This window comes from Mus musculus, chromosome 5, assembly GCF_000001635.26.
Source record: "Mus musculus strain C57BL/6J chromosome 5, GRCm38.p6 C57BL/6J".
Lineage (NCBI taxonomy): Eukaryota > Metazoa > Chordata > Mammalia > Rodentia > Muridae > Mus > Mus musculus.
The window spans coordinates 138,718,259-138,861,528 of record NC_000071.6 but is presented as its reverse complement, the minus strand read 5'-3'; the positions used below and the strand labels follow the sequence as shown (position 1 = coordinate 138,861,528).

The window sequence follows — 143,270 nt, the reverse complement described above, 5'->3', positions numbered from 1 at the left end:
CCCGCTGTTCCATTCCTGACCCTGTGTGTCCCTAGGACTCTAGATAACTCAGGGAACCTCAGTTTCCTTGACTATGGATGGGCCTAGAAGCTTCTCATCTTCCCTCTGACCTTGGCTGAGGTCACTGCCCATCAAGTTCCCATAGACTCAAAGAACCCATGTCTTGCTGTGGCATCAGGACACAAGACTCCTTAGAAACCTGGGACTATGAGTCACAGGGTGCCCATGCCCTGAGTACCTGCTGGCAATGTGATCAGTGTGCAGACAGCATGGGGCAGCTCTAGTCAGGCCCTGTGTAGGAGAAGCCCTGGGTCTCTTGGCACTAGCAGAGTCGTGACAGCATCCAAACTAGCCCCAGGACCTTCCTGGAAGATGGGGGTATCCCAGGAACACACGGAAGGGCTAAGCCAACCCTCCCACTCCACACCTACTCCTGCAGCCCTTGGATGTGGATGTCTGAAACACAAGGGACCTTTGCACCTGCTTTTCTAGGTGCCTCCTCCATCTAATTGCTTAGCTTGTATTAATCCTTTTGCCATTAATACCCAGTACCGAAAATAATGTTGCCTAGAAACTTACCTGGGCCACTATGTCCATCACTTTTTGAGAATTATAAAGAGTCAAACTGTCTTACTGCCAGCTGTTTTCCATTTCTCCCTTCTTATGTGTCTTGGTTTTGATGCTATCCTTGGAGATGAGGTTTCGGGAGAGACATTAAAGGGGCATTGCCCCTCCAGCAGCATCTGCAGGTCTTCCTTCCCCGTGACAGCTCCCAGAGGGCACAGCACCCATTCCCAAAAGTGATGGGGACGAGGAAGCCTCAACCACGTGGAACCCTCTCCTGTCGTGTCACAGGCTGTCGAAACCCACAGCCTGGGAACGTGTGCCTAATGGTGCATATGTGTTCACACATCTATTTTGGTATATCCACACCAGAGACTCATATGGTGAGATAGATGCACAGGTCCGTAAGGCTAGGGCTCAGAAGAGCTGGGGTCTGTGTGCATTTGGAGCCATCCTCCATTGTGATAACATAACTAAGATTTGCCTCCTCAAATCCTCTGTGACCTCTCTGGGGTCCCCCACTGTCTCAGTCAAGGTTTCTGTTACTGGAAGGGTTTATTCCACCTTACAGCCCCTCACTCTTCATCACTGAGAGAAGTCAAGGCAGGAATTAAAGTAGGGACCATGGAAGGATGCTATTTGCTGGAATGCCCTTGTAGGTAGCTCAGGCTGCCTTCTCATACAGATCAGATCACCTACCCAGGCACGACACTGCCCACCGTGAGCTGCCTCTGCCTTCACAGCGATCCGTAATCTAGAAAATGCACTATAGACTTGCCCACAGGCAAATCTTGCAGAGCCATTTTCTCAAGTGAGATCCTTCTTTCCCAACGCCTCTAGCTTCTGTCAAGTTGACATAAAACCAGCCAGGTCGCCCATGGATTGACACAGCACCCTGGCTACTTCTGTCCTTTGCTTCTGGGTTCTGGCTCACCCCCTGACAATGCTTCCACAATTTCCTTCCCAAACACATAACTCACGTGCAACTCTCTTCTCGGGGGAACAGAGAGAGCCTATCTGTCTCCACACAGACGAACATAGACAGCTGTGAAGTGTGGACCTGTGTGCCTGTAGGTGCATGTTGACGGGAACAGGTGTGTAGGCAGTATATCCTCCAGCCACCAGAGAAGAGAAGTGCCAGGTGGGGGCTGGGCATGCCCCCTTCCCAGGCATACAAGGAGTCTGCAGGTGTGCTTAAGGATCTCTCTGGAAGAGCTGGGTGGGCTTTGTGCCAGCCAATGCTTTCAGCAACAGGGGGCATGGGCCTGGATGTCCAAGAGCCTGAGAAGGCTGACAGTGGGTGGTTACAGGCCTATGGGCTGCAAGGCCGAGCCATCCAGAGCCTATGGTTTTCTGTGCTGCCAGCCACCTCGTAGCATTTGAGGGCTGATCTGTCTTGTGGCAGAAGAGAGGGACTCACAGTGCCATCCTCCAGGACCCGGTTTCCTGGGCTTTCTGCAGTGTTGACCTTTTCCCAGACAGCATTGTCATATGGAAGAGACATTGTCACAGACTAAAATTCCACCATTCCCACCTACCATACAGGACACAGACTCTTTAAGTTTTTTCAGAAGCCCCCAGTAAACACCTTGCCATCTCATTAGCTGAGCCCTGGTCACGTGCACAGGTGAATCGATGCTTGCAGCCAATGGGATGGGATCTTGGCTGGCATGGTAGTTTCTGCACCTGATCATGGAGGGAGGTGGGGTAGGGATTGTTCCCTGCAGGGACAGAGCACCTGGGTCTGGGGCAGAATGGAAGTTTTAGGGGATTGGGATGCGGGGTTGTGGCTCAAGACACGGGAGGCCTAGAGAAGGTAGTGACTGGGGGTTAGGCTGGAGGCTGGGACAGGATTGGAGGCCTGAACACGGGAGCATAGGGTAGGGCTATGGGGACATGGCGAGGAATGAGGTCACGAGGCAGCCCATGTCCTTATGAGCGCTTGGTTAGTCAGAGAGAAAGGACACGAGAGGTCACAGCTATGGCAGGGGATGATGACAATCTCTGCCCTGTGTCCCCATCTGTTTCCCACACTTCTGACCATGGCTAGAGGGGAAATAGTGGGGTCTGGGAGCCTCACAGTGAAGGGTTAGCAAGAGGTGATGCCCTTTTGAAAAGCAGCCTGCCTGGGTGGGATTGGCAGATCCAGGTGTTGTCCTCCAGTCATGTGAGCTATTTCAGCCAGTCTCCAATCTCTACTCCCTTCCTATTTGTTGCTGCAAATCCGTGTGTTGCTCACACATGAGTCTATGTGTGCCTGTATGTACCTGTGTGCACCTCTGTATGTTCACCTCTGTGTGTGCCTCAGTGTGTGCCTATGTGTTCTTATGTGTATTTGTGTGTCTATAGGTATCTGTATCTCCTTGTGTGTACCTATGTGCTCATATGTGCCTGTGGATGCCCTTAAGAACCTGTGTTATATACCTATGTGTGTGCTCCTGTGTGTCTCTGTGTGTCATGTGTGTGTGTATGTGTGTATGTGCCTGTATTCCTTTATGTACCTCTGAGTCTGTGTATGCCTGTGAATTTCTTGTCTATGTGAGCTTGTATGCTTATATGTACCTGTGTATGTCTTTGTGAGAACCCATGTGTATGTGCATTTGTGTACCCATGTACGCATGTGCTTATGTATACTCAAGGTCTCAGGAGCCCCTTCTATGTAGACTAGTGTGCATGCATGCGAATGTCCGTGAATGGGGCTGGGGCATAAGCGGGGAGATGATTTCCTGGAGGCCACGCTTGATCAGCTGCCAAGCTATCACCATTGTCATGTCAACCAAATATTTTCAGCCTCCCCGCCCAGAAGCCTTGGAGCGATGTCTCCTCCCGGCTGCGAACCCCAGACCAGACTTCCAAACCGCTAGGCCAATCTGGAGGCCCTTTTTTTAGCTGCTGAGGGGAGGGAAAAAAAAAACCATAAGCAAACACAAATCCACTGATCGTAGCCGCCGCCTTCTCTGCAGTTTAACTTCTGAGCTTTGATCTGATACTGGGCCCCAGAGGACGTGTTATTTCTAAATAACGAGCCAAATGTTTGTGCCCGACCTTGAACTTCTCTGGTTTGGGGAAAAATATGACTTAGCATAGTTGTTCTTTGATGCGGCCAGTAGCATGGGGATCAAAGACTTTTCCAGGGGGCAGAGGCAAGGAAGGGTGGCAGGACCCTGTGGTGCCCTGCCCTGGGTAGCAGAGCCCTGGGTGAGGCCACACTCACCCAGGCCCCCATAAATGTCCTCACTGGGGCTTGAGCCTAGCCACACCTGCGGAAAACCTGGTATCCCCAAAGTCTCTTCAGTGGCTATGGGGGATGAAGGCCCTGGGCAGGGGTGGAGACAGCCTGCTGTTATGACATTGGGACTCCAGAGGTCCATCCTAGAATTGGCTGGGACCCCTGCTTGTAAGTATGGGGGTCTGAGATGGCTCATTAGCACATAGGTACATGCAATAGGAGGTACAGGTGGCCACAAGCTGTACTGGAGGTGGCCACCTGGAAAGAATTGGAGAAAGTCGCCCCCTGCTGGCACGGGCCAGCCCACAAGTACATGAGGAGGTTCAGTCAAGCTGGCTTGCTACCCACACACACGCTGAGCTGCTTAATTGTAGTGGTGCAGTCGCCCATGATGCTGTACGCCTGGGCTTAGGTCCCTGTCCCAAGGCATTGGACCAGGCATGGTACAGTGAAATGTCCTAGGAATAGTTGATTCCACACTGGAGATGCCATTTTTCCCCGGGAAGCCTTGCTACCAGTCTTCTCAGTGGGGGTCAAGGTACAATGTCAGCAGTCACCTGCCTTAGTAATTAAGCTGGAGGCGGGGGTGGGGGGGGTGGGGGGGGTGGGGAACCAGACCTTTCTGCTGTTTCTTACAGCTTCTGTTCATAGCCTTGTCCTTGGTATTTGCTGGTAAGTCCTGGCCAAGGGAGGAGTCCGTCTGTGTGGGCTCGGCCAACCTCTGAACCTCAGTGCTCACAATGGTTTCCAGTCTGCTAAGGCCCCACCTAGAACCCAGGCCCAAGAGATCCCGACATCCTAGATGCAATGCATGTCTCCAGTAGCCATACCTAAACTGGCATTTTCTGTTTGAGGGGGCATGTAGGGAGCTGGAACCTGGGCCACTGATCTGAGGCTACTCCTTGGCCAATGAAGGGTTGGGACATGGTAGTGTTGTTTTGTTGGTTTGTTTGTTGTTGAGACAGAATCTCACATAGCCCTCTGTGGCTGTCTTAGGGTTTCTATTGCTGTGATGAAACACCATGACCAAGGAGCAGGAGAGGAAAGGGCTTATTTGACTTACACTTTCACAGTGCAGTTCATCACTGAAGGAAGTCAGGACAGAGGCTTAAACCTGGAGGCAGGTGCTGATGTAGAGGCCATGGAGAGTGCTCCTTTCTGGCTTGCCCAGCCTGATTCTTAGAAGTTCGATAGAACCCAGGACCCCCAGCCTAGCAATGGCACTACCCACACAATGGGCTGGGCTCATTCCTATCAGTCATTACTTAAGAAAATGCCCTACATCTGGATCCTATGGAGATATTTTATTAATTGATGTTCCCCCACTTTCGGATAACTCTAGCTTGTGTCAAGCTGACATAAAATTAGCCAGCACAGTGGCCTTTAACTCAATATGTAGCCAAGAATACCTTGACATTTGGATCCTCTTGCCTTCAGCTTCCAAGTGATAGGACCACAGGCATGTACTTTCATACCTGCTTGAAATGTGGCTGGGCATGGGACCCACCATGTCTTGCATGCTAGGCAAGCACTCTGCCAGCTGAGCCACATCTCCAGCCCAGGAATCTGTTCCTAAAGATTTAAGTGTGTGTGTGTGTGTGTGTGTGTGTGTATGGGCATGTGTGTATGTCTATGTATGTGTATATATTATGTGTGTGCATGTGTGTGTATATTTGTGTATATGTGTATGTCTATGTATGGGTATGTGTATGTATGTATGTATGTATATATATATATATGTATATATATATATATATGTATGTATATGTGTGTGTATGTCTGTGGATGTCTATGTATGGGTGTCTATGTATGTGTATGTGTATATATTATGTGTGTGCATGTCTGTGTATGTTTGTGTATATGTGGATGTCTATGTATGGGTATGTGTGTGTATGTATGTATGTATGTGTATATATATATATGTATATGTGTGTGTGTATGTCTGTGGATGTCTATGTATGGGTGTCTAGGTATGTGTATGTGTAGATATGAGTATGTGTGGATGTCTGTGTATGGGTATGTGTGCAGATTCCCTCAGAAATCAAAAGCACAGGAACCCCTAAAGCTGGAGTTACTGGCAGTTATGAGCCTCCCAGTACAGGCAGGTGCTGGGAACCAAACTCAGGTCATCAGCAAGAGCATTTCCTCTTCACTTCTGGGCCATCTCGTCAGTCAGTCCCCACAGCTGTCTTCTTAAAAGTTCAGTAATTGGAGTCAGGTAGGGAAGCCAATGCCTGCAATCCCAGTACATAGGAGGCAAGAGGATTGCAGTAAAGTTATGACAAGCCTGGGCTGCATAGAGAGATCTTGTCTCAAGAAAACCAAGTGGAAAAAAAAAACCCAAATAACTCCACTGACAGGTAACAGTCACATGATGCAAATTCTGGCAGAGGTGGAAATAGAGAGGCACAGTTGGAGAAAATCATGATAAATAAAATCCAGACTTGAGGGCTGGGACAGATGGCTCTGCTCTTCCAGAGGTCCTGAGTTCAATTTCCAGCAACTACATGGTAGGTCACAACCATCTATACTGGGGTCTGATGCCCTCTTCTGGCATTCAGGTGTACATGCAGATAGAGAACTCATATACATAAAATAAATAAAAATCAATCTTAAAAAAAAAAAAAAAAAAACAACTCCAGACCTGAAACATCAGTGCAGTGGTCACAGTGGATCATTCGCTGTAAGAAACCTTGGTTCCGTTGTATAAACTTCTTCTAGAAGAGAAATCTATCCCCTCCTATTCTCCAGATAGCATCCCCAAAGCAGGTCAGAATAGAATTCTAACCCAGTTCAACTAGGGGAACCCATGAGTTTATTAGTGTTGCTTGCAGAACACGTGTGAAAGAGGTTACTTACAGGACTGTGGGTGATCCCAAAGCAGCCAAGCATGGGAAGTCCCATGCCAGCCTGGGTGATGACTTCTTAGTTGCACAGGTGGAGGCTCCTAGACTTTGGGAATCAAACACGTGTCTTCATGCTTGCACGGCAAGCACTTTATCAACTGAGCCATCCCCTTATGCCCTAATCAGACTCATGCATTTAAATATGGAGTTGAGGTAAGAGTCAACGTTGGCTGCTTCCCAGTGGTTTAGGGGAAGGCAAAGGACAGCCTGGGTTACTGCCTCTCCCTCAGCACCTCCTTGCTTGCACGTGTCCTGTGTTGAGCAGGTATACCAGTCTGTAGGGTCCTCTGCACCTATGGGACCCATCCTGCAGCTCTAGCTGTGGGCAGCCAGAGCCCTGATCTTTGTCCTCCTCCTCCACAGTACTGTAGCTCTCCTGGTCATTTCTCCACAGCTCTGCAGTCAGCCACGCGCAGCTGCTCCAGAGGCTCAGAGGGCCTCCTTGCCCTGTGTTCATTTCCATCTCTACAAACCATGGACCTTCTAGCTTGCAACAGCTCCCCGGGGCCTTTTTCATCAACAAATATTCACTTTTTGTTTTTCCTCCTTCACTCCTTTCCCCATTCTTTCTTAATTATTTTTTGTGATAGGGTTTCATGTACTCCAGCCTGGCCTTGAACCTCTGATACTCCTGCCTCAGCCTCCCAAGGGCTAAGATTAAGGGTATATACCACTATATCCACCTCTCATTCTTTACAAAGATATGCATTTCATCCATGCATAGTAGCTCTTGACAGCAATCCCAGCATGCTGATGCTGAGGCAGGGGGATTATCATGAGTTCAAGCCCTTCCCAGGCTTTGTAAAAAAAATGCCAGACCAGCCTCGGATTCAGGGTGAGATCCTGTCTCAGAACAGTGACAAAGTTTCACGACCCTGTATGGCTGTTAGAAATTGTTTAGCAATCTCCTGCTGGTGAGCTTTGAGAACATTCTAAATGCCACAGCGAGTGACTGATTGCTTGCAGTGGTACCATAAGGAGGCAGGACTTTGCTAGGGTAAAAGGTATGCATGTTGACATTGATCCCACTGGTTGATTGACCATAAATGTTACACAGCTCATCAGCTGCAGACAGTGTCTGTTTCCCACTGGCCTGCCATGTGCAGCACCAGCCACTGCCTTGCTTTCTGCCAATCTTGTTATAAAGTGGGTCCCCATTTCCTTCCTGTTCACATTTCCCATCCCTAGCCAGGCCTCTCTGTTGGCCAGGCAAGTTGATCCCACTTCCTGAGCCTCCTTGGGGGACTGGGCACTTCCTGGGCACTCTTTATGTGTTTGGGATATGAACTCATTGTCACTTCCTTTCTTGGTGGCCAGCTGGGTTTCAACTTTGGCTCGTGGCTTTGTGGCCTTGTCTGGATGAGTGTCACACACTCTCTGCTTGCTGCTTTGCCCAACTTGAGGGGTGTGGTCTTCAACCTCACTACATCCTGCTACCTGAGTCCAGGAGTGCTGAAATCTCATCATCATCTCAGTCGACTGGGCTGATGGCAAGCATGCGTGTGGCAGCTATATAGGACATTCCAGAGATTCTTTATTTTATTTTTATATGTGTGCATGTGTATGTATATGTGTGCATGCATATGCATACAGGTGTACTCACCAGCAGCATTCGCCAGTGTGTGCACACGAAGGCCAGAGACTGATATCAGATACTTCCTCAGTCACTTCACTTACTTTTGTGCACAGTCTCTTACTGAGTTAGAGCTTACCCATTTGGTTAAGGCTGGCAGGCCAGTGAGCCCCTGAGACCTTCCTCTCTCAACCTTCCTAGTCCTGGAATTATAGGTGCTCACAGCACATCTGGCTTTTTACCTGGGGCTGGGGACAAACTCAGATCCTCAGGTTTGTGTGGCAAACATTTTTACTGAGTCATCTTCCCAGCCCTTGGAACATTCTGGAATGAAGGAGTGTCTTAGTTACTTTTCAATTGCTGTTATAACATGCTATGGTCGAGGGCTGGAGAGATGGCTCAGTGGTTAGGAGAACCCAATACTCCTCTTTCTAGAAGATCCAGCATCCACATGACAGCTAAAAACTGTCTGTAACTCTAGTTCCTGGGGATTTGATTTGTTTTTCTAACTAATGTAGACACCAGGCAAGAGTATGGTGACCATACATTCAAGCAAAATGATCATACACATGAGATAAATTATTAAAAAGGAAAAAAAAGACACTACGACCAAAGGCAACTTATAGATGAAAGAATTTATTTAGGACTTAGAGTTTTAGAAGGTTACAGTGGATATGAACACCATGTCATGGCAGCATGGCAGCAGGCAAGCAAGCATGGCACTGGAGCAGTAGCTGAGAGCTTCTATCTTGAGAAACAACCAAGAATCACAGAGCACCACCTGGAATGTTGTGGTCTTTTGAAACCTCAAAACTCACTCACAGTGATAAACTTCCTCCAAGGCCATACCTCCTAATCCTTCCCAAAGAGTTCCACTAACTGGGGAACAAGCATTAAAAACGTGAGTCTGTGAGGGCCATTCTCATTCAAACCGCTAGGGGCCTCAAAGGTGCTGCAGCAACAGGGAAGTAGAAGGTTCCATCTGCACTACTCAGGAGTTCAGAATGGCCTGGAAAGGACAAGACGACACCCAAGCACACACATCTAAGGACGGCTCATAGGTGACAAATGGTGAGGAGTGACAATGGAGTGAGTCATGGGCTAGAGTGAGCTTCACCCTCAGGAGCCTCAGGTCAAACACCACCACCATGAAAGAAAAGAGAGAAGGGAAAAATTAAGGCCAAACATGGTGCTGGTGCTGGCGGGGGAATTACATATCATTCCTTAAATATATCACAGTATTTTAGTCAATGAAGTCACCAAGATTTGAGGTAGAGTCAAGTTAATGGAGGGATTAGAGTTATGGAGACTGGGGCTAGGGAGGCAGGGGTCATGGACGCTGGGGTCAGGAAGGCAGGAGTCGGGGAGGCTGATGTAGGGAAGGCAGGGTTTGAGGGAGCTGGGCTCAAGAAGGCTGGGATTAGGAAGGTAGGGGGCCAGGACTCTGGAGTCATGGAGGCAGGGCTAATTGAAGTTGGTCTCCTTGTGAGCTGGATAGAACTAGTTCCGCTAGCTTACTGGCCTCCTCACTCATTTGCCTTCTCCTTGAGAATCTTCTCAAGCTCTTGGCCAGAGCAGGGTGATAGCTTCCTGTGAGTTCTGAGTTCACTGGAAGCCACACTACTTACCAGGTCAGTTGGCACCTATTCTGGAAACAATGCCAATATCACTCAAACAAAGACAAACACCCTGTGTAAAGTTAGGGCACAGATAGCTGGGAGCCTTCTTTCTGACTGTTACGGCTAATGGAAGGCTTCCAGAGAGTCGCTGTGTACTGGGAAGGGCCGGAGTACCACCCACAGCAATGGCTTTTTGCTCAACACTCCTGTTTAATGTGGAAGTCTCACAGGCTTTTAATGCAGGTAAGCTGTAACTGCAGATGGACTGATACTCCCGGAATGGTGAGCTCATTTGACTTAAACACAGGATGCCAGGCTGGGCCAACAAAAGTTCATCATGTGGAGTTAGAGCACTCATGGCCTGTGGCTTTCTGGGATCTGGCCATTTCCTCCCCTCCTGCACACAAAGGGGTAAAAGGGGAATAAAGGAGAAGAGATAGAGACACTGGGAACTCTGGGTCTCAGCTGTCTGTGCTGGGACCATGTGTGACAATTGGCTGGTGTATGAGTTCTACCAAGAACAGGGGGGGCCAAGAACAGGAGAGAGAGCAGACTCTCTCCTCGCAGCCAGTCTTGCTTTGGGGGTTCCCCGAGGACTTGGCTATCAGTGTCAACTAAGTGTTGGGCACGATGCTAAGTGGGCTGGTTATGTCAGGCGGTCAGTGCCTGCATCACTGATGCCCATGATGAGGGCACTCCTCAGGTAGGATGGCAGAGGGAAATGTGGTCGAGCCAACTCCTTGAACAAGGAGAGGATACCCTACACACATAAGGCTGTAGGGCCCTAAGCAGGGTAGGTTTTGGTATCAGTGGCCCAAAGATCCCATTCTGGCCCTGATTTCTTTTTATCCCCGCCTTCTGCCTAGCTGGCCTCGTTCCAAATCAAGCTGTCCCCCAGGTACACACAAAAGAGCTGCTGTAGTTCCAGGTTTCATATCGAAGTACCACCCCGCCCAGGAAGGAGAGTTTGATCGGTTCCAACTGTTCACACAGAGAATCACAATGGGGCCCCTGAGGTCAGGTGCCTACCCTTCAGTGCACACATGGGGCTGGGGAGAAAAAGATGTGCCAGGTTACAGGGGAGGGATGTGAACTGTGGGTGCTGGGTACATATGGTGACCTCTGCCACCCAAAGGTCATATATGAGTATGACCTTTTAATAAAAAGCTCCATCCTTTGGGCTTATTTCACAGACAGGAACTTAGAAAGTTTAGGGTAAGAGGAAATTTGGGCTGGCCAGTGCAGTAGAGTTTGCCTGAGACCAGAGTCTGGAAGGGGTGTGGGAAGACCGGGGTGCTCACCAGAAGCTCCATTCAAGACATGTAGAGAACACGCCAGACACCTGAGGGGTGTGTCTTAGCGGACTCACCCAGACCAAGAAGTTTCGAAAGGCTGAAATGGGCGGATTGATTGTATCCGCTGGCTTCCGGGATCTCCCAGGCTCCTGTAGCCATTTACAGAAAGTCAATGCCACCAGAATGATTCATGTTCTTAGGAGCATGTATGAATCGTCTCTGGTGGAACCCCGCTGACTGTCATCTGGGGACAGAAGGTCACATCACACCTAAGCTCAACAGGGCATCCCTGCCTCCTCCTCCTCTGCTGGCGGTCAGAGGATTTACTGGCTTCCTCATTGCCCCACTAAGTTCAACAAAACCTCTGAATGTCAGTCGCATGCCGCTTCCTTTTTATCACTCACCTGGTCCTTAGGTGGGTCCAAGCTCTGGAGTAGTGGCTGGGGAGCCTGGCAGGATGCCAAGGAAGGGCTTGCAGGTGTTCTGGCCCTGCCGTGCTGTTCTAGACAGCCCGAGTGAGCGAGCGAGCGAGCGAGCGGCTGCCTTCTGGCGACTCACTACTCAGCTGCTCACACAGACTTCACGATCATCTCCCATATCCGGCTTCAGGCTAAATCATTCTCACTACAGTGTGAGTGGCTGTGGATGGCTTTCCACGGTACCTCTCAGCCTCTCCGTTGGCATCACTTTAAGTGTTGTCCCTTTCTCCCCTCCCCCTCCACTCATCTGTGGACGTGACCTGAAGCAGCTCTTCTCGGGTTCAAAGTTCCTTCAGTATTTCTGTTTTCAAGGAAATTCTACATTCAGTGTCAGAGTACATTTGCGTGTTAGCATCAGACAGCATGGAAGTGGCTTCCCTCAGAGGGACCTGGTTTACTCTAGGGCCGTGTGTCTCATCCTATGGGTTACAACCCCTCTGGGGGTTGAACAAGGGTCAGATCATCAAAAAGCACGAATATTTCCACTGAGATTCATAACAGCAGCAAAGCTGCAGTTATTAAATAGCAACAACAATAATTTTATGGTTGGAGGGTCACCACAACATGAGGTACTGTACTAAAGGGTTGCAACGTTAGGAAGGTTGAGAACCACAAGTCTAGGGACAGATCCGTTCTGCTTTTCCAAACCCTGTGGCTCTCTTAGAGATGCCGTAGTGCACTACATCAGCAGGAGAGGCAGGGACTCAGGGACCCTTCGCTCTCTCCCAGGCCCTCAGGTCCCAGTTAGTAGGGAGTGCCTCAAGGCAAGCAGAGAGTGAGTCCAGAGGCTGCTCTGAGCTCCAACCTGGGTCAGAGACCCTAAGTGAGCTTCAGAGAGGCACAATAAGATGTAAGGGTAAATAAAGAGAGGTAAAGAAGCTGGCGGCAAGGGTCTGAGCCTGCCATTCACAGCCTCCATACTCCCCTGGGCAAGCCCTTCTAGAAAGCAAGGGAAGTTATGGGATGAGGTCTTTAGAAACTTTGCAAGGTCAAAGATACACCTGACCATGGATCCCACTGTGATTCTCTGTGTGAGAATGGAACAGATCAAACTCTCCTTCCTGGGCCAGAACCCAGTGGGTTATGTGTCAGTGTCCATAAGGTCTTTGGGAGGTCATCTGGCCTTGGGGTCAGAGTTCCTAGGCCAAGTGTCAAGGGGCGCTAACTTTACGGTGAATACTCACTTTGCCTACAGTAGCCACACTTTCAGGTTGGAAACTCGGGTGGATATTACAAGCTTTGACCCTATTGGCGTTTCATGAGAGGCTATCTCATCCCACTCAAAGGCTATCTGCCATGTTCCTTCCGGATCTCCACTACCTGTGTTCCCACAAGACTGTTTGTTTGCCCTAACTCCCAGGCTTGCTGAAAGAGGCCTTATGAGTAAAGCAGGCGGGCTTGTGGGTCCACCCTGGTGTGAAGAGCCATTCCTCCTCCCCCTCCCCTCCACTATCATCTCATCCTTACTGACCCCAGATCGGGCGGGTGGCTTAGGATGTATGTCCCAAGGGGCTTGTTTTGTAAGAGTGGCCTTGCCATTGCAGCTGGAGCTGCCTGGGCCTGGTTTATGGGTAGCCCTCTGCTGCCACCTGGTGTCCATTGTCTGCCACGCACCCTTTCTACTGGACTTTGGCGTTGCAGATGTGCGCATGCTCCTGGCTGTTGCACGAGGAGTCCCTGGGGTGGGGTTACATGTGTTAAGTGTGTGTGTGTGTGTGTGTGTGTGTGTGTGTGTGTGTGTGTGTGTGTGTGTGTGTGTGTGTATTTTGAGGAGGATATTGGCACCCCTAAAGTCCTGCTGGTACTGGGCCTGACATCCACTCATGAACAGTGCTTTTTAACTGGGCACACCGCAAATTGGCAGAAGCAGCGCTGCACCTGGAGGTTCCAACCCCTTGATAGCAATGGGGGAAAGTGAGTCCCCACGCCTCCTCCTCTGTCCGTGGCCGTGGCCTTAGTGACTTTTTCGGTGGTCTGGCCCCCCATGGAGCGCATCAGTTCCGCTGAGAGCTGTAAAGGATGGAGGCCTGCTTGTGGGTGGAGTTGCATTCTCCTGGGGAGGAAGCCAGTGCAGAAAGTGTGCAGTAATGAATGCCCTCGCTCGAATCCTATGATTTAAGGCCACAGCGCTTCCTCACTGGGAAGTATAGTTCAAAAGAAATTACAGGGTGTGGGACTTGGGATGCTCTTCTGTGATCCTCCGAGAAAGGAGGATGGGGAGTTTCAGGCCAGCCTGAGCTACATAGTGTGACCCAGTCTTAAGAAAAATAACAAACAAACAAACAAACAAACAAATAACAAACAGAGGTTGGTGTTGTAGCTCAGTTGGTAATGTATCTTACTTAGCATGCAGGAGGCCCCGGAGCCTGGAGTCTGAGCACTGGGATTGTGGAAACAGGAGAATAAGAAGCTCAAGGCAAGAAGCTCAAGGCTATCTCCAGCTACTTAGCAAGTTTGAAGGCATCCTGGGCTACATATGAGCCAATCTCAAACAAAACAAAACAAACAATCAAAACAAAGACAAAAAGCAGATCAGTATCTGGGGAGAGGGGGGCAGGAATACAAATTTCTGTGAGGCTAAACTGGTCTGTATAGCAAGTTCTAGGCCAGACAGAGCTATATAGTGAGACCCCGTCTTTTAAAAAGTTAATCAGTTAAAAATTAAGTGAGAAGACACAAGATGCCTTTGCTGCCCTGCATGTTGGGTGACTTGAAGATCAGGCAACATCAAGGCCCTGGAGTCGGAACCCTCAGCCTTGGCATAGAACAGAGAGAAGGAGAGAGAAGAGGTGAACGCCCGGGACCTAGAGGGGAAGAGCTGCAGAAATGGGCTTTTATTTTAAGCACCTGGTGAGAAATTTTTATTAAGGGGAAGGCATGGGGCATGACCAAGTTCAAAGGTCCCCTGGCAGCAAGAAGGTTGGTGGGAGGGGGGAACACGTAACAGGTGCATGGCCTTGATGCACTCTGGGGTGAAAGGCTCAGGAGAAGCTGGAAGTGGCTTTAGAGTTCACCATAAAGGCTGGGGATTTGCAGGGAGTGGGAGCCAATGAGGCTCAGGGCCAACTGCCAGGTTTGAGCTGGAATCACCCACAGGTGTGATGGGATCCCGGCCAGGACGCTGTTTAAATGGCCCTGTTTTTGAGCTTGGTGTTACATTCTTCACATTATCTCAGTTACTGAGCATAAAAACCCAGGGCAAGGCGGCCCTTATCTGCTCTGGTGGCACGCTACCAGCTGTGTGAGTAAGGCTTTATTGCCCCTGTTCAAGGCACAAGGAAGCTGGCTGGGAGGTGACAGGGTTGCTGTTTTGGCAGCAGCCAAGGGCAACAGCAGTGACTTCATCTCAGGTCACACAGCACAAGTGTCGGGTGTGCGCAGTTTCAGTATTCAGATGCAACTCCCTTGATGGACGCTCACCAATTTCAAAGCATACAGTCCCACGGTGTTCGGTGTATTGATGGTGCTACACAGCCATTCCCACAACATTCACACAGCTTCTCTCCCCCAAAGAAACTAAGGGGCTAAGCAGGTAGCCCAGTCAGAAAAGCATCCTGCATAAACACAAGGACCTGAGTTCAGGTCCCAGGATATGTGTAAAGGCTTGCATGGTGGCACATGCTTGGGATCCCAGCTCAGGGAAGCAGAGGAAGGAAGATGTGGAGCTGCTCTGTGCAGCCAGCCAGCTCAGCTCAATCAGTGAGCTCTAAATTCAGTGAAAGACCCTGTCTCAAAAACTAAGGTGGTCAGTATCCTGACCACACACATGCTCGCGCACGCGCACACGCACGCACGCGCACACGCACTCACACAAACACACACGTGCATACACATGCATACACAGGAAACCATGTACCTTTTAGCAGTTACCCAGCTCCTGATGGCCACTGAGCCTATGGCTTTTAGCTCTCTGGCTACATCACATATATAGCCTACCCAGTGTGTGGACTTTTGTACCCACCGAATGTCCTCAAGGCCCATGGAACATTTCTGTCTTGTGAAGGAGTGGCAGTCCAAAGTGTGGCGTGGTGTGCCATTTTCGTATCCTGTCATCTGTCGATGGGTGCTGAGTGGTCCCTACATTTGAACTCTTACGATGCTGCTCTGAACATTCATGGGGAAGCTCCTAGTTTTAATTCCTAGCAAGTGGGGGCTGGAGAGATGGCTCAGTGGTTAAGAGCACTGACTGCTCTTCCAGAGGTCCTGAGTTCAAATCCCAGCAACCACATGGTGGCTCACAGCCATAGGTAATGAGATCTGATGTCCTCTTCTGGTGTGTCAGAAGACAGCTACAGTGTACTTATATATAATAAAGAAGCAAATCTTTAAACCAACAACAAAAAATGCCTAGCGAGTGTGTGAGAGTATGAATGGGGGGAATTGTATATACGGGGCTCGTATTTGGAAATCAGAGTACAGACTGGGGTATCCTCAGGATATCTTCCACCTTTTGTTCAAGACTGAGTCTCTCACTGGCCTTGAACTTCACCAAGTAGGCCACACTAGCTATCCTTCAAGCTTCTGTGTAGTCTCCTGCCTCCATCTCCCATCCTGCTGAGCAGTGATTATAAGTATGTGTCACAGTATCCAGATTCTACATGAGTTTTGGGTATTCAAATTCAAGTCCCTGTGCCATCTGGACAGCTCATGTTTCCAATTCGTTGGGTACACCCCGAGCGGCTAAGTTATCAGAGAATTTAGGTTAGCTTTTTCAGAAAATGCAAACATGTTTTTCAAGGCAGTGATTTCAATGCATACCCATCAACAGGGTAGGATGCTCTCAATTTGACCACACCCTCACCAGCCCTGTTTTGCCCATTTGTTTCTGTTGTGGGAGAGCAGGGCATGCTCATAGGAGACAACTTGTAGAAGTCCATTCTTTCCATCACGCTGTTCCCAGGGATCGAACTCATTGTCAGCCTTGGTAGCAAGTGCCTTCACCCACTACGCTGTCTCCCTGACCCAGTTGTCTCTTGTCCCTAGAGAATGTGAGGTAGTGTCTCTTGCTGGCTTTGATTTGTATTTTCTAGTAACCAGCATCCTGGAAAGTCCTCATGAACTTGTCGGTCATTTCTACATCTTCTTTGGAGACATTTGTAGTTGAGCCTTTTGCCTGTTTTTATTGATTTTTGCCTGTGGGGGGGGGCACAAGTGCATATGCCCATATGTGTATAAATGCATATGGAGGCCAGAGTGTTCTTCTTCATCTTGAGTGCCCTTCCTCGGGAGTCTTGCTTTTTGAGGCAGAATCTCTCATAAGACTGGAACTCGTGGACTGGGCTAGCCTGGCTGACCAGTGAGTCTAGGGACCCACTTGGCTCTTCCTCTCCAGTGTTGTGAATACAAGTGTGCACTACTGCACACTTGTTTGTTGTTGTTGTTTTGTTTTCACATGGGTTCTGGGAATTGAACTCAGGGCCTCATGCTTGCAGAGGAAACAATTACTACCCAAGCCAGGTCCTTTGCCTGTCCTGAGATGGATAATTTGTCTTCATTAGTTAGCTTTTTGGGTTACTGTGACAAAAAAAAAAAATCTGACAGAAGCAGCTGTAGGAAGGAGAGGTTCCTGGTGGCTCACACTTTCAGGGGACACAGGTTGTCTCTGTGGGGAAGGAGGGGCAACTTGGGTGGTGGGAGCCTGCAGCTTGGCCTGGACCATTCACAAGATGAGGAAGCAGAGGCTCACACCCAACCATTAGCAGCAGCCTGAGAAACCAGTCTCTCGAAAAAGCCATTCTTTGGGCTTTGTTTGTTTGTTTGTTTTGTTTTTGTTTGTTTTTGGTTTATTGTTGTTTTCCTGTTGCCATGCCTTAGAAATAAACCGTGGGGACAGGAAACAATGAAGAAAGCACTGGGTGGCACCTCACAGACACTTTCCTTCTTCCCACAGTCCTCAGTGCAGTGCCCTCAGCCCTGTGTCGTGATGGTCTAAGTCCTTTTTCTGTTGTGATGGGGGCTCACTGAGTCTGAGGCTGGGATCCCAGGGATAGGCTTGCACCTGAAGTAGGAAGGACATTGGATCTTATCAGCACCCACATATGGCCTAGAAGAGGGGCTGAGAGCATGGGCTGAGGCCACATAGGGTGGTGCTGGACCACAGCTTAGTCTCTCGTTGCTCTGTGATACAGACATAACTTTGGCTTCTGTGTGCCCTTGACCGGATAGGGTGGTTAGATGGACCTCCCAGGCTGATTGGGAGCTCATTCAAGATTGGGTAGGTTCCAGGCCCAGGACACAGCAAGAGCTCAGTGAATAGGAACGTCCTGCAATCACAGTATGTTCCTAAATTCTCCTGGTGGGGAGGAGAGGGGGGCCAAGCCAGACCAAACAAAGGGATGCATGCTAGGTGCATTCTGGGAAAATTGAGATGTGTCTGCCTTTGGCACCTCTGTCTGCTAAGTAGTGAGTGAGTGTGAGAAATGATCAGGGGTTGGTAAACATGTGCTGGAATGTGTAGTGGACCGCCAGGGAGGAGAGCAACACAAACAGATAGAGTTACAGCCTGCGTGTAGGAGAGGAGTATGCTGTGGTACTGGAGGCTGCTTGGAGGTCTGGCATTGTTGACAAGTGTGGAGACCAGTTAAATTGTTCAAAGACCTCTGTGGAGGCAGATGTGCCCTTACTTCCCCGTGCTGTGTTCTGCTCCGCAGCCTGCCTGGTCACAGAATATCAGCCGGGAATGGGGTGCCGCACAGTAGGGCCTGAGCTTTTATACCTCTGAAGGCAGCACAGAAAGGGCCTCCCATGAGGGTTGTACCCCCACAGCCTGAGCTAGCTCCATAACAACATCCCTCACAGCTGGGCCCTGCCCAACCCCCAACCTCCCCCCAAAAGAGTCTTAATAAGTAACCCAGAGTCTGAGCTGAATCCAGTCCTGACCTGCCATTACTGTTCAAGGCATTCAAGGGGTGTGCATGCATGCGTGTGTGTGTGTGTGTGTGTGTGTGTGTGTGTGTGTACATTGCTGTGGCAATGTATACACTGAAATTTCATCATGTACACATTTACTTAAAAAGTCCAAACAAATTTTATTTTTTGTGGTGCTGGGGATAGAACCTAGGGTCTAGCATGTCTTTGCAGAGCCACACCCCAGCCCCTCACTGGGGGATTCTAGGCAGGGGCTCTACCACTGAGCCACGCCCCCAGCCACTTCACCTCCATCTCACCCCCCAACCAGTGAGAGTGATTCAAAAGAGGCTTCATTAGCAAAAGCACACCCACAATTGATGACTCATGAAAGCTGTAACCCTGGTGCTCTCTATACAGCTTGCAGGTAGCTCAGCAGGTCAGACACAACACAGCTCTGCTGGTCACAGTCTCCAACCCATCAGTTGTTTATAAAGCTGGAGAGGAACTGTCTATAATTTTCAGAAGGAACCATTGGCAACAGAGTGAAACTGTCCGGCGTGTAGGTGAGCCGGGAGGAGCACAGGCACACAGCATTGGAGCGTTCACAGGGAGCAGGCAGAGAAAGTCTTTGAGAAAATAAACACAGAACAGTTTCAAATGTGATGGTTAAAAACAGTAATAACAGGATGGAGGTGTGCAAGGAGCCCCAAGTACAAGAAACCACACTGAGGCCTCGCCCATTCAAAACACCCAAAACAGATGAGATGGAGATTTCATAAGCAGTCAGAGAGAAAGCATGCGCCACACAGGGGGATAAAGGTAAGGGCAGCTGCGGGGTTCTCAGCAGCATTGGAATAGAAGGGAAGTTTTGTAGTCTGGGAAAGGTATCTTCAAAAGTTATCTTCATATTCATCAAAACCAGGCTTGTCCGATGTGGGAAGCCACATGTGCTGTTGCAGGGTGGCGCTGGCTACCGCTGGCCACCACGCATACATAGGCAGTAAAGTTTTTTCTGCCAAGATGAGGTTTTGAGAATTAACCAAAATTAACCAATCCGATGAGAGAGAAGTTAACCAATCCGATGAGAGAGAAGTTAACCAATCAGATGAGAGAGAAGTTAACCAATCCGATGAGAGAGAAGTTAACCAATAAGATGTGAGACATGCAAATGAGGTGATAAGCATAACTCATGCATAACCAATCCGGGTGTGAGACACGCCTCTCCTAGGCCTATATAAGCAGCACTAGTTCTGGGCTTGGGGGTCTCTTCGCCTCAAATCTCTTCGCAATCAAACTCTCCCAATAAACGTGTGCAGAAGGATCCTGTTGCAGCGTCGTTCTTGCTGGTGAGTCAGGGCGCGCGCAAGAGACCATGAAAGTCTGAAGGTTTATCCTCCTAAGACCAGGACTCAGGCAAAGGTGTCCACTCTGGCATTCAACCTCAGGACAGATGTTCTAGCTAGTGTGATAAAGCAAGAAATGAGCAAAGCCCAACCAGACTGGAAAGTGATATATAAGGACAACAGGCACAACTTAAAAGTCAAGAAATATCAGTGCAAAGAAACAGGCACAAACATGACTGAATCTCAAAACTTATTGAAAATGGTCTCATTCCCAAAGCTGATACAGTATAGGGCCTGACACAGAAGATGAAGAAAATCTTGACTTCAGGTCTGCTGAGCCACTGAGGGGTATGGGAGGACACTTTAGTCTCTGTCTTCATTCAGTATAGGTCATTGTTTTGGTCATTTTCCTCATTGCTATAACGAAACATCCGACCAAACCAACTTGAGGAAGAAGGGTAGGTTTTGGCTCACAGCCTGAGGGTTCACAGTCCATCTTGGCAGGGAAGGCAGACGGCAGGAGCGTGAGGCAGCTGCTCACATTTCATCCACAGTCATGAAGCAGAGAGAGATGGATGCAGGTACCAAGTTCCTCTGGTGGTTTGAATGAGACTAGTCCCCACAAGCTCATATGTTTGAATACTTTGTCCTTAGTTAGTGGAACTATTTGGGAAGGATTAGAAGGTGTGTTCTTGTCAGAGGAGTTGTGTCCCTGGGGGGGGGGGGCGGCAGGCAGGCTTTGAGATTTGAAAACCTCCTACCATGCATTCCCTGTTAGCTCGTTCTGCTTCACACATGTGGTTCAAGGCCTGAGCTCTTTGCCGCTCCTGCTGCCATGTCTTTATTTTATCGCCATGGATGCAGACCTTCTGGAACTTTAAGCCAAAATACATACTTTTCTTTTATAAGTTTCCTTCTTCCATGGCGGCTTTGTCACAGCAATAGAAACTAACAATAAATAATAATAAACATAGTAACTAGAACAGCTTTGTTCACTTATTTATTCAGCCTCGGCCCCCAGACCATGGACAGTGCTGCCCACATTTAGGGTGGGGCTTCCCTCCTCAGATAATCCAGTCTACAAATTCCCTCAGGCATGCACAGAGTTTATCTCCTAGGTAATCCTAGATGTTTTCAAGTTAAACATGAAGGTCACATGTCTAGGAAAGTAGAAACTTGGAAGATTCTAGAAGGCCTTTCTCCAGCTTTATAAACAACGGCTGGCAGTGGGGACTGTGTTCTGCAGAGCTGTCAGACCTGTGTGACCCTGTCGAGCTGCCCTCAAGCTATGACTACCAGGGTTGCAGCTTTTATGAGTGTTTTCACCCATGTTGGAGTGTGCTTTTGGTAATGAAGACCCTTTTAGGTTGTTTCTGCTTTTATAAGTAACATCTCCCCCCGACCCCCAACACATTCCTGTTGGTAACACCACTGTCCACTGAGTTGATTTTGGTGCAACCAATACTTTGTTCTACTGTTGCTCTCTCTTTGGGGGTGACTAATTGCTGGTCTGTGTACCAGAGGCTATCCGTGGATATCTCTGGGTGCCACTGCCCCAGCAGCTGCTGTTGCTCCAAGACATTGCACTGGCTGTGCTCAGCCAAGCTGGGCTGGGCCGACAGGGGGGGCTGGCTAGCCAGTGAGGGGAGTACATGGGAGCTTCTGGTGGCTTTGGGAGAGCAGTTCTCTTTCCAGGCAGTGTTACAGCTCTTATGCCAGATGCTCTTAGATGACAGAGTAGTTCTCACACACCTTTATTGCTTCCAGATAGGGTCTTCTATACAGTTTTGGGGTGGGTTGGGGTCTGAGAGTAGATGCTTCCTATTGGCTTGGTCTGAGATGTTAGGGATGTCTCATCTACATGAGGCAGGGATTGAGGGCACTTCTCATAGAGACTGATGGACACAATTCCCTCGGGGTGGGGGGTGGGGCTATGGCTACATGACAGGGGCCTGGTGACAGGAGTAGGTGAAGTTCCTACAGTGCAACCTCCAGGGTTCCCAGGGCTTCCAGTCTTATTTCAACTTTACCAGGCTTCCTCTCATGGTCCACCACCCCACAAACCATATGTGTGTGCCTCCCCAGAGGAAAAAAAGTCTCATACAACAGGTGGGCATATTGGTACCTTGGGAGAAAATGTGGGTGGTCTCTTACAGCCACTGTTTACCATCCTATGCCCACACCAAACACCTGCCTAGATACTACCATGAACCAATTATGACCACTGCAGGTCCCATGTTTCCACAATCTTTTTGATAGCAATACTCTTAAGTTCCACAGCACAGCATCTTACTGTCTTACCCCTAAAAATCTCTTTACAGATTCCTCTGCTCCCGTCTATGGATTCATTTGAATCCCTTACAAATCCAGTGATAGAGTGAACTCACCAACCCTGGCCAAGCTCAGGTTCCATGCCCACACCCAACAGAAATCATACTGTGGGGGCTGTGCCAGCATGGGGTGGTGCTTCAAATATATGGTACCTATGCATGCATTAGTTAGCTTTCTGTCTCTGGTAAAAAAAATTCCTGTGGAAACTGATCTAAAGGCTGGAAGAGTGATCTTGGCTCATGGTTTCAGAGTTTTCAGTTTGTGGTCACCTGGCTTTGTTGCTTTGGAACGATCTGTGGGGAGAAGAAAGCTGTTCATCTTTCTGTAGACAGAGTCCTGGGGGGATGATAAGATGGAACCCGCCAAGGTCCACTCCTCAGTGAGCTCCAAGCATCTTTCCCTTTTCTTTCTTCAGTGTGTGTGTGTGTGAATGTGCATATGTAGGTGTGTGTGTGTGCATGTGTGGACATCAGAGGTTAACACTGGTTGTCTTTCTCAACCTCACCACCTTATCCTTTGAGATAGGATTGCTTGTTGAGCCTGGAGCTCACTGGCTGGGTGTACTGGCTGAGAGTCAGCTTAGGGATCTCTCTCCTCCTTCTCTAGTGCTAGATTACAGACAAGTGCCACACATGGCTTTCATGTAGCTGTTGAGGGTCTGAACTCAGTCCTTCCTGTTTGCATGGCCAGTGCTATACTGACTAAGCCATCTTCTCAGCCTCTCTCTCTCTCTCTCTCTCTCTCTCTCTCTCTCTGTTTTTTTTTTGTTTGTTTTTTTTTTTTTTTTTTTTTGGTGATAACCTTAATTTAGAGTTCAATTATAAGAGACTGAAGTTGAACTCATCGTAATCCTTCTATTTCACTCCCGGAGTGCAGCTATGACAGACAATAGCTGCTGTGCCTGGCTCCAATTCATGTTTTTATCATCTCCCAATGTCCATGAAATTATGCATCACTGATGGGCGAATCAGCCAATGAAGTTAGAGCTCTCATTTCCAATCTTCTACCCAAGGGCTCCCCCTGAACACTGAGGCATTGGAAACCAAGCTTCTATACATGAATGTGGAGAACACTTCAGGTTCAAACCACAATACAATCACTTCAATTATTATTTTTCCAGCTTTTCTTATCTAATGACATTTGGAGAAGGTTAGAAATCTCCTTTAGGTCCTGCTTTGGCCGAACCTCACATATTTTCCTGTATTGGGTCATTAGTATCTTTTACAAAATTTACTTAAAATCTTCATTGTGCTTTCCTCTTTGGGTCACGGACTGTTAGGTATGAAGCTTATATTTTCAGTTAGATGGGAGTTGCTCATTTTGAGGTTAATTCTACTGTGTTTAGAGAATACACACAGACAGCAGTATTTTGAAGTGTCTTGAAGATTTCTATGGCCAAGCACATGGTCTGTATGACAATGTTCTCTGTGAATTTGAAGAAGCCCTGGCTTTGGACTCTGATACCTGGGTTGTATGACAGTCACCAGTCCTGTTCCATCCCCTCCATTTCCTCTCTCCTCTGATATACATATATACATATATACATATATACATATATACATATATACATATACACATATACACATATACACATATACACATATACACACATACACATATACACACATATATACATACATATATACATACATACATGCACATATACATACATACATACATACATATATACATATATACATATATACATATACACATATACACATATACACATATACACATATACACATATACACATATACACACATACACATATACACACATATATACATACATATATACATACATACATGCACATATACATACATACATACATACATATATACATATATACATATATACATATATACATATATACATATATACATATATACATATATACATATATACATATATACATATATACATATATACATATACATGTATACATATATACATATATATATATATACTGTAGCTGTCTTCAGACACACCAGAAGAGGGCATTGGATCCTATTATAGATGTTGGTGAGCCACCATGTAGCTGCTGGGAATTGAACTCAGGACCTCTGAAGCTGAGCCATCTCCCCAGCCTCCTCTGCCCATTCTTTAGTTGAAAAAAAAAAACAATTAAAATCTCAGCTTAGGACTGGGAAAGGCAGATGACTCCGGGTGTATCTTAGAATCACTATTGTTATGATGAAACATTATGACCAAAGCACCTTAGAGAGTATTTGGCTCTTATATTTCAAGTTGTGGTCCATTAAGAGAGGCCAAGGCAGAAACTCAAAGTGGACAGGAATTTGGAGTCAGGAGCTGATACAGAGGCCAGGGAGGTGTGCTGCTTACTGGATTGCTCCCTATGGCTTGCTCAGTCTTTCTTATAGAACCCAGGGCCACCAGCCTAGGAATGGCCCTGCCAACGATGAGATGGACCTTTCCACATCAATAATGAATTAATGAGATGACCTTCAGGTTTGCTTACAGACCAATGGAGGCATTTTTCTCAATGGAGGTTTCCTATTCTCAGATGACTTTAGCTTGTATCAAACTGACATAAAATGAGTAGCCAGCATGGTGGGTAAAGTGTAAGCTGTGTAAGCGTAAGGATGTAAGTTTGATCTTTCGGAACCCATGTTAAAAAGAAAGGAAGAGAAAATCAAAGGCCAAGAATGGCTTCTGTGCTTGTAAACCGCTACTGAGGAGGTAGAGATCGGTGTAACCCTGGAGTTAGATGGCCAGCCAGCCATGCTAAGTCTGTGAGCTCTACATTTAGTGAGAGACTTTGTCTGAAAACTACGGTAACAGAGCTGGAGAGATGGCTGGATGGGTAAATGCTTGTTGTATAAACATGAAGACATCACATTGGTTCTCAGAAGCCATGTAGGTGCTGGGCAGAAGGCCTGTCTGGAATCTCAGTATGTGGCAGGCAGGCAGAGGAGATCCTTGGAGCAATCTGGCTAGCTCGCCTGGCTGCATAGAGAGCACATGGTTCAATTCCCATATGTCTATGCAGGTGTGTGTGTGTGTGCATGCACACGGAGCCCAGGGGTTGAATCAGGAGTCTTCCTCGATCGCTTTATACTTGCTCCCCATGGCTTGTTCTATCTATCTATCTATCTATCTATCTATCTATCTATCTATCTATCTATCTACTATTGGTTTTTAAAGACAGTTTCTCTGTGTAGTGCTGGTTATCCTAGAACTCACTCTGTAGACCAGAATGGCCTGGAACTCAGAGATCTGCCTGCCTCTGCCTCCCCAGTGCTGGAATTAAAGGTCCATGCCCCACTACCTGGCTCAGCCTGCTTTCTTATACATCTCAAGATCTTCTGCCCAGAGGTGACCCATGATGGGTTGGGCCCTTCCACATCAAATATTAATCAAAAAATGCCCCCTCAGGCCTGAATACTGGCAACCTGATAGAACCAAGTCCTCATTTAAAATTCTCCCATCCCAGATGACTTTGGCTATGTCAAGTTGACAAAAAACCATTACAGTCTGTATAGACAATGCTCTGGTAGCCTGTCTGCAGTTTCTTTCATGGTATATGCTTTTCTGTGTTTTTTTATTTTATTTTAATATTTTGTGTTCTTAGAGTTAAAACTCATTTCACATATGCAACATTCTCTCTCTCTCTCTCTCTCTCTCTCTCTCTCTCTCTCTGTGTGTGTGTGTGTGTGTGTGTGTGTGTGTGTGTGTGTTAGAGACAAGATCCCTTGTAACCAAAGTTGGCCTTGAACTCTGCAGCCGAGGTTGACCTTGAACTTGGGACCCTTCAGCCTCCACATCCTGCATGTTGGGATTGCAGGTATGCTTCACTACACTTGTTCATGTGATGCTGGGATGAAACCCTAGGCTTTTTGAATGTTAGGCAAATACTTTACCAACTTAGCCACAACAGAAATCCTAATTGCATTTGACATCCAGGCAGATAGCCATTGGAGTTTCTCTGATTAAAGGTTAAGGTGACAAATGGTTCTCTTATTTAATGAAGATAGGGCAGAGCCAGTTGGCTCCAGGGAGAGAAGGGATTGCTAGACTCTCCCTTCATCTTGAGTGTCAGAAAACTGCTGCTGTAGTCATGATGGGAGGAACTGAGACTCAGAACTCAAAGGTCTTGAAAGAAGAGCTCAGGCTGGGTGGGAGTTCAGCTTGGGTGACTTCCTAGAGGAGGCAGACTTTGAGCTGAATCTTAGAGGGGGCTGGGGAGGGGAGGTGCCTTGTCCAGCAGCACAGGAGGTGACAGAGAACCCAGAGGGAAGCAGAGGATAAGCAAGGCGTGGTCAGGAGAGAGGATGTTGCCACTTCTATCTGCTAACTGCCGAACAATGAAGAAATATTTTAAACAATTTAAGCACGATGACAATTCTTCAAACCTTAACTGACACACTCAGCAGTCAAGTCAGTTGGATGTCTTAGTGGTTGATGTCAGGATTGGATATGTGTACTCTGTTGGATTACTGCAGTCTTGTGCGCGCGCGCGCACACACACACACACACACACACACACACACGCATGCACATGTGAGTGGTGGCCATTGGTCAATGACAGTTGTCTTCCACAGTCACTTTCCGCCTTATTTTATTTTGCTTTTTTAAAATTTTGAAATGTTATTTTATGTATATGGGTGTTTTCTCTGCATGTTTACATGTGCATCACCTGTGCAGAGCCAGAGGAAGCTAGAAGATGGCATCAGATCCCCTGGAATTTGAGTTACAGACTTCTGTGAGCCCCCATATGGGTGCTGGGAATAGAACCCAGGTCCTCTGGAAGAGCATCTGGTGCTCTTAACCACTGAGCCATCTCTCCAGCCCCTCCACCTTCCTTTCTGAGTTTCTCACGGAACCTGGAGCTCAACTGTTGGTCTCAGCTGGCTGGCCAGTGAGCCCAGGGATCCGCTTACCCCTTCCTCCCCAGTGCAGGGTTACAGACGTGAACTGTCATACCTGGAGTTTTGTATGGGTTCTGGGCATTTACTCAGGTCCTTGTGCTTGTGTGGCAAATGCTTTACCCAATGAACCATCCTGCCAGCTCCCATATTAGTATGTGTACATTCAGGATATTGACACATTGAGCACATATGTATGGAGCTGTGTGCACAGTCTCATGAGGGTTTGTGCAAAAATTTTTTTTCTATACTCTTCACAAGGAGAGGCCTGGGGCCTCCTAAATCCTAGTGTTGGGGAGCCACACTTTCAGATGGCAGCAGCATTGGCTGTCTATGTGGAGAGAGGTTCTGGGCCAATGTGGAGCCTCTGATGTGACCCAGGAAGGGGGCTGTGTCTGAGGTCTTGTCCTGGCAAGGCCAGGTGTGGCCTGGGTCTTGTGAGTTGAGCCCAACCTCAAGGATGCCTGTGGACAAGCTGTTCTCCCTGGGGCACTTGGAAAGTTCTCTGGGGTCCAGATGCTGTGCCTGTCAGCACCAACTGACTCCAGACACAGCATCCCCCTATAAATCCATCCCTGGCATGCTCGCTGGAGCAGCTCCGTCCAGAGAGGAGGACCATCAATTCTGATGTGATTATGAACCATAAATGAACAAACGATCATTTCTTTTGTAGCCTGCTGTGGATCCATGTGGGTGAGCCCCTCGGACAGCCCCCACCCCAAATTACATCTCAATCAGTGTTAAAAGCTGCCTGACATTTCCCTGTGATTTATGTATTAACCTTTACAGCGAGCGCCAAGCGCTGATGGCTGTCAGCCAAGCGGGGTAGCAGCTTCAGGCCCTCCCTTGCTCTCCTACAACACCCCTGCTGAGAGGAGCCTCAAGGACAGGAACTCACAGGGTGACTCAGGCTAGCCAGGGGAAGCTTGAAGCCAAGTATTGTGGGTAGTGCCTCCTTGGGAAGTTCTGGGGGTGGGGATGGGGGCTGCAAAAGTTGTATTGTTGCTCCATACAATGGGGGCAAGAGCTATCAGACACTCTGAGGTCCCCAAAGTGTTTGATTTTGAGTTAACTGTGGGTCACTATACAAGTGATTAGTCCAAAACCTTCCTTGTTATCAAAGTTTGTGGGGACCTCCCCGTATCACTGACGCAACTGTACATGGTGTCACAACTTAGAGCTTTATAATCAGGGATGTTTATTCTAAAGTTTCAGTATTTGCCTAGTGATAGTGCTGTGGCCAGAGAAACACACCAGCGGTTCTCAGCCTTCCTGATTCTGCGACCCTTTAATACAGTTCCTCATGTTGTGGTGCCCCGAACCATAGAATTATTCCCATTGATACTTCATGACTGTAATTTTGCTACTGTTATGAATCATACTGTACATACCTGATATATAGGATATGATCCTTGTGAAAAGGTTGTTTGACCACCCCAGGGAACTGCTGGGTTTAGCTTATGTCTTAACAATGTCTTGAAGAAATTGTTTCTATTTGGGGGGCATATCAGCAGCTGGAAAGCCGACGGAGAGAGGATCGCAACTGTGCACACCAGAGCCATAGTTGGGGTTCCCAAGACCCCACCCAGCATTCCCAACATCTCCAAAGCAGTGTGCATCTCAGATCCCACCTTTATCATCATTCACCTGTGCACGCCACACCTACACTCACCGTGTGCACCCTCAGCCCTGCCTGGGTGGGCATGGATACCCACATGTACCCAAGTTCCTGATATGTGGTAGGTGCTGGCATCCAGGGCTCTACTCAGGTCACACTCTGTCACAACTATTCCTAGTAGCAGAGAGGCCAGGGACCTGGTGCCCAAACTGAATTGTGTGTGAGAAGCCTTGGAGGGACATCTCAGCAACCAAGGGTGGGTGTTGTGCCATTCCAGGGAATTCTGATTCCATGGCCCATAGGCCTCATTTCCAACACCACCTTGACCTGGACCTCTGGTGTTTGTATGACTGTGTGGGCCATAAATCCTTCACTGAAGACATATTTTTCTGGCCAAAGCACTCACCATCATTAGGCAAATAGTGAAACTTTTGCATAAACACCCCTGGTTGTAAAGCTATAGGTTGTGCAGTAATAGGGGTGGTGGTGAGAATTTTGGAGTTTTGGTTTCTTAAAAAAACACAGAGATATTATAAGAATATGTTTTTGTGTTAATCACAGGTGTGGGATATGGGGCTGCTTGAGATTGTCCATGGCAGCTGACTATGATTTGCCACTTGCTCTAGCAGGGGCGAGGCTTTGCCAGCTGCAGATAGTTTTGCAATTGTGTGACATTGGGAATTCTGGGGACTTTTCACAGGATCTATAAATGCTAAGGCCTCAAGAGGGGGGATGGAGATGGGTGTGGGGGTGGGTGTTGTTGGCTGTTGTTGGTCATGGTTTGTTAAATAGTCAGGCATAAAGAGGAAACAATAACAAGAAGAAGTTAGATATTGTGACAGCCAAGATCAAACTTGCCCCAAGGAACTTGATGACCCTTACAAAAAGGAAGTAGTCTGATGAACATGTTGCCCCTTTCCAACCTTTGACTTTGTTCAGGGATCTCTTCCCTTCCCTTCCCTTTTTATCTTTTTTTCTCTCTTCTCTAGTGTTAGGGGATTGAAAGGGTAGAAAAAGGAAGAACCCACAAAGTAGCAAAAGACAGGGGAGAGCCCCCTCAAACTTTGGTAAGAAGGAAGATTTTGGAATAGGCACTGTATACCCAGCCACCCATTGTTAACTCAAAACCAATCCCATTGGGAACCTCAGCGTGTCTGACCACTCTTGTCCCAGTTGAATGGAGCAATTCCCCTGCAGCCTTTTGACTCCATACAACCTGTTCTCTGTACCACACAAGCCATCCACCACACAATGAGGCAGACGCTAGACTCCTTTTCTTTTAATTTTTAGGTGTCTTTGTTTTGTTGTAGGTGTATGGATGTTTTGGGTTGTGTGTATGTGCATCCTGTATGAGCTGGTTGGATCCCCTGGAACTGGGTTAAGGAGAACTGCCAGTCACCATGTGGGTCCTGGAAATTGACCCCAGTCCTCTGCAGGAACAATCACTCTTGACCACTGAGCCATCTCTCTAGCCCAGGCTCTGGACTCTTAAGTGCAGAGTGCTTGGGACTTGAACAGTCTTCTGCAGGGTCGTAATAGTTTAATTACAGAAGAGACGTTTAATGTTTTCCTCCCATCATCCCTTGGGTGCAAGTATCAAATTAGCATATCTTTGGGTTAGTTTGTATTAGCATTTTTGATTTTTAAAACTCCCATTTGAGTTGTTGACCTGAGTCCCATGTGAAAACATTCAGTAAATTTTGGCTTGGGATTAAGATTGACCATGTAACAGTTTCTGAAATGGCCCTCAAAACACTTCTGCTATGTCTCCTTCACATGTATGTGGTTCACTGTCCTCAGCAAGGACGATCATAAAATCAAAATATTGACCAACTCTGAAAAATGTTGAAGTCATTTCTGTATCCTGAAGTATCAAGTATTCCATTAAGATTTTATGTAAAAACAAACAAACGTAGCTGTGCTAGGTGGTGCACTACTTTAAATTAGTCCCAGCACTCGGGAGGCAGAGACTGCTAGGCCTCTGAGCTGGAGGACAACCTAGTCTACAGAATGAGTTCTAGGATAGCCAGGGATGTACAGAGAGACTTGGTCTCAAAAACAAAACAAAACAAAACAAACAAACAAAACAAAACAAAACAAACAGCAATACCATTTATATAATAATACCATCTCACTAGTATGCAAATTTGTTTAATCTTCATCAAAAGGTAAATTATTATATATGCCAATATAGTATTGCTATATGTGATATATATATGTATATATATATACACATATATATGTATATATATGTGTGTGTATAAATATTATATGTATACCAAAGACTTGTTTGAGAATAGGCTTACCTATAATTTATTATCAATAAATTTAAAATTTTGTGTCTATTTTATATACCAGTGTAGCTAGAATTATATAGACATTTCCCAGGTGAATGGAGCCCCAAGGACTGATGGGTATCAGCTGGAGGTATCCGACTGTAGCCACTTGCCATAACCCAATAGAGAATGACTATGGCAGGTAGCTGGAGAAGAATTCTACCTTCAGGCATGGCTGGATCAAGGTGTCTCCATCGCTCCATCTAGTATCTAGTTTCATGCAGGCCATTTTCTGATAGGCTTTCCTTGTGTAGTTCCAGACCCTAATCTACCCAGCAGAAAATCCTTCTTCCCTACCCTCACAATAGAAGTCACAGGACTGGGGTCTAGTCTGCTGCTTTGGGGGTCATATGACTATCAGGCCATATGATCTTAAACCATTCTGTGAGGGTGGGAATGTGGGCTGACAGATCAATCAGTGTGGGTGGTCATGTACCAGCAAAGAATGAAGATGGGTGGAGTTGGCCTGGGAAGGTTGTCACAGGGGCTGGACAGACAGACTCCTCACCCGTAGCATGGGGACAGATCTGCCTCCCTATTGGTTCAGAATCAGAGTCAGGGCTGAAAATCCCACAAGCTTCAAGGGCTGAGGGTATATGTAGGTGATCTGAGGTTTGTGGGAGCAGATGGGGCTGGGAGTGGAAAGCAGGCCGTCTTAGGAAGCTAAGGGGCCGCTCATAGGGAGAGCATGGCTCCTGTCTAGCCTGTGGACAGGACTGGACCTTGCCACAGCCCTGCCCCTAGCTCTCCTGACCTAGTCTTAGATCAATCCCTACCTCAAGTGGCCTTCAGCCTCAGTGGACCGGGGTCCATGAGCTGACAGGGGACAGTTGGAGGCTGGAGATTCTAGGCCAACATCTGTCCCAGTCAGTTTATCTAAACAGAAAACCGAGAAATCATTCCAGACGTCTCAGAAGCTCTGAACACATGTGGCTCGTTCTGCCTTCGTGTCTGGAAACACTGACCCACATCTGTGCGCCCAGGGCTTTTGAGGGAAAGCACGTTCCAGCACCTACCCTGTGTTGGGACAGACCTAGGTCCAGGAAGTGTGGATGGCAAGGATGTGGAAGCTGGGGACATTTGTTTCTAGTGTGCTCCTGTTCCTTCTCTTAGCCTATGTCCCGTGTGACCCAGACCCTAGAGCCAATCACTCACCTGGATCCACAAGTCTCTGAGGCAGGTCTCCATACCTATGGAGGGAGGTGATGAAGCATCCCACTGCTCACTGCTGTTGCTGTTCACTGTCCTGCCTGGGCTGGAAGCTCTGTCCTGCCCTAGGCCACAGAGGCCTGGGCTGAGAAGGATGTGTTCCCACACTTAAAAGCCACAGGGGTGTTTATGAGGCTGAGCAGAGGAGAAAGGCATTACAACAAGGGATTGCATGTGTGAGGCAGGAGGCGTGACGTGACAGCAGCAGGTCAGAGAGAGCCAGCAGCCTACCCTGGACCAGACGCCATTCCCTCCTGATGGCCTGGCTGCCATCCTTGCTCTTCCATATGTTTTTCAAACATGCTGGGCCTCTGGTCTGTGATCAAATGTGTTACATGTGTGTGTATGTGTGTGTACGTACACGTGACTGCAGGTGTGTGATGTGCATGTCTGCGCTGTGTATGTATAGGTGTATGCTGTAACACTTCCTGCCTCACAGATGCAATCCCTTGTTGTAATGCCTTCCTTCTCTGCTGGCTTCATAAACACCCCTGTGGCTTTTAAGTGCAGGGACACAGCCTTCTGAGGCCAGGTCTCTGTGGCCTAGGGCAGGACAGAGCATCGCTGTGTGTTTTTGTGTGCACATGTATACACTTCCACTTGTGTGTGTCCAAGCATGTGAATCTGTGTGCTTGTATCAGTGCCTGGATCTGCACCCTGTGTGCTGGTGTTGAGGACGTATACCCACTCGGCCTGCCCTTGCACTTCTGCTGGACATGCAGGTCCCCCGGCCAGCTGAGTCTACCTGCACTCAGGCATTACAGGGGCATGGTGAGAGCTTCCGTACCCAGGAAATGCTGGCTGGGGACAAGTGGAATTGGTGGCCTGGGTGGGAGAAAGCATAAATCTCTTCTACTTGGATGCAGCTAGACTGGGAACGTGGAGGCCTGACTGATCTCCATACGCCTCAGCTTCACCTGTCTGAAGAGAACATTCACTCAGGTTGCTAGGTAAGGCCACTCTCCTGGTAAACCCCACATGAAGGGTCCAATCTTCCCCTGGCTGATGCTGCCTGCAGACTGGCTTTTGTTGTTTCAGGGACCTTCCAGAGAGGCAAAGGCTAGCAAGGCCTTCTGGGTCCCTTGCTGGACTCTTAGGTTCCTGCAGTGATCCCAGTGCCCCGTGCCCAGCCTTTCTTCCAGTGGCTTAGCCATCCCTTGATTTGTACAGAGTCCCAGCTGCTGTCCCTGCCTCCCAAGTTCAGAGGTCACCCTGGTCAGGAAAGAGCTGTCTTGCTCATCTAACTTCCTGTCTGGGGAGCAAAGCTACCCAGTTCCTTCCAGCCACGACCAACCACATCTACATTCGAGGTTAATAAGAGGTGGAGGCCCTGGGGGGCACTGCAGCAGATGTGCTCTGGAGGGCAGAGTAGTTCTCAGTGGGGGTCCTCTCACCAGTTCAGGGATTGCAAGAGGTCCAGGAGGATGGAATATGTGGCCTCCAAAACAGTCACATATCCCTTGCTCCTTGAATTCCACTGACACTTACAAAGAAAGTCTGGGAGTTGGGGACTCAGATCAATGTCACAATACTTGCCTAGCAGGTGTAAGGCTCTGGATTCTATTCTGAGTGCAGATTGGGGTAGGAAGACACAGAAAGAGCCTGAAGTTGGGCGTGGTGGTGCACACCTGTACTGTGAGCATCTGGGAGGCAGAGGCAGGATGGTCCCCGGTTCAAGACTACCTCTGTCTCAAAAGAAAATGTAAACCCAACTGTGATATCAACGCTCTGGAGGCAGAGACAGAATTATTTCAAGTGAGAGGCCAGCCTGGACTACATCGAGAGGTCCAGTGACAGAGCCCGGGATGTGGCAGGTCCCCAAGCTGGGTGAAGATGGGGATGGCTGCATCACCCTTAGCTGAGGGCTCTTCTTTGTCACCTGGATTCTACACAGAGCACAGGGCCAAGCCGAATAAAGTCCTGACATTCTCATTTAATTTCCTCTTGAGAAATGGCAGCACCATGTGACCTCTCTCTGTGTTTATTATAAATCTAATACCCCGTGTTTCAGTTCAGTGAACGCACATCTTATTTGGAACCTGGGTTTGAAGTCGCCTAAAGCTGGCCGGAATGTAATTGTACTGGTGCATACAAGAGCCTGTTAATTTCTGTTGGGCCTCACAAGCTCTGCACTGGTTTGGGGACTGTCCCTCCTGCACAGTGGGACAGCGTGAGGACCAGGCACTTTTTGCCCAGGATGTGACTGGCATTTTGTGCACTATGAAAATGAAAACGTAATTTTGAAACTGTTCACAGATTGTTTGTTTGTTTGTTTGGACAACAACAAAAAATCATATTACAAGCCATTAGGCCAAGCCCTTTTCTCCCCTCCCCTCCCCTCCCCTCCCCTCCCCTCCCCTCCCCTCCCCTCCCCTCCCCTCCCCTCCCCTCCCCTCCCCTCCTCTCCCCCCTCCCCTCCCCTGTCCTCCCCTGTCCTCCCCTCCCCTCCCCTCCCCTGTCCTCCCCTCCCCTGTCCTCCCCTCCCCTGTCCTCCCCTCCCCTCCCCTGTCCTCCCCTCTCCTTCCCTCCCCTTCCCTGTCCTCCCCTCTCCTTCCCTCCATTTTCTCCCCTCCCCTCCTTTTCCTCCCTCCCTCCCTCCCTTCCTTCCTTCCTTCCTTCCTTCCTTCCTTCCTTCCTTCCTTCCTTCCCTTCTTCTTCCCCTTTTTGATGTAACTCCTCCTGAGAAAGTGGCTGGTCATGGTGCAGCAGCAGACCAGCAGCTGAGCCACAGTGGGGGTTCTGGACTGTTCCAGGTCACCTTATCGTCTGAATAGTGATTCAGCTAGTAGATAGCATGTCCTGTTTTTCACAATATTGCATTTACTTATGCTGTGTGATTGTGCATATTTGGGTAGATTGTCACAGAGTACATGGATGTCAAGGGACAGCATTCAAGCGTTGGTATTTTCCTTCTACTGTGTGAATGTGCAATGTAGGAAAGCAGACACCTTACCCACTGAGTCATCAAAACAGGTTTTTGTTTTGTTATGTTTTTGAGATAAGATTTTACTATGCAGCTCTGGTTAGCCTGGAACTCACTGTGTAGCCTAGGCTGACCTGGAACTCCCAGAGATCCGTCTGCCCCTGCTTCCCAAGTGTGGAGATTAAAGGTGTGCAGCACCAAGCCCTGCCATAGATTGGTTTTTACTTTTAATTCTAGAAATGCATGCTCTCTCTGTGTGGCTATGCACACAGTGCAGGTGCCCACGGAGGATAGAGGAAAGCGTTGTATCCCCTGGAACTGTAGTTACAGGTGGCCTTGAGGGTGTGGATGCTGGGAGCCCAACTCAGGCCTTCTAGAAGAACAGTACATGTTCTTAACCTCCGAGCCACTTCTCCAGCTCAGCAGACAGTATTTCTTTCTCTCTTTTTAAAAAGATTTTATTTATTTATGTATATGAGTACACTATAGCTGTCTTCAGACACACCAGAATAGGGCATCTGATCTCATTATAGATGATTGTGAGCCACCATGTGGTTGCTGGGAATTGAACTCAAGGCCTCAGGAAGAAGAGTAAGTGCTCTTAACCGCTGAGCCATCTCTCCAGTCCCCACAGACAGTATTTCTAACCCCAGGTTCCTGGCACCCTTGAAATGAGATGCTCAGAGCAGTGGCAGGCAGAGAGAAAATTTGGCACACGCTGGTTTTTGCTGCTGTGACAAGGAGACCTCTCTGCCTGTCCTTGGACCACGTGGTGGGGTGTCCAGGCTCCTGTGGGTGACTAATGTCCTTTTACTTCTTCTTCTCCCAACCTGTGTGCCCGCAGTGCTGCAGGGGATAGCTTCCCAGCATGCCCCCCCCCTCTACTGTGCAAGGGTGGCCCTGTCACCATGCACCTGGGCAGATGGTCTTGTGCTGCAGTAGCTTTCCTACAGATCCTCTAGCCTGACCAGGAAGGACACCTTCAGCCTCTCTCCAGTCCAGGCACTGCCTTCTCTGTTCCCCACGAGACCTTTGATGGCTCCCACTGATTAGCTGCCCAAGGAATGTATGCCAACATCTGCTCAAAGGTCAGAATTCCAAACTACAGAAGTCGATTTCTCAGATTTGAGTCAGTAAACATTCTGCATGGGGCAGAGCAACAGATTTCAACAGCACCTACCTAGGGGACCATCTGGAAACTGCCCAGGTAGAGTCAATGGCTGGCATAGGTGGGGACAGGGTATATCCGGGATAGTAGGGGTCAGACAAAGATGGACCTGGGCATTGGAAGAGACACAGGACAACCATGGGTTCCACAATGCCTACATTCACTTTTACAGTTTGGAGAGACGCAGGCTCCAGCCCATGTTCTAAGCTTAGACTGTATGTGCTGAGATCTTCTGGGACCCTGGCTTTGAGACACGCACACTTTGACCTCACAACCCAGGCCTGCCCTGGGGCAGGAAGACTTCCTTGTAGTATCATAATTCAGAAGGTGGGAGAGAACCTGACTTTGGTGAGGAAACTGTGGTGGTCGGGGGAGGCTGGGGGGAAATTGGGGGGTTGGGGAGGGAAGCCTGAGAGCAGGCAGCCATTGGAAATAGGAGTGCATTTATAACGGGAGACTATTCCAAAAAGTTGGGATAGAGGTACAGACAGGTGACCGAGGAAAACACCTTTGTCCTCTGTCTGCCTCAGATGCCCTTAGGGAGACTGCAAGGTATCTTCTCTGGGGAATAGGAAGTGGCTTCAGGGAAGTGAGGTGTCCAAGAGATCAAAGAGGAAACTACTCAGTCCTCAATTCAGGTTGCAGCCGGTCCACATCCCTTCATCTCAATCGCAGGCACCATAGGGCAGACACGGCTGGATGTTGAAAGATAGGAGTCAGAACGTCAGGAGGGACAGACTGGTATAAATGAAGGAGCTGCAGTCCCAAGGTTAAAGAAGGGCCAGTCTGGCCTGGGGCAGGCTGGAATCTATTCCCATGTCTCCCTGTGGCTGTCTGTGCTACCTGATCTACTCAACAAGCCCCAAATTCTCTCAGTCTTAGGGCAGGGCTCCCACAGGCATGCCTTTCTCAGGGCCTCCGCTTTTGGCAGTGTCTGTGCCCCTGTGGCCCATGGTGGCAATGCCAGCATAGGGCGTTTGCTACATTGCCCTGGTCAACAGCTTCCAGGAGGCAGACTGCACTTGATGGGCAGAGGAACCCAGAGGTGTATTCTGGCTCGCTGTGGGAAACAGACATCTTTTGCTGCCAGCTAGGGAGGTTGCTGGACCTCCCACCAGGTCCTTACATAGAGAGCCACAGCTTGAATTAGGCGGTCTGCCCTCTGAAGCTCACTGTACTCCCTCTGCCTTCTTCTAGGGCTACAGAGATTTGCAACCCAGCTCAGGAACTTTCGGTTGGGACCGTGGTAACTCACACATATTCCCCCCCCACCCCCGAACTTGCACTTGGCAGCACCTCCCAACTTTGTTAATGGAAACCTACTGATCCGTGACACGCGCATGGCAGACATCTGCTCGGGGTAATGCGCTGGTAATGTACGTATTGATGATCAATCTGTGGATTTGCAAGAGCGGCATAAAGTATTTAATTATAATCACGTTGAGCAAGTCTGCGTGGTGGCAGCGACATTTGAATAGGTCACGGCCAGCCCTCACCCCTGTTATGTTATCGATATTAAATGCCACTCACTCCTGACATCCTGGGATATCACACGTTGGCAAACTGGAAATGTCCCTTTGCTTCTAAGAACATGATTGATAGCCTCCACAAAGTGACCGCCAAACCTCAAGGTATACTAGCCTCACCTAGCAACGGCTTCACCTCTCCCGTCCCTGGTTGTGGAGATGGCTTTTGGCAATGAACCCGTGTGCAGAGTCTCCCTAAGGCCCCCTGTCTTGTTCAGGGAATGGGGCTTTTCTGTTTCAAAACAGACTTTGCTAATAAGAACAAACTGTACAGGGCAAGTAAGCATCCCAAAGATCAAACACAAATTTTATTTGCTCAGTTGGTAGCAGGAAAAAAAATGTGTCTTTGGACACTGTCTGAGCCACCGCTGATGTATGTACCGTCTGTGGCATGAGCCATCTAAAGTGGATCCAGTGTGATTTGAAATGATGCTTTTAGCATACATGATGGACAGACTAAACAAGGACACAGACAGACGCATGACCTCAGTGCCCACACACCATCCCGACAGCTCAGACAAACCAGGACAGAGGAGGGAGCCAGCATGGAGCAAGCATGGGTCTGGGTCCCTGCAGGTGGTTTTGCTAGGTGGGGGAATCTGCACCTTTGGAAAGCTCTGTGGAAAAGGGCTCCCTCTTTTCTTGCCAGGCTGGGGTGGGAACAGCTTTAGGTAAAGGCTATGCTCAGCAGAGTCTGGAGGTCAGAAAGCAGCCATGCTGCCTTAAAGTAGATCCACGGCAGTGTCCCAGAGCCTCTCCCATTTTCCCTAGCCAGCAAAGACTTTATGGATCAGGTATTGGAACAAAGACATTATTCCCTCAGCCCTGAATGGAGGCTGGGCCTAAGAGATCTCTCCTGTGACTCTATCTTGCCTCTGCCCACCTTTCTTTTTCTGTGGCCCGTTTCTAATTCCAATTTTCAACTGAGACAGCCAGACTGGTTGGGGAGTGATTTTTGTCTTTCAAAGGACTAATCAGAGAGCATATCAGATTACTAAATGCTCAAACTACGTCACCGCAAACAGTAAATGCTGCAAAAAAGGTGGGTGGGGTGGTGACAAATGGGAACAGTGGGCTTATAGTATCTCAGTGCCTGATAGTGTTTCTTAAACAGCCCGTCCCAATGGCAATAAAATCGTTTACATTTCCCGTGGAGTTTACCTCCACTCCTGTCAGGAGCACTTCACTGTGCAGTTGGTACCCTCAGTCCCCTGCTAGAGTCCCTGCCTGTAAGGAACCTGGTAAGGATGGAGAAGAGTCAGGATAAGGTCCCCTTCCCTGTCCACTCCCTCTCCTTTCTTCCTTTCCTTGTCCCTGTACAGAAAACATACTGCTTACATTTCTTAGAGTTCATTTTATTTTGAAGCAAGATTTAACTAATATTGCCCAGGCAGGCCTTGAACTCGTAATCCTCCTGCCTCAGCCTCCTAAGTGTTGGGATGACAAACCTTTGTCATCATGCCTGGTGTGGGAAGTTCATTTCTGCTGAGGACAGAGGATACTTCTCGTTCTGTCTCTCATAGTTTGACATCACTGGTAAGTAATAGTTACAGGATAGATGAACATCTGTCTTCACTGCCTTAAACCTCGTTATTTTTAAAGACAGGGAACTCCTTCACCAGCTTCACAAATAAGTTACTGAGCATACTTGTAACTTTGGGATGGGGTGTCTACAAAGCCATCCTGTCACATGACTGAGGACAAAATGCTACCTGATTCTGGGGAGCCTAGGGCAATTTTACTGTTTGATGTGGGGGGGGGGGTTCAATGAGACCACAGCAAATCCTGAAGTAGAACTGAATCTGAGTCAGGTTTTCCTGCGAGAGAACTGTTTTTATTCTTTATAAAGTCACAACATCACCATAAATACCTTTTGTAAGAAGGTCTCCAGATTTCTCCAAATGAAAGGAAGTCTGGGAAGAAATATGCAGATGTGTAATGTCCAGGTTCTTGATTCAAGATGCCCGGTTCAAGTTCTGCCTTCAGGGGAGATTCAGACCCGAGTTCTCAACTGGCTGCAGCAGCCACTGGGGCAGAGACCCAAAGGCCACCTCATGCAGCCCAAAACTGAAAGCTCATCTGCTGGGGTTCCAGAGCCGGGTACCTGGCTTCCTGCGAGTGACAGGATGACCTGAGAGTTGGGAAAGGGTCCGGGGAAGATAGGATGTAGTCAATGCTGAATTTGATGTCTCTGTGTGTCGTAGGGCTGGCCTGGGCCTCGTGATCTGGGGCTTGAGCGCTGTCGGGGCCCGGGGACCCGCGCGCTGTTGGTTCGAGGGGACCCGGGGCCTCCTCGCGCTTGGGGCCGCGTCTCCTGCGTCGCCGACGGAAGTTGCCGTTCTCGAAAAGGTCCAGGAGGGACTCGCAGCCGCCCGCGAACGTCCAGTAGTTGCCTTTGCCCTTGTCGTTGCCCTCGGTCCGTGGCACCTACGGGAGTGTGAGGCTCAGCGAGTGTCCCCAGACTCCGGGCAGGGCGCCTCAGGCAAGTGTGTGCCGGGCGGTGGGGGTGGGAGTAAGGGTGGGGGCAGCGGGAATCTGCTAGAAAGGAACTTTGGTGCCGGTCGTGACACCCCCGCTACCCTGCCCCTCTGCCGGTCACCAGGGATGACTGGGGACACTCGGGGGTCCAGTGTGCACAGAGGGCGGGGGAGGGGCTCACCTTGACGAAGCAGCTGTTGAGCGACAGGTTGTGGCGGATGGAGTTCTGCCAGGCGCGCTGGTTGGCGCGGTAATAAGGGAACTTGCGCATGATAAAGTCGTAGATGCCTGATAGGGTTACGCGGCCCGCGGGGCTCTGTTGGATGGCCATGGCGATGAGAGCAATGTAGCTGCAACAGGGGGGCCAGACAGAGGGGGCTGCATCAGTCAGGGTGGCTCTGAACCGCAGAAGCGCTGGTGAAGTCAGACCTGCCCTGAGACTGGCTGGAACCCTCGAGACCAGATGGAACCTCCATCCACTGGAGCTCCAAGGACCTGCTCAGCAGACTGCCTTGAAGCCTCTACAGATCCTCTGGAGTCTCCCAGAAGCACCCTGGTTCCTTTAAAACACTCTTTACCATCTGAACCACTCCCCACCAGCTAGAGACCCCCGAGACCTTATGAATCCCGAGACCCTCTGAACCCCAAGTTTCTTTGGAGCCCAGGGAGTCCTCCGAAATCTCTGATACCCTCTAGACTCTGCGGGACCCTTTAAAACTGCCCTGGGCCTATTGGACTCCAGTGGGGCATTGAGGGTACAGAAGAAGCTGTGGTTCGATAGTCTCACTGCTCCGTACTTTTACCCAGACCCCACTTTTAGCCTGCTCAGCACTTGGAGGATTCCCCCCTCACTGCCCAGTGGCTATCTCCAGAGTGCGCTGAAACGTGTCCTTCCTCAGAGATCCGCATAAAGAACGAATCCCACATCTTCCTAGTCCTGGTGAGGTCCTGGCTACACAGACCTCTACCGCTCCTGTGGGACCCATGAAACCTGCCCCCGGGGTCACCTGTACGCTGGCCTTGTAAGCCGCTTTTCCTCGTCGGAGCTGCCGGCAGGGTAGTCGTCAGCGTCGTCATTGAAGCAGTTATAGGGATACTGTGAGCTGTCAAACATCGTGGCTGCCCTGTACTGGCCTGCACTGCGGGCCGCCGCCGCCGCCTCCGTGCTGGCCACAGGCAGCCAGGGCCCAGCACTAGGTTCTCTTGGCTGGGACAACAGCGTTTGAGTGCAGGGAGCGGGGAGCCTGGGCTTCTGGGGTCCCCGCCTGCTCCGCCTGGTTCTCTGGCGTCCAATCCCAGTGCGGGGGTTGTTCCCAGCTACCACAGAGTGGGAAGCACAGTTGGGGAGCGCTGCCACCCTCTGACCTTCAGGCAAGGGAGGCCAAGAGAGTGGTCTGGCTTCACAGTCAGGACAACCCCTCTCCGTCCTCCCCTGAGGCCAATCCTGAGACTATGGCAGAGTCCACGGAGTCCAGATTCGCAGATTCTAGGGTCATTGCTGCACCTACACCTAGAGGCAATGGGGTGCGGGGGTGGGGGGCAGTCTTAAAAAGCTGAACTGCTGTCCCCTTTCCTACGGGCTGGCTGCTTTCAGCCCCAGAGTCCAAAGACTGGTCCAGGCTGATGCGGGCTCCTGCCCCAACCTGTCTCCCTGTTTCTGCATTGTACCAGGTAGCTGATGGAGATCCAAGGCCCAGGGTTCCTTCCGACATCCTGAGCCCTCCTCCCACAGTTCATCCTTGCCTAGAAATAGCCTCTCATGGGTCTCTGGCACCACAGAGGTTCTTCTGAGCTTCCTAGTGGCTCTCTGGGTTGGGAGGGGTAAAGTGCTTGCATAGGGAGGAGGCATTTGAGTCAAATTGGGAAACCATGGTGAGATGGGAAGTCTCAGGGAATCCTTGGCATCTCAGAGACTTCTTTCCAACAATCTACAGAAGCCAGACTAGGACATTTGTGAGCCCAGAGAGATGAGAGGCCAGGGCTAGCCTTAGTTTTTTCCTTCAGGGTAGCACTTTGACTTCGTTGTTGGGGCCTAGTGCTACCTCTCATATGACAACAAGTGGCCACCTAGGTGGGTGACACTGAGATGCTTTTTGGAGCAGCCTGAGTGACCGGGTCCTGCTACTTTGTGCCATGGTGGGGGCGTGACTACTGCCACAGCTTAGGAGTCAGGAACTTGGGGGAAATAAAGTACACAGTCCCTCTGTGAAACAACTTGGCCATCACTTTAAAATTTAAACACGTAGTCAGTAATGGTGGCAACAGACCTATAATCCTGGAACTCAGTAGGCTAAGGCAGGAAGACCATGCATTTCCTGGTCAGCCTGCTTTATACAGCGAGACTTTGTCTCAAGCAAGCAAACAAACAAACAGAAACACAAACACATGGTTCCCATATGATCCACTCATCTCATAACACACCTTTATACACAGCCACCCAGACACTGGAAATCAGCCAGATGCTCAGAGGTTTACTGCAAGCAACTTCTGATTGGAAACACACCTTTCAACAGATGTGAGGTTGAGAAAACTATGTGGTGTCTACACTGTAGAGTACTACACAGGCAGTAAAAATGGAGGGACTCTGGGCATATGCGAAAGACCAATGAAAACGCTGATTTCAGAAGTTTACCCACTTTAGAGTCTGACTCATAGAATGCACATGAGAGACCAGGTAGACACAACAGGGCCTCATGACTGCTTTAGTGATGACACAGTCTTTCTTTCCATAGTGACAGGATCACTCAGAACCAAGGGGAGATATCCAAACTGATTTCCACTCGGAAGAGTATAAGGTCACACTGTGAGGAGGGCAGATGGGATGGATGGCACTGTGCAGCCGCCATCTTTGCTTTGTGAAAAGAGCCACTATGCAGCTAGATTTGTAAAATACAACACCACTTCGGAGGCCTGAAGGAAAAGAGGGGATGTAACATGAGCCTACAGACTCAAGCTGTAAGACACATAGAGCAGTTTGTCAAAAATGTAATGGCATTAGATAAGGATGCAGATCTTCCGTCAGACATGACACTTCTTCTGTTCCCTCCCATGCTGTGGTTGCCACGTGCTTCATAGCATCCCCCGAGGGACTCTAATATGTTCTAGTCTTTAAAATTATTTTTTAAAGAGATTTATTTATGTTTTATGTGCATTAGTGTTTTGCCTGCATGCATGTCTGTGTAAGGGCGCTAGATCCCCTGCAGCTGGAGTTACAAACAGTTTTGTGAGCTGCCATGTGGGTGCTGGGAATTGAACCTGGGTCCTCTGAAGGATCAGCCAGCACTCTTAACCACTGAACCATCTTTCCAGTCCCCTTAACACGTTTGACTTCGATAAAGCCCAATTGCAACTGATTTGTTTTTTCTTGTTTTGCCAGAGCTTTTGTTGTTACTCCATCCAAAGCTATGATTTCCCATAATGTCTTCTACAAGAGCAGTTCCTATTCAGCTGTAGGCAGGGATGGTATCTGGCCTGTGTCACAGTGTGGGGGAACCCGAGGACATTAGGGAAGAAAAATCAATGTGACACAAAAGTCTCAGTTTAACTCGTGGTGCCTGAGACAGGCAGTTGTGGTTAGAAAGGAGGAGTAGGAGTGTTGTGCTGGGATGGTGGTGTGGTGGCCATTTTTGACAGCCTGAGGGGGCATAGCACTGTGGATATATTAATGCTGTTGAGCTGTACACAGGTAATCGTAGCACTCAAGAGGTATTTCAAGGCCAACTTGGAGTGGATACAGGAGACCTTGTTCCAAAACAAACGAAGAAACAAACCGAACCACCACCACCACCACCACCACCACCACCACCACCACCACCACCAAAAACTGCTTGAGAGTGGCTGGAGAGATGGTTCAGTAGTTAAGACCACTAGCTGCTCTTGCAGAGACCTGGGTTCCCCAAATGGCATCAGACAACGATCTGTAACTCTAGGCCCAGGGGATCTGATACCCTCTTCTGGTATCCCTGGGTACTGCACACATGTGGTACACATACATGCAGGCAAACACATATAAAATAAAGTGAAATGCTGCTAATAGGTAAGAGTGTTGAAAATGTTAAAGTCTCACACCTGCTTAAAACAGAGGGGAGATTAAGCAAGATTAGTAGAAGTCAGAGACTTTGTGTGTGTTTGGGGGAAGGTTGTGTCCACACGAGAAGGCTGGAGGAGGACACTGGGTGTCCTTCTCTATGACTTTTCTTCTTCATTCCCTTGAGACAGGGTCTCACGCTGAACCTGGAGGTACACTGGCAGCCAGCCAGTCCTGGTGACCTGACTGTCCCCATCCTTCACAGCACTGGGATTACACGCACGAATTCAACCATACTTGACTTTTTACATGAGTTCTGGGGATCCAAACTCAGGTCCTCGTGGTGGTACAGCAGGGGTTTTTATCTGCTAAGCTATCTCCCAAGCCCTGGTGTATTAATTTATTGACCTAAGAGCATATGCCTAAAACTTGAGATACTCCTGCCTAAGCCTTCAGATCATAGGGCTGGGGTTCCTCTATCCAGGGGTTGGTTCCTGTGTAGCACTAGAAGTGTGGGAACAGCCTGGGTGCCCCCCTCCCTTGGTCCCCTCAGACTTGTGTTCCACTGTGGGGTTTGGGGTGTAGGGAACTGTATGAGCAGGGGCTGTGGGGCATGGTACAGACTCTGTACACATTGCAGGTCAAAGCTGAGAGGACAGTGTGTAAAGGGAATTGAGGGACAAAGGAGACCCCTGAACTTGGGCTGAATGGCTGAAGGACATGGACATTGCCACCATGGGAACTAGGGAACAGGACAAAGCATGTGGGAAGTCTAACACCTGGTCTCACAGATATGGTCACATCTGGACCCTCTTCTTGTCACTAGATGGCTTGGATTGGCTACTCCACCCAGCAGCACCTGTCCTGTCCCCTGTCATGTCTGGGTACAAGTGTGTTTCCAGTGAGAATCTTAACTGAGTTTACATACTTTTTCCTCTGGAGAGTTCTAGAAGACTGATGTGAGTTCACACTTGCCAGAAGCCTGAGGGAAGTTGAGTACTACACACCTTGATATTCCAGAAACATCCATTCAGTTAGGCTCCTTTATCTCTGTGTCATGTGACCTTTCCTGGGGAGATGTCAATAGGCTCACCCTAGGTAGGACTAAGGACAGATCAAAGAGAACATTCCCTCCAGGTTTAGTTTAGTGAAGCAGTGAGTTTACTGGAGTTCCCTATAGGGACATGACTCAAATGAGTGACATTTAGGAAAGCTACAACCTCAGATTTCCTTGTAAGACTAGCCCAGGCTTGCCCTGTGAGAGCAAATGTTGCTGTCTGTCATACCCTGGGAGGAGCCTTGTGAAGCTTGTCAGTTTGAGGAACTTCCTGAAACTTGTGAATTTGTTTGCTTCTTAACTAGCAGACTCTATGAAGGGGAAAGAGCTAGGAAAGAGCTTACTCAGTAGAAAGCAAAGTTTTTGGGCAAAACTGCATTTGTCTCAAAGATGCTCTGGCAGAGGTGGCCAAAGATGACTGAGTGGTATACTAGACTTTCCAGGTGATCATGTGATCACTCATCTTTTTAAACAATTTTTTATTAGATATTTTCTTCATTTACATTTCAAATGCTATCCTGGAAGTCCACTGTACACTCCCCCTGCCCTGCTCCCCAACCCACCTACTCCCAATTCCTGGCCCTGGCATTCCCTTGTACTGGAGCATATAATCTTTGCAAGACCAAGGGCCTCTCCTTCCAATGATGGCTGATTAGGCCATCTTCTGCTACATATGCAGCTAGAGACACGAGCTCTGGGGTTACTGGTTAGTTCATATTGTTGTTCCTCCTATAGGGTTGCAGACCCCTTCAGCTCCTTGGGTACTTTCTCTAGCTCCTCCATTGGGGGCCCTGTGTTCCATCCACTAGATGACTGTGAGCATCCACTTCTGTATTTGCCAGGCACTGGCATAGCCTCACAAGAGACAGCTATATCAGGGTCCTGTCAGCATAATCTTGCTGGCATATGCAATAGTGTCTGCCTTTGGTGGCTGACTATGGGATTGACCCCTGGGTGGGGCAGTCTCTGGATAGTCCTTCCTTCCATCTCAGCTTTGTCTCTGTAGCTCCTTCCATGGGTATTTTGTTCCCTATTCTAAGGAGGAACGAAGTATCCGGAGTTTGGTCTTCCTTTGATTTTCGTATGTTTTGCAAATTGTATCTTGGGTCTTCTAAGTTTCTGGGCTAATATCCACTTATCAGTGAGTACATATCATGTGTGTTTTTTGTGATTGGGTTACCTCACTCAGGATGATGCCCTCCAGTTCCATCCATTTGCCTAGGAATTTCATAAATTCATTGTTTTTAATAGCTGAGTAGTACTCCATTGTGTAAATTACCACATTTTTTTTTGTATCTGGGTTCTTTCCAGCTTCTGACTATTATAAATAAGGCTGCTATGAACATAGTGGAGCATGTGTCCTTATTACCAGTTGGAACATCTTCTGGGTCTATGCTTAGGAGAGGTATTTCTGGATCTTCCAGTAGTACTATGTCCCATTTTCTGAGGAACCACCAGACTAATCTCCAGTCAGTGGATTAATATCTAAGGCTAAAAAAGCCCCGGTATAGCATGGACATATTATATATTTTAGCTCCTTTATTGTCCATATGGAATGATTGACATTCTGATTGGGTACTTTAAACTGCTTGGCAGTGAGGCTAAGAATGCTAGAATGTGGGGAGGGGAGCGAAGAGGATTGTGGTGAGAAGCAGAGAAGCCGAGGGTACACATGTACATCGAAGGACTAGCCAACACTGACCAGTTTCTTTCTCTTGGGTCTTCGAGTTCCCGGCCACACTGTGAGTCTCTGAGCATCATTTTATTTCTAATATATGTGAGTGTTTTGCCTACATGTATGTATATGTAGCATATGCATGCCTGGTACCCATGGAGGCCAGAAGAGAACCCTGAATGCTTTAGAACAAGAGTTACAGATGGTCGTGAGCCACTGTGTGCATGCTAGGAACTGAACTCAGGTCCTCTGCAAGAGCAGCTCTGAGCAACGGAGCTATTTCTAACCCCCTAAAGCCCTGTTATACATTCTAAAAACTTGTTTTGTTTTCTCTCTCTCTCTCTCTCTCTCTCTCTCTCTCTCTCTCTCTCTCTCTCCCTCAGTGATGGGATCATATAGGGTCTATTTTCTGTGATAACTGAAGATTTGAAGGACATAGTCCTGGCTTTAAGACCTGGGTCTTCACAATGACAATGGGGTTTGGACTAAGGGCACACAGTCACTTCAGAGGACACATGGCAATACAAGTGGATATCAGAGAGGCTCCAGCTAGAAATGTCCCAGACAGAGTGGTCAATCCTGTCTGCACCCTGGTTTCAGACTCATACTTTCCAAATTTTTTCAACTGCAAGAGAACACATTTCTGTTGTTTAATGCCACAAGGGCTGTGATCCCGTGTCACAGGTGTGACCTCGGGGCATGGAGAAGCTGCAGCTAGAGTCAACTATCAAACAGATATATTTGGGCCATTGCATGGACCTATGCAGTAGCTCTCAGCAGTGGAGGTAGATCTAGAAGTGTAGTCAGAGTGATCATCAGGTCCCTACAGGTGACTGTGAGCAATTCAAAAGTCAATGGAGAAGTCTTTAGTTTTTGTATGGCAGCAACCTTCCTAAAACTATGACCCCTTAATAAAGTTCCCTATGTTTGTAGAGACCGCCAACCATAAAATTAATTTATTACTTTATAACGGAAATTTCACTACTGTTATAGATTGTAATGTAAGTATCTGGCATACAGAGTATTTGATAAGGGATCGTGACCCACAGGTTGAGAACCACCGATGTAAAGCCACAGCACGGTGTAGTAGTTACTTTCTACAACTGCAAATATGCTAGCTTTAGCTAACAAGACAGGTGCTTCCTTCTTTATTTAACACATGTATGATATATGCATATGTGTGCGATATATGTATGCACACATGTGCATGGGTGCACTTGTCTGTCTGTGTGTATTTGTCTACCTCAGTTCCTTCTTTCCTTGCTGTTAAGCGGCTCCCTTAACTGCACTCACTGATTGGCTAGCCTGGCTAGCCAGGGACTTGCCTGATCGATCGCCCATGCTTGGCTTATAAACTTATGCCACAGCACCTAGATTTGTACATGGGTGCCAGGGATCTGAAACCAGGTCCTCATGCTCACAGGACAACAGTGCCATCACAGGACAACTGAACCATCTTCCCAGACCCACATGGAGCCTGCTGGCCAGGGCTCCTCAGCCCTCAAGTCTTTGTGCCACATAGAGATAGCTTCTCACAGAAGAGACGGAATGCACAGCGACCTAGGTACCTCATCTGTGTGGCAGCCATGCGTGTCACTGGCATATCTTTCTGTGGTCTCACAGCTTCTTGAATTGGGATAAAGGGCAGGTGTTTTAGGAGATAAGGTTTTTAGATCCTATAGAACAGTGATTCCCAACCTCCCTAACGCTGCAGCCCCTTAAAACAGTTCCTCATGTTGTTGTGACCCCCAACCATACAATTATTTAATTGCTACTTCATGACTGTAAATTTCCAATGATTATGAATCTTAATGTAAAGATGTGATGTGCAGGATTGAGAACCAGTGCTCCGGAGACTTGTAGTACCCATGACAGGGACCGTGGGATGGTGGATGGTGGGCCAGCAGGATGTATAAAAAGCAGGTGTGGTTAGCCTACCTTCTGTGGGCGCAGGCTTAGGTGATGCTCCATGAAGCCGAGAAAGTACAGAGGCCAGAGAAAAGCCAGAAGATTGGCCACCATCCCATGAAGCACCTGGCCTGTGTTTGACCGTAGGCCACCGCCTGGGTTTTATGCCAGTCTGAGTACCTATGTTGTCCCACAGTGGATACAGTAGATGCTAGAGGGCAAAAGACTGAGTTCCACGTCCCCTCTCACTGACCTCTTGGCCTTCCCTCCCTGTGAGCACCAACATTCTGCATGCTCTCCCGACAGTTAGCTCAACATCTGTGCCTGGTTGCTCACAACCATCTGTTCTCTCCTTTCACTCTGTGGGTCCTGGGGACTGAACTCAGGTTGTCAGCCTCGGTGGAAAGTACCTTTAGCCATCTCACTGGACTTGTTTTGTTTTCTGAGATGGGGTCCCGCTCTAGCCCAGGCTGTCCATCTTCCTGCCTCGGCTCTCCAAATGCTAGGATTACTAGCATGAGCTGCCACACCTGGCTTGACCTCATTTTATAAGGGATGCGCCTTGTACCTCCCTTTATCCCTTATGACCACCTGCCCTGGGTGACGTCTGTCCAGCTACATTCCTCACTGGTCTAGTGACTTGAGCATGTCTCTATCTCTGTCACTTCTGCAAGCCAGGGATGAAGACATGCTTTTCAGCCTGGCTTGCCACAGGGCTCCGTGGGCCGGTTAATAGTGGAGGATCTTGGAAGGATGGGGGTAATGGTGATGAGATGCCCTGTGACCTCTGTGGTCATGGACAGGACATCTGCATAAGCCAACACTTATGTCCCACCTACTGGAAGCCTGCATTGGGATTGACAAAGGAGGCTGGCCTCTGTTCTTGGCCAGACTGCTAGATGGTGGTTCTATGCTTCCTGGGCCTTGTGCTGAGACAGGAAGATGGGAGGCAAGTTTGGGGGTGGGGGCAGGCATTCACTTATTGTTTCATTCCCTTGGTGGTTCAGTGGTCTTAGGCCATCTGCTGGTATGCTGTGCAGAACATTCCTGAGACCAGGTAGGGATTTGGGGTCTAGCAGGTCTCAGCATCCCTAAGTGTCTACCTGGCACTGCGTTTGCCAACTCAGGAATCTGCTGGCTTCCTGTTTTTCACCTCACTTTCTCCCATTAAAGGAAGAAAACAGGAACGGGAAGATGGCTCAGGTCATGAAGTGCTTCCCTGTGGGTCTGAGGTCCATCCTCAGATGACACATCAGGAGCACATCTGGAATTCCAGTGCTGGGGAGGCAGAGACAAGAGTATTGCGGGGACTCAGAGGCCAACCAGTTAAACCAAATTGGAGAGCTCCAGGTTCAGTGAGAGAACTTGTTTTAAAAATTAGATAGAGAGTGGCAGGGGAAGATTCATGGCCTCAACCTCTGGCTTAAACACACACACACACACACACACACACACACACACATGCACACACACACAAACACACATACATACACACTCTCACACACACATACACACACACACTCACACACATACACTCACACACTCACTCACACACACACTCACTCACACACACATACTCACACACACAAACACATACACATACTCATACACAAACACACAATACACAAACACATACACAAACACTCACACACACACACACACATACTCACACACAAACACATACTCATACACACACACACACACACACACTGAACTACATATATACACCTACATAGGCCGTGTACTATTGTGTCTGAGAACATCGATGACTTAATTGTTGTGTTCTAGTGCCTCTGCTGAGCACTCTGCCCCCAGCCCCCCCCATTCCCTACTAGGGAAGTGGCACATGAACGAGCCACGGGGTGACAGATGTGTGGAATAGGGGCAGGTCATTGTTTCATTGTTTTGTTTTTTTTTTTTTTTTGGTTTGGCATTCTTGTGACTCAGGAGTGCAAAGCTGCATAGTGGGTCCTCCCCACTGTCCTCTCCTGGACAAGAGCTGGCCCTTGCCAAGCAAGGCAGCAGCTTACTGCAAGGAAGTAGGACCTATCTTCTAGCAGAGGAGATCTGAGCCCTGGGGCCAGCAGTGCAATGGCCTGCAGCTCTCATGGGCCCCTGGGCAACTCCTTCTATGGTCTTGCTCAGGTATGTTGTGGCCCTATGTAGGGCTGTGTGGATCCCACTCTTGGAGGGCCTCCTGTAGCTCACAGCCCAAAGCTTTGCAGGAGTGGGGCAAGACATAGCTGACCTCCTACCCTCTCCCTTGCCCGGCCCTTTTGGAGCATAGACCTTGCTAGCCTGCTTACCTTTTAGGGGCTTGGTAGGCAGTTCCCTTCACAGGCCTAACAGGCTGAAGACCCATAACACACAGACACCATAACAGCAGAGCTCAGCCACATTTGGGGGCTGTCTAGGAGGACAGCTATGCCAAGGAGTGAGTCCCCACCTCAGAGAGCCATGGCACACGCTTGCTGTATCTTTATTGCACTGTTATCTCACTGCAAACTACTCCACAAAAATGTCCCAAGGCTGGCCTGCTGGCCTGGGGCCAATGGGCTCTGTGTAGTGTCTTGACACCCATCGTCCAAAGCTCAGCCAAGGCAGGCGGTGCCCACCACCAACTAATAAGGCTGACTGCTCTGCAGCAGCGGACAAGTGCATAGCTGGTCATTGGTATCCAAAAACCCATTCTTGGGTGCCCATCTGCTCCGACACAGGCCATGATGTCCATCGCTGTCTCCCCTTCCTAGAGCTCTACAGTCTTTGAGAGAGGAGGCCCCAGGATAGAGGAGCAGAAGGTGGGTTGTAATTGGGGGCCAGAGTGTGATCACATCATAGAAGGTCCTTGAAGTGGCTCAGAGGTTATCTCTGGTCTGCTGGATGGTTCTCCATTAACAGGAGTGTGAGCCTTTTGTTAAGTACAAAATAGTGAGTTAAAGGTCCCTCCCTATGGGAAGGACGGAGCGCTGGCCACTCTGCTGCATGTTCAGAGTGCTTTGTCTGGTTTCTGCTGGAATTGGAGGCCCATACATCCCTATCAGAACCATGAGGGAGACCCCATGCTCCCTGCCGCAGGTCACCCTATGGGGATGACCGATCCCGTCCGAATTCACTGAATTCACAGGTGGCTAGGCTCTGTGCTCCTCCTTCCTCATGGGCAGCCTGGTCACTACCTCTCCGTGGAGGCTCTGTGCTCAGTGGCTAGGTCGTCCTCCACCACACTGCTCAGCCCGTCCTTCTCCACACAGTCTCGCACAGCCTGCAGCACTATGCGCAACCGCCGGTCCAGGGCCTCCAGATGCAGCTGGTAGAGCACGGGTGCCACCTTGTCATGCTGCAGGGACTCGGCCATCAGCAGGCTCAGTTTGTGTTCCTCTTTGGCCAGCAGCTGCAGTCTCAGGTAGGTGGACCTCCTGATCCTGCAGGGAGAGTAGGGTGTCACTACCGGGAAGGAAAGACGGTGGGGGATCTGGTGGGAGTGCTGGGGGGGGGGAGGGAGGGAGGGAGGGAGGGAGAGAGAGAGAGAGAGAGAGAGAGAGAGAGAGAGGAAGATAAGAGACAGAAACATGGAGAGACAGACTTGAAGAAAAGAGAGAGAGAGAGAGAGAGAGAGAGAGAGAGAGAGAGAGAGATAAACAGAGAGACAGACAAAGAGACAAGGAGGCCTGAGACCCCAGGCCTCATGGGTCTGTCACATGGAGATGGGTCGTTCTAGACTAGTGATTCTCAACCTTCCTAATATTGCAGCTCTTTAACACAGTCCCTCATGTTGTGGTGGCCCCCAACCATACAATTATTTCCATTGCTAGTTCATAACTGTAATTTTGCTGTTATGAATCAGAATGTAAATAAACGCTATGCAACCCCTATGAAAAGCTCATTTGACCCCAGAGGGGTCGTGACCCACAGGTTAAGACCCCATGCTCCCTGCCGCAGGTTCTAGACATTGCTACAGTCCTATCCAGAAAGACAGATGGAAAGAAAGATGAACACCCCCTGTCCTGAGGGCTGACCCAAGACTAGACTAACTGGTCACCCAGGAGACTGCCCCTCCTCAGCTGGCCAGGTATACTCTGTGTCTCCTAAGGGAGATAAGTAATTTGCTTTGGGAGCCTATGTCCAACCACCGGGGATTGGGGAAGGGGAGCTATGAGAGACTGTGGAAGGTGGGTCGGGTGGGTGAATCTGGAAGCCACGGTCAGGAGAGAAGGACCCTGTCTGGGCTTACTGCCGATTTTGGGCCTTGGGTCCTTATAGGTGGGGGGTGCCCAGGTGAGACTTAGGGAAGAGGGGTCAGGAGGAGGCATGGGCAGTGAAGTGGGATGGGCTCGGTCTGCAGATGCTCATCTGCTGGTGCTCCAGTGGGTGGGAGCAGGCCTTTCGGGTAGTGCCTCGGGGGCAGCAGGAGGCCATGAGAGGCTTGGCACGTACCTGCAGCACTGATGAAGAGGAGCGAGAATGGAAAGCTCATCGTGTGAGTATTTCCCAAACCTGTGGGATGAAGGTAGAGCGGTCAGAGCCCTAGCAAGCTGGAAAGCCTGGCCGGGCCCAGGGCCCAGCCCTCAGGGTCCCACCTCCCAGTACTATGGTGCCGTAGGACTGTGGCAACCTCACGAGGTTCCTCAGTGTCGCGGCTGACTCCGGCCATGTCCAGCACCGGCAGTAGAGGCTAATGGCCTCTCTCAGGCAGAACTGACTGCTTGTTGGCCTTTCTCATCGAGCCATGGGCCCTTTGGCTTCAGTTCCCCCAGGGTAACAGGAAGGTATAATAGAAAGTACTCATATGGTCACTGTCATGAATCCAGCACCCTGTGGGAGTCTCCACTTCTCCACTGATGCACACCCTGGTGAGCCCTAGGCCTTGCCTCTCAGATTCCCCTGCCCCAGTGATTGCTTCTCAGGCTAAACTAGTCCCCTCCCCCGTGCGCCCCCCCCCCCCGCCCATACGTGAGGAGGGCACAGAAGACTCACCCGCGCCCGTTGTCCAAGTGGATGATGAAGGTCTCATTCCCGAACTTCTCAAAGGTCTCGTAGTGATGCCGATCCATGTTCCCTGCAGGGACAAGCACACACAGCTGCTCAGAGGCCTCTGGGTGTCACCGGGTGGTGCCCCCAGCCACAGGTGTTTAGGCATTCCGGGTAGCCAGCCCGCCCTGCGGGACATACCCATGAGGAAATCAAAGACGGTCATATCCATGATGTCCAGGATTCGGTGGCCACTGTCGTAGGGTGGCGTCTGCTTCACCTCCTCACAGTAATCAGGGTCGACTTCCCACCTGTGGGGGCAGGGGGGAAAAGGGGACAGTATGAAAACAAGGCTGAGGGCATCTCCTCTGAGTGAAGAGGGAGTCCCAGGCTAGATTATATGGTGCTGCCTGGCTTAGCAGAGCACAGGGCCAGTAGGTTCACACTTTGTAAAGAGGATTTATAACAGGGATGAAGCTCTTCAGGGACACACATTAGGACAGACTGAATAAGTAGGAATAGAGGCCTGGGAGGTGATGAAGCTATCCTTCCTGCCCTAGATGGGTCCAGGGCTAAAGGCGCTATCAGCTGATATCATGCTTTTTATGCCAATGGTGTGTGTGTGTGTGTGTTTTCTAGCACCTGAAATAGGCAATAGGTGGGGGAGGTTGTGTTTTAATGGATACCATTAGCACCTCTTCTACATCTTAGATAGGAACCCTGTTGTGCTTAATATTGTCAACTTGACTGCATTTAGAGTCATCATGGAAACGCACCTCTGGGTGTGTCTGTGAGGATGTTTCCAGAGAGGTTTAACTGAAGCAAAGCCTGACTCTGAATGGGTGTGGGTGGCACCATTCCCTAGGCTGGGGTCCTGGGCTGAATAAAACATGGAAAGTGAGCTCATCTCTCTCTGCTTCTGTCACCATGCCTCCCTCATGACGATGGACCAAACCCTCAAACTGTGAGCCAAATGCCATCTTTGTCACCAACAGTAACCAAGACAAACCATTGCCACTATCTCACAGTGGCACGAGCAGAACTGGCTTTGCACTGTTCATGCTGCCTCCTTTGACTCTGAGCCACGGACTACTGACTCCCCACTCCAGGCCCAGTGTCCTTGGTTGCACAGTGGGCAGAAGCTGGCCCATGAAGTCGCAGGTGCCTGACTCACTCTGCCTTCTTTCGCTTGTGGTAGGAACGACGCCAGGGGTTCCGCCATGTCTTCCTCTTGGCCAGCGACAGGTCAGGCAGGAAGGCCGCCAGGGATCCTTCGATCTGGTCGGGCCTCCCACACAGGGCATGCTCGGTGGAACAGTAGTAGGAACACTCCCCGTAGAAACAGATGTTGTTGGCTGGAGAAGGATAGATCCGGTCAGTGGCCATCACCCCTAGCGATGCCCACAGTTCTGCTCCAGGCCACAGTACTCCTCCAGTACCTCAGGCCTTGCCACACAGTGTCACCATCACCTCTCATCCCATACCCTGAAAGTCTACAGAGCAGAACTCCAGCCACTGGGAGTCAAAGTCAGACCCTGTCATAGTGAGAGCTACTTCCTGCTCACACTCTGATCTCCCAAGATCTATTCAGCCCCCTGAGAGCAGAGAAAATGCCAGTCATTCACCAGAGGACGTTCTAGTTTTCACCTGCAAAGAGCACTTACAGCCTCACCCGAGAGCAACCACATACGCACATGAGCAGATAAGTTTCCAAAAGAATATGAATGGGGTCTGGATAGGTACATCAGCGGCAGAGACCACCAGCACCATGAGGACCCGAGTTCCATGTAAAGAACTTATGTAAAAAGCTGGGCATGACAACATATGCTTATAACCCCCAAGTCAGGAGGCGAGACAGGAGGACCCTGTGGCACAGGAGGACCCTGTGGCTCACTGCTGGCCCACGAGACCCACCTGGTGAGCTCTAGGTAAAGTGAGAGACCCTGTCTCAAAAAGAAAAGAAAAAAAAGTACTACTCAGCTATTAAAAGGAATGAATTTATGAAATTCCTAGGCAAATGGTTGGACCTGGAGGGCATCATCCTGAGTGAGGTAACACAATCACAAAAGAACTCAAATGATATGTACTCACTGATAAGTGGATATTAGCCCAGAAACTCAGTATACCCGAGATATAAGATACAATTTGCAAAACACATGAAACTGAAGAAGAACGAAGACCAAAGTGTGGACACTTTGCCCCTTCTTAGAATTGGAAACAATCACCCATGGAAGGAGTTACAGAGACAAAGTTTGGAGCTGAGACAAAAGGATGGACCATCTAGAGATTGCCATATCCAGGGCTCCATCCCATAATCAGCCTCCAAACGAGGACACCAGTGCATACACTAGCAAGTGTTTGCTGAATGGACCCTGATATAGCTGTTTCTTGTGAGACTAGGCCGGGGTCTAGCAAACACAGAAGTGGATGCTCACAGTCAGCTATTGGATGGATCACAGGGCCCCCAATGGAGGAGCTAGAGAAAGTATCCAAGGAGCTAAAGAGATCTGCAACCCTGTAGGTACAACAACATTATGAACTAACCAGTACCCCAGAGCTCTTGACTCTAGCTGCATATGTATCAAAAGATGGCCTAGTCAGCCATCACTGGAAAGAGAGGCCCATTGGACACACAAACTTTATATGCCCCACTACAGGGGAACGCCAGGGCCAAAAAGTGGGAATGGGTGGGTAGGGAAGTGGGGGGGGGGAAGGGTATGGGGGACTTTTGGGATAGCATTGGAAATGTAATTGAGGAAAATACGTAATAAAAATATTTTAAAAAAGAAAAGAAAAGAAAAAAAAGTACATGGTGCCTGAAGAAGGGCTCCCAAGGTTGACCTCTGGCCTACACACATGTGAACACATATTAACACACACACACACACACACACACACACACACACACACACACAGAGCCATAAAGCTCATGGGAACACATTCAATTTCTCTTTCATCTGGGAAAGTCATACCAAACCCTCAGTAAGAAGTCAGCTCACACCCTCTTGGATGGTTGTGACTAAAGAGCCATATGGTGACGACATGTGTCAAGGAGGTAGAGAGCCATAGGATCCCAGCAGGGCCATCAAATGATGAAGACACTTGGAAGACAGCCTGGTGGCTGTCAGGGAGAGTATACGTAGGATCGGCTCTGACCCGGTTGCTCCAGCTTGGGTTCACAGCACATAAGATATATGTAGAAACATTTCCATGTGTCAGCCTTCATGACTCACAAAGGAAAGAAGTCACATCAACACTGCCAGCCATCACCGGAGAAAGGAAACAGTTCTCTTTCTTTTTCTGATTTTGAGAAAGGGCTTCAGGTAGTTCAGGCTGGCGTCAAATTTACTATGTAGGTGATGAATTTGTGTTTGTGCGTGTGTGTGTGTGTGTGTGTGTGTGTGTGTTTGTGTGTGTGTATGTGTGTGTGTGCATGTGCGCATCTGCTCACGACTCACATAGGCAAGTAAGTATATACACTTGTGGGAGGCACAGAGGACAACCTCAGATGCCATCCCTCAGACACTGTCCACCTTATTTTGGAGACAGGGTCTCTTTCTTGCCTGACACTTGCTAAGCGGGTTAGGTTGACTGGCCAGCAAGCACCAGGGAGGCCCCATCTCCACTTCCTTATACCTGGTATTGCAAACGTGTAGCCCCACTGTTAGCTTTAATTAATTAATTATTTTTAAACATGGAGTCTGGGGATTGAGCTAGAGTCCTTTAGCTTGCAAGGCAAGCACTTTACTGGCTGAGCTATCTCCCTGGGCCTCTGACCCTGAGCTCTTGCTGGGATGGCAGGTAGGCATCACTCCGCCTGATTTATGTGATGCTGGGGATGGAACTCGGGGCTTTGTTGGTGCTGGGTAAGCAGAAACCAGTAAGATGGAGAGACACTGAGGAAGACATCTGATGTCAGCCTCTGGGTCTCTCTCTCTCACTCACTCTCTCTCTCTCTCTCTCTCTCTCTCTCTCACACACACACACACACACACACACACACACACACACGCACACACACGCACACACACGCACACACACACACGCACACTAACATAAAACAAAGTCTTCAAAGCTCAGCTATGCCATACAGCCTCCAGAAGAGAAGGAGGCTGGAGAATCGCCAGGACCAGGTCTGGAAGGGGCAGGGGTAGGAGGGGGCATGCATTTTCTACGATTCCTGACACACCCATGGGCACACAAGTCTTGGCTGGCCAGGCTCACTGCCTCTCCTCTCCCCTTCCCTTCTTGGCTTCATCTCCGCCCCCAATCTCTAGTCAGTGCTAGGTAATTAGGGTGGAAAGGATCAAAAGGAGACCAGCCCACTGCGCTCCAGGTGCTGATGCAGTTTACCCAGCTGCCCCCCTTCCTTCACCCTTACCTAGGACAGAAAAGCATTGGAGGCCAGGTGATAGCACAGTCTCCAGGAGGAAAATTTCTATCCCATCTCTTGTTGGCCAGAACCATGAAATTGGATGCCTCTGTTAGCCTGCTGGCCCTACCTTAGCTGGGCTCAGAGCCTATCATGCTGAAAGAGGAATGGAAACCTGCTTCTGCTCCACACAGCCTCGTTTCACAGAGGCACTTAAGGTGGGGCTGGTGGGTTCTGAAAGCTGTGTGACCAGAGGTAAAGCCTATACATCTCTGTGCTCAGTGGCTTCACCTGTGCTGCAGGGCTAAGAATTACACAAGGGAACTCAGGGGCAAAGCTGAGATGGCCTGGTACCTGGGGTTGAATGAGCATCTTTTGAGACATATTAATGAAGGCAGAGCTATGGAAAGCTGTAGTCTCTTAAGGTCAAAGAGCCTGCTGGGGCAATGGGTCTTCCTCCTCCAAAGGCCTGAAGACAGGGCCAGTGAGATCTCAGGCCAGGTATCCATCATGACAGAACACATGGCTACTTCATGGATCCTGTGCCCTGGCTGGAGAGACCATAGTATCCAAGACAGGCCTGTCCTCCTGCCAGGGTCAACTCAGCAGAGTCGGAGTCCCTACAGGGCAACATGTGCCCTTTGTGCCCTCCATGTTACACAAAGGCTGCAGACACACCGTCACTCTGATGTTATTCCTTCTATTGGGAGAAGATCCACATGGAGCCTACTTACTCCTCAAAGCACATTTGGGCTGTACACTTTTGGGACAGACAGTCCCATGGCTACCTGCCAAACCCAGACACCAAGGAAGGAAAGGAAAAGCTGACTGACTGAGTGAGGGTCAAAACTAATCTATGTTGTGAGATGCCAAGGCCAGGGTGGGGATGGGGGTGTATGCTGGGACCTGTGGTCACAAAGGCACGAATGCTTTGCAGAAACAAACAGGGTGGGAATAGATGACCAGGGTATATGAGACATGTCAGCAAAAATCCCAGCACTTAAGAGGCAGAGGTAGGAAGATCTCTGTGAGTTTGAGGTCAGCCTGGTTTATAGAGTGAATTTTAGGACAACACAGAGACAGCAAAAAGCATGTTCCTTAGACCTGGGGGGCTTCCGAGGCACTCTCTGGCCTCTCAGCTGTGTGGTGCTGGGGCAGTTATCTGCCCTGTCTGAACTTTATTTCCCAGTAGCTACCCTGAATTCAGGATGGAGTCCAAGGCTCCGAGCCAAGCTTACAGAAGGCCCATCTGAGGCCTGCCCCACCTGGAATGGAGGGCCATGCTCCTCCCTGACTGACCCAGGGCAGAGCTGCTCACAAGTAGAAGGGTGTCTGCTGTGATCAAAGGCTTTCCAGCCGCACTTAGCTCTCAGAAGCAGCAATGGCAAATTTGGCAGCGGAAGGATCTAGAAGCGCAAGCAAAGCAGAAACGGGGAATCTAAACAGACCTGGCTTTCTAAAGTAAGATCAAAGCTGCCTCCAGGGTCCCGTGCTTCAGAGGAAACCAGACATCTGGAAGGCTCTTGGAAGAAATTGGCTCACAGGGCAGAGTGGTCTGGCAGGGATAGCTAGGTGGAGGTGACTGTGTTCAGGAGTGGCCAGTCTGCTTCATGTAAAGAGGGAACCATTTGGGCCACATGAGCCACCCACCTTAGGGGGCCCCTGACAGCCAGGGAAGACTCTTGGGGTTCCTGGGAGCTAACAAATGACTAGTAACTGACTGGGAGCCTCACCATGAGCTGCAAAAGGTGAGTTGTGGGCTAGCTGATTGGTGCAGCAGCTGCAGGGGGGACATGGAGAGGCGACATGACAAATGTTGGGTCCCCAGTGTGGGAAGTCCATGGGATGTGCAGGGCAATCAGCTGAGGTCCCCTGCTGAGGATGGAAGGGAGTCCACACCAACAAAAGATGTGTCTGAGCATTTAGCATCATCTTTTGTTTATTGAACGAGATCCCTAGATCTCCTGCTTGTAATGCCAGCTTTAGGGAAGGGGGAAATGGTTGGATCCCCTGGGCTTAATGGCCAGCCAGTCTAGCTGAATCTGTAAGCTCCAGGTTCAGTGACGGACCCTGCCTCAAAAACAAAACAAAATAAAACAAAACAAAATAAAACAAAACAAAATAAAATAAAACAAAATAAAATAAAACAAAACCTAAGGATGAGAGCGATTGAAGAGAAGACAGCTGGCATCGACCAATGGGCTCCACGGGCAACTGCTTTTGCATGTTCATGGGCAAAACAAACAAACAAACAAAGAATAAAATAAAATAAAAACAAACAAAATCCAGAATCCTTCATTGTTTCAAAATGACTAAGCCCACAGTACATTGACTCTGCAGTGGGTGACCTTGACGGTTCCTGTCTCAGAAGCCCACATCTACAACTGCTGCTTCAACCCCATATACCTGCATGAGATGGCTATCTACAGTCCCTCAGCGGGGCTGCTGGGGGCCCCTTAGGCTATAGACAACACAGTCTAGTGAGTTCCTGACTTGCTTCTGCCTGTCCTAATTCCTCTGATTCATGTTGGGTGATTTCCTCAACTGTATCCACCCGACGGCACCAGCAGGTAAAAGCCAAGCTGGATGTGGAATGCCACTGCTGGCAAATCATCTCCAGGGATGCAGGACTGACCATGAGGACATTTGAAGTGACACGGGCAGATCTTAAGGTCACAGTACGGAGTCACAGAATCAAAGCTAAGAGGCCATCTGTGGGTCCACAAATGGACCAAAGCAGAGAGAGTACAGTGACCCAGCTGGGACAGCCGGTGGCATGGGCTGGCAAGGGGCAGGAGGCTGAGGGTCCTGTCCTGGTGGTGGAGGGAATTACTACACAGATGTCTGTATTTAGAGCACTGAGCTTGGTAAATGGCATTTTAAATACTACATGGAGAGCCAGGGAGGTAGCAAGTAAAGCCGGTGCTGGGGAAGCATGAAGAGAGGAGCTCCATTTCCCAACCCACGTGAAGGAGGGGGAGGGGAAGGGGGGAGGGAGGTTGAGGCAGAGGGGTAGAGGTAGGAGAAGGGGAAGGGGAGGAGGGGGAGGGGAGGAGAAGGGGAAGGGGAGGAGGGGGAGGGGAAGGGAGAAGGGGAAGGGGAGGAGGGGGAGGGAAAGGGAGAAGGGGAAGGGGAAGGGAGAAGGGGAAGGAGATGAGGGGGAGGGAGAGGGGAGGGGAGGGGAAGGGGAGAGGGAGGGGAAGGGGAAGGGGGAGGGGAGAGGAAGGGGAAGGAGGGAGGGGAGGGGAAAGAGGAGGAGGAGGAGGAGGAGGAGGAGGAGGAGGAGGAAGAAGAAGAAGAAGAAGAAGAAGATGAAGAAGAAGAAGAAGAAGAAGAAGAAGAAGAAGAAGAAGAAGAAGAAGAAGAAGAAGAAGAAGAAGCAGCAGCAGCAGCAGCAGCAGCAGCTGAGTGTGGTGGTGGTGGTGATGCACACTTGTAGTCATGGCTTTGGGTAATAGAGATGGGAGGTTCTCTGAACCTACTCAGTGAGCTCTAGGCCAAAGAGAAACCCAGTATTAAAAAAAAAAAATCAAGGTTAAATGTTTCCGAGGAATGGTAGCCAGAGTTGACACCTGCATACATACACATGAGCACACATGTGCACACACCCTCACATACCTGCAAACAAGCAAGTGTACACACAGAACACCATGTGACACCTTCCTCACACCTGTCCAGGGAAGTAGGAGAGGCTAGCAAAAGTGCTTGGACCACCTCGGCCCTCCCAGTCTGGGCAGAGATACAGACATCGATTGTCAGGAGGTGGGAGTGCAGGCCCTCTGTGTCCAGCTGGGGAATTCCTGATGGCTGTCCTACCGTCCATATGTTATCTGAGAGCTCTGGTGGGTGTATTACCTGGCCCCATGACTGCAGCGGGTGAGACTCTTGCCGCTAGCGTGAGTCCTGAGCCTGCAGCTCTGCTGTGAGTAGGTGGTCTAGGTGAGTGACATTCTCCAGCCTGTGTGTCCCTGGAAGGGAGCGTTCTCAGCAGTGACTGGCTTTTAGACCCCTGTCTGACCTGCTCAGAATCATCTTGATTTCCTGTTCTCACTTGAGAACCCAGGACTGAAGCCTGGGCTGAAATAGAGACAGAGACTTGCTGGGTCTGAGAAGCCACAGGTCAGCCATTTTGCCCAACAATAGTGCCCCTGAGAATAGGGTGAAAATCAGGCCTGGGGAGATGACCCAGCCAGTAAGAACTTTGTCACACAAGCATGGGAACCTGAGCCCATCCCACATAAAAACGCTGATCATGGTGGTATGTGCTTGTCATCCCAGAGCTAGGCTAGTTGGGGTAAGAGGATCCCTGGGGCTCACTGGCCAGCCAGCCTGATGGGATCCGTGAGCCCCAGGTCCCAGTGAGAGACCCTGATTCAAAAGACAAGGTGGCCATCACCCAAGGTAGGACACCTAAGGGTGTTCCCTGGTCTCCAGTATGCATGTACACATCTGCAAAATGGGTAAGTGAACAAGTATGTGAAGGAGTGCCCACACAAGAATGAGTGCACACATCTATGTGAACAAATGCATACAAACATGAATGAATGCACACATCTAAATGAATGAGTGCATACAAACATGAATGAGTGCACACATCTAAATGAATGAGTGCATGCAAACATGAATGAGTACACACATCTATATGAAGAAGTGCATACAAATATGAGCAAGTGCACACACCTGTATGAACGAGTGTATGTGAACATGAATGAGTACATACATACATGTAAGAATGAATACAGATGCCAGTATACACACATTCTGGATCAAACTGTGCAGCAAAAGACAAGAAGCAGTGGCCTCCAAGCACAGGCAGGCTGCAGCTCAGCCCTAGGTACCTAAGTGGCATGCACAGCTGGGGGTGTGGTGGTCAGTCCCTGTGGGCAGTAGAAGGAGCTAGGGTTGGATAGCAGAGATGCTAAGACATGAGGCTGCAGAAGCGAGTGGTCATCAGGGGCAGTCCCTATGGCTGAGGCAGGCAGGGAACAAGAATGAGAATATTACAGAAATCCAGGGGGTTCCAGGTTGAGAGGTGGGCTTTAGCTCTTTGAATGAATGTTCCTATCTACAGCACAGGCTGTCTGGTGGGCCCAAGCAACTATGAGCAATATGTATCTGATACAGCCAATCTCAAAGACTCTCCACCCAGGATTGTCCAGCTCTTGATAGATGGTCACAAGGAGCCAGGCACTATAGTCCAAGGAAAGATGAATGTGTGTCTCTACTTATTTAAGAAACTCTATTTTGGGCATGCATGGTGTGGTGTGGTGCAGTGTGTGTGTGTGTGTGTGTGTGTGTGTGTGTGTTTGTGTATGTGCATGTACACGCAGGCACAGAGGCCAGAAAATAGGTGCCCTATTCAAGCCATTATACCCTTAGACAAATTCCTCACTGTATCTGGAATCCCAGTGATCCTCCTGTCTCCACTTCCTGCAGCACTGCGGTTACAGGTGAGGGTCTATGCCCAGTCTTTCTGTGGGTGCTGGGGGGGGGGATTTGAACTTGCAGCCTCATGCTTATGCACTAAGCATTCTCACCTGCTGAGCCAGCTCCCCAGCTCCTCTATCTCCTCTTATCAATGGAATCTGAGATGGTGGATGGTGGAAGCAGCGCCTCAGCTCGGCGTGGGGTCATGGCCTCAATTCTGGCACATTTATGAATACAGCTAGGAAAAGAGTGCTGATCTGCAGAGGCGACAAGCTAGAGCTTTTAGCTCCGCTTTTGTGTGCCACCCAGACTGACGATAAAGCTAATGAAGGCCTTAATTGGATGTATCTGCGGGAACGGCAGGGTTGTGTGGCACCGGTGGAGTTCTCTGCCTGCCTGCACTATCAGGAGAGTGTGGCTCCCGGAGGGGCAGCTGCTTTGCACTCTCTCACCCCCCACCCTGCCACACCATTCTTCTTTGTAGGATGTCTATAGGACTTCTGGTAACTTCAGAATGTATAGTGTAGAGTATGTAATACACAATAGGCTGGGGTTGTAGCCCAGTTGGTGGCGGGCTTGGCTCGCATGAGTGAAGCCCTAGTTTCCTTCCCCAGCGCTGCAAAAAGCAAAACAGAACAAAACAACAATCACACAAACACACAGAAATAGGTGTTGTTTCAAACCTGTCATGCCAGCACTTGAAAGGTGAAAGCAGGAAGATCAGGCACTTCAAGTTATTCTTGGCTACTTAGAGAGTTCCAGACTAGCCTGGGCCACATGGGACCCAATCTCAAAAGCACAACGTGGCTTAGGGGACAAACTATTTACTGTCAAATGTGAAGACTGCAGTTCTGAGCTCTAGGAAAAGCTGGGCTGATGTAAAAGCAAGGGCCACTTGTCGCCTTAGTACCCAGGAGACAGAGATGGGGATTTTTAGGGTTAGCTGGCTAATTGGTATAACAGGAATTGGCGAGATTTTGGTTCAGAAAGAAACCTTGGCTCAGTAGTAGTGGAGGTCAACTGGGGAATGTATCTGAGGCCAACTTTGTGTGTGCATGCTCTCTCTCTCTCTCACACACATTCACACACACATGCATACACCATATACATACTATACACACACCCCATGTACATACATACCACACACATACTATACATGCAGACACATAAACATATACATACCACATACACACTACACACAAATATATGTGTATACCACACTCACACTATACCACCCTACACACATATACCATACATATATACCAAATAAAAAAAAATAAAAAACAATGAACAATAAGATGGTAGGTGAAAGGTGCATGTCAGAAGCTGAGAGGGCATCAGAGAGTCCTGAAATAAGCAGCTTGCCACAGGTCCAGAACCACAGGGAGACTCTGAGAGCAGATATGCCGACTGAGCCTGTGGCAGCATGGTTAGAATGCTCACTTAGATAAGTATGACACAACTTGGTTTTTGTGTGCTCAAAGGATTCACGGTGTGAAGTCTGAAGTCTCACCAGTGTGAATACCCCAGCCACACAACACACAATCTCCCTGAAAAGCAGGGCATCCAGTGGTGACCTTCAAGGCACCAGAGACCTATGGCCAGCAACTCTACCCTCAGGGAAAGACAGCTGCCCACATCTCCAGGCGACAGTCTCCCTGGCTGGTCTAGAACAGTTTGGGAGAGCAGGGCTCTGGTGGCCAGGCTACCAGAGGCTTTCAAGAAAGGCTAGAGTTCAAAAATATATGGCAGGTCAGCAGTAGTGGCATAGGACTGTCAGCAAGTACTTTGGAGGCTGAGGCAGGAGAATCCTGAGTTCAAGACCTGCCTGGGCTACACAGCAAGATTCAAACAAATAAAACAACAGCCACATGTGATGGCTCACACTGGTAATGCTAGCACTTAAGATGCCAAGGCAGGAAAATGGAGTTTGGGGCCATTCTGGAATACATAATGAGTTCCAGGCCAGCCTAGACTATTGAATGAGACCCAGTCCCTCCTCCCAAACTCAACCCAACTCAAACCAACCAAACAGCCTGAGAACAGCAAAGATTCCAATCAATCAATTAATTAAGTAAATTAAGTCACTGGACCACAGTGGAAACCCCTCTGTCTGGGCACAGGAAAGTGTCACTAAGAGACCATGTATCTGCAGATTGGCACATACACATGTCACACACAGCATGGCCACACTTAGTGGAAACAGCGGCTAGTTGAGTTCCATGGTTTCTATGATGGTTGATATTGACTGTCAACTTGACAGGTTCTAAAGTCACCTAGGAGACACACCTCTGGACATGTCTGTAAGGAATTTTTGAGATGAGGTTAACTGAGGTGGAAAGACCCACCCTCAGTGTGTGTAGCACCATCCCACGGGCTGAGATCCCAGACTGAATGAAAAGAAGAAAATGAGTTGAGCCCCAGTATCCATCTCTGTCTGCCTCCTGACTGTGGATGCAGTGTGAACAGCTGCTTCGTGTTCCCATTGCCATGTCTTCCCACCATGATGGGCTGTGCACCCTTCAACTATGAGCCAAATAATTTATCTGAGCAACAGGAAGAGCAATCTAATCCCTAAGCTTCTTAGAGCTGACCAAGGCCAGCATGTGACCTAGGCCACATGAGCCCCCCATCCTATCCCATCCCCAGCTACCTGGAGACACAAAGAAAGTTCTCCATAGCTTCTTATCCCGCGTCACATCCCGGATCTCCTTGGTCATGTTGATCATCCTACCAGCCACTGGAGGGACTCTGCGGAAATCCAGGATCCTGGTAGGAAAAAGGTGGAGAAAAGGATTCCTTTATTCTTGAGGCTGGTCCTCACCGGTCTGTAGCAGCCAGCTGCTCTACCATTGCTCTCCAGGTTTCTGCCACAGAGGCTCTCAGGCTCAGCACAGCCCAGCCCAGCACCATCAGTGCCAGGAAAGTGTGCAACCCCAGAAGGATTGGAGCCTCTGTGCATCATGCTCTGACTCTGCCCCTGCCAGGCAACTCAATACTAAAATGTGCCCTCATTTCAGGGCTAAATTTAAAAGGAAATTAAATTAAATTACCCACTCTTAATGGGTGTCTTTCTGCACACATTGCTGCTTGCTTAATTAAATGGAGATGCCCAATGCTAGCTTTTTCCTGCTGACACAGGATGTAGAGATGAGTTGTCCTTGTGGAGGGATGGACAGACCACATTCCTGTGATGAGGGGCCCCCAGTGGCTTCATAAGAGCTGCAGCCAGCATCCTGCCACCTCAAGCTTCATGACTGTTTTCACGTGTGTGTACACATGTGGGTTCATACATGTGGGTGCAGCACATGAGATCAACCTGGTTTCATTTCTCAGGAGCCATAGACCTCGACTCCCAGCAGCCTGGGAGCTAAACTGACTGGTTATCACACCCCAGAGGTCCTCCTGTCTCTACCTCCCCTGCACTGGAACTGCAAGTGTGTACCGCCATCTGGGATAGACCCCAGATGTGTAAGCATTTTAACAGCAGAGTCATCTCTTCAGCATCATGGCTGGTTTCTAAGCAGGCAACTTGGATGACCTCATGGTGCAAAGTCACCATTGTCACAGAGAGGATTCCTGGGTTCAGGATGCTTAAATATCTGGCTTCTGAGGATTTCTAGTTCCCATGTAAGCTCTGTGATCTCCCCGAGTCTTCTGAGAAAGATGGAGTCTGGACTCTGCAGTCTGGGCCATCCCATGACAGCTGAGATAAGATCTAGGTCTAGCCACAGCTGTGGGACAAGCAGGAGGGTCTCGAGGGATGAATACTGAGTCATATTCCTCTGCTATTGCCTGGGAAGAGGTCCCTCTGTGCCCCTCAGAGAGGATCCCAGGGTTAGGCCTGTGAACAGCTCCTCAGGGTACCGACAGGGCCATGTGGAACCTACAGTGATCCAGGTTCTGCTGGGTCAAGGCTGTCCCTCAAGAGACAAGTGACAAAGCCTCCCACCTATCGTCACCAAAACATCCTTCCCTCCAAGGTGCCTTCCTGACCTGTTCAAACCCACCCACGATGCTGAGCGCTTCTCTCTGCCCTGATTTCTTTCCCCTTTATTCCCAATGGTGTAGCATGTGCTCCTGCTGCTCCTTGCTGGGTACAGGGGGAAGGGCAGGGCCCACCAGGATCATAAGTGCAATGAGGGTAGCATGTATCGCTGGGGAGACAGCTTAGTGTGGGTTCAGTCTCTAGCAATCAAGTGTGGTGGCACATGCTTATAACCCCAGCACTGAGGGACAGAGACAGGAGGATTCCTGGGGCACACCAGCCAGCCAGCCAGCCAGCCAGCCATCTGCCTAGTCTACTTGAAGAGTTCCAGTGATTCCGAATACGGGGCAGCTTCTAAGAAATGATACCTGAGGTTCTCCTGTAGCTACAAAGATTCCTAAGGCCAGGCCATGCTTCTCAGTAGGTGGCATGCACGAGGACATAGCTGAATCTGGATCCAGATGGCTCTTGCCAGTGTGAATGGAGGAGACTTACCTGTCCAGGTGGAAGGCAGCGATCTCCGCATTGTGCCTCTCATAGTCAGAGAAATAAAAAAAGTCAGGCGGCGTCTCCTGCTCTCTCGTCTGCCTGTAGAACACAGATAGAGACAGGAAGAGTCTGTCACAGAGGGGACTCTCTGGATTGAGGGGACAAGCAGAGGTGTGGGTGCCGCTGGAACTCAAGCTGACACCCATTTCTAGGTGTTCTGCTAATCAGCTGTCAGAGGATCATCATCGAGGGTTAAATGAAAGGGACTGTGATGGCTCAGTGGCTAAAGATGCTTGCTGCCAAAGCGAAGACCTGATTTCAACCCCCAGGACCCACATGGCCGGAGAAAAGCAATGCCTACAAATTGTCCTCTGACCTCCACATGTGCTGTGGCATGCATACTGCCCCTTCCCCCCGCCCCGGGCCCCATAAATAAGCCTATGTTTCTTTTAAAAATAAATTATAGGCAGTGGGGAGATGGTTCAAATGACTAAAATGAATGCTTTGGGACCTGAGTTTAATCTTCAGGACCCACACTTAAAAAGCCAGTTCTGGGGGGAGGTAGACCGGAGGATCCCCAGGGCGCACTGGCTAGCCAATCCAACCCTACGCCGTGAGTTTCTAACCAGCGAGGAGAAAAGAAACCCAAGGTGCACCAGGTGTGGTGGCACATGCTTTTAATCTCAGCATTCAGGAGGCAGAGGCAGGCAGATCTCTGTGAGTTCTAGGTCAGCCTGGTCTACAAGCAAGTTCAAGGTCAACCAGGGCTGCATAGTGAGACCCTAACTTTAAAACAAACAAACAAATCCAAGGTAGATGGTGTCTAAGGGTGACACCTGCTGTTGACTTGAGTCCAGGTACACACAGGCACATACATGTACGTACCCACTTGCACATGCTTGTACACACACACTCTCTCTCTCTCTCTCTCTCTCTCTCTCTCTCTCTCTCTCTCTCTCTCTAAATTATTTAAATTCCCAATGTGTCACACATTCAAGGCCCTAACCCCACAAGACTCATGGCTTCTTAGCTGTCCGTTTTGTTGCTCTGTTTCCTGAATTCTTCAGTGTAGGTCCAACACCCTATAGTAGCAGACACACTGTGTGCCAGGTGAGGACACATGCTTTTCCTGGCCCACACTTAGAAACTTCATCAGTAGGGGATTTGGGTAAAGAGCAGGCCCTGGGTTTCCATCTGTTGGGTCCTGTTGCTCTGTTCCTATGGCTGTGTATTCATTCAGTGAGGCTGGGTATTTGGTGATGACTTTTGCCCTGGCCCCAGAGGAACAGAGGTAGCACACAGCAAAGAACACATACTGTGGTCCAGGATTCCTGGTAATTCCTACTCCTGCCCCACTGCCTAACCCTGCCATGACATCTTCTCTTGGATGGCAGGTCTTGGAGGGTTGACGCCAGGCCATCTGGGGCTGTTCAAGAGCAGTGAGCAGGGAGATGCTAGCAGGCACATCAGAAGCTGCTCCCGAGCAAGAGAGGCTGCACTTGCCTCAGTCATGTCTGCGTCCCTGCTCAGAGGAATCAAAGTGGTGAGCGTTGGCCACATCTGGCCCTCTGGCAGATGGCCTGGTGTGGTTCACATCCACAACCACAGAAAGCCTTCTGCTGCACCAGGGAAGCTTTAGAGCCCTTGAGAGGAGCAAGCCTCTCAACTTAAGACACTTTCTATATCAAAGGGCATGACCCCTGAGCTCTCAGGACCCTGGGAGAGCAGCTGAGAAGAGCAGGGAGCTTGCTGAATGGACAGGGGAACCCTCAGGTCCCCACAGGGCCCTTTCTCAGTCAGGAAGTTCAAAGGTCATTTAATGCTAGCCAGGGACTCTCATGCACCCATCCCGGACTCACAGGCTGTTCAGCTTGGGTCTTGGCACCATGCCTCTGTGTGTGTGTGTGTGTGTGTGTGTGTGTGTGTGTGTGTGTGTGTGTGGTGTGCATGTGTGCACACGCGCACACGCCCATCCTCTCTAGGCACTAACACCCCTGCCTCCCACAGTGAGCAGGAGACAACCCTGGAAGGACTGGCATTTGACCTTCCCCGTCTCCTTGCCAGCCAAAGATACGGAAGCCAGGTAGCTATGAAAGGTCACCGTCACTCCACAAGAATCAAAGTTCCCTCTGCTGACGTAATTTGACCTTGATGTGGAATTGTTAGCCTGCCATTGCCCAAAGTCTTGTCTGAAGCAATGTTAGCATGAAATCTGGACCCTCCCCGGCTCCCTGCTTCCACCCTGGGCCATACATTCAAGCGAGAACTCCTCCCAGGATGTGGTCCTGGGGCTCAGCCCTGATCAGTGGGCACTTTCGGGCCTCCTAGGCCTGGATGCTCCCACAATGGAGTCCCACACACCTTCCAGCTTTAGATTCTTCCTTGCAGAGACACAGCTGAGGTTGCTGGGCCCTCCCAGTCCTCAGTCACACTGGCAGGTGAGGCTGATGCCCCCTACATTGCTGAGTGATTAGATTTATGTACAAGGTATGCACAAGTGGCCTGGGTGGGGTTCAGGTGGTGGGCAGTGGCCAACTATCTCTGATAGTTTCCTGACTTGATCAAACGTTTCCTCCTTAGTCTTCCAGAAGCCAGTGTGGGAAGGCGTGTGTGCATGCCTGTGCATATGCGCGCGTGTGTGTGTATGTGTGTGTGTGTGTGTGTGTGTGCTCGCGTGCGTTGTGAGGGGTAATAGGGGCCCATGGCTCAATGGCCACTCACTTTGACGGGCTGATGACTAGGAATGGCAGTGGCTGTACACGGGTGCATGTGAAAGCTAGAGGAAAACCCCGAGTGTTGTTTTTCGGGAGCATCCCATCTGTTTGTCTTTTGTTATTGTTTGTTTTCTCAGACAGATTCTCATGTAGTCCTGGCTGTCCTGGGGCTCACTATGTAGACCAGGCTGGCTTCAAACTCACAGAAACCTGCCTGAGTCTGCTTCCTAAATGCTGGGAGTAGAAGTTTATGCCACCAGGACAGCCTTATCCACCTTTTCTTTTCTTTTTTTTTTTTCCTTTCAGGTCTTTCATTGGCCTGGAACTCACAAAATTGGCCCGGCTGGCTGGCCAGAAAGCTCCTGGAATCTGTCTGTCTCAGACTTCCTATGCTAAAGTTACACATATGCACCCCAATGTCCTATAGTGAAAGATGAAAGAATCTGTCTCAGCCCTCCCTGGTCTCAGCCGCCTACTGTAACTAACTGTACGGGGCCTGTGCTCAGTGTTCTCTGAGGTCCATGCCTAGGCAAGCAGTTTAATGGCTGAGCTATGTTCCCAGCCTCCTCTCTCCCAGAGTGGGGGTGTCGACAGACTGATAAGCTTGTTGAATGGATATCTACCACACAGTGGCTGCTGAGGGTCCATGCAGGGCTGAGATGGTTAAGTTCTGACCACCCACAACAAGCGTGCATATGCTGACACATGCATACAGTCATACATACACACACACACACACACACACACACACACACACACAGAGGAACTCCATGTATATTAACAATGTGCACATGTGTGTGACACACAGACACCCTACGGAATAGGCTGATGGGGGGACTTTAGAGAGCAGGAGTTAAGACAAACTCCTCTGATGTTTTCTAGGTTCAGCTGTGCAGAGGGGACTTGAAAAGGCAGCCTGTGACTACCTCCCACCTACCTGAAAAGCCTCAAAGCTGGGGAATCTATCAGCAACTTTCCTCTGGACTGCATGGGCTCTGTAGGTAAAATACAGCTTGTGCGGGGCTGAGGACATGGCTCAGTTGGTAAAGTGTCTGTCTAGCGTGCATAAGGTCCTGGGTTCTATCCCCAGTACCACATAAACCAGGTGTGACGGTAAGCACCTGTGATCCTAGTACTTTCGGGGGTGGAGGCTGGAGGAACAGAGGTTCAAGGTCATTCTGGGTTACTTGAGATCTTGTCTTAAAATTAAAATTAAAATTAAAAAAAAAAAAGAAAAGGAAAGAAAACTTGCATGGCCACTTTTGCTGACTTAATTAAGTAAGCCCTCTTCCCTCCTACCTGCTGGATGTCCCAGGAGGGCAGCTGTGATGCCCCACAGTTGGCTTTTGCCAGTGCCGTGCCTTCCCCTTCTGGAAAGCCTGACTTGGCTGACTCACCTGCAGGTCTTATCCCGGCGGGTAAAGTCAGAGCAGGGGGTGGGGGTTCCCTCCCCAGGAGCACTTGGCAGTGTGACACTGGAGGGCATTGTTAGCCAGGCTCTGGTGGAAGCATAGGGATGGGGGTGTTCCCTCCTCAGGATCCCGAGCACAGCCAAGGCTCGCCTCAGAACTGCTGTCAGAGCACAAAGCAAGTGGGCAGCTGGGCATCACCCTGCGGTCACCTCCACACACTGACCCGAGGACAATCAGGCAGCATTCATCCTGGTGCTGAGCAGGGACCAGCCTTCCTGCTCACAATCTGACCCTCTCTCTCTCCCTCCCTCCCTCTCTCCCTCCCTCCAGCTGCTTCTTTGAGGAGGTGACATTTCTCAGATCCAAGTGGCTTAGAGTCCTGTGGCTCCCTGAAAGAGCCTCTGGCCTGACCTGATTCCTGGTTCCGCATCCCTGGGTTCAGACACCCGCCTTCTACCTTCCACGGAAGCTGGCTGATGTCCCAGACCCTCGGCAATTACCCCACCCCCACATCACAGCCTGCAGGTGTCCCTGCCTCCTAGGTACCTTCTTTCCTGGAATAGCCCAAGGGTTCACAGAAGTGGCAAGTGTGTTCTATTCAGAGGTGTACCTCTCTTGTTCTAAATGCCTCTTGGGCACTTCACGTTTGATCTGACCTGGGGCTCCTGGTGTTCTGTTCTTTCTTCCCTTCCAGAGAGACTCAAGACTCTGCCTTATGGAACCTTGCCCCTGGGGAGGGGCAGGAACTGCATTTGCCCCTCAGGCCTCATTTTCCCTTGCTGCACAATAATAGAGAAATATAAGAAGAGCCCAGAGTGAAGGTGAGGTAAAGGGAGGAAGGGTCCTCAGATGTCCCCCAAGACGGGGCTCCTTTCCCCAGGCCACTAACCATTCTCTGGCTCTCACTGCACTCCACCTGGAGGCAGTTCATTCCAGACTCCAGGTACCACATACTTCACACCTGCTGGGCCAGAGTCTGAGTGCTGGGCCCAAGAAGCTGCATTTTAGCAAGTTTCTATGATTTCATTCAACCAAAGCCAGGGCTATTGCAGTGGGCATCCCACTGAGGCTCTGGATCCTGCAGGCTGGCCCCCCATCATCCATAATGAGTATGACTTGACTGTACCCAGCACCCCCGGGGAAGAATGTTCATAATCTCCCAACAGCACAGAGTATAACCCATGAGCCTCTGGTGGACAGGGCTCTATGGGATCAGGACCTTGCTGAGGGTTGGAACCTCTGCCATCCCCAACCTTCTACCAGACTCTAGGGATGAGCTGTCCACTGACATGCTTGAGTCCCCATGGCAGCTGCACGAAGACCCAAGACTTTGGATACTCGATGCAAGTCACACGAAATGTCTGATTAGCATGCACATGAGGCAACCAAAACGGGCCAAGACACAGAACCCAGGACCTCATGTATGCTAGAAAAACACGCTACCAACTGAGCCATGTCCTCAGCCCTGTGTAAGTTGTATTTTTAACGACAGGATCCTTGCAGTCTAGGAGGAAAACTGTCCTCTTGCCCTCTCAATTTTTCAAGTGACAATTCTGGAGCTGTCACCCAACAGATCGGCTTCCAGCTGCCCCCATACATGTCACTTGGATACAGGGATCCCCATCAATCCATCAGTCCTGTCCTTGAGGCTAGGTGGTGGCTCTTTGTGGTGGCCCATGCCTATTAGTCCAGCACTGGGGAAGCGAGAGGATCAGCGATTAAAACCCAGTTTCTACAGAGTGAGTTCAAAATCAGCCTAGGCAACTTAAGATGACCCTGTCTCAAAACAAAACAAAGCAAAACAAAACAAAAAAAAACAAACAAGACAAACAAAACAAAACAACAAAGAACTCCACAATACAATACTGTTACCATGGTACCTTATGCTAGACACTATGTGCACTGCTGGCCTGCACATGGGAAGCAAGACCAATTACACTGGGCTCTGCTATGCTGAGGTTACACTCAGCCCTAACGGCCTCCAGACTCTACTCCCTGTTGCCCAGTGTCAGCCCTAGCCTGGGACCTTCAGGGGGCTTCTGGGCCCTGTGGCAGACTACTCAGACTCTGGAATCTTCCATAGCATGTTGTTTCTGGAAACTGTTTCCCACCCTTCTAAGGCAGTCGCTGGTCCATGGAGATGAGGCCTCAGGGTGGAACTAACCCAGGTTCTGGAGGTCAGTAGGGCAGCTTCCCGGTGGATGTGGGCTCAGGAGAGGCAAGAATGGGGAAAGCTAGACATTCTGGAAGATTCTGACAAGGTAGATCCCTGTGGGGCTACTGTTGTCAGGCAGGTCTGTATTGAGATCAGCTAGGAAGTGAGAAAGTATCCCCTTCCCTTAGGGGACACTTAAAAAGTTTCAATCACTCCACTGTCCGGAACATAGCCTTCTGCCTGGCACCTAGCAGAGTTCCCAGTGGGCAGCCAGGTTCCAGAGCCATATGCTGCCAGGGACAAGCCCAGGCTACTGAAAAGACACACAGAGATCTCTCTGAAGCCAGTGTTGCTATGAGCCCTGCATGTCCCTTCAGCCACCTAGCTTCCCTGGACACTCTTACCTCTGGGTGGTAGACATTGGCTTCCTTTGCACAGGGAAGACCGAATATCTACTGCTGGCCAACTTCAGGGTGATGCTTTGGAAAAGTACTAGATCCGCTGTGCCCCAAGCAGAGGACAGAATTAGTGAACCCAGTCCCACAAGTCCCAAGGGCAACCAGGTATGGCAGGCAGGTGCAAGGGTGGGCCTTCACTTTCAGGAGGGAAAGATGTTATCAGACACTCACTTGGCTGGGTACCCAGAACAAGGAACTGTCTGGCCTAGGGGAGGAATACAGCCACCAGGATGTGTGCTTCCTGGAACAGGAGGGGTCTTTAAGTAGGCTGGGAACCCATGGCCCAGGTTGGCCACCAACAGCTCCTTATAGGTTATGCCCATCCAGATGGCCTCACTCTGGTTGGGCAAGCTGCCACCCAAGGAGCAACATAGCCATCTCAGCGAGTGGGATGTATCATGCTCACCCAACAGGTTTAGCATGGGCAGCCTGACTGTGCTTTCTGTAGGGGGAATAAGCAAGGTTTTAAGTTCACAGGAGAAAGTGAAAATAAATTAGTAGCCAGCCAGGCATGATGGTACACCCCTGTAACCCAACACTCAGGAGGCACCGGGAAAGGATGGTCATAAGTTCCTGGCTTACATAGGAAGTTCTAGGTCAGGTAGGTAAGATTTTACAGAGTAAGTAAAATCTATCCTTCCCTAAAGAGTAACCTGATGTATATACGAAATTTAAGAATTCTCTACCAGGACTCATCTGGGGAGGGACTCTGGGTGTGGTTATCACAACCCACACATATGTCCCAGGACTGTGGATGACAGTGGTAAAGTGGCATACCCTTCCTTTATAGAAGGAAGTTGGGGGACTGTGTACTTATGAGGATGGATGCTCGCTGCTTGTGCTGGGGACTTGTGACTCTGTCCTCATTTCGATGCCTTGGGAACCTCTAAGTTGCGAGTGGCCCATAAGCCCTTCTCAATGGGCTATGGCGGACACTGGCAATGTGCCTGAGAGGGATTCAAGATGAGGTCCATGGTCCCTCTGCCCTGGCAGCTGGTCGGGCTCCACAGCCTCACAGTGGTAAGTGGGCTGGGTTGCCCTGTCCCCTCTATGTCCTCATATGGGCTTTGGACTAACAGCTCAGAGCAGGAAGGGCCTGTGGGAGACTTTTAAACTCTTGCCTTTTGGTCTATGTAGGTCACTCAAATGCACACAGAGTAGCTTTGTGTGGGGGTGCCAGTGAGGTAGTTGAGGAGCCACAGCTACAGATAAGACCCAGGGAGACCCAAGGAGTGGGTGGCCAATGGGCACACCTCCGCTAACAAGACTCTGTTAGTCACAGGGACCCTCTCCCCTACCTTGCCCTCTGAGATCAAACTAAGCTCCAGATAGCCACACCTGGCTTCAACCTGAGACTATCAACTGTAGGAAGTTGCAGGTCTGGTTTTTTAAACCAGCAGCTCGGGCAGGAGAGGGTCCCTGCCAATTCTGTGGTGGTGGCGGCAAGTAGGGTAATCTGTACTACAATTGTCCGGGATTACGGGGAGAGGGAAGCCAGGAAATCCCAAGCGAGGTGGTTGAACAGGTCTTCTCGTACAGGGATGCTTACAGCACCACACAGTTCAGGCTTTGAGGGCCAACTAGTCCCCAAAGGCCACTAGAAAGGCAGGCATCAGCGGGTCTACAGCTGATGCCTACAGCCGTTTACATTCTCTTTACATCGCTCCTGAGAGTTAAAACACCTAGAGCCTCCTTAGAACAACTTCTCTGAGCTTTAATGAAAACACTGTAAGTGTTAATTGTGCTTATTTATAGTAAACTGAAAGTGGGTCCTCCTGCGTCACACATGGGACTGAACAATAATCCTGCAACGATATCCATCCACATCGGACTCTCCAGGAGTCTGATCGCACAGCTCCTCACAGGCGGGAAGCAACTCTGCACACACTACTTGAGAACTTGGCATCATTTTCCTCACGGTATAGCTAAGGAAACCAAGGCAGAGGGAAGAAATAACCTACCCCACGGCTACAAGGAAGTGGGGCCAAATTTTGCAGCTGAACGCGCTGACACCCCAAGTCCTGGCACTGACCTACCAAACTGTACTGGCTACAAACCAGGTGTGGGCCTGGGGCTGATGGCCCACGCCCTTTCTGGGGCAGCTGAGGCAGCAATGATGCCTGGCTAGAGGGCAGAGAACCGTCTGGGACCAGCCTGTTCTCGCCTGGCTACAGCGCCAGTAGGCTTCTGTGGCCCTCTCCGATCACTCATAATATGCATGCCAATCAGCTTGTGGGTAACTGTCAATGCACACAGAGAATCTTCTAGGTGTTGGGCTCTGTCCTCGGGGCACCAAGTGTGCTGCCTCATCTGCTCTTCACAGCTCAGTGAGCAGTGTTGTCAGAAGCCCATTCCACAGGCAGATGAGTAGACCTGGAACTCAGAGAAGGAGCCAGAGGACACCAGCTGGGAGTTGGAAAGCCAGAGAGAGGCAGTCTGTGTAGCCACACCCTCTACCCACCTGAGGCCTCCTGTGTGATCTTGACACTCTAGATGGTGGACTTAAACTAAAACAACAACAACCACCCTTATCTTGTATGAGTGATGGAGGTAGAAAGTCCAGGTTCAAGGTTGGGCAGACATCCCTTGGCGTATGTTCTCATTCATACCTGCCTCTGGCTTCACAGGTTTCTCTTCTATGTTCAGCACCTCAAATTCTCTTTTGGCTTCCATGCATAAGAACGTGTGGATTGTAAGAGGAGTGCTGGAAAATCCAGGCACTCGGCTCACCCTCGAATTCCTACTTAGTCACATTTTCAAAGACTCTATTGCAAAATAAAGGGCCGGAGCTGGGCGTAGGCAGATGTATTCGTAGGGAAAGTACAAAGACCCGAGTCTGTTCCCCGCAGGATCCATGTAAAAATGACCTGCTGCCAGCCAACTTAGGCTAACTGGTGAGTCCCAGGTCAGTGAAGAGACCCTATCTCAAAGGATAAGGATGGCTGCCAGGGTCTACAAACATGCACACGAATAAAAAGATAAGAGAGCATATATAGGTTCCAGGGATTCCTCGCTGGTATCTCGGGGGCATTCCCTACCCTGGGGCTGATGTCAAGGACACAAAACCTCCGGGAAGACAAGAGCACCCCCTTTCCTGCTAAGTGCACAGCGGGTCCCTGACTCACCAAATGAAGGCGTGGAGGCAGAAACCAGCCCTTCTGCCTCCAGTAATCTTCCTGTCACTCACACAGCAGAAAACAGCCCCCTTGTCATTAGGGAGATATATTAAGCTATTTAATACCAGGCTTTCTGCAAGTGAATGTGCTCTGGAAGGAGAGGGGGCTTCTCCTTGGCAGGAGCTCAGTGTGACCTTCAGTCCTGGGGTCTGAAGATGTACAGAGATGCCTCCGGCTATACCCGGCATTTCGCATTTCAGCCCCGTCTTGTTTAAAGCCTCAGCCACCAGGTTTACCTGTCAGTCTCTCCCCGGCGGAGCACAGATGGGCCCTGTCTAAGTTGGACTGAACCATGCCTGTAGACATGAGTAAGATCCATGGGCCTGGCCAGGTATCTGCTCTTTCCTGGTGTTCCTACTGGCTGTGGGTAACATTCAGAGGCAGGGAGTCCCAGAGGAGAGAGGAGTGAGGGGTGGGGGTGGGGCAATGATGTGTTACAGCTCTTTGTGTATTGGCAGGAACATGTGTGTAGCAAGAGTCCTCACAAGGCAAAGTCCTCACAGTGAGGGGTTATATGACTGTGTGTCCCACCTTTGAAATGGGCCAGTTCCCTGTGTGACTGGGGCAGGGAGGGTTACTTCCGTAGCACAACTTCTGTTGGCTGCCTCTGGAGGATCCCTGAAGGCTATGAATGTCCTGCCTGTATGCCTACATTGCTACTTGCCCAGATGGCTTAGGTGCCCTCAGACCGATCAGTTTCCAGCAAAGCTTTCCTGGGTGTGGAACCCCTAAGCAGCATGGGCCCGGCCAGCATGGTTGGCTCTATAAACACATGGAGACCATCACATGCCAGCACATGTCAACCATACTAAAGCTGGGAGGCAGCCATTTACGAGGCCACCACTGTGGAGGAAAATGGATTCTGTCAGGGACAGTAAGGCTGACAACCCAAGAAGCTGTTCAAATGATGATGACCAGATGGGGGTCTCTGCTTCTCTCTGGGGTGGGATCACACCATAGCTCTGTAAGAACTGCAGCCCCTCAGAGAGGGTCCATTGCCCTCCCTCAGCCACAGGTAAGAGGTCTGTACTCAGGCCAGACTCCATGCCCCACTGAGTCATGACTGTCTTGAGGCCAGTCTCCTAAACAGCTTAGGGGTGTCTAAGTCAAGGAGGGAGACCTGAGCTTATAGTGTTCAAGACTGCCATAAGGCAGGGTCTCAATGACTCCAAGAACGGGGAGAATCCTGGATATCTATGTAGAATCTGTTCTCCAGAGGCACCGCAATGTACCTGCCCAGCTTCTTTATTTCGACTGTTTTATTGTTGTGCTGGGAACTGCACCCAGGGCTTCATAATGCTAGGCTCAGTCTACCACTGAACCACACTCCCAGTCCCCCACTGCAGGATTCTAGGCAGGAGCTCTACCACTGAGCCACGCCCCCAGCCCCTCACTGGGGGATTCTAGGCAGGGGCTCTACCACTGAACCAAGCCCCCAGCCCCTCACTGGGGGATTCTAGGCGGGGGCTCTATCACTGAGCCACGCCCCCAGCCCCTCACTGGGGGATTCTAGGCAGGGGCTCTATCACTGAGCCACACCCCAGCCCCTCACTGGGGGATTCTAGGCAGGTGCTCTACCACTGAGCCACGCCCCTCAGTCCCTCACTGGGGGATTCTAGGCAGGGGCTCTATCACTGAGCCACACACCCCTAACCTTCTTTTTACTTTTAAATGTTAAGACCAAGTTTCACTAAGTTACCCAGGCTGGTCTTGAACTCACAGTCTTCCTGCCTAAGCCTCTCAAGTAGTTTGAATGACAGGCCTATGCTCCCAGTCCTGGCTGATTTATGTCTTTGGGAAACTTCCTTGTTTGTTTCAGGTTTTATGAAGAACACTTCAGGCAGGTCTCCCTCCCGTTCTTTTGTTACCTAGCGAGACCGGTGCTGCTGCTTCCTTGGTTCAGATAATCTGGTTGCACAGCCAGAACTTTAGAGTCAAGAGGAGAAATGCTGGCATTCAGACAGACAGCTCCTTCGAACTCCTGGCACAGCCAGCTCTCCACAGTGGGGTATAGGAGGAGAAAACAGCTGGCCTCTTTGCCATCTGAGGATGAAGTGGAGGAGAGCCTCCCTGTCAGGATCAAGTCAATGAAAACCAATAATGACTCAAAGCTTTGTAACCTAGGGAAATTGGAAGTCATGCAAAGATGACCATCAAGGGGAAGACTAGGTTTCAAAAGCACAGGGGAAGGCTGGGGAGTAAAGCATTGGCCCACAAGTCTGAGGATCCAGGTTCAGTGAGATACCGCATCTCCAAAACTAACGTGGAGAGTGATGGAGAAAGACATGCACCATTGACCTCCAGCCTCTACACACACACACACACACACACACACACACACACACACACACACATGCGAACATCCCCTCTGGGGACATGGCTTAATGTGTAAACGACTAGCTGTGCAAGCCCGAGACCTAGTTTCAATTCTCCATCGTGCATACAGATACTGAGACGGCATGGCGACCCACTGTGATCCCAGCCTCAGGAGACTTGAGACTGGAATCCCAACCATAAGCCCTCTTTCTACACAAACCAAATCTTCAAGCTCTGCATTCAGTTGCCTCAGTGTAGATCTGCAGATGATGTGTAGATCTGCCCCTACCCCTGGCTCCGTGTACACATGTAAGGTGGCCTGAGCACACCTCTGTGAACATGAATACACATGCATGCATTACCCAAAATAAAGAGAGGAAAGCGAAACGGCACAGGGAGGGGTTGCCTCCCATAATTTTGAAAGTCTCTGCAGCTTAGCTCAGAGGAGGAACAAAGGAGAACGGAATGGTACTGTCTGGGCTCCAGGAACACGCAGGCCACTTCTGTGTACCTCATCTCCGAGGCGTGTCAATTTATTTAAGGATAATTAAAAAAAAAAAGCAAGATGCAAGAACCTGGGGGTTGAACATCTTGCACGAGTCGCTGCTACCGTCTTGCTTCCCCTCCAGGGACCTGCAATGTTTAGAAAGTATCAACTGGAGAAATAATCTGGACCCAGAGCCAGAAGGCCTTGTCTCAGACCATTCTCTGGCTTAAGAAAGGTCTTAAATCTAGACTTTCCTTTGGGAGCTATTAAAAAAAAAAGAAAACAAAACAAAACAGAAAACTGAAAATGAGCAGCTCTAATCAAACCACTTTTGGATGACCCCCCCCCCCCCAACTTTCATTTTCTTCCCCCAGGATGGAAAATTAAGATGGTATTTCCTCCTCTCTCTTTAATCTCCTGCCTCCACCTCGACACTGTGGGTTCCCTAGCAACTATCATAGCCACGGGGGGGGGGGGGGAGATGACACTTTCTGCGTGGCTGTTTCAAACAATTTTTGGAGAAAATGACTTGCTTGGACTTTTTAAAGTGGGGGTCACCTTCCCTGGAGCATCAGGAGAAAAGGTCCCAGCATAGCTGATGCTGAGGTCCCTAGGAGATCACCAAGGATGTGAGGGCGCAGCAGGTTCAGCCTGTGGTTTTGCTCTGAGCTGGCTCTGCTGGGTTTTGTAACTCATTCTTGTCCCTGCCATTTCTCAGCAGTGCTACCACCGTTTGTTAATAATTCCTTCCTGTCATAAGTAAATAGCCTTCCAGCTGTTGAGTAAGAACAGGAGATGGCTAACTGCTGAAGTTAGCCTCAGGCAATGCTGTTTTGGCCATCTGGGAAACTTTGGGGTGCCAGGGGGGCTAGTGGGACCTAAGTAGCCATAGGACCGTATGTCAGGCATTAAGATGGGGGTAGGGCAGGGGATGTGGCTCAACCAGTACTTACCTATCAAACATAATCCCTAGTACCAAGACCAGACCAAACCAAGCCAACCAACCAACCAACCAACCAACCACCAACCAACCGAACATTCCAGAAGGCTGTCAGTGAACACCTGTAATTCTCGGCCTTACGAGGTCAAGGCAGAAGAACCCAGGTTCAATGCTACCCTCAGCTACATAATGAGTTTGAGGGCAATCTGATGTGAAAATCATCTCAAAATAGAAGAAATGGAAGACAAATGGGGGTTAGGAATGTCTCGAAGACCTGTGCTGACCAGTCAGACGGTGTGGAGAGAAGCCAAAAGTGAGAGCCAGTTCTGCAGACAGATGGTGGGGGTGCATTTCCTTCTGTGCTCGGGGTCCCTGTCTGTGAATACATGAGGACATGATGGCTCTTAAGAGGCTGGCTGAGACCTTCTCACTGAGCTGGAGTCAGCATGGGTCCCTGCCCACTAGGATCACGGGCTCCCAGAACGGGAAGTTACTGGCCAGTCTTTCCTAGAGGCTCAGAGAGGCTCAGAGATAGTAGCTGTGTCCTGCACAGTTGGACGCGGGACCCTTAGACAGCAGGAGAAAGGCCATAAAGGCTCTGGCTGAACAAAGCAGGGAGAGCAAGGGAGACTCTTCAGCTGCCCACAGAGCTCTCTGATTGGTGAGCTCCGCCCCTCCCTTTCAGAGAGATCATCTGCAGATGTCATGGACCTCATTAAAGTCTGCTTGTTCTGCTGACAATGGAACTCAGGAGATAGCAGCTGTTAGAGTTGCTAGGCAGGCTACAAGCTCAGGGTACCTGCAGGCTGGCTCTGTGCCCAGGCTCAGCTGAGGATGGGTTCTCTGTGGGGGGTGGCTCCCCGCACTCCTGCTGTGTCCTGGATCTTCTGCTGCCCCGATGTCTAGGCTGGCTCTGCCAGAGTTATTGCTTGCTTGTTTTTCAAAATTAATATGGATCGTGTTCCTGTGACTACAAACCTAATCCTCAGATCTGGAAATGACTCAACGGTCTACACCTGAGCCATTGTGGTGCTCTCCAAGGCAGGAAGGTCACAGACGGTGCTCCAAAGAAAGCAACAGAGAAACTCCCTCGACACCAACAGCCCCTTCTGCAAAGTTACTGCAAGGATATGTCCACCCCCAACATCATTTGCTCCACAAGTCCAGGTCCCAGCTGCTACAGTGGAGTTAGTTACTATTTTGGCCCTGGACCACAGAAATGTTCATATGCTCACCCACATGTATGTACATGTAGCCTACAAACACACATGCACTAGACAGGAACAATGCAATAACCCACATATAGAAGCATACATAATAAACACCCATACACACAAGCACACACATGTAATAAATATGAGCGCCTACAATAGATACCCCCACAAAGAAGCATACATAGACAATGCACATGAACCTATATATGTAATACATACCTGTACATATAAGAATACACATATAATACATACCTACACATGTGCAAAATATACTCATATAAGAACACGTGCATGAAATATGCAAACACATGAATGTACATGGAATACATACTTATGTATACAACCACATATACATATATATGTACACATAGCTGTATACTCTCACCCAGCATGTTCCATGCATAATGTGTACTTTCTTCACATTGGGTGCCCCCCACGTCCCAGGTACACTGAGCCTCTCCACTCTGCATTGCTCAGACCTGAACCCTGGGTCTCCAAGCCCTCAGCAAATACCAGTGGCAACCCACTCAATATTACCCCAAGCCCTTAGGGGCTTTCCCCATTAGACATCTGCTTCCTGCAACAGTGCCTGGGAAATCAGACCACAGGCTTCAATGAGAGGCTTGAGGAATCAGACAGAGTCTCTCAAGATGTCCAGAGGTGCTGCTGGGCTGCTGTAAACCTGGTTCCCTCCATCTTCACGCCAGTGCCCTGGTGAGGCCCACCCCATCACTCATAGCATGTTCTCATTCCCTGGTCCCTACCAATTGCCATGTTCTTGGTCTCATTCTTGACCCTATGTCTGTAGCCTTGCCTCTGATGTCATCAGGGGCCACCTCTTGTTCTTGCTGCTTAGTGTATTGCAGGGAGCAGTAGATAAAAGAGTGCCATAGCCCATGTTCTCATCAGATGCCATTCAGAAAGTGACTTAGGCAGCTTTCAAAGTCTCATGTGAAGTCACAGGTTGTGCCTGTGGTCTGTGGCCAATCTCTACCTTCAATCCTAGTTTGAGGTGCTCTCTTCAAAATCTGTGCCTGCTCATGACCCGGCTGCTCCAGATCCTCATGAACACTGCCTTCTAGACCAGTGGTTCTCAACCTGTGCCTATCCTTGGCTGTTCTTTGGGGTTGAATGACCCTTTCACAGTAGTTGCATATCAGATATCCTGCAAGCCAGAAGTTTATTTACACTGTAATTCATAACCGTAGAGAAATTACAACCATGAAGTAGCAATGAGATAACTTAATGGTTGAGGGTTCACCACAACACAAGGAGTTGTGTACAAGGGCCACAGTGTCAGGAAGGCTGAGAACCACCATTCTAGACTAGCCAGAGTGGCTGGCTACAAAGCGGCTCTGCACATATGGTACATAGAGCTGGTGGTAGGGTTACCCTGCCTGTCCCTAGACCCTCCAGAGTTCTATGTTCCACTGCCTGAATGTGCTCCCCTTACAATGAGGTCTACTCCCCTCTAAACTGCCTCTGCACGGTTCTGTGTTGATGGTCTCATGGGACAGGAAGTATGTCTTCCTCATGATGGCTCAGCTGAGAAAGCTGAACCATACCAAACAGGGAGCCTTCCCTGATGACTCTGTCAGACAAGTCCATCTCCCAGAGGCCAGATCTCTTGAGCATGGTGAGTCACAGGGCAACCCAGATAATATGAAGGGGTTCAGGCTGCCCCTTGATGAGTGACTGAAGGTTTAAGCTCTGACCTTTAGTCCCTATTCAAGAGCACATGGAAGCATCAGAAAGCTAGGAGGCCAGGCCTTAAAACAGCCAAGGATGGGCACAGGCTGGGAGGCCAGTGTAAGCTGACAGTACATACAAAAGGGTCCTTGTCTACTTCTGGCCAGGCCCAGGCCTCTGTTGGCTCCACACCCGTGACCAGGATTGGGCAATCTGTTTGCTTTGGGGGCCTGGAGAAGGCACAGAGCAGCCAAAGTATGAGCTGTTCACCAGCAGGCCAGCTGATCCTTAGAAATCTCTAACCCTGTTCACTGGGCTTCAAACCTGAGTGTTGCTGAGCCTTGCCATGGCCACCCCTGTGTGATGTTCTGTTTGACTTGTCAGACTGCATTAAGGTCCCTTGCCTACCCCAGGAATACACAGAGGTTCCCTGCCCACCGCAGGAACACACTGAGGTCTCCTGCCCTCCCCAGGAACACACTGAGGCCTTCTGTCCACCCCAGGAACACACAGAGGTTCCCTGCCCACCCCAGGAACACACGAGATTCCCTGCCCACTCCAGGAACATGTTCATATGTCCCTTCCTGACTTTAGAACTTCTCTGACATCTCCTCCTCAGTCCAGGACCACACTAGGCCTCCTTCCAGGGTGGGCCCAGCATCTGAAACTCTCTTATTTCCCTCCCAGTTTTCTCTCTCCGTCCTAATGTTGAACAGGGCCCTGCCCTTTTTGGAGTAGATGGCTAACCCCCAGCATGAGATCTCTGCCTCAAATGTTTCTACTGTCTCAGATACCTTTTTAATCCCCAGATTTAAGTGTGCCACAAATGTGTCTGGTGCCCATGGAGATGAGAAGAGGGCATCAGATAATCTGAGGCTAGAGTTACAGATGTTATGAGCTGCATGTGGGTGCTGAGGGCTGGGTAAGAGCAACCAGTTCTCTCAGTTGCTGAGCCATCTCTCCAGCCCTGTTTCAGGCACTCTGCATTTTCCTTCCTTCGCGCATAACATCTGCTTTTGGGGCCAAACTTGAGTTTCTGTGAAATGAATAATGTCTCCATCCCACCCTTCCTTCTTCACCTTCTGCCAGCTCTTCCCCAACGCCTTCTTACTGGTGACCAGGCTTCCTGTCACCAAGCAAAGGAACACAAAGAGAAAAGGGGCCTGTAGTGTGCCGGGCTATCAGGACAGACTCTTACCTCAAAGGGTTCTGAGCAAGACATCCCTGGATCTAGGCTGGGCCAGATGAGCTGTAGGTATCACTCTGTTACCTGCCACCTCCTACCTCCTGACCAGCCAAGGCCAAGGCCACAATCTGCACAGAAAGCATTCGAGGACACCCACAATCCTCGGATGTCTATCATGAGGACTAACTAGACTCAGTCTGGGGTATAAGGTTCCTACTGTGACCTCAGTGGACAGTGAGTCATACAAGTGTGTCAAAGGGCCACAGTGCTTGGTTCAGTGTAGACTACTGAGATCACCAGCATACTGTACAACACTACGGAAAGCCCCAGAGGCACTGGACATGGTGGCATTCGCCGACAGTCTTAGCTCAGCACTCAAGAGCCTGATGCAGGAGGATTACTGCATATTGAAGGCCAACCTGAGCTAAAGAGTGAGTTCCAGACCAGCCTGGACTAGAGTGGTTATGTCTTTTCACCACACAATATCTGGCTCCAGGCTCAGGCAGCCTTTCTTCTAAGCGGTAGTGCCCCAAGGGCCTGGCACCTAAGCCAGGAATCCTGGCTTCATCCCTGGCCTGTGGCCTGGGCCTTGTTTACTCTCACCTGTTCAAGCTTTGTTCTTCTCCGTGAAGAAAAGTCCGTCACAAAAAAAAAATAATACACATATGTGATCTCCAGGAAGATTAAAGAACATGATGTGTGCTCAAGAGGTGGCATTTACATACAGCCATCCAGCTGCCCACAGACACCCAGACCACCCACCAAGCTGCAGAACCTAACCTTGTCACACAGCCAACTGTCCCAGACACAAAATCACCCAGCTACAATACTGCCCACAGTCACACAGCCACCTATGGGCATCCAAGCTATTTCTAAGTACTCAATCGCCCAGACAGGCAACCACCCACAGCTACTAACTGCATAGTAACTTGACTGTCCAGGATATTCTAAGTCAGATCTCCTTCCTCATGTGAGGCCCACTTAGGGTAGCCCTTCCCCACACTATTGATGGCACCTCAGTCCCAGCCCACAGGTATGGAAAGATCTGAAAGGTAGTGGGTCCTCAAATGTCATCAGCCACAAGGCCAGAAGTGTTCTCTTCACTTGCTCCTATGTCCCATCACTGTGCCCAGTGAAAGGTCCCCACCCCCCCCCCAACCCCTCTGGCTAGTCTTTGTCAACTTAACACAACATTGGAAAAGGGAACCTTAGTTGAGGAATTGCGTCCATAAGACTGGTCTTTGGTATGTCTATGAGGCATTAATTACTGATGTGAGAGGGCACAGGTCCTGTGGGTAGTGTCACCCTTGGCCAGGTGGTCCTGGGTTGTATAAAAAAAGCAAGCCGAGCCATCCATGGGTGTCAAGCCAGTGAGCAGTGTTCCTTCACGGTTTCTGCATTTTACATCCTGCTTCTAGGTTCCTCCTTATAGCTCCTGCCTTGACTTCTCTCAATGATGGCCTATAAGCCACAGACACCCTCTATTCTCTTAGTTGCTCTGGGTCAGTGTGTTGTTTTTCTTTTAATCACAGCTACAAAGCATCAGACTACCACAGTTTCCTAGGCAGCCTCCTCCATCACACTGCCCAGCCTGCTTCCTTTCCTCACTCTTTCATCCCCGTGCCCCACAGCATCCTTTCCATCTCCCCAGCTCCTCCATTCTGTACCAAAGCAGGAACTGTGTGCCCTCAACCCAGAACACTGATCCGAGCCAGGAGCAAGTGTCCGTCCGAATCCTAAACGCCCTCAGGTCACTAACCTCGCTCAGTGCTTATGTCTGTGATCCGAGCCAGGAGCAAGTGTCCGTCCGAATCCTAAACGCCCTCAGGTCACTAACCTCGCTCAGTGCTTATGTCTGTGCTCAGACCCCAGATGTCTCCCCCTGGATCCCACAGGAAGGTGTGACCTCTGTGGCCAAGGGTGACACCACCTGTGCCCTCTCACATCAGTAATTAATGCCTCACAGACATACCAAAGACCAGCTTCAGCATCCAGCCCTGAACTCTTGCTAAGTAGCTGTAGGGAAGGAGCTGAAGTCCCGGGTGGACATCTGTGTCTAGTACCTGCTGCCTATGCTTCAGACAGAGCGGCTGGAACCTTGTAGGGACTCAATCCTGACGGTGTCAGACAACCTCTTGTGTGCAGGGCTCCTTCTGTGGCCAGGACATATCTGACCTTCACACTCATCATGACCTCCCTGAAGGATGCTTTCAGCTGAGTGTTCTTGCAAGGCTGTCCTTCTTTCCAGCCCTGACTCTCTTCAGGGAAGCCTGCTGGTCCATCTGTCTGTGCCACAGGAGTTCTTCCTTCCATACATTCTGTGCACGACTACATAAGCAGCAGTCAGAGCTGCCCTGGGGGGCTGGGCGCACACTGCCTCATCCCCTCTCAAGCGCACAAGTGACATGACCCTCGCTCAGGGTTCACAGCCCTGTGGCTTTCTCACGAGCCTGGGCCTTGAATCACCTCTGTGCCAGGCCCAACCCAGGAGCTTTGGAAGTACCTGCTGCTGCTAGATGAGTATTTCAGCCACGAGACAGTCCCACTGCATCATGGGGCAGCCTCAGGCATGCCCGGAAGGTTCTTTTCCAAGAAACAACTTGATGTTTGTATTGTTGAGGCCTGCACTGACCCCACCCTGCTGAGCTCCGCTCTTGCAAGAAGCCTCTGGAGAATCATCCCAGGGCATATCCTAGGCTAACTCCCAAAGGTAGACTTGGGATGAGCTCTCTGGCCTCATCTTGCAAGTCTTTGTGGGCAGAGGATAAACTGAATTCCAGTGAGGCCTCATGGTTTCCCTAACAGAGACAAACATTTTTTTTTTATATTAAAGTTTAAATAGTCCACCAAAAGCACAAATAACAGATGGAATAAAATATACACTTTAAAAGCTCATATCCTATACCTCATTAGATACCGTCTATGTAAAAAGAGTCATTTAACCCTCTGATAACAGAGACAAATAACCAGCCAACTGTGGCAACTCCAGAGAAGATACACACATACAACACACACACACACACACACACACACACACACACACACACACACACACACGCATGCATGCACGCACGCACGCGCCGCTGTGAAGCCCCGCCTCATATCCATGAGGTCAACCATCATCAAAGAAAGATACCAGAATGTGCTGTTAAGGACTGGGGAAGCTGGTATCCTGGGCTGTGCAGGTGGGACAAAAATGGCATAGCTACCATGGAAACAAGATATAAACAAATGAGAATGTTGAGAGATCCAGCAGCCTTCCAAGGCCCATGTCTTAAAGACCCAAAACATGGGGATGGCCAAGTTGATAAAGCAAGTGCCTTGCAAGCATGAAGACCTGAGTCTGGTGACCAGAACCCATTTGAAAATGTCAGGCGTGATGACACATGACTATAATCCCCATGCTGGAGAGGTGGAGACAAACAGGTCTCTTGGGCTTTCTGGCCAGCCCTCTCAACGTACTTGGTAAGAGTTCTATGTCATCGAGAGACCCTGTCTCAAAGGAGGCTGATGTGTTTCTGAAGACAGCACTCAAGGTTGTCCTCTGGCCTATGAGTATGCACCATACATGTTGTTATAGAATGGGGTCGTCTGAGTAAAACAAATGCCATTCTCACAGGATCAGCTCTATCAGCTGCAAGAGACCATTATGAGCAGAAGTGAGTTTGGGAGGTCATGGGGCCACCGTGGAGATCTCAACTACGCCTCACAGACATTTTATACAACTCTTCCCTAATTGCATGTGGCAACTGGGACCCATGAGGTGTCTGTTAGAGTCGGTAACAGTGGATCTCAACATTACCAATTCTACGACCCTTTAATGTTGGGGTCTTGTTGTGGTGACCCCAACTATAAAATTATACCACTGCTACACCATAACTGTAATTCTGCCGCTGTTTTGAATTGTAACGTAAATATCTGATATATAGGCTATCTGATATGTGACCCTCAAAGGTATAGTGACCCACAGGTTGAGAACATCTAGTCTATAGTGTTGGGGGAGGTTAAGTGATGGTGGGGGAGGGGGGCTCCATCTGTGCAGCTATAGATAAGCCATCGTCCATGCTGGGTGAAGGCTTTCAGGTGTGACAGCCATGGTTTTCCACACCCATGCTCTGCAAGCTCAGTAAACTTACTGGTTCCCCAGTAATAAATAAACTCTGGTAAAATTTTACTTTTCTTTATTGTCAGAGTGGGGTATATACAGTTTACTTCTCTCCAGGCAGGGAAAGTCTTCTTGCAAAACACATGCATCCACACACACATGAACAGCCCAAACATGTCCATACAGCCACATGGAAAGGATCAAGCAGACTTATTCGACAGACTGTGCCCGTCAGCAGTTGGATGGATAAACAGGGAGTGATCCAGCCATACAATGGAATATTACTCATCAATAAAAAGGAAAAGAGGCATTGCCGCATGCTCCGGCATGGATGAACTCTGGAAGGACGACATCGCTGTAAACCAGACACAAAGCACCATACGCAGCAGGATCCCAGCCCCATGAAAACCCAGAATAAGCAAATCCACACAGCGAGACAGGAGATTAGTGGTTGTCGGGTACTGGGGGGGAGGGGTGGAGACAGTCAGCTAGATTTTAAGGAGTTTCCTCTTACAACAATGAAAGCTAGTGGTGACGAATACCCAAGTCAGTCAGTATCAGAAGCTATGGGACTCAACTGAGCGGGTGGGAAGGCAGGGTGTGCATTTCGTATCAGGAAAGTCACATTTTCTACTAGCCAAAAAACTAAATACCGTAAAGCAGAGGTTCTCAACCGGTGGGTCACAACCCCTTTGAGGGGGTCCAATAACCCTTTAATAGGGGTCGCCTAAGACCATCAGGAAACAGATATTTGCATTCGATCTATAATAATAGCAAAATTACAGTGGTGAAGTAGCGATGGAAATTGTATGGCTGGGTCACCATAACATAAGCTGTCTTAAAGGGTTGCAGCGTTAGGAAGGTTGAGAATCACTGCTTTAAAGCAGAAACCCCCCCTCCCCTACAAGAGCTCATGGGCTGCACTGCTGGCTGTGTGTTCCTCCTCCCTCCTCCCTCTTCCTCCTCCTCCACCTACCTCCAGCTTGTCCCTCCCTTCCTCCTTCTCTTCCTTCTTCCTCCTCCTCTCTCCTTCTCTTTTCTCCCCCTCCTCCAACAAAGACTCACTCTGTATCCCAGATTAGCTTCAAACCTCATGGCAATCCTCCTGCTTCAGCTTTCAAAGTTCTGGGACCTCGTCCATGATCCACTATGCTTGCAGGGTATGTGTCTTTCAATGCCTACTAAACTACAATAACTACGAAGACTGAGTGACAGCGAGTTCTGGGTACCCCCCTGGCTTCAGCACCCATTGCTGGGATTACAAGGATACACCACCACACCTGAATCTTTTACATGGGTTCTAGAGAGCAACTTAGGTCGTTACTTGTGCAGCAAGCACCTTACTGATTGATCTGTCTCCACAGTGCCTATCATGGGTGTTGACTTTTTAAGGCCATTGACCAGAACCACAACTATATCATTCCACAGCCTGAGGGGCAAGGACACAATGGGTAGCAGCAACAGGTCCTGGGTCCTGCCCAAGGTCATTAGCATCATCAAGAGGACTGAAGTCTATCAGTCTCAGGTGCCCCAAACTGTCTGGACCTGCTCCATAGAGGAACAGTGAAATGACTTAGACAGACAGTGTGGGAAGTTTACAGCAAACTGTACCACCTGCTGGCATGGGTACCCCTCCCGCACCCCCATGCCCACTTTGAAGAGAAAGTCCAGCCTCAGGCCAGCCTTAAACACATCCCTTTCCTTCCTGAGACTTGGTTTCTTCAACCTGTTTCCTCAGCAACACCTGGCCATACACTAATTTTTAACTGCTCCAATCACAGCCCTGGATAAGTTAAAAAGGTAGGGTTCCCAACAGGCTTCCAAACTCCGTCTTTTATGTGAGCACTCAGGCACATGGCTGTGCCCACCGGGTGGGGGAGACCTCATTATAGGGCTCACATATAGATTCCACACCACCCCTCAGCACTTCAGGTTCCCTGTTTGTTGTAGTTACAAACAGCCTGTCTTTACACTCCATTGCAGGAATGAAACAAAACACAAACACCCTGAGTGCCGAGCCCGACTCTTCTCTCAGAGCCCATCAGACACAGGCTGTTCAAGTGCCTGGCAATGACCGTGGTTACAGCTGTCCACAGCTGGACATATCTTCCTCTCCAGTCACTCACACAGAGATGAGGCAAGAGCCAGAACCCAGAAGCGTCCCCATCTCCACGGATGTGACCATCTGGATCCCTAGGACTTGCTGTCCTGAAGCTCTGGACAGCTCTGGATGTGTCTCTACATTTCTGCCAAACTTGAAGATACACTTCTCAGACAAGAAGCCCAAACTCACCTCCCAGATCCCATGCCCTTGGAACTCGGCTGAAAAGGGGATGTATACGCTGTCATTTTCATTTACTGTCCCCAGATCCTGGCCAGCATCAGGCTGTTCTGATCCATTTGTCACCTGGCCTGGCCCTGGCTGTTATACAGGCAGGTTCTCAAGGAACTGTCCTTGAAAAAAACAGAGGTCTTAAAATAGCCTGCTTCAGGAGCTGAGAATGTGGCTACGTTGGTTGAGTGCTTGCTTAGTGTGCATAACACCCTGGGTTCCTTCCATCTTCAGTACTGCATAAATAGGGTGTGGTGGCAGCTGCCTGAAATCCCAGAACTATGGATGAAGAGACAGGAGAAGCAGAAGTTCTGGGCTATCCTCAGCTACAGAGCATGTTTGAGACCAGGGTGGGCTCATGAAACTCTTTACCCAAGAAAGGAGAGTGAGAGAGGTAAGGGGAAGGGAAGGAGGCGGGAGGGAGAAAGGGAGAGATGGGGAGGAAGAATGCAACATGTGGACGTCCACATCTGTAATGCCAGCACTCTGACAGGCCTGAGGTAAGAGGATTGCTATGACTGTGGGGCCAGCCTGGGACACAGAGAGATTCTGTTTCAGCTAAAGCCTCCTGGAGAAACCACACGAAGCTATGTCCTCCTCCCAGGCATCTGGCCCTCTAGGGCATCCTGGGATGGCCACACACGTTACAGGTTATGTGGGGGACCTTTCGCTCTGCTCCTAAGGGCCAGGGACATCCAACGCTAGACTGAATGTGTACACTACTCCTAAGTGGTGTACATCGCCACTTAGCTCAAGGCTCTTCTCATGCCAAGCTCCCTGCACAGGGCAGATGCTTGTGGGACATTCTTTCATACATGAAGGAAAGAAGCCACTAGCCATGTAGTCACAAGGTACCAGTGGCCACTCCACCCCACAGGCAGTGGCGTGGGCCACGTGCTCGCCTGGCTTAAGCCCGATGGCCAGGCTTTCCTTTCTCTGTGGAAGCGGGTGGTGCTCAGGGCTGGGCTCCTGCACGTGAACCGGCTGATGGTTCTCCCTGGGAACCCAGGTCCTCCGACTTTCTCCTCCTGAACCCATCCTAGTCTGCCTAGGGACACGGGACAAGCAGGAACAGCAAAGTGCTTTCCCTGCTTTCTGATTGGCATTTTTATTTTTTTTTTTAATTGAGGATTAAACAAGGAAAGCTGGATTTGTAGAAAAAAAAAATCGGGGCAGAGAGCTGAAATCCGGTCGGCCAGCACACAGCTGGGCTGTCCCTGGGGGTGCACACTGTGCAGCCTGCTGCACTGCAGCCTCATTCCCAAGACTTGCATGTCTTCCCTGACCTTTGTTTCTGCAAACCATGCTTTAAAGAGCGTGGTTGGTTTGCCACAGAAATGCAAAACCTTGGGCCATGCATGTACATACACACTTAAGGAGGTCAGCCTACAGCCGGGCGTGGTGGCACACGCTTTTAATCCCGGCACTCGGGAGGCAGAGGCAGGCGGGTTTCTGAGTTCGAGGCCAGCCTGATCTACAAAGTGAGTTCCAGGACAGCCAGGGCTATACAGAGAAACGCTGTCTCGAAAAACCAAAACCAAAACAAACCAAAACAAAACAAAAAAACCAAACAAAAACAAACAAAAAACAAACAAAAAAGATATGTATGCTCTAGCAACTCCTGAGTGTTCTGGGTGGTCAAGTGCTACACCCACGTTGGCTGTGGTGATAAGATTTCTACCTCTTCTGTGACAGGTTGTGGGGTAGAAAGCCCACTCTAGGACCACCTTGTGTAAGGATGAAGGTGTGTGTGCATGCAAGCATACTCTCCACCTAGTTTTTGAGGCAGGGTCTATCACTGAACTTGAAGCTCGTCAATTCAGTTAGACTGACTGGCCAGTGAGCATCTCTGTCGCCCCAGCACTGGATGACAGGCAAGCAATACCCTGCCTGGGTTTTACATAGGCACTATAGATCCAACTTGGGTCTCATGCTCTACTGATTAAGCCATCTCTCCAGTTCCCTAGGATAAAGCTTTTTAGCTCACAGGTTCCCCACAGTTCCCTGAGTATGTGGACTGGACAGCAGGCTAAGTGAGAAACAGGCCGTATCATCTGCAGGGCCCTGGACGGCGACATCAGTCCCCTGTGGAGTTCCCCATAGCCTCTGAGCTTTTAGAAAATGCAGTCTCCTGTCCAGGGGTCTCTTGCACGTCCTCATTGTCAGCCCCTTGTTAAATGCAAGCATTCTCCCTCACAGAACAAGATGGAGAACCATCTCCAGGTATGTAATGGTGATGGCAGGCTGGGGAGAGACACGGAGGGTGCAGACAGATTGGGTACGCATGTAACCATCAGCACAGTTCACACCCAGGTAAATGTTGCCTTCCCCACCCGGCCTGATGCCTGCACGTTGCCGCCCGTCCCCATGTCCAGCCTAGGATCAGGCACTTACTTCATGGGTTTGAATAGCGCCTGCCCGTAATTCTGGAAGGTCATGATGAGCTTCAGCTGCGTGCCCCCTGACTTCATGGCTGCAGGAGGGAGGGAAGAACAAACACAGGGTGACTCAGTGGCTGCCTCAGGTCCCTGACTATTCCTGGGCAGCAGAGCTGGATCAAGGCTCTAGCTGCCAGTCAGCTAGGTCTTCTTCATGTGGCTAGGGGACCCTGATTGCGCCTGAGCAGTTAGGGCGTTCAGCAATGATACACCCCAGCTGCCTGGGGCCCCTCCTGATGCAGCAGTAGGGTCTGAGCCAACTCCATAGTGTGAGCCCACAAAAGGCCCAGGGGATGGCAACTGCCTGCCAGTGCAGGAGTACAGTCTCACACACACACACACACACACACACACACACACACACACACGCATACCTTTACACATGCACATACTCCACCAATACACCCACTCACTCCTTGTACCCCACAAACACCTTTACAGTCACAGATACACCCCACACCGCCTCACCCCCATGCTTATATAAACATCCCCCACTTAAACACACCATCACAAACACACACCTACACACATACATACCTACACACACACACCACTGCGTGCCTAGGCACAGGCAAATTAGGATTCGGTGAAGGTTGGAATGTTTGGTGAAGCACATCTTTTTTTTTTTTTTTTTTTTTTTTTTTTTTTTGGTTTTTCGAGACAGTGTTTCTCTGTATAGCCCTGGCTGTCCTGGAACTCACTCTGTAGAGCAGGCTGACCTCGAACTCAGAAATTTGCCTACCTCTACCTCCCGAGTGCCGGGATTAAAGGCGTGCGCCACCACGCCCGGCCCGGTGGAGCACATCTTTAATCTGAGTACTTGGGAGGTGGAGGCAAGTGGATCTTTGTAGGTCCCAGGCCAGCCTAGTTAGCATAGTAAGTTCCAGGCTAGCCAGGGCTATATAATAAGATCTTGCCTCAAACAAATAAGCAAACAAACAAATACACAAACAAAATGTTCAGTGGAAGAAAATCAGAGGTGGTCCAGTCTGATGTTCACACTGAAGTCTGCTTAGATTCCCCAGGCTGGGCATCCCAGAAAGATTTTTGCCTTTTTAACCTTGGTTTTCCCTTCTGTGAAATGGAACCATGGGTGCTGGTTTATCCTTGCGTAGATATTTCCTCCAAATTAAAACATTTCCTCCTGGTATGATTGCACATGGCTTTAATCCCCGCACTTGGAAGGCTGAGGCAGAGGCAGGTGGATCTCTATGAGTTCAAGGCCAGCCTGGTTTACATAGTGAGTTCCAGGACAGTCAAGGCTACACAGTAAGACCCTGTATCAAAAATACAGAGACCAACCAACCAACCAACCAACCACCCAATAAGATTACTCCTGGTGGGAGGCTCATTAAGATTTAGCAAGTAGTAAAACTTACAAGGCTTAGGAAGTTCCTGAAACTTCCAAGAATCACAAGTCCCCTCCTCCTAGTTTATATAAGCAGTAACAGTTGATGGGGCAAAGAGAACTCATAGGGCAAACTGCCTGCAGGTCAAGCAGGCGCCTCTAGGGATGCAGCTTTCATGAGTCTCATTCATGTGGGGGTGGCCTTTCCTGAACTACAGCTGCCTTTGGGGTATTCATGCTCTAGAAAGTAACCCAAATACATTCATTGGTTCACTAAGCTAGCCTAGACCTGTCACTGATGCTCTCTATAGGGATAGTAGATATTTTTTTTCACAGCCCCCGCCCCCCGAAAGTCACATAATCCTCTTTCACGAGGTTGTGGAGAGGATCAGGTTCAAAGAACAGCAGTGGCCTGACTCACCTAGACAGTGGCGACAGTCCCCCTGTTGGGATTAGCGAGGGACATTCCTGAGCCTAGACCTTGGCCAAACAGTAACTTGGCTGCTTGCTGTGTATGACAGGTTGCGTCCAGGGCTTAAGACTGACTTTAGGATCCACCCAACCAGAGTGGCCCATACTAGATTGTGCCCTCCTCGGGCCCTCACGTATTACATGTTCTCCTTCAAACTCAGGATGCAACCACAGCATTAAGGGCAGGTGGTTGATGGTGACCTCACAAGATGTGTGACTGCCACCCAGCCTTCCTCCTGAGAGACACAGCAAAGTGCTTAGGGTTTGACTATTAAGCAAGCAGCTTATGAAACATTCACACTCCAGGAACCTCATTTTCCCCTAAAGACAGGGACATGTGGATTTTTTCTTTTTCAGTCCTGATACATAGACCGGCAGCAAGCCTGCTCCTCTCCCTTGGGAGACTGGCGGGGGATTTTAATTTTCTGTTTTTCCTTATCTGTGCTTTCTAAATTTGCACAATGAACATTTCACTGCATTTCTGGTAAGGTGAGAAAGAAGGAAATGATAAAGAGCTTGTGGCACCCTTAAGTCTCCGTGCGTGTCCCATTTCCGTTTAATAATAGAGACTTGCTGGATTTAATGGTTCCTTCCTGAACTGGGCTCTTTTTTCAGGTTTGTAATCCTGGCTTTCAAATTGCAAAATATTGCATTAATCTGGTCAGTTTGGTCTGTCCCCACCCCTCCACTGCGCCCTGCTTTTCTTGCTTTGAATAGGCTCTCATGTAACTGAAGCTGGCTTCAAACCTGCCATATAGCTGAGGGTGACCTTGAACTCCTGACCTTCCTGCCCCTACATCCTCAATGCTAAGATTACAGTTTGTGTAGTGCTGGGTATTGAACCTAGGGCTTTGTTCATGCTGGCCAGTACTCTATCCACCGGGCTATATTCCAACCTCGTCAGTCTTTTCCTAAGGGGCCCAATCTGCCTCCCTGTACCTGTGACATGGTATGGGACCAGCTCCCCTAGGAGGCAACCAGAAACTCTAGCACACAGAACTCTGAGGTGACAAAGGCACAAGTTTTAAGGTTCTTTCATGACTTGGCTCACCCTTACCCCTACAAGCTGTCTGAAGTCGATTAGGGGTTTTCTGCTCTGAACCCAGACCCCATAGATCTGACACAGATTGCTTGCTTATGTTACAGCAAAGGCTCAGGGAGTCTGTCTAGGTGGACAACAGACCTGAACACCCACCAGCTTGGGTACTAGGCTATCCCCACTGGGCACTTAGGATATGGGTCATAAATGGGTGATCAGGGTGGAGGAGCCACGAGGTGGCAGGGCCAGTATAGAGCATAGCCTTTCCTCACGGTGACAGAAGGAGGGATCATGTCTAGAGGAAAGCTCCTGCTCCCTACTAGAGCAGAGAGGTGGTCATGTGAGAAACTGAGGCACAAGCTCCAGTTAGGGCATTTCCTAACAGGGACTTCTGTGGTTTCCAGTGAACTGAGACCACATTTCAAATAAACTAATTTGATTTTTTTAAAAAAGATCTATTGGGGGCCATGCATATAGTTTAATTGGTAGAGTGCCTGCCTAGCACTCCTTGGGTTCTATCCTGAGCACTGGGGAGGAGAAGGCAGGAATATCAGGAGTTCAACGTCCTCCTGGACTCCCCAGCAAGTCTGAAGTCACCTGGGAGACAGAAGAATCTATCTCCAAACAATCCAATCAAGACTGGTGGGCCACACCTGAGATGTTGCTTGCTGGCCCTTGGGGACCCTTACCGCTGCTGAGCTTGGCCTTGGTTGTCTCATCTGGGAGAGGGAATTGGTGATTCTGTTTGGGATCAGTCAAGCAGGAGTTAGACTATTTTCCCACATACCCCGAGCTGCCTTTTAAGGGACATTGGGGAGACTGTTTTAGAAGATTAATGGTGGCAGGTGTTTGCACTGTAAGTGAAGGCCTCCCCAGGGAAGGCTCACATTCAGAGAATTTGCCATTCGGCTATTCCAGGCCTGTCTCACGTATCCCTGAACAGGAGCGAAAGTCTGTGGCTCAGATACTGAGCATTTACAGAGTCCCCTTCTACCTGCCAATCCTGGACTTGAGAAAATGGGTATGAGCCACATGAGCCACATTTACCTGGTGGCCAGAGACAGAGTCCCTGAGGCCGGCATTGCAGGAACCAGTCCTGACACAAGAGGCTGGACAAGCTGAGAGAGTAGGGGTTGGCAGAGGCTGCAGCCATGTCTTCAAGCTCCTGGCCTGTTGTGAGGCCTTCAGTCTTCAAACCTGTTACTGGCTCAGACCAGACACACGTGGTGCAGCTTCTTCTGCCCCAGTGGCCTCCAGCCTGGTGTTACTATGTCATCCTGTCTGCCAGGCAGCTCGCTTTTATTTTGAGAGTGGCAGTCATCAGAAACACCAGAAATACCCTGATGGAGCTGGCTCTGGCTTGCAGAGAGCCAAGCGAGTGGGGGCTTGGCTCAACCACTTCACAAGGAGAAAATGGGGGAGAGGTGAGAAGTGGGGCAGCCAGGTGGAGACCCCCCACCTTTGCTCTTGATCTTCCATCCTATGGCACTGAGTACAGGATAGCTTTAATGCCTCCCTGGTGCACCTGATCTTGGAACCCCTGTTATGTCAGGAGATTGTTCAACCACTGGGACTGGCAGTCAATCTGTTCCCCCAAACACACTTCATACCCTGAGTGACTCTATTGTGTCTGGCACTGCCTTGTGAGAGCCACAGCTCGGTCTTGTCAGACAGGGATGGGATCTCCCCTCCCCACCCCAATTCATAGGCAGAATCTCCCGGGATGCCCCAGTCCTGGGCCTTTTGTTTCTTGAAGCTCACAGACAATTCTCCCAGATCCCATCTCCACCCTTTCTTTCCCTTCGGCAGGGCAGATTAATTAGTGACAAGGATGTCAGTCCTGTGGAATCGTTTTCTTTTGTTCTGCTTTGTTCTTGTATTTGTGGGGCCTTGATCTGACCTAGATGGAGCCACCTTAGAGATTGCTGCTTAGGCCAGAGGCTGTCAGGACCCTCCACTTCCCTCTTCGCCATGCAATTTCAAGTGTAGAGCGTTTGCATCCATAACTGTACATAGATAGTGATTTGATTATCACGGGTCCCAGCCAAAGGTGTGGCGGGCCTGGCTTCCAGCTGAGCAGAGGTGGATGTATGTAGAGTCTCTTTCTTTAAAGGCAGCAGTGGTCAGTTACCAGGCAGCCTGGAGCCTAGCTATAAATAAATCTCTATTGGCCTTGGCCAGCTGCGCTGTGGGCCACACAGAGCCTCACAAAAAGGAGCAAGAGGTTCTAAACAGGCGAGACTTAATGGAACCATTCCAAGAGGGCATGGAATCCCTCTGGCATCCTTTTCCATCGCAACCGTATTTCCCGGCTCCATATTTCATAGTGAGATGAATAACCTGAAGATGAAAGTTATTCCTCCTGGGGCCGGGGAGATGGCTCAGTGGATAATGTGCTTGCTGTGCAAGCATACAGACCAGAGTTTGCAACCCCAGGACCCGAGTAAAAAGCTGTGCAGATGTGGTGGCTGCCTGTAGTCATGGCCCTAATGAGGCAGTCAGGGAATCCCTGGAGCAAGCTGGCTAACTAGGCTACTTAGAACTGGAGAGCTCCAGATTCAGTGAGTGATCCTGCCTCGCCAAGTAAAGATGGAAAAACAACAGGAGCATGGAATGCCAACTTCAGACCTCCAGACAATGGGCATGTGTGTGCATGTGCCCCTGCGTGCACACACACACACACACACACCTAGACACACATGTGCACAGACGTTAACAAGCACACATACTCAGACATGCTCACATATGCATGCATGCACACACAAAATGAAAAATATAAAAATGAAGTTGTCACTGGTGAGCCAGAGGGAACCCTGAGCCAGGAGCAAGGGGATGCTACCCATGAGCAAATCTTCCTTCTGTGGAGCCTCAGTTTCCCTAGTTGTGGGGAGGAAGCTGGAAGGCTGCTCTAGCCTTGAAGGATCTGCTTCACTTTGCTTCAGGTCACAGCAGCACCTGGGCAGAAGCAGAACCTGTCCCCGGGGTTGTCACCTGGGGCTATGTTAAGATGAACACCCAGGAGAGGCTATGTCTCAGGGAGTCAGGTGTCCACTCAAGACTTTGGCTTGATCTTTATACCCACAATGACCTCTGGGGTAGGTCAGGATGAGTCAGGTTGCCATGGCAGCAAGGAGTTGCCTCTAACAGGCAACCTCCAGGAGAGTGTGCATTCTCCAGGGTATTACACTGTGGCCATGGCCAGACAATTCAGGCTACTCCCTACAAAGCAAGATGTCTGGGCCTGGCCCACTTCTTCGGGTATAAATTGTGTGGCTCTGGGAAGATGTGGGTGCCTATCTGATTGCAGGTCCCTGGGTAGAGAGGCTCAGTTTGCCTTGAAATGTGGTTGCCACAGGAAGATGCACCAGGTGGGAGCTGTGGACAGTTCTGCTCTTGCCACCCACTCCTATTTACACACTGAAGCCTTTTCCACGTGGGGTGTCAGAGTCCAGATTCAGAAAGAAAACATTCTGGTGATGCACACTTTGCTGGTAGGACTCCCCAAAGCTAGGGGGTCGGAACCTTGCAACCAACACTCCTGGCCACGAAGCTCGAACAACTTCACCTTGGGAGAAAGCCACCTCTTTACAAGGATCTCAAACTCATATTTCAACCCTAGACACGTTTAGGTTGGATCAGGTTTTGCTGCCTGGTAGGTTGGTGTGAGCCTCAGGCTCAGGTGGCAGTGAAAAGGTCCTTTGTCTGCCTGGGTAACGGCACTCTCCACCAATCTATTACATCAAGCTATTGAGCTATGGGGCACCTGCAGAGTGAAGGACTCAGCATGTCCATGATGGGTCTGGATGAGAATTATCTCATCCACTGTGGTCTAGCACATCAGTGCAGGATCTAGTCAAGTATCCCTTAGATCAGAAGAACATTGGCTGACTCCAGGATGCCCCACCAGACCAAGGCCCACTCAGAGTCTAGATTGCTCCCCCATCAGCAAGAGTGCTGTTCATCCCACTAAGAGGTCAGGCATGCAAGCACTGTTATGTCTCCAGAGTAAATCAGATGTAAACATGTCTTGGGAGCCGGGGACTTAAGGTTAAGCACATGAAGAGATACAGAGATCCTTGAGTTAAGGCCCTGGAATTTTTCTCAGGGCCTTAACTCAGTTTTCTCTGATTTCTGAGCTCTTGAAATAGGCCAGGCATGAGTGAGAGTAGAAAACAATAAATCAAGCAAGCACCCACAGGGGGCTGGCCAGCTGTGGGGATAATACAGCACTTGAGCATCCTAGGCTGTCTGCACATATCTAAGCATGTCACCCTCTTCAAGGTCACTGTAGCAGATCTTTATTCCTAGGTTGCATTATCCACACAGGCGGCAGTACCCCTGAGATCTGGTCTCACTACTAGTGCCTTCTACTAGCTAGGAAATTGCTCTCCTGCTAAGCCATGCCCCTAGTCCCTCATTAGAAAATTCTAGACAGATGCTCTATCACTGAGCCACACCCCAGCCCCTCACTGGGGGATTCTAGGCAGGGGCTCTACCACTGAGCCACACCCCCAGCCCCTCACTGGGGGATTCTACTATTAAGCTCAATTCTCAGTTCTTTTTTCAGTTTTTATTTTAAGAAAGGATCTTGTTAGTTATTCCGACTGGCTTTGGACTTTCTATCTTCCCGTCTCAGCCTCCCGAATAGCTGGATGACAGGTTCCACCTTCACATCTAGCTTAGATAGTTCTTTAACATTCAGACTCTGCTCCAAAGAGAAAGAAAGGGGCACGCATTGTGGTTCCTTTATAATAAAGTACCTGTGCTAACAAGGACTATTCCTCACTTAGCCTGAAACCTCTGGACTCCACAGGTCAGGTGAGAGTGCACTCTCTGGCAGGAGGAAGGAGGGTGGGAGACCACTAACTTGCTCTTTTTTACCAGGTGAACTTGCCAAGCCCTGGAGGAAGCTGTGGGTCCAGGTTTATTTATTTATTTTTTTTATTTATTTTTTTTACCAGGCGAGAGCTCCATATACAGTGGAGCCCCAGACACCACTAAAGCAGTAGGTGCTGCAAGCAGGCAGCTTCTAACTGCTCCGTGTCAGCAATTGGACCAAAGCCTGTAACTGGAGGGAGCCTGTTAGCAGATCTGCTTTCAAGACACATGGCAGGCTCTGCAAGCACATGCAGCTGAGCACACCAGGGCCACCACTGCACAGCCCCAGCCCTCAGCCTGCCCTATGCCACCTCTCCATCACTGGAAAGCAGATAACAGCCTAAAACCTGCTCAGAAGCTGCTCCTGATGTACTGTTCTCGTGAAATTGAAAAACTGGATTTAAAAACAAAATCTTTTCTTGTCTTAGTGGATCATAAAGTCCTGGAGACATTCCTTTTGAACTGCTTCATGTGGAATACCCAGGCTCCAACTTTGTCCTTCCCTTCCCAGGTATGATCTTTGAATCCTTGCTGAGCTCCGAAGGGAACAGGTTTGGAGCCTCAGGCCCTGGCTAAGCTATGCAATCTAGCCTCCCCTGCGGGAGGTACAAGGGTGGCCCATGCATAGGTAATAGAAAGAGGTGCTGCAGCTACTATGGGTCATCAGGGTGTTCTTTAACAGGAGAGGGAGGGCCTACGTGTCTGCTTGTACCCTACCAGGGATCAAAGTGGTGGCCCTCACATGCCAGCATACCCTGCATTAGTAGGGCGGAGGTTTCATAGTGATGAGCCTTGAGGCATCCATTTGGCTCATGGAATCATCAGGGTAGCCACCCAAACACCCCAGAAAGTGTGGCTCCCTGCATAGGAAGGAGGCTAACTTCACACAGTCCTGGTGTATCCACACCAAGGTACTCTTACACCAAGGACAAGCAGGTGGCTACCTACCGACGCTGGTGATCTTCTGAGAGCCGAGGTCCCGCAGTAAGGCATCGATGGCTGGGTTGTGTCTGGAGTACAGCTCATACCGGTTGATGCCAATGTGGAATTTGAGCCAGTTGGGATAGAGGTTCACAGCTGCCTCACCAGTGGGCAAGAATTCTGCGCCTTCAGCACCTTCATGCGGCCTGCAAGAAACCAAGGCAGGCTATGGTCAAGTGTAGAAAAAGAGGCAAGAGGCCAAAGAATACGGGGTGCTGGTCCTGAGGGTCAGGGCTTGGGACTTTGAGTTCAAAGTACAGGTTCGCTAAAAGCTGCTTTTACACTGCCATGTCTGCACTTTCTTCCCCGGCTGCGGTTCCACCACCTAATAACATACCTTAAGGCCTATAATTCCTATTTACCCTCTAGAGACTCCACAGACAATCCTAACTACCACTAGCCTAGACCCAGAGTGTCAGCGCTATCCCAACACCTCTGTCCTGGGGTCACCAAAAGTGCCCCCACAACAGTGATGTCAGCTGGGAGTGTGTGAGAAGTGACTGTCCGTTCTTCCTGCGACCAGACGGCCTGGAAGTCACAGGCACACCCAGTCAGCCAGAAACCTCCCCAGCTTTCTGCCTTTGTTCCAAAGAACAGGGGCAGGAATGATGCACAGGCCTAAATCTGATTTTAACGAGTGCAGCCATAAGGTGGGGAGGACAGGATGATGGAGCCAATCACTCTAGCTCTGCTTTCTCTGGCCATGAGCTTGTTTGAATGAAGAACAGACCCTCTGGGAGTCTGCGAGGCTGGAGGGGAAGAGGGGCTGCTTTAGCTCTGCTTCACTGGCAGGTGAGGATCCTTCAACTCCAGTCTGTCTACACTAGAATCGAAAGGAGGGCTAGAGCCTTCCGAGATGCCACACCCTCTCCACTCTTTCAGCGGGCCGTTGCTTGATGGTTTCTGGCCAGCGAAGTCCAGAAGGAACCAAAAAGCTCGCATGGGCAGGCACAAGGCACAGGGCCTGGTCCTATTCCAGGGAGAGAAAGGATTTCTGAGGTTGTTTTGGACTGGTGACTCTCTCTCTGCTGCCCGGGGACCTTTGCAGGTTATTTGCTCTAGCCAGCTGGTGGTTAATATTTCACTCTGTTGGGCTTATTTGGATCTGTGCAGCTGTGGGGGTGGGGGTGGGCACAAAGCTCGGAAGACAACTCCAGGATGGTTTACCTTCCTCCAGGCAGGGTGGCCACAAAGGAAGGCCTCCACACTGCCAACAGCACTCCTCAGCCGCTTTTGTCCCCGTGACTGCATTTAAAAGACTTATTAGGTACATTCAGGCCTTCTGGAGACGTCCACCCTGAACAGCTCACCCCATCGCTCTCAGAGCCAGAAGCCCAACCCCTCCCAGGGGAAGGCTGCTCCCACTCTCCCTGGCTGGCTCTCCAACATATTCATTCATCTGCTTCCTCAGCCATCGCCAGGGCTGGCCAGCATGCTTCCTTGTAGGTGGAGCACTGGGCTCTCCTGGCTTCTGGTGGGCCGCCAGCTTCCCACACCAGGGCACTGGGAGCTTCCCAAACCGTTCTCCCTAGAATCATTGTGAAGACAAAGGCAAGAGGCACATCTGCCCCGCCCACCAGGGATCCCTACCAGCCTCTTCTAAGGGTCCCCCAAAGGTACACAAAATGCCTGGCGTGTGAAATAGCTTTCTAGTGGGGTGTCTTTATTCCCGAAGGGTCGGACGCGCTAGCCCCACCCCAAACCTCCTCTTCTCTGCTCACCAGTCAGGATTCTCTGCTGCCTTGGGGTTAAACCTGATGTCGCTGTTCACATTAAACAGGACGTCGTCCTCTGTCAGAGGAGGCACAGCCCCCTGGTAGAGAGGGTGCTCAAACAACTTGGCTAAGAGCGATCCGTCCCCGCTGGGGCCAGGGGGCGGTACCCGCGGTCGGGGCCCCGGGTCTCGAAGCAGCGGCCGATGCGCTGGGTCACGGGGTGGCGGGGAACGGGGCTCCTGACCCCGCGGAGCGTGATCCACCGGCTCTGCTGCAGAAGGCAGCTTCTCCAAGGAGTGGGAGGTTAGGTTAGAGGCTGGATCTGAGCTGAAGTCTTGCAGGATGCGCAGTGTGTGTTTGTTGGGCCAGCCTGCGTCGCCACCGGCGGACTCCCCCGGTCTGCTCCTTGCCTGGGCCCAGCCTGGACCAGCTGCCTCTGCTGCCGGCTGAGCGCAGGAGCAACCGGGCTCCCCGGAGGATCGCGTGGCGCGTCGGTCCAGCTTGGGTAGCAGGTCAACAGCAATGTGCAAAGCGCAAGCCAGTAGGAATACTACCAGGATGAGCACGCGAAACCTGCGCACCAGTATCATCTTCATGGCCGCGCAGGCCAGCGGGCTGGGGGGTTCGGGACGCGCGCTCCACCGGTGCCCCTCAGCTTGGCACCAAGCCCGCAACGACCCGCGGGTCAAGGTCCATTCAGTGTACTAGCAGCTAGCAGCTCGGGGGCTGTCCCCAGACTTGGACGTCGTGAAGGACAACCGCCACCAAAGCACCAGCTCTCCAGGCCATTTCGGGGGGCGGCCAGCGGCCCTCGTCGGTGGAGCGGGTGGCAGTGGTGACAGGGAACGCAGGGGCGTACGAGGGTCTCCGGGACGGCGACCACACTCAGCGGGCGTGTAAGCAGAAGGCGCGGCTGTTCATCCCGTCCAAGGCGCGACAGATCCGATCCAGAGCGCGGTGCTCCCGCTGGGCCATGCCGGGTCCTGGGCAGGCGACAAAGCGGCTCCTCTGTTCTGTCAGGCTGAGGCTGGGAGACCGGGCTGGAGAGACAGAGGCGAGAAGGGGAGCGCGAGGGGGCGCGCAGGGAGAGGCGACGATCTGGCAGGTGCAGCAGGCCGACCCGGAGCGCAGCGCCCGCACCGCCTAGCTCCAGGCGCCCCGCGCCCGGCCCGCTGATATCCGAGCGCGCCGGAGCCGCCCCCCGCGTCAGCGCCCGCAGATTGGCGGAGCCGTGGCCCCGCGAGGCCCGGCCGGCCCGGCGCTAGCCCGCGCTCCCCTCTCTCCTCCCCCTTGGCCGCGCCCCGCGGTGTCGCCGCGCCTCCTCCGCGCTGAGCCGGGAGCCAGAGAGGCCCGGCTGGGAACCCGCAGGCAGCGGTGGCTTCGGCCCTGTGCGCGCGGCTCTCGGCCTGGTAGCCTGCGTCCCTGAAGCTCCACGCGCCGCCAGTTGCAGCCGCACAGCTCCTCCCCGGCGAGTGGAGGCCAGAAAACAGGCCAAGTCCCTCCCCGAAGCCCGCGGGGCGTCTGCGCGGCCGGACAAGCTCCTCTCCGGGCGGTGTCCTGGCACCTCGGGTACCCGCAGCCCACTAGGTGGAGGACGAAGAGACGACGTTGCCACGCGGCGGAGAGAACGGCGGAGGAGCGCGTTGGGCCCCCGATCCGATGGGACTCCAGAAGCTCGGCAAGGCTGCCGGGCCCACCCCACCCCAGGGGACACGCCTGCGCCTTAACCCTGGCGGCGCCGCGCGGAGCCTGGCTGAGTGGCGCGGATGCGCGGGCGGTGGGCGGGGCGCGTCTCGCTGCCTGCCCTCTGGGATGCTAAATCGGGGTGCACAGTAAAAAGAGATCTGCTTTCACCACGTGGCTTCATTTGTGGCCACAGGGCTTCTGGATCCCCAACCCCTAGTAGGAAGTAGGAATCTCTGGGAATTTCTGCTAAAATTCTGGGAAGGTAAGCGTGAGAGGGTCAGCCACAGATCCACAAGCTGAGCAGACCTCAGGGCTTCAAGCACCTGCAGATTTCCACAGCAGCCCAAGCCAACTGCTGTGTAAGGGACTGAGGGGCGGAGTCTGTGCTCTACGGAGCCCCTCTTTGTCATGCTCTCTTGGCTGTGCTCCCCGGCCCTGGAATGCTCTCAGCTCGAGTTCTCTATGAATCAAGTGCACAACTCATGTTCTTTCTGAAGATTCAGCGACAAGTCTGTGTTAGTTGACGTTCAGTAGACACCCACTAGCTGCTTGTTAGGGACGAAGAGAGTCGCAGCCAGCTAGCTGGTCAGCAAAGGTGCCTCCTAGGCCTTTAGAAAGGAAGAGAGGGTGGAGTTCCACACTCCTGTAACAGGAGCTGATGCCTGTGTTGGGCAGCATAGTGGAAACCCAAGAGTGCAGTGGGTGGGGTCTTAATAGAGGTGCACTCCCCAAGAAGGTATGGCTTACATCATGAAAACTGAGGCATTCTGCATTCATCCGGCCCTCCCACTCACACAGACAATGAGTTTGTGTGTGGAGATGGTGGGCCTGAGGTGGGAGTAGGACGGAAGCACCCACAACCTGGGACCTCTGGAGAGAGACGAATGTCATCAGGGTAGAGTCACCTGCTCCTGGGAGCATCAGTTCGTGGGGCTTCCCATTGTCTCCTGGTGTCCTGGACAGTCCGTTCATCACAACTGTGTGGCTTCTTAGGGGAATTCCTGGCTCTCTGGCTCCTACCCTAAGGAAGCAGGGTGCTGTAGCCAGTGTAAATGCAGTGGACCTGCCTGCTGTTTCTGCAACAACACCTGTTGCTGTCTGCTAACATAACTCTCCTTTGTTTCTTTCCGCCCTTCTGCCCCAGGATGCAGGCACTTCACAGAGGGTCTCAGAAGAGGCTCTGCTCTCATAGCTCCACCCAGAGGCCCCAAGAAGGCCAAGGTGATTCATGCAGAAAAGGTTTCTGAAGGTATAGTTCTCCCTCAGAGGAAGGTGGGACACACTCTGTGCCCCCAAGTGCTTTGAGCTGAGGAGGAATTAACACAGAGACACATACAGATGACAGGCATGGGGAAACAAGAGGGAAAATGGTGACACAGATATACAAACACATAGGGGCACATAGACATGTTGACTCAGACACAGAGACAGACACAGGTACACACATACACACAGAGGTGACATACAAGTCAAAAATGGTGACATGGACATACAGGTGTGCATAGACATACTCACACAGATGTACAGACACAAGTACACACACAGATGACACACAGATACATATAAAAACTGATTCCCACCCCCCCACACACACACACATGCACACAAGAGCTGAGCCTCACTAGGCCTCTCTACCTTATGGCTGTCTGGGCAGATACCCCACCTCACTTGCCTGAAGAGGACCCTGATGTTGGCATACAGCACCTGTCAGAACCCAGGGGATAGCTCCGTAGCATTTTTTTTTTCTGCCAAGCTGGAGCTCCAATAAGCCATTGGGAAACGTGTCATGTGTTCAGGCTTACCAGCAGGATGGTATAGCTGTGAGAGAAGCCTGCTACTTTATCAGGTTGGCCAGGGAAGCCCTCGAGACAGTACACTTAATGCCATCTAGAGCATCAGTATCCCCCTTTGTCACGCTGCATCTGGTGCCTATGCAAGGACTGCTGAGCAAAGGCACACCAGAACAAGAAGGCCTACAGAGCTGGGGCTGAGTGGGGAATTTGAGTGAAGGACTGGGGGCGAGATGGAAGCAGTGGCAGTTTTGGGGTGCTCCCTTGGGACGCCCCACAGGTAACTCCCAAATAGTGTCTCCAGCGAGGCAAGCTGTGAGAGGGTAGGCGACAGAACCAGAATGGGGCCAAGTTCCTAGCTGCTGTTGTTAGTTTGGCCACAGAGGCGTAGAGAAGGTTCCAGAAAGGGGAAGAGTCTATAGTGTGAACATAGGGGGTCACCAGAGCCCAAGGACTGAGTCGCCACACCTGTAGGCACAGATAGAGCTGGAACCAGGAATGGACTGGGGATTTCCACGTGCCATAGGCAGGTTTGGTCCCAGGAACTAAAGCAGTAGAGGAAAAACTAGAGACGTCAGAACTGGACTAGGCCAGGAGGGATGGGACTATGTTGGGAATACGGCTAAAATAACTCCAAGTAAGAAATTCCAGAGCCCAGTGCATCTCCAGGAAGCCAAGAAGGACAGCAGGTCAACCTGAGCAGCTGAAGGACAGAGGGACAAAGCAAAGAGGGGAGTAGAGCCCAGAGAATGAAGTATTATTATTCCCCAAACAAGACCGAGTGTGGGGAGACCAATCAGGGCAGCATGCAAAGTTGAACCTGCCTGCCTTTACTGAGGGACTCTTGGTTTTTTTTTTTTTTTTCTAGGTAGAGAGAGAAGGAGGGAGAAGGAGAGGGAAGAGAGAGAAGAGAGAGGGGGGAGGGAAGAGAGAGAAAGAGAGAGAGAGAGAAAGAGGGAGGGAGAGAGAGAGAGGGAGGGAGGGAGGGAGGGAGGGGGAGGGAGGGAGGGAGGGAGGGAGGGAGGGAGGGAGAGAGAGAGAGAGAGAGAGAGAGAGAGAGAGAGAGTTTTCTTGGTCTATAGAAATCTTCTCCCACTGAAGGGGACTCCTCTTGTTTCCAGAGCTTTCCATGATCCTGTTGTGTGTATCAAGGCAGCACAAAATAACTGATTTGCCAAAGAGCCACCGTTGCAGCTTATTCTAATCTCATGCAGTCATATCTTCATGCCCTGTACTCATATAAGGGCATCTCCCTGTAGACATACTGGAGCATATATCCTGGACCCCTACACTTAGGTGTGGGTACATTCTTGTGTCCTATAGCTATATTTGCCATCTTATCCTGACTTCTACCTATAAGAGAAAGCAGAGAAGTGGGGTGGAGTCAGGAGATGCTGGTAGCACATATTTTCAGTTGCTAGGTGGTTGAGGAATTGTGAGGCTTTGAACTTCACGCAGGAACTCACAGAATCCTCGGAACACTCTTTAATGAACACTTCTCTCTATCACCCATCTGTCCACCAACTTAAGTCAAGGAGATCTGCCTTGGAAGACCTGGGTTGCCTGAGTCAATACTTGCCTTCTGCACTCAGGAAGGTAGCTGAGCACAGAGCAGTGGGCAGGGCGGGCTCAGGGTCAGCAAGGACCCCAGAAGGATTGTGAAAGGAGAGCAAGCACTTTGGGGAGTCCAGTGAACTGAGAGCAAAGCCCTGTGGGGAGAGACAGACTATATATAAGATCAGAGCTGGGCTCTAGAGGGCTCTTTCCCAAGGGACAGCTGAGAGCAGTGAGCTGACAAGCAGTCTCTCGACTTCTGCCCCCAGTTGCCTATTGCTCTTGGAACTCCTGGAGTCAGAGGAGATGCTGTGTGCAGCTGAAATCTTGGAGAGCTATAAATCCCTGGCTGGCCTGCCTAGAGGTTCACTGCTAACCTTAGTAACAGTGCTGTTTGCAGGTGAATAAAGGTTACACAAAGACTCAGGCCCAGTGAACATCTGCCTCTCTGTGACAAAGAAAGAAGCTGGGTGTGTATGGCTGCTTAAAATGATGGACATGGTTGAAAAAAAATCCAGGCAGTAGTTATCTGGGCAGGGATGGCACCATAGCAAAGGGAAGTTTGGGCAGGGAACAAACTTTCAGTGTATAGTGGGCTGGGGCTGACTGACCTGGGTGTGTTAGATGTACTGTCCATGTGCAGAGGGACCCCAGGTTCTCCAAAGTCCACTGAGACCAATATGTTGTGGAATGCCAAACATTCCTATCAAACAGTAGAGGACAGTCCAGATAGGCCCAGGACTCCTTAAGAAGCATAATCGGAGAGCTGTCCTGTCTCCTAGGCTCTCCTCTACCCTGGTCAGCCTTGGATCTGCCCAGCCAGCAATAGAGAGTGGCCCATTGGGTCAGACAGCCCTCCACTCATAGGACTCTGATGTTTCTTGAGGCTTCCTTGCCTATCAGTCACACAACTATTGGGGAAACAGGCCCTGGTATCAGATGTACCCTGAAAATCTAGTCAACATCCCTGAGAGTGGGGGAGGAAGACCTCAAAGGGATCTGAGTCCCCTAGGCTGAGTCTGAGGGACCAGGGGAGGAGGGTTTGGGCACAACAGCTCTCAGGATGGGCATGCCAGGCCATTGACCAGTCCATTGGTCAGCATCTGAGACATCCTTCCTCAACTTCAGTCTGAGGATTCTGAAAAACAGGACTCCTTTGTTTTAAGTGAAAGGAACAAATGCAGAAGCCAAAGAGGACACTGGCTTGGTGGCAGCACTGGGGAGGCGGAGGCAGGAGGAGGTTCCAGAACAGTCTGAGCTACTGAGGCGTCCAGGGTAACTTGGCTCAGGAAAACGCCATCAATACCAACCCAGAATCATACAAATATAACAATTAGGAAGCTTGACTTCATTTTAGACATTTTGTATGCTTTAAATACAGGGTTTATCCCCACCCCCTCCGTCATTCAGGAAATAGTTATTAAAGCCGACTGTCTTTGGACCATAATAAAAATGTCAAGGAATTCCAAAGGGCTGGCATAGTCCCTTTTACTCATTGAGCTGTGCAGACATGCATCTGGAAGGTACATGTGCATTATCTATGTGTGCACTGCAGATTCTCCTGGCATGTATGCACCTGCCTGGGGCCTCTGCAGCACACACATGCATATCGCATACGCCCTGAGCAGGTGCACATGTATCTGTTTGCGCTGGAATGTGCTGCATAGGTGTACATACATACCTAGCAGACTCTTCTTGGTGCATTCATGTGATTCTCAGAACCCAAGGCAGGCATTGTGATAGCATTGAGCTTTAGAAATATTTCCACCTGGAAATTGGTATCACAAATAAAAACACAATTTTTAGGAGATAAAAGAACCCGAAAGGGAAATTACAACCTACTTAAAAATGCACACAGACAGCAGCAGAACCTATTAAAATCTGTAAGAAGCTGCTGCGGAGGGACTCGGAGGAAAGCCAGGGGGAAGGCTTCGTTTATTAGAAGTGATAATGACTTGAAATGAATGGACTGAGTTTTCAGTCTGAGAATGTAGAAAAAAGCAGTAAAATATGCCCAAATGAAGAAGGGCTGGCTTTACACAGAGCAGACAGAACACAAAGGCAAAGAGAACAGTAGTGGGGTTGGTTAGAAAAGTGTAGGCCAAAGCTGGAGAAATGACTCAGCTGTTAAAGACTAGGCTCACAACCAAAACATTGAAAACGTGAGGGAGGGGCCTGGAAAGATGGCTCAGTGAATGAAGGCACTTGCTACCAATCCTGAGATTCGGGTGGTAGAAGGAGAAAGCCCCGCTTTTGAGAATTGTCCTTTGACCTCCAGACATGCTGCACTGCAAATGCACATGCGTGCATGGATGCGCCTGTGCACACATGCACACTTTTTTTTTAAAAAAAAATGTAATTTTAAGTGAAGGCCAGCCAGGCGTGTCAGCACCCGCCCATAATCCTCACACCAGAAGATAGAATTGGGATGATCAGGAGTTCAAAGCCATTCTCGGCTATATAATGAGCCGGAAGCTAGCATGGGCCTCAGAGAAGGAAAGCAAAGAATGTCGAGAAATAGAGAGCTGTCGTGCCAGGGCTTCTGTGCCCAGTCCAGACGGGCACTGGAGCGCCAGATGCATCACTCACTTCACAGAGCAAAGAGGACACCTGATATTCAATCAGGCCTGAAGAACTCTTGCTATCACCCAGCACCCAGCAGTGTTGAGCTTCGACAGACTGGAAGAGCAGGGTCACCTTACCGTGGCTAAGACATCTGCTGGGCCTTTGAGACTTTGCAAGCTTGCCTCTAGGGAAGAGAACATACAGCAGGCATGTCCTTGCTCCTTGAGAAACTTTCCTAGGGGATTCCCTTTGACATATAACCTCTGATGGTGAACTTGCCTGCACATACTGATCTCTCATGTAGATCAGGCAAGCACAGCACCACTGAGCTTCACCCATTGTTATTTAACAACTCCATTTCAAGACTTCCATGTAGCCCAGGCTAACCAGGAACTTGCAAGTACCTTTCCGTCTCAGCCACCAGAGTGTTGGGATGACAGGTATGCGGCACCATGCCCAGCCCTCAAGACCACCTTTACCTCTCTTCAGGTTTCTTTGCAGACTTCTATATCTGTTCCTGCCCTGGAAAAGTCAGTTGTGGTTACTTCCAGCCATCCTCTATGTTTGTGTCAGGTCTAGCCAGTGCTGAGCGCTGCACACCAATGGCGTCTCCACACATCCAAGGCCGTGCTCTCAGCGCTTGCCTCCGGTGCTCTGCTAGTTCACCCTTTATTTAGCCCATGATTGCCAAGCTGCAAAGCCATGCTTGATGAATTCCCCGTGAACTCAATTTTCAAAACATGTCTCAGGCCAGCACTCCTCACCAACTCCAGTGTGCATGGCCACCCTCTCTCTCTGGGCCAGTGACAGCAGCCATTGAACAAGTTCTTGGGTTCTTATCCAACCAGGAGCATCAGCCCTTCTGCATGCAGCTGGCCATCTCACTGAGAGATGAACAGAACAGGCAGATGCTCTACTCTGAGCTCAGTACTTAACCTCCTTGGAGTGCAATCCTTGCTCTTGACTCCTGGAACACCCTCTCTTCCCAAACTACTTGCCCTTCTCTCCTACTTCCTGGGCAGGCAAGCTCCTAATCCAGGACCTTTGTGAGGCTATTGTCATTCCGGAAGCAGCTTTTCTGCATTTAGCCGCTGCACGCTCACTCGCTTTTAACAGATCTTCATATAGATGCCACATTTTTACTCAAAGAGTCTTCTTTTCCACCCAATCCTACCCTTAGGAGCCTCTTTGACCCTTAGCATGCTTCATGGTTCTCACACCTTCACCATCAGCACTTGAAACATTTATATGATCTGTGTCTTCATTCACATACTACACATGTATCCGTGTGGTAGCTTTACCTTTACTTAACTGACTGGGAGCTAGGAATGGGCTTTGAGTCACCTGCCTCCCATTGTTCGCCTTACAGAGAACACAGGTCAGTCTTCCTTAGGGATTGGCTTGGCGATACTTGCTTTTGTTCTTTCTTTGGGAGGGAAGTGAGTTGCAGGTGCCTGGGTTCAGGAGATTGGTGCTTGCTGGTAGGCAGGCCACGTGTTCTGGCCCCCATGCTGCATTGCTCCAACCCCTTCGAAAAAGCACAGTCAGGAGTCCTCAGGACATTTTAGAAATCTATGGCATTTGTTGGTAAGTACCTCGCATAGTGAGTGGGTCATGCCTGGTCATGTGTGAGATCACAAGTCCTTGGGTTTAGCCTTGAAGGAGGGAGATGGGAAGAATTAGGTTCTAAGATATGTGTTGTGTGCTGAGGGGGGAGGGGAGGGGGTCAGTGACCTGGAGACCTACTATTTCACCACCATACCACTCTGTGTGTGTGTGTGTGTGTGTGTGTGTGTGTTGTGCATGTGCACAAGTGCATTCATATACAAGAAAGGAAGGGGTGTATACATGAATGTGTGCGTGTCAAGGCCAGAGCCATGGCTTTGGTTTTGTGAGACAAAGTCTTTTGGCCTGGAACTTGTCAACCAGGCTAAATCCAACCATCAAGCCCCAGGGACCTGTCTGTCTCTGCCATCCCAGCCCTAACCTTTAAGCTGACTTAGCCACATTTCTTTTTTTAGGACCTCAGTTCCCACTGGGATGGCTTTGCTCTCTTTGCCCTCCTGACACGCAGGGAGAGCGAGGGAAAGAGGGAGGCGATGAAGATGAGTAGAACCCTTCAGGCTCTGGTCAAGATGGTGTCAGGGTAGGTTCGCAAAGTCGGGAAGGTCCAAGTGAGCTGGGGAATGTGGCATCTCTGGGACAAATCCAGCCCTCTGTAAGTGATACGGACTCTTGACCTTGGTGGTGCCGCCTTTGAAAGACAGTTTCACATCAAGGTATAGACTGAGGCATGGCCATCACACGACTGTTCATAGGGTAACTCGGGCAGTTGGGGCTTCTGCCTGGTTCCACACTGGATCCCCTGAGATCAGGGTTGGAGTTGGGCACCCTGGGATCACTAGCATGCACACTGCTCACCTCGTTACTGGAGTTATTATGTTAGAGTGAAGGAGATATGTTCAATGTGGCCGCATTGAGAAGATGGGCAGAGAGCGCCAGCAACCCCTCAAGTCCATCTTTGGGGTCTTAAGATGAGGACCACATTTACATAGAGAGGAAGAGCTGCCGATCAAGGTACGGTCCTGCCCCTCATCATTGTCTCTCTGCTGGTCCCCTTGCAAAGTGATCTGGCAAATTGTTAGACTTGTATGAGATCGCTTTCTACAATACAGATTCCCTTCTGGCTGGCCCAGGTTTCAGCCTTTTCCTCCTCCCAGTATGAAATTCCTGGGATAGGTTCCATTTCCTTGGCACCTACTGTTTCAATAGTCTGATAGTCAAATGGATAAACATATGCATCTCTTTAGAACAGCTTCATTAGTGAGATTGTAACATCCATACTTAGGCTCTGATGGGCTAACCTGAACTCTTCTTCCCATTTGGGCCTGTGCTCTCATCCCAGGGCTCTTGGGGTCCACTGTCTATCATAGAACCTTCCAGCTCTCTCTGAAGGGCCAGGTGTATCTGGTGAGTGGCCAGTAACCACAGTCTGCTTCTCACCTCCTTTCATGGAGTGGAGCCCACAGACTGTTCCACCCCCTCAAAGGCACATTTCCAACATCAGCCAAGTGCCAGGTCCTGGGCTAGGAGCCCAGCCTATGTATTCTATGTCTTGCTTCTGCCCCGAGACTTCCCAGTGAGCAGCCATTGAACTGGAAGTATTGGAGGGGAAGGGAGCCATGTGAAGAGTAAGCCCGGAGGATAGAGAGACTCAGCAGAGGGTGGACATGTCTCCAAGACTGAAAGAGAGCAATAGGAACCTCTGGGGATCGGTGGACACCCTCAGTTTGGCCCAGTAGTGTTAGAGGCAGCAGTTCTCATGAACATCTATGCCTAGCTGTTGAGATTCTTGATGCTGGCTCAGCCTTACTATGGCAGTATGAGTTCTAGTATGGCAGGAAATAGGGACTGGAAACTGTAGTATCAAGATTGACGTATAAAGGAAGTCCGTGGGCTGAGAAAGAATGGATGTCCTTCCCCACGTGGGCTTCATACAACAAATAGCATATTCAGGCCACTTGCAAAGGAAGACTAGGTCTTCATCACCTGGGTTCTGTGAATGAAGGAAGCATGTGTAAGATAAACTGTCTCTTCAAGAAAGTCAGATGCCTTCACAGCAGTCTTAGTTATAATAGCCAGAAGCTGGAAAGAACCCAGATGCCCCTCAACAGAGCAATGGATACAGAAAATGTGGTACACTTACACAATGGAGTACTACTCAGCTATTAAAAAGAATGAATTTATGAAATTCCTAGGCAAATGGTTGGACCTGGAGGGCATCATCCTGAGTGAGGTAACCCAATCACAAAAGAACTCGCACAATATGGACTCACTGATAAGTGGATATTAGCCCAGAAACTTAGAATACCCAAGATACAAGATACAACTTGCTAAACGCATGAAACTCAAGAAGAACGAAGACCAAAGTGTGGACACTTTGCCCCTTCTTAGAATAGGGAACAAAACACCCATGGAAGGAGTTACAGAGACAAAGTTTGGAGCTGAGATGAAAGGATGGACCATCTAGAGACTGCCATATCCGGGGATCCATCCCATAATCAGCTTCCAAACGCTGACACCATTGCATACACTAGCAAGATTTTGCTGAAAGGACCCAGATATGGCTGTCTCTTGTGAGACTATGCTGGGGCCTGGCAAACACAGAAGTGGATGCTCACAGTCAGCTATTGGATGGATCACAGGGCCTCCAATGGAGGAGCTAGAGAAAATACCCAAGGAGCTGAAGGGATCTGCAATCCTATAGGTGGAACAATATGAACTAACCAATTACCCCCCCCCCCCCCCGAGCTCATGTCTCTAGCTGCATATGAATCAGAAGATGGCCTAGTCGGCCATCAGTGGAAAGAGAGGCCCATTGGTCGGGCAAACTTTATATGCCTCAGTACAGGGGAATGCCAGGGCCAAGAAGTGGGAGTGGGTGGATGGGGGAGTGGGTGAGGGAGCGTTCGGGGGACTTTTGGGATAGCATTGGAAATGTAAAAGAAATAAATACCCAATTAAAAAAAAAAGAAAGCCAGATGCCATGACAATAGCCAATCAAGGATCACAGCCTACAGCTTTTGGGGAACCCCCCCCCCACACACACACACACTCACTAGCCTACTTCTACATTAGGGAGCACTTTCCCTTTTTAAAAGGTTTTTCTCTATTTCTAACTGTGAGCCTCTGGTATGATTCTTTGTCCTGGGACTTAAGAGTCTGGAATCATGTGCCCTCTAGACTCAATTGGCCAGACACTAAGCATATTTTCCCTTCTCTTTCTCGTTATCTCTCTATTTTTTTTTTCCTGACTGGCTAAAAGCCTAATCATGCTTTCCCTGACAGCCTGGGCTTTCTCCTGACCTTTGTGCCTAACTTAAAAGGCTCTCAGCCTCCCTCCTCTTCGCAAGCTGCAGGATTTTGCATTTTGCTTTCCTGTTGTTTTTCTCTCAAACTCTAATAAAATTATCCTGGAGATCCCTGTCTTAATTATTTCATTAAAGAGACTAAGAACCCTAAAGGGAGCTCCACTTCCCATCAATAGCTTGTAGAAGTATAGCCTTTCCTGTACACATGCAAGGAGGCACCTCCAGACCCCAACAGAGACTTGTGAAGAGTATTGGGGGGTGTTGCTGAATCTTCGAGAATCTGTACCTCTGCAGCACAGAGGAGGGTCAGAGTGTGTGGGTGGAGGCCCAAGAATGGAAGATGTTGTCATGTAGCTTGCTGCTTTCCTTAACAGGGAGATTCTAGTGTTCTCCAACGCGCACTGATCGGCCTGGAGATGCGAAGTGGGTAAGACTCATAAAACACTTTATCTCCCATTACTCAGGATACCATTCCTTCCCTGCCCCAGGCGCCAGCGTCACCCCAGAAGGAGGCATTTGGTAAAAATTAAAAGGCATTCGCTGCATCTCATTTTATGCATGGATGAAGTCTGAAGGTTTGGTGATTAGAGTGGAAAATGCAAATATCAGACAAACGTGATAGAATATTCAGAAGCAAACGTCAAATTTGAGTTTGTGAGTAAATCACAGGGAATCGCACCCATGGCCTCTCAGACCTGGAGCTGGCACAGGTGTCGGGTGTGCAGGGAGTAGGGCTGTGCTCAGCAGTTGCTCTTTCCTCCCCCATCATGGGGTGGATGCCCTGCCAGGTGAGGGGAGAGACAGTCCAGCTGCAGGCTCCACAGCTGCTCTCCAGTCACTCCTTTCTGCTTTTACTCCCCTGCCAACCCCTACTGTGAGAGATCAGGATCAGAGAGCTGAGCACATACATGCAAGTCAGGGACACACACATTCCACCAGGAGAACCTGCTTTGCTAATACCCCCTGAGAAAACAAGCAACTGTGTGCCTAAAACATTTCCTCTTTCCCTAGAGGATTGGGAGGTGGACACAGTTTCCAGCCACCTGCATGTGTCTGATAGCAAAGGCCTAGGTGAACACAATTCTGTTATTCATCATCAGAGAGCAAGTTCCACAATTGACCAGCACGATACAGACGCTTTAGTGCCAAAGAGGGGACTAGGCACTGTCTCTAGAATAGTGCTGGGTGTGAAGTTATTGCCCACAGATAAATTCTGCAAACAGCTGCCTGCAATAGCATTTATGTTGGAACGCATGCATGAGGTCATTATCCGGGGTTTTATAGGCCATTCCTTGGCTCAGCCCCAGGGCTGCTTATGGCTTTGTAGAAAGGCAACATCACACTTTATGAGTGACAGATGGTATTTATCACACCTTGCATGATTATTCATGGAGATAGGGCTGGGGGGCCCCTGCAGGTGGAACTTGAGTGGGTGCCCACGGGCAGAGCTGCTCTAGTCAGAGATGGGACTGTCTTACTGTCTGAGCGAGTCACAGCCATGGTCTTGTCACTGTGCCTCGGGCTTTCTTAGCTTCGGGGAAGGCCACTATGTCTCTGAGCTGGCTCTGTCATGTCCTATCTCTCTGGCTCTAAAGCATCTATATGGACTTCCTTGCCCAGGACTTAACTCTTCTTGAAGAAGGCCAATCAGAAGCCTGAGCGCTCACTCAGGCCACATCAAGAAGTAAATACCACAGTCCCTTCTGTTGCCTCACTGTGGCTGGGGCTGAACAGTCCTCCTTTGGGCTCAGGGTAACACCTGCTCAGATATGCCTGATGCAGCTTTGCGGGTATCCCAGCAGAATTTGGAAAGCAGGTTCAATTTACTTGGCTCAGTGAGTTAACAGCTTAAACACCAGTGCAAGCTACAGTTCCCTTTTGCTTTTCTGCTCCAAAGGCTCAAGGAAAGACTGCGTGGGAAGCTGGGACTGGGCCTCAGTTGATAGAGTATATGCCTGGTTTGTACAAACCCCTGGGTTTCACCCCAAGCCTTGCATAAGTCAAGCGGATTGATGAATGGAGGTAGAGGTGGAGACAGGAGGATCAGAAGTTCAAGGTCATGCTCAGTTATGTAATGAATTGGAACCGTGGAAACATGAGACTATTTCTCAAACAAACAGATGAGAGCAGGCTGGAGAGGTAAGTCGGTGGTTAAGAGCACATACTGCCTTTGCAGAAGATCTAGATTCCGTTTTCAACACCTACATGGGAGTCCACAACCATCTGTAACTCCATTTCTATGGAAAACATACTCCTCTTACTTCTGTGGGCATCGGACATGTGTGGAGTGCATACATATACATGCAGGCAAAACACTCAGACACATGAAATAAATAAATCTTAAATTTCAAGAAAAGGTAGTATGACAGACAGCAAGCTCAGAAGGGCAAGGAACACAGGTCTCACTCTTAATGTTGACTGTCTCATTGAGTCTTGGGGTCTATACCACACAGATCCCAGGGCTCCTGAGCGTTCTCTAAGCCTGCACACGTGGGGACCTATCTCTTTGTTTCTCTGCATGGTACTGCTCTACACTGTTGACCTCTGAGATGGTCTGAGCCATCCACACCATTTTCTTTTTCTCTTTCTTTTCCTCTTTCTTTTTCTTTGCTTTTTCCATTTTTATTAGGTATATTCTTCATTTACATTTCAAATGCTATCTGGAAAGTCCCCTATACCCTCCTCCACCCTGCTCCCCTACCCACCCACTCCCACTTCTTGGCCCTGGTGTTCCCCTATACTGGGGCATATAAAGTTTGCAAGACCAAGGGGCCTCTCTTCCCAATGATGGCCAACTAGGCCATCTTCTGCTACATATGCAGCTAGAGACAGGAGCTCTGGGGGTACTGGTTAGTTCATATTGTTGTTCCACACACCATTTTCAAAGTCAATGATGTCCTCATACTGTGGCACTATGGGTGACTTAATTTTGTGAGTGGACCTAGGGAACTCCAGGACTGTGGTGTGTCACATGACCTTTAGAAAATACCCTGTCATGATCTGAAATATCTAGAGCTTCTGCCATTGCCACAGGGATGGAATATTGTTTGGGCCCTCACTGGAAAATATAGTTCCTTCCCCAGCTCTGACTGTCCCTCTAGTGCACCCCCAACAAGCATCATTTCCTAGCTACAGCTCCAGAGATGGTATCCAGCCTGGATTTATGGACTCTGGAGCTCTGGATGAGATTGCAGGGGGCATGTGGCCATGCAGCAGGCTCTCTGGGTCCTCACATTATGCCAGGACCCAGCCATGCAGATTGTTCCCACCAAAGGCTGCAGGATGAAGCTGCTCATAGGTGCCAGGGCCCCTGGGATGAGGACATGTTGGTTAATTTTTGTCAACGTGCCACAATCTTAGACAAGCCCAGGAAGAAGGAATCTCAATTGAGGAACTGACTTCATATTGGCATGGGAAGCATTCTGTCGATTGCTAAATGAAGTGGGAGGGCCCAGGCCATTGTGGATGGTGCTACCAAAGGCAGATGGTGCTGGGCTATATAAGAAAAGTATTGAAACAAGCTAATAAACAGTCTTCCTCCAGGGTCTTGGCTTCAGATCTGTCTCGTGCTCCTGTCCTGAGTTACCTCAGTCACAGACTGTGTGACCCATAAGCCGAAGGAAAACTCCCTGGGTTGTTTCTGGTCAGTGTTTATCACAGCATCAGAGAAACAAATTGAACAGGGAAAGAATACCCAGAATTCAGTGGTGTCTTGAAACGTAGGAGGGAAATTGTGAGAGTTGGTCTTGACTATAAACTTAATGAGATTTAGAATCACTAAGGAAACAACCTCTGGGCATGTCTTGGAGGGAGTTTCTAGGCTGGGTAAATTTGAGGCAGAAGACCCACCATGAATGTAGGTGGCACTGGGTTATGGGCTAGAGTCCTGGACAGCATAAGAAGAAAGTGAAGTAAGGACCAGAATTCATCTCTCTCTGCTTCCTGACAGTGGATGGACTGTGACCGACCGCCTCCTGCTCCTGCCGCCATGCCTTCCCCAGCCATGATGGACTGTGCACTCTCAGACTGTGAGCCAGAGTAAATTCTTCCTTGGGGTTCTTTTGTCAGGTGTTTGTCACAGCAGTGGAGGTAATTAGTACAGAAACTGTGTCCCTTTCAGGTGTGTTCTTGAAGAGTCTTCCCGGCTGAACGCCGAATATAAGGGAAGAAGAGTCACAACACAGTGACAACTCCCTTGGGCAGGGCTTATAGGGGCTGGAGACTGGAAGAGTTCCACTAGGAGGAGGTTGTGTATTTAATTGCTCTGGCTGTGCCTCATGGCATTCTCTGTCTCTGTCTGTCTATCTCTCTCTGTCTGTCCTTCGCCTCTGTCTGTCTGTCTGTCTGTCTGTCCCTTCCTCTATCTCCAAAGAGTCTTTACTCATGATCAATAAACCCTGACTGTGTGCTGGAGCTATTTAAGTGTGAAAGCCACATTAAAATCACGTAGCCCAGTTCTGTGGAACCCCATCTGGTGACAGAAGATGGAAGTGAAGGGATGACTGCCCACTGCAGGGATTGGGGTCCCATGAGTCCACCTCAGCTCCTATGGAACTTTTCATGGGTAGGAGGGACAAGACAGAGGATTCGAGGTCTGAATGACTAGGAGAGTGGTGCTGGACCTGGTCATTTGTGCCATTGTGGGGTATTCATAGAAGGAGGAGGAAGAGGAGAAAGAGGAGGAGGAAGAAGAAGAGGAAGAGGAGGAGGAAGAGAAGGGGGGAGGAGGAGGGGGAGGAAGGGGAGGAGGGAGAGGAAGAAGATGAGGTGGTTCCACCAAGAATCACTGGGCAGGGTAGGCTTTGTAGAAAAAGCCTTCTTCAGGGTTGAGTGAATAGGGCTGGGGGCACGGAGTGCCCCTTCTGTCACCCTTCTGTCCTGACACTGCAGCAGGAATCCATCTTACATATTCAAGTTTTTAGATAAGAGGTTAGTGTCCTGAAATTCTAAAGTCCAGTTTATGTTGGTATTGTAGCTCTGTTGGTAGAATGTTTGCCTAGCATGCAGGATCCCCCAGTTCTATCTTTAACACTGTATAAACTAAACCACGAGGTAGTTTTATATGCTTGTAATCCCAGAACTGGGAAGATGGAGGCAGGAGAATCAGAGATTTGAGGCCAGCCTGGGCGGTATAAGACTCTGTGCCATTTTTACTTCTCATAGATTAAATAAATAATCTTACCTCTGAGTAGCCTAAGGGCTGTCCTAGGCAGCTCTTGAGCTCAGATTCTTACAGGAGAAAAGGCACACCTCTGTGTTTTGGGTTTTTGAATTATTTTTTAATATATATGCGCTCATGTGCACACATGCGTGCGTGTGTGCGTGCGTGTGTGTGTGTGTGTGTGTGTGTGTGTGTGCGTGTGCGTGTGTGTTGTGTTATGTGTGTGTGTGTGTTGTGTTATGTGTGTGTGTGTGTTGTGTTATGTGTGTGTGTGTTGTGTTATATGTGTGTGTGTGTGTGCGTGTGTGCATGTGTGCATGTGTATATGCTGGTGCTTATTAAGGCCAGAGGACAATATCAGACATCATCATTGATCACCCGCTACCTTTTTTTTACGAAGGTTCTATCACTGATCCCAAAACATGCTGATTAGATTGGACTAGCTGGCCAGCTCTAGAGATCCCGGCCTGCCCCTCCCACTGCTGGGAGTCACATGCATCACACCTGCCTATAAATCCGTGTCAGGGACCAAATTTAGGTCCTCATGCTTGTGCAGAAAGGATTTTACCAATTGATTTAGCTCATCCTTTTTTTCTTTTCCTTTTTTTTTTTCCCCCTGCTTGGGGTTTTACTCTGGCAATCCTGCCTGAGACTTCACAATGCTGGAATGTCTCAGGTTTCTATTGCTGTGGTAAAACACCATGACCTTTAAAGGAACTTGGGGGTGGGGTGTGGGGAGGATTTATTTCAGCTTACAGTTTGCAGTCCCTCATAGAGGGAAGTAATGTCAGGAGCTCAAGCAGGAGCCTGGAGTAGGAACTGGAAAAGAGGCAGTAAAGGAATAGGACTTCACTGGCCTGCTCTCCATGGCTTGCTCAGCCTGCTTTCTTGTACCTCCCAGGACCACTTACCTGGAGATGGTACCACCCCAGCTGGTGTGTGTAAAGGTAGAGCCTTATGTTGTCCAGGCTAGCCTTAAACTGACTGTCTAACCAGGGATGTCCTTGAATTTCTAATCCTTTTCCCTTCAGTTCTTAAGTGCGGGGATTTCAGGTATGTACAATCATGTTGCATATGTGTGGTGCTGGGATGGCATGTTAGGCAAGCAGTCAGTCAGCTGGGCTACAGCCCCAACCCCTCTGCTTGTGTGCACTTATGAAGTCACCACCTAAGATGCTTCAGGGTCCTCCAAGCCCATCTTGACCTGAAGTTCTGCAGCAGCTGCTCGCTGGGCTCTTCCTAGTCTCTTGTGCCTTGGATGCCCAATTGCCCCTGAGAGGGGTGCCTGTGAGCTTCGAAATGCTTTCTTACAGATTTTGTCAGTCTGTGACACACATCAGGTCCTTTACCAAACAAGGACTCTGGCTGCTCGCAGGCCAGCTGCTCAAGGCTTCACAAAGTTGAGGAGATGCAGAACAGTGGGGTACTCTGTAGACTTCTGCAGCAAAAATGAGCAGCTTGCAGCACCGGGGGTGGGTGGGAGGGACAGGCAGCAATCTGCTCTCCCTGGGCCCAAGAACCCCTGGGGAGGTAGGGGTGAAGCAGGTTTTCTTTCAGCCACTCACTGGGATGGAGGGGTTGCTGACGAGAGCCTCGGCAGACTGAGAATTGTGTTCTCTACTGAGGAACCCCTAAGAAGGAGGCTAGTGAGGAGGTCTGTTATCATAATTATTAAAGTCAGCATCTACCTCCCTAACACATCAGACTCTGCACTTGTCCATAACAGGACAAATAAAGAGAGTTAACTGTGAAAAGCAGGCAACGGAGATGAACTCAACGTGGCCACATTGGGAAGAGGAACAAATGGGTCCAGTGATGGTCCCTCCTTCAAATCCACCTTCAGGGTCTTGTCATGTTTAAGTTTAAAAGAGCAAAAGGTAGGCATAGCTAAGCCGTCCTGGTCACCGTTGTCTCAGATCCAGTCTTTCCTACAGGGGTCTGAGAAGTTTTCTGAACTGTGTAAAATCTCTTTTCTAAAGACAAGTTCCCCCTCTGATTGCCACAAGGCCTCAAACCCTACTCTCCCTTTTCCCCAAGGTGAGACTCCTGGGGAAGTGTCAGTTCCTTGGGCCCATGGCTTCAATAGTTTGGTAGCCAAATGGAAGAGCATAAGAATCCCATTAGAATGTCTTTATTCAAGAATGATAGAGACTTTCTCCCCACCCCTGACTCAAACTCCCTGCAGGTTGTTGCATCCTCCCTCTATCCTAGGCCCAATGATGTGCTGGAGCCAGCCAATGGTAGTAGTCTTTATAAAGAATATAGAGCCTGAGTAAAAATGGGCCAAGTAGAGTCAGGGATGTGAGGATCACTTTTAGGGACTCAGCCCCAACTGGGACAGGACAGGCTTCACCAGACCAGTGCTGCTCCAGTGACAGAGCCTCAAGGGACCCCTCCCAGCTTACATTACGTTAGGTTCCACTTCTGTCCTCACTGTTGGGCCATCGTTACCTACAGACACCCACACCACTGTGGCCTGGCACATGCAACTGCAGGTGCACAGATTTAAATAGAATCCAGAGAGGTCATAGTCTAGACTCTAAAAACAGAACCTGAGGACAGGAGTGACTTGGGTGCCCACAGTATTGCCAGATGACACACACTTTTCAAATAATACCACTTCTACAGATTGCAGCCTTCTGACCTGTGTTTGACCCCATGGCACATCCCACAGGCCTTTCTTCTGCAGTACAGACAAGGAGCTCAGCATCCCATAATAAAGCTGCTACCTATCTTGGATATAGCAAGATCTGAAATGTTTCCCTTTCCCAAATCTGGAGAGAGAACTTGGGTTGGCTGAGCAATCTCAGCCCAGCAGCTAAGAACAGATGTTACTGGCAGCTGAACTCCGTCCCAAATCCCAGTGAGATGACCCCCAAATATGCAGTTTACCTAGCCTCTACCCCTCCCATGGTTCTCATTGGATCTCAGTGCTGTCCAGTGATTGTGAGGACTCTGGAGATGGAGGAGCCACGCTGCAAACCAGAACCTGGAGCCACAGTGAACTCCTCAACCTTAGGATGTTTCTAGTCTTACTGAATCAAGAACAAAGCAAGAATGTGGGTTGTGGCCAGGGTTGGTTTAGATGCCTGTGGAGCCAGCTGGATCAGAAGACAAAAGCTATTTTCTGCAATGAGTGAATGTGGAGGAAGTGGAACTGTTCCGATGACCCCAGGCTCCTTGCTGTCCCTACACGCTGGTTCCTTGGCTCAGCCTCATGAGACCCTCGCTGTGCGAGCAGCTGCACCTCTACTGTCCGTCTTTCTTGGCCAAGGGCATATATATATGCTCATGGACCATTTGCCACAGTGGGAAATGAGTGTGAAGAGTTGTGGAGTCAGGCATCGTGGTACACAACTGTAATCCTAGTACCTGGGGCTAAGGCAAGAAGATGGAGAGAGTTCAAGGTCAACCTGGGCTACTTAGAAAAAGGTAGAAAGAGCACACTGCTCTCATCCCATCCCCAAGACTCCACACATCCAGTAATGAATCGAAGAAACAGTGACCTTCCTGAACAACTGCATCTTCCCTCTTGTTCCATACAAAGATAAATGAGGGGTCTAGAGTCTGGGGATGTAGCTCAGTTGCTAGAATGAGTCCTTGGCATTACAAAGTCCTTGGGTTACATTCCCAGTACTGCACAAACTGGATGTGGTGGTGGCACTTGCGTTTGGCCTCAAGACTCAAAGGGGTCGGGAAGGAAGAGCGTGCATTCAAAGTCATCCTTAAGAACACAGTGAGTTACAGACCACCCTGGGCTGTAAGAGACCCTGTGTCAACAAACCAACACACAAAAAAAAACAAAAATCCAGATAAACAAACAAAAAAGCAAGAACAAAAACAAAGAAAACAAGGTGAGGAGACCCAAAGGGGCTTCCTAGAGGAAGGCATCTGAGTGACGTAAGGAGCCATTGGGCTATGCCCTGCTCCACTTCCTGCCCACTTCCTAGCTGCTGGATCTTGCTGAGACTCAAAGGAGCTAACCCTCCTCAGGAGTTAAAGCACTGGTCCTAGTGTTAAGCACAGCTTTTTGTGCTAAGCACCTCTTTTGTTATTACTTTCCCTTAAATTAGCTGAGGTGTCAGCCCCAAGGTGATTTGACTCCCAGAGGAAGCTGTTAAATCCATCCCAAGTGTCTAGCCGCCCTGAGCTGATAACTATTAACCAGCCTGTCTGGCAGCCCCGTAGCTTTGAACTCTTCACCAGCACCTTGGTGACGCTAAAACACAACTTAGCTGCTTGCTGTTGAAGCACAACTCCAGATGATACTGCTCTAGCTATGACTGGTTCAAACAGCTTACACTCAGCCTTTTGCCCTCATAAGCCTCCCTGGTCGCTAGCTGACTCCCCCCACCCCCCCCCCCACCAGAGGAGGAGCACGTCTCTGATACCCAGCCAAAGGCAGTGCTTGTTGCAAATACAATGCTTAAGTATGCAAGTAGGATTGCTGTGATTGGTGTGCATATCCACACCCCCTTTCTAGCTATATAAGCATAGGCTCACGCATGCACGCACGCTCACGCGCGCGCGCACACACACACACACACACACACACACACACACACGCGCGCGCGCGCCGTTTGACTCACTTTTCAAGCTAACCAGAAGACAATCCCCCTACCTCTGGGCTTCCTTGTAATGTTGTAACCTTAGGCCAGTGGTCTTTTCTGGTGGACCGTCAGTCTTTATCACTAGTCGGGTGGGCTGAGTTGGTAGCACGGAGAGAAAACAGTAGATACAACAGAGCAGCGCCAGAAGCAGGACCCAAAGAGTGGCCACGAAGCTTGAAACAGCAGAGGCAGCGGTACCATGTGTGGTGGTGGAGACAGTGAGTGGGAGAGGGCAGGGAGCCCAGGCTGAGGATGGATGATGATTGTGGACAGCCAGAGATCAGAAGCTGCAGACCATTATGGCTGGGAGAGTGCCAGAGAAATATCCAGGCTTCAGAGCCAAAGGCTGAGGGTCCCAGCGCCCGAGGCCTATTTTGGGAGCCACTGATACCAGGGGATGCTGCTTACTTGCGGCCGTTCTGGAATTGGAGGATTACAATAGCTGCCAAGTGCCAGGGGGACTAGTGGTTAAAGTCCAGAGCAATAAACTTCTGGCTTGAGCACCTTGCGGCATAAGCCCATGGCTTCTAAAGCCGAGAGCAGTGCAGCGGACTTTCAGTTCAGGTTTGGTGCTGTGCTTTAGTTAAGGCTCTCTGGAGGAAAAGAGCAATAGAATGTGAACTTCCTAGGCTGGCTTCCATGATGCAGGCTGGGTAGTCCAACAATGGCTGTCTGCATGCTAGAGAGGCTAAAAAAATTGGGAGCTGCTCAGTCCAAGAGGCTAGATGACTTAGTAGTTCTTCTGATTGGGTGTTGAAATCCCAGAAGGTTCCTGGTGAGCCATTGGTTTTCGGTTTACATGGGAAGGCCAAAGAAGTTGGATTCTGATGATCAGTGAAGATCCATGGCTGTATTGCCCGGAACATAGCCAATCTCATTTGATGTCGGCAAAGGATGACAGCAACAGTAACAGCAATACAGTAGACACACTCACCAGCAAAGCAAAGGCGTGAAGGCCAAAAGCAACATTGCTTTCCCCTCAGACCTCCTTATATCTGGACCACTGGTGGAGGGTGCTGCCCACTCAAGGGAAGGGCCTTTCCCTCTGCCTCAGTTAAAGCTTCTGGGAAATGTCTTCCCAGTGATTTCTGGGAAAAATCCACCCAGAGGGGCATCTGTTAGTCTTAGATCCAACCAAGTTTACAACCAAAATTACCCATCACAGAGCTGTCAGTCTCTGGCTTGCCAGTACTCGGGAACTCAAGAGCCCTGAACTTCCAGCCCCGGAAGAGCTTCTCCTCACCTATCCAAAATGTAGATAGATCTATATAGATAGATCAGGACTCCAGAGAGCGTATTAATGACATGGGCAAGAAGAGGAGCTGCCACCCTGGTTTCCATAGCTGCAGACTTCGTGTTTCTTTGTATTCATGGGGTCACGTGTTAGAACCAAGGAACTTGGAGGCCTCTGTTCCCAAGAAGCAGCTTCAGTTCCAGCACTAGTGAATTTGTGAGATACACAGGTACCTCTCAATGAGCATAGCAGCCATTACCATCTTCATGAGAGCAGCCGTGACTCCTTTCAAGAGATCCTCAAGACCTGCCCTGTTGGCCTTCTGTCACTGCCCTGTTGGCCTTCTGTCATTGAGGAAGGACTGGGGAAGGTCATACAACAAACATCACCTAAGGTTCTAGCTACTGCCTTCTGTGTTGTTTTAAAAAAACAAAAACAAAAACAAACAAACAAACAAAAAACATCCATTTAATTTTACCAGGAGCCAGATGCTGGGGTGAAAGGCTGCTAGCTCAGAGAGGCAGAGAAAGCAGCCAGCTGACCTTCCTCTTCACACTGTCTGAGATACCCTTCAACCCAATGTCTCGCCTTTCTCTTTCCTGGGTTTTCTTATGCTCACTCCCTGTCAACTGGTTGCTTGCTCTGCCTCTTGAACTATCATTGACTTAGTTCTAGTGTGTATTAAGGCTGGGCCAAACCACAAGTACTTGTTTACAGTAAATAGAAAGCTCTTGGGTTAAAAGGTGTGTGTCAGGGATGAGCCACACCACAACAAGGTTCTTCTAGTTCACAGTCTTGGGGTTCACAATGTGATCAAATATCTTGCAACACTTCTGTAGCCCCCTTCTAGCTCTGTGTAATTCCGACCCATCTCTAGATGATATGGGGGAATGTTAGAAGTTGGAAGGTTAGCAAAAGGAGGAACGCCATTTATGCAGCCATGGAGAAGTATAATCCATACTGAGGTGAGACTATTCAGCAATGTGGCTGCTTTGGGCTCACTTACACTCCTGTAGGTAACCCCTCACCTATACTCAATACATAGGCCCAATAAAGTCATTGCTCACCAGGCTGAACTTGGGTAGAATTGAATGTTGGTCTGTCATTGGGTAAGAAGGTGCTCATTTGCATCTCCCCAGGAACAGTTCACACCCAGGACACCCAGGTCCTTGGATTTGTTTATCACCTTCCTCCATTTTCCCTCAGCCCAATCTTAGCCTCCCATTGCAAGAATACTGTCATTAAAGTGCGAGGTAGGATGTTCAGGATTTATAGCCACAGAGTGCACATGGGAACAACTCCACAGAGCGTGAGTAAGTCAAGAATTTTACTGCCACTTTCATGATGGACAAGGGCATAGCTGCTACTGGAGGACAGGACAGGCTATAGTGGACCTCAGACCCTGGCTGGGTTTGTCACCAAAGTCTGCTAGAGAGGAATTAACCTTGACTTTGTTTTCCCTTTTATCCTCCAGACTGGCTGACCTTCAGCCTCTGTGTGAAGGTCTCTACATTCCTAACATGTTCTCCTTTACTGTGGATACATGAATATGTCCTGCCTCTCCCCGTCCTTTCGTTCATGGTGGCTAGGCTGATTGGCTAAAAATGCTTCCTATCACCACAGCACAGCCACAATTTCCACACGAGGGTGGTTTGAGGAAATGACCTCTTATACCAGGCAAATAAGACCATAGGGAACCACCCAACTGCCACTTCCTGTTGTTGTGTCCTCACTGAGGATGGAGTTTCCAGGAGACTGGAAAGGTCACTCAGGGGGTGTGGTGGGCTCTGCCCAGTTTGGGTCATGTACAGTGGCGAAGGTGGTAAGCTACATTAGCTCGCAGAACATATACAGCTGACAGACCACATCCCCTCAAGGGCCACAATCTCCTCCCATTCCTTTCTATCTCCTGGACAATAGTGATAAGCTCACTTTTTATTGGGTACCTCAAAGTTGCCTTTGTCCTTAGAGGCTTGGATAATTATGAAAGAAGAATTCAGCATAGCTCTGGGCTACAGATTGCTCGTGGATCAGAGCTGGGGTGATGATTGCAGCCATCTGCCCCTAGGTAACATGTAGCCTGTCCACCTAACCCACCTGTCTCCCTGCTGAATTGACACTAGTTTTAAATCAGGGCTTTTTAGAGCTCAAGTGACCAAAGTGCCTGAACCTCAGCACCAATAGTTTCTTGGGATTCTGGAAAGCTCCTGATACAGAGAGTGTTGTGATGGGCTATGGTTGAACCAGTCCTCCGTGGAGCTGCCCAGCTTCCCAAATGACTAGCCATGATCTACAGTGAGGACACTGCTGTAGAATGGGCTCCTCTGAGCAAAAGAGTGACTATCTTCATCAGATCAGCTGTCTTTGATTTTTATTACAACTATAAACTGTTGACATTCCTCCCCAGGAAAAGGACATAGAGGACATGGGAAGAATAGCTGGGCCTTCATCTATAGTCCAGCTATCCCTCCAGCCATTTGTATGTAATACTACCCTAACTGGAAGAGATGTTAGAGTCTATAAGCTAGGAAGCTGCATTAATATGGCTATGGGAAAAGCCATCATTTGGGACGTAGTGGTTTGAAGAAGAATGACTCTTGTCTTAGGGATTTATTGCTATGAACAGACACCATGACCAAGACAACTCTTATAAGGACAACATTTAATTGGGGCTGGCTTACAGATTCAGAGGTTCAGTCCATTATCATCAAGGCAGGAACATGGCAGCATCCAGGCAGGCATGGTGTAGGAGGAGCTGAGAGTTCTACATCTTCATCTGAAGGCTGCTAGCAGAATTATGACTTCCAGGCAGCTAGGATGAGGGCCTTACAGCCCATGTCCAGAGTAACACACCTATTCCAACAAGGCCACACCTCCTAATAGTGCCACTCTCTATACAAACCAACACAATTCTGATAAGCTCATGTATTTGAATACTTGGTGTCCAGCTAGTGGAACTGTCTAGGAAGGGTTAGGAGGTGTGGCCTTTGGAGGAGGTATGTTACTGGGGGATAAGCTTTGATGTTTCAAAAGCCCATGCCATTTTCAGTCAAATCTCTCTCTCTCTCTCTCTCTCTCTCTCTCTCTCTCTCTCTCTCTCTCTCTCTCTCTCTCTCTCTCTCTCCCTCTCTCTCTCTCTCCATGTAAGCTCTTAGTTACTGTTTTAGCACTGTGTCTGCCTGCCAGCTGCCATGCTCCCTACCATAATGGTCTCAGATTCTTAATCCTCTGGAACTGTGAGCCGAAGCTAAAGGCTTTCTTTTCTAAGTTGCCTTTGTCATGGTGTTTTGTCATGGAAATTGTAAAGTAACTCTGACACAGGGTCATCTACTCTCCAGCCCATAACTCCTTATCCATGCTCTGTAAGCCTGATGACCTCATTAGTTCTCTAGGGTGAATTTTAGTAAACCTGTACCTTGGCTTGGCACTCAAGGGAGTTAACATTGTTTGAATCTCCCCTGGGAAGTCATTCTCTAAGCAGACACCATGGATTGTGAGAAAGGCAATCTTGTATAAATGTATACATGTGTACACATGTATATAGATGTGGGTATGCAAACAATGTGTGCGCATGTATATGGATGTAGGTATGTGTGCACATGTATATGGATGTGTGCAATGTGTGCACGTATATATAGATGTCGGTATGTGTGCAATGTGTGCACATGCATATAGAAGCCAGAGATAAGCCTCACACTCAGGACATCAGTTTTCCTTGTTTCTTTAGGACCTGGGGTGTTGTGAAGTGTTTACTGTAAGCTGCATCCCTGTACCCAGAAATAACACTCTGAGACTCAAATACAGTTACAAATACCTAGGTCATATAGCTAGGCTTGTTCCCAGACTAGCTTATAGCTTAAAACCTCATTATTTTAAGTTCTTCCATGTGACTGGTTACCTTTGCTTAGCTTTCACACATCTGTCCTCCGTGTCTCAGGATGCATTCTCCCATGCCTGACTCTATCCCAGAATACTTTTTGCCTACTGAATGTCCCACCTTCTATTTCCTGCCTCATTAGTATGCCAATCAGCTTTAATTGACAGGTGTTGTGTCCATATAGTATGATAAGAGATTTTTCTCTACATTGGAACCTGCCAATTAGCCTGTGCTGGCTGGCCAGAGAGCTCCGGGGATCATTTTTTCTACATCTCATCTTTGCTCAGATTACAGGTGAGCACTATCCTTCTTAGCCTTGTGTGTGGGTGCTGGGGATCAAGCTCAGGTCCTCACACTGATAGGGCATGCACTTTCAGGACCAAGCCATCTCTCCAGTCCATCCTGTTATGTCTTAAAGGCATACTGGCTTTCTGAGATGCAGTTGTGGGGATGGAGCACTGTTTTCTTTGCTCCTGTCCTTCTTCATTGCTGTTCTCTCCTCCTGGGGATCAGGAAGCTGCCACAGCCATGGCTTCTAAAGATGCTGGAAAGGTGCCTGGGAGACTGGGGTGTCTAATCACCAGACTGAAATTGCATTCGCCAGCCTTAAGGTGAAGTTGGCTGACTTGACCAGAGGAAGAAAGGAGGAAAAAAATTGAAACTCGAGGAGCAGTTGTCATGCTGACCAACGACCAAGCTCTGAGCATCACTACAAGATAGACCTCCTAGTAGTGAAGGTTCGAAGACCAGGGATCTGTTCTAGATGAGAATGACAGTGATTTGGTGGCTTGCACGGTCCTTCTGGGATTAAACAGAATAGTAGTTCCATCAGTGCTAAGCCAGCACAGACACCGACGTCACTGCTGCAGATGCTTGTGTCTCTACTTTAACAAATGGTCTTAATCGAGGGAAATGCACTTTGAGCATTGTGGACAATTGTGCAGGCTTGGGTACCATTTGAGCGCACAGTGAATCCTTATTTCATGTTTCTGCCTCATGGGAAGCCTTGGGAACCTCACGAAGCCTGTTTCCATTGTTGCAAACCTTTGTAATGAGGTCATGCCTCCCTCCGTGGTGATGGTGGAATGTATCACTAAGGAGTAGCCTGGAAGGACTTTCTAGGCAACAGTCTTGTGGCTACGTGACATCTCATTATGAGCCCTGTGGTGGTTTGAATGAAAATGGATCATTTGTATGCTCACAAGGGGTGACACTATTGGGAGGGGTGACACTATTGGGAGGGGTGACACTATTGGGAGGAGTGATCTTGTTGGTGTAGATGTGGCCTTGTTGGAGGACTTATGTCACTAAGGATGGATGAGCTTTGAGGTTTCAGATGGTCAACACAGGCCCAATCTCTCTCTCTCTCTCTCTCTCTCTCTCTCTCTCTCTCTCTCTCTCTCTCTCTCCTGCCTGCTGATCCAGATGTAGAACTCTTAGTTACCTTTCCAGCACCATGTCTGCTTGCATGCTGCCATGCTTTCTGCTATGACTATAATGAACTAAATCTCCGAACTGTAAGCCATCCACAATTAAATGTTGTCCTTTATAAGACTTGCCATGGTTAGAGCAGGCTTCCTGGGAGACAGGCATAGCTGTGGGGTGGGGGTGGTGTGGACATGCCAATCTGTATCAAATGTAGGTGGAGGTGCAGATAGGAATGGGGCTCTGACAGGGCAGGGCAGAGTCTATGTCTGCTGGCCTCTGTGGGGTCCCAGCTTGCATGGGGGTTGAGGCAGGGGTCTCACCTGTGTCCCTGGTTAGAACAGTCCTCCTGGGAGAAAAAAAGAATACATAAATAAATTAATTAATTTAAAAGAGAGAAGAGAGAGTCGTGGCATTTCTTCACAGCAATAGAACCTTGACTGCAACAGGCCCCAACTCTTTCCCTTACTTTTAAAGACTCTTGATTTTTCAGGGATAGCCATCTGAGAGTCATCTCTTTCAAGGGGTTTAGTAGAGATGGCAGACCTTCTGGTTCTCAGGAAGTGGCTTAGGCTAGCACATTGCAACAGATATGTGTTTGCATACACTCTACACATGTTCAATTTATGTAAACACTTGCGTGTCTTCTGTGTTCTTCATCTGCCTTCCATAGGAGAGTGTGGTCATTTCCTTGTGAGAAGATTGTGATTGATGCTCAGGTGCTGTGGAGTTGGCAAGAATGTGTTCTCTGGGGCTTCATGAAGGATGATGAACAACACTTAATGGTAAGGGGCCTGTACTTGAAAGCCATAGAGATTGATATGTGATCAGGCGTGTGCATACACACACACACACACACACACACACACACACACACACCTGTATGTATGTGTAAAGGAACACATGCATGCATGCATGCGTACTTCTGTGTGAATGTCAAATATATGCACACATCTGTGCATGCTAATGGCCTCTGTGCACAGACAGCCATGTCTTGTGTGTACACGCATGCACTTGTGTGTACACCCAGAGAGCCACACATACCTAACAGCCACACAATCTTATGTACAGAGACACTAACAGGAGGTTTGGTAGAGTCAAGTGTCTCTGGCAGCCTTGAGACTATTCAGAGCCTGCAGGAATAACATATATAAGACATTTCACATATAGAAGCCTTGTCTCTAGATGCTCTAGGCACTTGCATGGTGTTTTTGCTGCTGATCCACTGTATACTGAGCTGATTTCATGTCCTTGGTTCCCAGCCTCTGTCTCACTTGCAACAAAGCCCTTTCACATGTTTCTTAAGAGAACCGGAGTTGAGGAAAGTTTATGTATGTCACACCTGAAGGCAGAGGCATGACCATGAGTGTAGGTTGAGCCCTGGCGTTTAAAGAGGTGCAAGTCAAAATCCCTGGAGACCAAGGGTATTGCTTTAGGACTTAGGGTGATGTTTTAGCTCAGTCTCAGGTAACATAGATGGGGTCTTCCCTCTCTCTATGGTCTGGGACACCAGCTGGGGCACAGACCATGGTGGGTACGAGTGTAGTAAAAGGAGGTGCATTGCCCTTGAACTCTGAGGCAGGTGGTATCTGGGAGGCCCAGGCTTTCTCAATGCAGGCATGTCTTCCAACCTTGTCTTGCATTGAGCTCCTGCTCCCAAGAAGCTGGGGTCCTGTCCACCTTCGTTAAACCTCATCCTGAGGCACCTAAAAACCATCAGAGTTAACACCAGTGTCCCAAGTACCTAGTCTTTCAGGGGTCTTCTCACCCTTCAGTGGATGCAGTTAGCTTAGAATAGATTTGTGTGGGGCTTGAACCCTGAGATTGGTGCATTATGCTGGTTCCCAGCTAGCTGTCATGCTAGGCTGCAGAGCACCTGAACTAGACTGCAGAAAGTACCTGCCAGAGCGTGACACACAGGGGAAACTAGGCAGAGTATTTCTGCCACAGACTCCTTTCCAGCTCTCCTTTATAAAGAAAAGAAAAAGTCAGAAACTTTCTCTCCAGGCCAAGGATAAATTAGCTAAGGACAAATGCAGTGCGATGATCATTTATCATCCAGCCCAGAGAGGATGCTGGGAGCTGTCCTGGCCTGTGACTCAAGGTTAGAAGCCTTGCTTTCCCTCGTTATTTCTATTTTTAACAATTGCGTTCAGGCCTTCTGCAAAAATAGCAAGAGGTGAGACCATTTGGAGAGCTAACGTGTTCCCTTTTGTCAGGAAACCGCGGGATGCAGGGAAAATGTGGCCAGGACTTCAACAAATGCTACTGAGTCCTCTGCCCACTGAGCTAAAACTGGCCCTGAGCACTACTCTGCTCTATGGCTAAAGACTGAGGCTAGACAGGGCAGAGGGTGCTATTTGGTGGGGGGAAGCCCCTTGTTCAATGCATGCAAGTGCATGTATGCCTGCATACATGTGTATGTCTGGAGCAAAAATATGCCAAACAGACCCTAAAAGTGCCTCCAGCGTTCCTATCTGTCTTCCAGAGTATGTGATGGGACCCTGACTAGTACCCAGTTGTGGGGTGGGCAAGGATGCTTCCTAGAGGCTGCCCAGAAGACATCCCAGGAACATTGGGCAGTATTGAATATCTGGTCATTCAGCTATGCATATTAAGGGCTCCAGGGATGAGTCATGGATGTAAAATGTGATTGACAATGGGGTCCTGAGAGCCTGGCAGGGAAAGACGCTATAAGGACAGGCAACCACTGTCCGTTTGTGTTCTATATTCTCTACTGCCCAGTGTTGGTGACATATCTTCTGCAAAACCTCTAGGAATGCATTTGTACCCACCCTACCACTGGACACCATTTGGGATCCCATCACAAGGAAATTACCACATATCATGGGAATGCAGATAGGAATGTAGGCGGTGCTTGCAGAGTCTGTGGACACACTTTTACTCCAGACATGCAAATGTATGCAGGCATCCATGTACTTGCATGCATCGAACGCTTGTGAAGTGTGCCTGCATATGTTTGCATGGGAATTTGTATGTGTTGCAGGAGTGCTAGCCACTACCAGAAAACAAGAGCATCAAACTTCTCCAAAAGCCCCAGGAAGCTCTACCCAAGATCTTTCTGTCCTATGCCTGGGGAGTGGTTGAGATCTAGTCAGCCTTAGACCTGTGAACCTAAGGTGTAGAGTCACTCACTGTACAGGACCATGTAGCCAGCTGCAGATCCATGTCCATATGGGTGGGTCCTATATGCACAGCAAGGCCTGGAGCCTCACAGACTGTGGTGGTTTGAGTAGGTATGGACCTCCATAGACTCATGTGTTTGAATGCTTGGCCCATAGTGTGCCCAAGAAGTTATGGTCTTGTTAAAGAACATATGTCATGGTAGGGGCAGGCTTTGAGGTCTCCTATGCTCAAACTGCACTCAGTGTGGCATACAGTCTCCTTCTGCTGACTATGGACCAAGATGTAGAGCTCTCAGCTCCTGCTGTAGCACCATGTCTGCCTGCATGCTGCTATGCGTATTGTCATGATGATGGACGGAACCTCTGAAACTGTAAGTCAGCCCCAATTAAATGTTTTCCTTTATAAGAGTTGCCCTGGTCATGGTGTCTGTTCACAGCAAGGAAACCCAAACTAAGTCACCCACCCATCTCCTAAACACCACACAGCTCTACTGGCCCCCTCTGCTCTGCCTGCTCATTTCTTATCTCTCTCCCTGGGAGAAAGGGTTGGCCCAAGAAGACTGGAGAAAATGTCCCTTAACCATTGGCTCAGTGCTCTGTTATCCTCTGGCGTCCTCAGTGAATGGCTGCTTGCATCGTTGGTGGTGTTCCTTGTCTTCTGTGCATACCACCTGGACTCTACCTGCTCAGTTTGTCTATGACCTACTCTTGTCTGCGGATGTATTTTTTTCTGATTTCCTAAATTTCTAACTGCCTGTGTTGCATTCCTGATCCCCAAGATGGAGCCAGTGTGACAGAAGGGCCTGGGATAGGCTACTAGGAGGCCCTAGCAGAGCCTGTCTTTACTACTTGCTCCAAAGCCTGCTGTGGCAGCTGGGACCGAGACCTCTATCAGGGGCTAATCACATAGAGCCCCGTTGGTAAAGTACTTCATAAACCAGGTATGATGTCTCGTACTTGGGAGGTAGAGGCAAGCAGATCAGAGAAGTCATCCTTATCTAAGTAGCAAATTGGAGTCTAGGCTGAGATATATAAGACCCCTCCCGTCTTAGAAAATAAAAGGGTTCAGGAGATAGTTTAGTTGGTGGTGCAAGCACATTGACCTGAGTTGGATCCTCAGAAACCACATTTTAGAAAAGCTGGGCAAAGTGATATGTGTTTGTAATCCTAGCCCTGGAGAAGCAAAGGCAGGTGCTAGCTTAGCCTACTTGGTAAGTTATAGGCTGCTGAGCTGAGTGTCCCTACTAAAAGAGAAAGAGAGAAAGAGAGAAAGAGAGAAAGAGAGAAAGAGAGAAAGAGAGAAAGAGAGAAAGAGAAAGAGAGAAAGAGAGAAAGAGAGAAAGAGAGAAAGAGAGAGAGAAAGAGAGAAAGAGAAAAAGAGAGAAAGAAAGAAAGAAAGAAAGAAAGAAAGAAAGAAAGAAAGAAAGAAAGGAAAGAAGGAAGGAAAGAAGGAAGAAAGATGGAGGGAGGAAGGGAGCAGGGGAGAGAAAAGATAGATGGAACCAGAGGACAGAAACTCAAGGTCATTCTTTACACAATACATGTGTACCTGTACACACACACACACACACACACACACACACACACCCATGCACACTACTGCACATAAGATCAGGCTCCCACCAGCTTGGTCCATAGGAAAGCTTGTGTAGGGAAAAAGCAGTCTGTGGTGTTAGAAATCAGAACAGTTGTTATTTGAGGGGTGAAGGGACATAGAAGCGGAGAAGCAACACGATGATGAAGGAGGCAGCCCAGGCTGTTTCCTCCCCAGCTTGTTTCTTGGTCATGTTTTGTGCAGGAATAGAAACCCTAATTAGGACACTGTTTATTGTCACCTACAGGGGGAAGGAGCTGGGTCCAGAGTTTAGAGGATCATTATACTGCTTTTTCCCCTGGCTCTACCATCCCACGGGCTTCTGAGGAAACCCACAAATGTGTCACTCCACATAGGCGCTTGAGGCATCGAAACTGCTAGGATACCCCCTCCCCAAAGCTGTTTGTACAGGCTGGTTCTGTATGTCTACTTGACAAAAGCTGGAGTTATCACAGAGAAAGGAGCTTCAGGTAAGGAAATGCCTCCATGAGATCCAGCTGTAAGGCATTTTCTCAATTGGTGATCGGTGGAGGAGGGCTCATTTTGAGTGGTGCCATCCTGGGCTGGTAGTTCTGGGTTCTATAAGAAGGCAAGCTGAGCAAGGCAGGGAAAGAAATCCACTAAGCAGTCCCACTCCATGGCTTCTGCATCAGCTCCTGCCTCCAGGCTCCTACCTTGTGTGAGTTCCAGTCTTGATTTCCTTTGGTGATGAACAGCAGTGTGGAAGTGTAAACTGAATAAACCCTTTCCTCCCCAACTTGCTTTTTGGTCATGTTTTGTGCAGGAATAGAAAAACTAAGACACTATTTATTGTTACCTACAAGGGGAAGGGGCTGTGTGATGGAGGAACAAACAGAAAACATAAGGGCAGAGAAACTTCCATCCTGGGGTTGGGGGCCAGCTCAGACAGTGAAGTGTTTTCATTGAAAGTCTGAGAGTCTGAGTTCAATCCCCAGAGCCTACACAAGAAGCTGAGCCTGGTGTTGCAGGCTTTCAATCCCAGCCTGAGGAGTAGGGGTGGAGATGGGGGTGGCATACAGCCTAGATGAACTGGCAAGGCCCAAGGAAGTGAGAGATGCAGTCTCAAAAAGCAACATGGATAGCTTCTGAGAAACAAAATCCAAGTTTGATCTCTGGCCACACACACACACTTTCAATCTCTAAAGATGTTGCTGGCATGCTGGCATAGATTCATTTGGGGAAATTTTCTGTTTTCAGCATTTGAGGGTATAAAGATAAGTGATGACTTATGGAAATTATTAGAATATTCACAAAGCTAGTTTTCAAAGTGACCCAGCTCTTGAAGAAATGATGCTGACTATAAATTTTAGAAAGTTGTGCACTTGTGCCCACATCAATTCAAGTTTTACCAACAGAAAGTGCTAACACAATAGATGTAGGTGTTTGTGGTGTCTCCAAAGTAAAAATGTCTTGGGAGGGAGGGTTCCATATAACCCAGTCTGGCCTTGAACTCTCTATGTGGCTTAGGGTGGTCTTGAACTTCGGATCCTCACACCTCAGCTTCCTGAGTGTGTAGGATTATACATGTTCCATATCGTGCCCTGCTTTCAAGTTTGCCTAGCTAGTCCTGCTAACATGGTGGAAGTCTGGGGTCTGGGCAAGTAAGCGTCCACAAGCATCATGCAGGGTGTGGGTGAAAGCAGATGGTGGTGAGAGTGGAGCCTAGCCCAAGAGGACATTTAGAGCCATCGCAGAAGCAGCTGAGGTTGCCCTGAGGGTGAGAGGCTTGTACTCAGCCCAGCCTCTGACCCAGGCTGTTCATAATTACAACAACAGAGATCGATGGTGTGAACATTCTCTCAAAATGATGCAGAAGAAACTAATTACTTAGAAAAAAAAAGCTGAGATAATGGAGAATGAGGTGTGTGTAAATATTTTTATCTTCTAATCAACTGTGATTAGAGAAGCCTGATGTCTTAGCTGGAGTCTGGGGAGATGTTCGGCCTTCCTCCCATCCTGGCCACTTCTTAACCAGGGGGCTGACAGCAGGGGAAACAAATCAGGGCTGGTTCATTTTACGGCTCATTAACCAGCATAACAGATACCCATTACTGCTTTTTGGCATTAAGGGGATTTTGAAAATGTATACATCGCTAATGACACTGGAGTTAGTAAGGTCAGAGCGAACATTAATGGAATTCTCTCCGCACAGCCTAAGTGGTCCCATTTCCTCCTCCTGGAAATGAGTGGTGCTATTAAAAGCAAGGCTGAGCCCACACTGTGTGGATCGGCTGCACCCAAAGCCGCCTATCGCACCATCCACCCACGAATTCCTCCAAGAGGGGAGGGAGGCAGAGGCTGTGTCCCTGCAGGACATCAAAACTGACCTAAGGGTCTCATCTCAGTGAGAGCTTCATTTAGGTCTGCCTCCACAGCACCTTCCTCAGGTGGGAAGAGCTCAGCTCACTTCCTTCTGGAAAGATTCTCTTGAGTCTGATAATTCCTAAGGTTGGTGTCATCTGATGCCTTATACGGTTTAAAATAAATAAGTAAACCTCCTGAGGGTTTGTAAGTAAAATTGAACTTCACAATGGTACCATAATGGGAACTGCCACACCAATGGGAGCGGCTGGATGTTCCCCCTCATCGAGTCCCAGCCTATATATACATCAGGGTATTCCTCCCAGACTAATGGACCTCAGCATCCTCCAAGACTTGGGGAGTCTCATTGTCCCCTTGAATGGGCTGCCAGCCCAGACGGTAACCCACACATGCTTTCTTCCTATTAAAAATCGGGGCGGGGTGGTGGTGGTGGCACTCAGTGACTATGGTCTTTCCCAACATTTTCAAGAATAATGTACTGCTAAAGGTTGACATATATCTGCATGGTGACCCCCTCGCCAGCCCAGCATCCATGAGTGCCTGCCTATATCCTCTGCAGTAGTAAGCTGCATGGCTGGGGGTTTGTCTTAGAGATTCTATTCCTGCATAAACATCATGACCAAGAAGCAAGTTGGGGAGGAAAGGGTTTATTCAGCTTATACTTCCATGTTGCTGTTTATCACCAAAGAAAGCCAGGACTGGAACTCAAGCAGGTCAGGAAGCAGGAGCTGATGCAGAGGCCATGGAGGGATGTTACTTACTGGCTTGATTCTCCTGGCTTGCTCAGCTTGCTTTCTTATAGAACCCAGGACTACCAGCCCAGGGATGGCACCACCCTCAATGGGCTGGACCCTCCCCTTGATCACTAATTGAGAAAATGCCCCACAGGTGGATCTCATGGAGGCATTTCCTCACCTGAAGCTCCTTTCTCTGTGGTAACTCCAGCCTGTGTCCAGTTGACACCCCAAACCAGGCAGTACAGGGTTAATTAGCATTACAAGCTGGCCCGAATTCCCAAGGCTTCATGAATCATATGCAACTCAGGACCAACCAAAGAAGTTTAACGTGTCCTGACCCACTACACAGCATTCTCAGTCCCCAGCTTATGCATATGTTTCTCCCTATGGCACTCAGCCACTTCTTCCACTGCAAAGCTCATGGTCTCCTGCTTGATGTTGACCTCAACTTCAAACAAACAACCTCTGCAGACACCATCTGAGCATCTTTACGTATCACAACGTGTGCCAGAAATTATAAAGAGGGGGCTAGGAGATAGCTCAGTGGATAAAATACTTGTTGAACAAGCACCAGGACCTGACCCAAAACAAAAAGCATGGTGGCACATGTACACAATCTCACTGCTGAGGAGAAGGAGACAGGCAGATCCCTGGAACTCATGGGCCAGCCAGTTGAGCCTAAATCAATGGTCTCCAGGTTCATTGGCAGACTCTGCCTAAAAAAACTAAGGTAGGCAATGTCCAAGGAATGAATGAAATCAGGGGTTGTCGTCTGGCTTCCACAGGTATACACCCTGGGTTTGACCATTTGCATCACATAAACCAGGCATGGTGGCACATGTCTGTAATTCCATAACTCTGGAGGTAGAGACTGGAGAATTGGGAGTTCAAGGTCATCCTTGGCTACATAGTGAAAGTGATGCCAAACCTTGGATACACGATAGCTTGAAAGCAAGAGAGAGAGGGAGAGAGGGGGGGAGGGAGAGAGAGAGAGGGAGAGGGAGAGGGGGAGGGGGAGAGGGAGAGGGAGAGAGGGAGAGGGGGAGGGAGAACAAGAACCAAACAGAAAGCTGGGGCTGGAGAAATAGCTCAATGGTTAGGAACACTGGCTGCTCTTCCAGAAGACCAAGGTTTGGTTCTCAGCACCTACATCGTAGCTCATGGCCATCTAAAACTCCAGTTGCAAGGGATCTGATGCCCTCTTCTTGACTGCACGAGTTCCAGTCATGCATGTGGTGAACAGAAACACACTCATACACACAAAATAAAATAAAAAGAGACATAACCCCTAGGCATGTTCTGCAAATGTGTTTTCTAAAACGCCCAGTATCTTTCATTAAGCCAATCTAGTGCTTTTCTGCTGAAGTTGCAGATGATGGT

The 143,270-nt window shown here is 49.6% G+C and overlaps 2 protein-coding genes and 1 long non-coding RNA gene across 5 annotated transcripts; 1 reads left to right on the top strand and 2 right to left on the bottom strand.

The window, feature by feature from the left end:
- The first annotated feature begins 36,302 nt into the window (after positions 1–36,302).
- Gm30206 lies at positions 36,303–37,718 on the top strand. The gene is made up of 3 exons (XR_377163.1): positions 36,303–36,370; positions 36,504–36,679; positions 37,529–37,718. It is a non-coding gene; the product is annotated as a predicted gene, 30206 (long non-coding RNA).
- Positions 37,719–39,797: 2,079 nt separating this feature from the next.
- Gm5294 (predicted gene 5294) lies at positions 39,798–41,664 on the bottom strand. Of its 2 annotated transcripts, XM_006504717.3 has the most exons (4): positions 41,343–41,664; positions 40,517–40,685; positions 39,962–40,284; positions 39,798–39,837 (listed from the first exon to the last, which is right to left on the bottom strand). In XM_006504717.3, exons 1-4 carry the CDS (start codon positions 41,447–41,449, stop codon positions 39,813–39,815), a joined length of 624 nt encoding a protein of 207 aa, XP_006504780.1. In that variant the 5' UTR covers positions 41,450–41,664; the 3' UTR covers positions 39,798–39,812. The 2 variants fall into 2 exon arrangements, with proteins under 2 accessions (XP_006504780.1, NP_001182057.1); NM_001195128.1 differs by lacking the exon at positions 39,798–39,837 and having other exon boundaries at positions 39,910–40,284; positions 41,343–41,449.
- A 9,801-nt stretch (positions 41,665–51,465) lies between these two features.
- Positions 51,466–106,448, bottom strand: Fam20c (family with sequence similarity 20, member C). 2 transcript variants are annotated; one of them, NM_001359593.1, is made up of 11 exons: positions 105,304–106,448; positions 104,750–104,827; positions 103,550–103,728; positions 94,822–94,900; positions 68,250–68,342; positions 66,420–66,535; positions 55,142–55,322; positions 54,169–54,278; positions 53,974–54,055; positions 53,434–53,493; positions 51,466–52,421 (listed from the first exon to the last, which is right to left on the bottom strand). In NM_001359593.1, the coding sequence occupies exons 4-11, from the start codon at positions 94,896–94,898 to the stop codon at positions 52,172–52,174; spliced, it is 969 nt and encodes a 322-aa protein (NP_001346522.1). In that variant the 5' UTR covers positions 94,899–94,900; positions 103,550–103,728; positions 104,750–104,827; positions 105,304–106,448; the 3' UTR covers positions 51,466–52,171. The 2 variants fall into 2 exon arrangements, with proteins under 2 accessions (NP_001346522.1, NP_085042.2); NM_030565.6 differs by lacking the exon at positions 104,750–104,827.
- Between the last annotated feature and the right edge of the window lie 36,822 nt (positions 106,449–143,270).

Bases quoted from the DNA above. Each gene is read 5' to 3' on its own strand.
- Fam20c (NM_030565.6), bottom strand. From the start codon at position 105,893: ATGAAGATGATACTGGTGCGCAGGTTTCGCGTGCTCATCCTGGTAGTA. The intron at 94,901-103,549 runs GTAGGTAGCCAC...TCCCTCCTGCAG, and splicing joins TCAGAAGATCACCAGCGTCG to CCATGAAGTCAGGGGGCACG. The intron at 53,494-53,973 runs GTGAGTCTTCTG...TTCATCCCACAG, and splicing joins CACTTGGACAACGGGCGCGG to GTTTGGGAAATACTCACACG.
- Gm5294 (NM_001195128.1), bottom strand. From the start codon at position 41,449: ATGTTTGACAGCTCACAGTATCCCTATAACTGCTTCAATGACGACGCT. The intron at 40,686-41,342 runs GTGACCCCGGGG...CCCCTGTTGCAG, and splicing joins CTTACAAGGCCAGCGTACAG to CTACATTGCTCTCATCGCCA. The intron at 40,285-40,516 runs GTGAGCCCCTCC...ACACTCCCGTAG, and splicing joins TCAACAGCTGCTTCGTCAAG to GTGCCACGGACCGAGGGCAA.